A 144,179-nucleotide genomic window follows, 5' to 3' on the forward strand; every position below is an offset into this window, starting at 1 on the left:
CCTTAACAAGTATGAGAGACTGTTTCTGGGAGTAGCACTTGGTGCAGGAAAGAGACTCACGGCAGCCACATGAGGATCGGGGGACAGGGTATCCATTGACAGATGGTCCAATGAAATGGACAGATGCGCCTCCCTGGAGAGGCGAATTTACAATGCAAGGGGTTCCCCCCGTAAGTTCCAGAAAATATGGGGAAAAGGGGAACTATAAATGCTAAGACTAAAACAAGGGACAGCGGCGACGCCCTACGCAGCTGCCGGGTGGGGGGTGCGGATTTATGTCAAGGAATATGTTAAGCTCTGCTATCTATTGTGTTCTCGATGATAGGTCTCCTAATGTCCTTTTGTGCGCTGACTGTGCGTGCTGCCTTTCTTTTTCTTCTTTTGTTCTCTGTTTAACAAATCAATAAAAAAAGATTTATAAAAAAAAAAAAAAAGAACTTACTGTATGATTGGTTCTCCCAGGAACTGCACTCCCTCCAGTGTTCCCTTCCCACAGCTGTCTGTGTGCCATCACCTGACCGGCAAACTGGTACAGAGTCATTTTTCCCAGCTGCCGTACTTGTCGGCTGGTTTGGCTGACCGTCCTGTAATTACATCACCTTCTTCGAGCCATGTAATTTTTTCCCTTAATGAGTAGCTTAAACCCTCCCGAACATCCCTGTCATATGATAAGACATTCATAACATGCCTGTACACAAGTGTTTCTAGGCGCGACAAGACAAGGGAGGGAAGACAGAGGAAGGACAAGATAAACAATCTTACTAGGCCTTGTATCATTCAGATCGTGAGAGTGCGAGAATGAGAAGTGCAAGGGGAAAGTGAGTGCAAGGGAGAGGGGAGTGGAAAACAGGGCAGCAATGCTCTGAGTAAGTGCAGCCAGGGCAGGGCGGCTCTGGGTAGTGTAAGGAGAACAAGGGAATGTAGGGATGCAGTTACAGCCCCTACATGCACGGCAGGCCCGGAGGTAGTGCAAGGGTGACTGATCAAGAAAGAGCCTTGGACCCAGTGAGACTCTGAGGGTAGTCAAGCAACTAATCGGTACAGCAGATAGGTAGGTCAGCAGGGGAGGGAGAGAGAGAGCACAGAGGAGAAGAGGAAAGTTTTGAGCTGCTTCCGGAACTTCAGGAGTTCCGGCTCAAGTTTGAGAGGGCCAGGGAGACCATTCCAGAGAGCGGAACCTGCAGGGGAGAGAGGTCTACGCCCCACTCTCTGCCTGGAGAAGCGTCTAACCCTTAGAGAGTTATAGGTAGCTGAGTAAAGGACTTCAAGAAGGAAGGTATTTTGGAAGAGAGCGTTGGATGTAGTGTGGGCATCGGCCCCAGAAAGCCTTGTGGACAATCCTAAGGGTCTTGAACTTGATCCTTTCAGCCACCGGGAGCCAGTGGAGAGATTTCAGGGCTGGAGAGATATGGTCCCTGGGCTTGAGGCCAAGGATAAGTCTTGCAGTCCTCTTCTGGATTAGGTGCAGAGGGCGTAGAGTAGAGGAAGGCAGATCGTGAAAGAGGCTGATACAATAGTCCAGCCTAGAGAGAACCAGGGCTCTGGAGACAGTGAGCTTCTGGGGGAAAGTGAGAAAGGGAAGAGTTCCTTCGAGAAGATGCAGCTGGTAGTGGGAATTCTTAGTGATGTTCGAGATGTGAGGAGAGAAAGAGAGAGTGGAGTTGAATATAACACCAAGGAGACGGAAGAGGGCCCAAGGCGGGCATCCAGAGTGAGAAGGGGAAAGCAGGGCAGGGGTCCCCATGAGAAGGATCTCCATCTTACTGGCATTAAGGCAGAGATCGTTGGAGGTGCAACAATCCAGAATGGCGGATAGACAGTGAGGAATGAGCAAGAGAGGAGAGGGGGCTGAGGGGAGCCTGAAGGAAAGCTGAGTGCCATCCACATAACACTGAAAGTTAGATGAGAAGGTAGAGATCAGGTGGGCCAAAGGGGCCAAGTAGGGGTTGAAACCCAGGGTGAGAGGATAGAGCCCCAGCAAACCCCACAGGTAGAGGGAGAAGTGGCAGAGAGAAAGGGACCAAGTTGGACCTGGGAGGGGTGGTCCATGGAAGGAGGTCAGCCACTCCAGGGCCTGATCCGTGATGCCCAAGTTCTCACGGAGTCCATTGATCAGCATGGTGTGGTTGACCGTGTCGAAAGCAGGGGAAAGATCAAGGAGGATGAGGATCGAAGGAGTGCTGGAATCAAGGTTAGAAAGCAGATCTTCACGGGTGTTTGGCAACTCTGAAGCCAGACTTATGGCCTTGGAGACAACCAACAGATTCAGTGCAGAGAGGAGAAAGCTGGGAAATGGCTAGCTTTTCCAAGAGTTTGCCCAGGAAAAGGGCGATGGAGATTGGATGATAATTTGCCGGGCAGGTAGGATCAGTAGGCTACTTCTTGAGGAGGAAGTGCACAAGGGAGTGTTTAAGGGGAGAGGGGAAAATTCCAGTGGCGAAAGAGTGATTACAGAAATCAGCCAAGGCTACAGCGAGGTTGACAATATGGTCCCATTTGGATGACATTTTCAGAGATTGGACCTGTCCAGAAACCTTGTCAGGTGCTGTCAAAGAGGAAGAGGAGAAAGGAGGAGAGGGAGCGATGGCCAAAGGGGGGCCAGGAGAGGAAGAAGGAGAGGAAAAGGAGATAGAGGACAGGATGTCCCGAGTTTTATCAGAGAAATGAGATGCCAGAGCCATACAGAGAGCTTGGGAGGGAACTGAAGAGGTAGAGACTGCAACAGGATTGGCCAGATCCTTGCAGATTTTAAAGAGTTTGGCTGAGTTGTTAGAGGCTGTAGAGACGAGTGCTTGAATGTGTGCTCTCTTCTTGGACAGGACAGAGAGTCTGTATTGCCTTTGAGCAAGCGGCAGGCCTGGTTGTCAGAGGATGCACCCAAAGCCCTCAACTTCCTCCCAGCTACACTGCACTTGAGTTGAGTTTCAGGATGGTGAGGTCAGAATCATACCAATAGTTGCACTTGGAGGTAGGCTTCAGGCGGATTCTCATGACAGGGGCAAGGATGTCCAGGGTGTTGGAAATAGAAAGATGCAGATTAGAAAGGGCTGTTTCAGTGTGTGAGTCCACTGCAGGAGTAGGAGAAGCAGGGAAAGTAGAGGCAAAGGCATCCACTGATACACACTTCATGGGCTGAATGACGGAGAAGGCAGGTGGCAGTGCTGGGGTGGGGGCTTTGCTTGAGGGATAGAGAGATTCAGATGAGAGGAGAGTAGAACGTGGTCAGTCCAAGAGAGAGGAGTGGTGAGAGGGTTAGCAAGGGGGATGTCTGAGGTGATGAGAACATTCAAAGTATGTCCGGCAGAGTGTGTCAGGCCGGACGGCAGAATGAAAGGAGAGAGAGTGTCGCAGAGATTGCGGAAAAGCCCAGAGGAGGGATTATCAGCATCCAGGTGAATGTTGAGATCTCAGAGGAGAAGTTGAAAAGTAGAGGCAAGGAGAGAAGAGGAGAGGTCGGCCCATTCAGAGAGAAAGAGGCCTACCTGGCCAGGTGGCCTGCAGATGAGGGCCACAGTTAGAGAGAGGTCAGGGCAGGGGAGATAGAGAGACTGCAGACCAGGCATTCAAAGGAGGAGTAGGCTTGCCTAGGGACAGTTGTAGAATTACAGTGCTCTGTAGGAGTTAGTCTCTACTTTTTTTTTAGGGAGGATCCATTGTTTATCTTAAGAGAAGAAGGCAAAAGGAAAGTGTACTAATAATGTATGGGCTAAAAGATAATTTTGGGAAATAGACCAAATCTGCCCTCAGCACATAATAACATAATGTTACTATATTAAACAATTCCCCAACTTTCCATATGAAGAGCTTACACATTAAAAAGATAAGTCTGGATTGCTTTTCCCTCAAAATGCATAGGCAGATATAGTTCCATGCAGCCAGCATATAACTCACGACTGTACCATGGACATTTTTGACCAGGTCACTCAACACAAAGAGCATCTGAGACATAGCCTCATCCTACTGCTGAATAAACACTAGTAACACAGAGAAAGCAGAACTTAAGTGATAGGTTTAGAGAATCCTAGGAAAAGCCTTTGGACACCACTTCTGAAATGTCTATTTAGTCTAAATGTTTTTTAAAAAATGTATACTGGACACTATCCGTTGACTGGTGACTTTGCATTTGTGTTCTTCGCTTTTACGCCTTAACTAGGGTATGCCACACCCGAAGGGCGACTAATAAATCAATGGCTTACCCTTAAGAAGACAGCGCATAAAAGGAATTACCACATGTCAAAACATGTCTGTTCAAAGTTCATTAAAAAAACCTATTATATATCAAGACTGTGGGAATCACTGGTGTCAAATAGCGCGGAAAAGCAAAAGAACGGCCTCATTTAGATGAATTGACACACAAAGCAATATACTAAAAATGATGACCGTTATTGTGTTTTTACATTCTAAAAACGTTTTATATCATCATTTTTTAACTAATATTTTGGTTTGTAAGTCTAACTTTTAGCACTTCTTTTTCATATGAATGGGTTGTGTTTGTGTGTTTTAAGTAACCAGGCAGGGTGTGTTTGTTCTCCAAAATGTAATATGCACTTTTTGATGTTTGTTGAATAAATAAATCAAAATGGAGTCAACACAAGCAAAGCCTGCTTGCCTGCTTTGTTAAGAACCCCTTCGCAGCACCTGATGATGTGACTGCATAAAAGGGGCTTTCATGTTAAAACACTGAAATGTTATTTACAATCAACAATGGTCATGGTCGCCATTTTGGAATACAGGATAGCCGACAGTTTAACGGGTTTCTCAGTCTTGAGGCAATTTCAAAAGCACATTAGAGCAGCGCGCCTGAGAACTGTCGATGATTGACACTTTAAAATGGGGAGCTGCAGGCCTCAATTTGGATTCTGGCTTCATGACACATCATAATGTACACACATGGGAACCGAGCTTTTGCATTCTATTGTCTTTTAACCTTCTCATTTGGTGCGCAGATTGAGATTTTAGCACAGTGCCACGCTTAAACTCGGAAATCATGTACAACCCATTCAAAGCCTAACACAGTAGGAAACCTGTTTTTCTTTTTCACATAACCTTTCAACCCCGAATGCAACGAAATGCCATCCTGCACCAGTGCTATTTTACAGCTATTACACACCTGCGAACAGACTCGTATTGGCCAATTGATTATTTCTGCTTAATGGGTGTGCAGATTAACATTTTATTACTAACACAATAATCATGTTGTATTCCCCCATGTATGTTAAACTATCCAAATGGCAGCCCACTCCAGTTACATTGCACAGTAGGATTTTTTTGTATTCCCTGGCGTATGCTAAACTATCCAAATGGTAGTCCACACCAGAGTTACATTGCTCAATGGAACTTTTGATTGAATCTCTTCACAGTGGGGCTGACAAACACAAGCGAACCAGCAAAAGATTACCCTTTGGGAGCTGTGGTGTACTGACAAAGAAAAGCGAATCAGAGAGGCGGTACCTATTAGGAGCCCTGTTGCAAATACTTCAAAGACCTGGTGCCGCACTGCTGGCGAAGACAAGTTCACAAGGCTCTTACACTCCAACAAATAAGTACGGCAAAGTCCATCAAATTCAAGAAGAAGTGGACATTTGGAGCTGCAATTCAGACACTAAAACAACTGAAAGGGTACTAGCCCAGAAACCAAAGAATAAAAACAATCCAAGCAACCAAAATAATCACTGCACCTCTTTACAAGGTTTATTACATGCAAAAGTGTCTCAGATGGTCCTGTAGAACCAAGCTGACACAGAGCTCATCTTATCATAAGACGTTACAACCTTTATAGTGGAGAAACCGCAAACGAACAATACTCTGCATAATAATGAATACAGCATAGTCCCACCACCCTCATTGGCTATCACCTATAGAACATGCTACTCCCCCCTACTGTTGCTTGATTGATTGGCCACATCTACACAACCACCGTTCCCCTAGAAATGTGGTCCCCTTCATTGTCGTTGTCAAACCCTAGTACATGATTGGTGGGTTCTTATCAATAGGATCGTAGGTTTTGGAGCATCAAGTGATGTGCATCCTCCTGTTCCAGGCGTGATCAAAGTAACTTGACGAGGCCAACCCCGCTTTTGATGTGACAATAGGCTACCTCATTAACCCAGATGCCATGGTCAACCAGGTACAAAATGTGTTAGCATCACCTCTGCTCCTCCTGCCCCAAATCACAAGACGATCCAGACATGGCCCCCCCTTATCTCCTACCAACCCCAGGTGCCCAGGGATGACGTGACCAGAGCATCGCTCTTGGGTCTGAATTTTGAGGATGTGTTTGCCTAAATTGTGTGTCCAAGTATAATTCATATGGGGTGACTGCTTCGGAGTGAGGGCAGTAGTGTTCTAAATCGTTGCCTAGCTAATTGGCATCACTGATACTCCTGCCCTATTCCCATGAAGTTTTCCTTCAAAGGGCACACCCCTTCCTGCTCTTTTACCAACTAACATTTCTGTTTCTATCACATACGGGCCCGCATCTGGATACAATTAGTGCTTATCTGTGCACCATGGGTGCCTCTGACTTCGGCTTCTCTGCTAGAGAACAGGGAAAGGGATTTGATTCTGGAGCTGAACAATCAGGGCCCCAGCGCCACACCAAGGCCTCTGCTCTCTTCTATTCATTGTGTAATAGGCCTAACACCTACAATGATGTCACTACTGTCAAGTTACTAAATGCTGCAGCTTCTTACTAAATATTCCCCCTCTAGACCTCTGCATTCCTCTGGCACCAACTCTCTGTGTGTAAAGCGTTTTGCTAAATAGTGGTCAGGAGGTTGAACGCTTGCCTGAGCTGGCTCCCTTCTTTGGAACAGCCCCCCCCCCTCTTCATTTTGAGCAGGACTTTCTTAAATTCCGGAAGCTCCTCAATACTTTCCTCTTTACGTCCTCCTTCCCCCCAATCTCCTCTGCTAATCTCACAGTTGCTTGTTTTGTGTTCAGGGCCCTTATGTTATGCATGCTCAGGGCCCTGACCTCCCACACTGAATTGCCCCCCGCCCCCTCCTTCCCGGCTGCTGTCTGTCTTCAGCACTTGCCTTGGCACACACTCTACCCTGGAGGCTCGCACTTAACATACATTGCACTTCACATGATGCTCACCCATGAGCACCCCAGCATCTATCCCATTCCCCCCTCCCTTCTGCACTTGTACATCCTGAACACTCACAAGGCATAGTAGGTTTGTCCGCCCACCCACTGTATTAATGTTTTTTATGTATTTTAATGTTTCTCATACCCTTGTCCCCTCCCTGTTGCCCTGTGGGCTCTTTGAAATAGAATGTACTTGCTGTATAAGCACCTAAAAAGCTAACAATAAATAAATAAATAAAGTTAACACACCAACCTCGCTTTCACCACTCTACTTTGCAGACTCCATCTCTGCTTATATCAATTCTTTCTTCACATCATGCTATCCTACACCACTATAATACATCAACTAAACACTGGGCCTATAATACTGCCCTATTTATGTCCTCTGCAACCACAACAATAATACATGCTTTGCTCTTTCTGTGTTGCTATATGTATGTGATATATGTCAGGCCAAACTAATACAATGGCCCTCATTACGACCCTGGCGGTAAGTGAAAAACGATGGCAGTAAATGATTACCGGCATCGTTTTCTGCTAGGTCCGATCATGACCCGTGACCGTTAACTACGATGCCATTAGCGGCATCGTAGTTAACGCTGCCGCTAACTGCAACAAGTTCGCGCGCACGCGACCCGCCACACCGCAAATACAGGCATGGCGCAAAGCTGCGCGGATCACGACCCAAGCGGACATGCACCTAACGCCATCACTAAGCCCGTTAAGTACCTTACCGCCATGGTGCTAATTACGCAATCGCGGACCAACCGTAAATGGCCATGTGCAGTGAATCCAGCTGCCACAGGTGCACAGAATCAGCACAGGTGGAGGCAATACAGACTCAGGAAGTACAAAAAGAGCACACCCCACCCCTTCCCACACCCAGTCCCACTCCACAATGATACCAATAGGACTAGCAATGATGGGGCTGGAGGACCTGGTAGCAATGCAAGTGCTACAACAACAACAACAACAACAACAACAACAACAACAACAGGCTGCACAGAGGAGACGCAGGAGGAGAAGGAGGGCAAGGCAGGACCAGCAAGCCCCACCAGCACAGCCAGTGGCACCACGCAGGCAGCCCACAATCCCACGCATCAGAGCCAGTCCATTCAACCTCACCGCTGAGCAGATCCACACCCTGTACCATTTGGACTGGGACACCATCACTGCCATCATAGACATGACACACAACGACATTGTCAGCATGATAGAAACACCAACCGCCATCCCACCCCTACTGAAGGTAGTGTCTGTACTCCACTTCCTGGCCACAGGCACCTACCAGCACACAGTGGGGCACTTGCATGGTATTTCACAACCATTATTCTCACGTACACTGATCCAAGTGCGCGATGCCCTCCTCAAGCACACAGACGACCACATCTCATTACCACTGACTGCCCAGGAGATTGCAAACACCAAAGTGGGTTTCCATGCACTAGCCGGCATATCTGGTTGCATTGGTGCCATCGACTGCACCCATGTGGAATTGGTGGTCCCACATGCCATGGAGGCACTGTACCGCAACCGTAAACTATTTCACTCAATCAACGTGCAAATGGTCTGTGACTCCAACAGGATCTTCACATATTGTTGTACCCGATTCCCCGGAGCAACCCATGATTCAAGGGTCCTGAGGAACTCCACAATAGCACGCCACATGGAGCGACATGCAGGCCCAAGATCCGGGCTACTCGGTGAGTCTAATGTCATGACCATGGAATTGCGAAGTGGGTAGACGAACGACGTACCAATGCATACTCCACCTGGCTGTGAGTAGCAAAGACAACGGAGCCAGATCATACCCTAATGCATCACAAACCTCAGCTGACACCAGTAAACCTAAGGCCTGATGTATGCAGCCCTACCATGTGAATGAAGGTGTGTCCCAACCATAACACAACCATCTGCAAGTGCATTGAACCAATTCAGACCACAATGACTTCAACAAAATGCACCTACATGCACGTCACCAAACACCATCAACTGAAAGGCCTGTCCCCCATAACTGCGCACGAAGGAGGCACATGACCCCCCTGCATACATTGGTTGATGGCATGCACAACAGTCCATAAGAGCCATGAGCATATTCATGTCGCATAGTGTGAATCAATTAGTGCATGTCAAAGTGGTCCGAAGTAACAGTTGGATGCAAGCCATGGTGGCACGTCAAGTTTTGAGTTTGACGTCATGACTGACACATACATTCTCGCCCACATACAGGTGATACAGGCTATCCCCTGAAGAGGTGGCTACTTACACCAGTCCGGAACCCACAGAACCAGCACGAGGAGGACTTCAACCGTGCACATACACGTACCCATGTGGTGATTGAGCAGGCATTTGGCCTATTGAAGGCACGGTTTCGCTGCCTCAGCAGGTCTGGTGGGGCACTCCTGTTCCACCATGAGAAGGTGGCAAAGATCGTCATGGCATGTGTCATGCCACACAATATGTGTGTCAGACGAAATGTGGCCCTGCCCCCTGACACTGAACTGCAACCACCTGACGATGAGGATGAGGAGGGTGTGGATGGGGCAGCACCTCATGGAGGCCGCGATGCACAGGAGGGGCGTGAAATGCGTCAAAATATCATTGACCAATGCTTCTAGCACACACGGCTGGTGTGTGTAACATGGAGACGGCACTTGGGGCACTGTGTGTGTCTGGGACATGCACACTGTGGACTGTACACCAATAAAGCACACATACGAAATGAGCAATGTCCACACATTTGATTTGTGCAAAAGGAAAAAGTGTATTATGAATGTGAATAGGTTTGACACACCCAATCCCCCCTCCCCCCTCCCCTCTGAACTCCCCAACACACCCAATCCCCCCTCCCCCCTCCCCCTGAACTCCCCAACACACCCAATCCCCCCTCCCCCCTCCCCCTGAACTCCCCAACACACCCAATCCCCCCTCCCCCCTACCTCCTGAACTCCCCAACACACCCAATCCCCCCTCCGCCTCCCCCCTGAACTCCCTGCAAAGGTGTGATGGTGCCCGTGATGAAGTGGGTAATATTCCATTTGTCCACTGGGCGGCCACTATTGGCAGCCCCCTCTCCTGGCCCCTGGGGCCCCCCTGCCTGTATTCTGCAGGTTCCTGGCTGACCTGCGGACGGGGCTGGTTGCGGCAGAACTTGCAGCGGAGGAGGTACTGGGCTGCTCGGTATGCCACGTGTCCCTTATTGTCTGTACAAGCTCACCGAGCACATTCTGCACCGCGGCTAATTCCGCACATATGTCTTTGCTTGCGGAATGGATGGCTGCCTTGACAGTGTCAGCACATCTTTCCATGTGTGCACTGGCACCTCCACAATCAGCCACATGCTGCGTGAGTAGTGAGGACAGTTGTTGTTGCCTCATCATTATTTGGTCCAGCGACTGTTGGAAATCTGGGGCATTGGATGTTGCAATTGCCGGGGTAATTGGGCTACTCCCCTCCTCCCCTACTCCCACTGGGCTGGGAGTGGCTGGCCATGACTCTTCAGGGGATAGCCCCTGTGTGCCGTCTCCATGCAGGCTACTTAGGGACAGGTGGGGGGAATGAAGGTTGGCAGTGGGGGGACCTTCTGTGTCATCCTCCTCATTCCCCACATCGCTGTCAGAGCAGGCTGCGATGGCAGCAGTCTCCCCAATTGTACTGCTCCCCGCAGACACATTCCCCTCAGTGGGCAGCAGTTGTTGTGTGTCTTCTGTGGGTGGTGCCATGCTGCTTGCCTCGGGGATCATTGCTGCCCTGGGCTGTTTTGCGACAGGCAATTTTGGCTGTTGTGGTTGGTCTTTGGGTCCAGCAGAGGTGGAGGGTTGGTGGGCTCTTGCCTCTGGCCTGGCCTTCTTGGCAGGTGTGGTGCCACTCTTGTCCCTGCCGGTGTCCGATTGGGAGCCTGTGGTGGAGCAGAGGAGGGAAAGTGTTATTGATGTGTCAGCGGACATTGAGCAGGTATTGTGATGACTGCCATGAATTTGAGGGATAGATGGTGCACTTTGTAGGCTGTGACATACGGGTTGTCTCCCTTTTGGGTGGGTTGAACATGCAGGAATGTGGGTGCCTGCTGTGGAGTGTGCATGCTGCATGTGTGCAGGGTGTAGGTCTTCTGCTGATGTGTTGTGTTAACCCTATAGGGCAACATTGTGATGCACATGTAAGTGGAATTCAGGGGGTTTCGCATGGCTAAATTAGAGGCACCTACCTGTGTCTCCTGATGTCGGGGCTCCTCTCTCCATCCGACCGACCCCCTCGATGCTCTCCATGCCGATCGTCGAGGCACATATCTCCTCCCATGGCTGCATCTTAATTGGGGAGTCTGCTCCTCCGACAGTTGCCATGGCTATGTTGCGGTTGGCCGACAGTATGCTCCTTACTCGGAGCCGGAGGTCATCCCACCTTTTGCGGCACTGTTTTGAGGTGCGTGCGGTGGTTCCTAAAGTGCTGACCCGTTGTGCTACGAGTTCCCATATGGCCTTTTTGCGGGCTATGGCTGGTCTTGTCATTTCTGCAGAGAAGACGATGTTCGCCTTTTCCTGTAGCGTTTCAGCCAACATTGTTAGTTCCTCCCTGCTGAAGCGGTCCTGCCGCTGCCGATCGCAGGCTTTTTTAACAACTTTTGGCATTGTGGGGATGCGTGGATGTGGCTGTAGCTTTCTTCAAGGTCTCGGGTCAGATGGGCAGTGGTAGTGGAGGATTACAATGGATTGTGTTTTTAAAGATGGCCGCCGTGCTCTTTCCCGTTCCGCCGCGATGACGCTACTTCCGGTTCCGCTTACTGGCGGTCACCGCTAATTACGGTGACCGCTAATTACGGTGACCACTAATTACGGTCAGTGCTAAGATCGGTGGCCGGGATGGCGGTAGTGCACCTTACGCGGCATGCGATGCCGGTAGGTGCCGTTTTGGGGGCATTTACGCCATGGCGCTGTTAACATTACCGCCAAGACGCAATGCTCGTGCCCGATGGGTCGTAATGTGCCGCTTTTTACGGCTTCGACCCAGCACGGAAACATTAATTACGCCATGGCGGTAATGTACGTTACTTACCGCCAGGGTCGTAATGAGGGCCAATGTGTGTGCTTTCCGCGGCACAACCTTAACTCTGCTTTCACAATGTTGTTTACTAATAGGTTTTCTTCAACCTGAACCTCTTTGCCTGGCTGGGACATTGTACATGCATCCCAATACACCCCAGGGCTGGATTGAAAACCAACTAAAGGAATACATTAGCATAATTGTGGGACCCCTCTACTGAGAACTAACACAGCCAAATAACGTGTTCTCTGGAATGGTTCCCACTCAGCCCACTCAGGAGGATCTTCAACCACCTTTATCTCATTCTACCGTTCACAGCGTATTAATTTCCATTTTTAAATTAGTCTGGTCCTGCCCACACGGCCAGTCCAACAGGGAACTGCTAGACAACGCTCCTCTGAACAAGAATACCAACAGCAACCCCAGACACATGTTTCTGCCATGTTCAGTAGTGCCAGTGAAGTGAAGCTGTGCCTCGCTAGGGTGCAGAGAGAATGGGGTCCACATCTGGTTTACCCTTCTAAATTAGGTTGAAAACGAAAGCATTCCAAATTTGCAAAATTGTAGGTGCCCATCTACTGTGTACAAACATTGCCAAATCACCTGTTCTCTGGGATGTCTCTCAGTTAGCATGGTCTCCAATCACGTTTTACATCATGTCAGGGTGCAGATGTACGAGTCTGATGTCATGCTTGTTGGCAAAGAATTGTATTACAAAAGAAAAAGAAAAGCCTATCTTGTCCTATTTCTATGATGGGTTGCCCTACCTCAACAAAACACTAAGGACTCTGTCAGGATATCAGTAAAGTAAAAATGCCCAATGTCCTGTGTCCAAACCTATTTCCGTCTCTTACACTAAACCAACAAAGGTAAACTGGGCATCTTCTTGATCTAGACGGGGCCTTCTCTTGTTCTGGATGTAGCCCTTTTTAAAGTTCAGTTTCTGGGGAAAACACAATGTGTGATTCTTTAAACACAGTCCCAAAGTAGGGGTGGGGGGGAGTCTCTTCCCCTTCTTCTCGTCTTCAACTCCTGAACATTATGTAAAGTCTGGTTCACTATCCTGCCACACTTAACTGTAGACATTTTTTTTATCACAAAACTCATTTCCCCTTCATCAGGAGGGAAATTCTCTTCCCCTTATTTCTTCCTATAACTCCAACCTGCAGCGCCAAGTCTGGTGCACTATCCTGCCAGACTTTGGCCATAGAATTCAGAATTCCAACAAGTGCCTCTTTCTTTGTAAATGGGTCCTTGAAACCTTGTTTCAGTTCCTTGCACTTCTTTCTCTCTTTCACGTGGGCCCCAGATCCCTCCTGGCTGTCTCAGGATCTCCCTGACTCCTTCTGTAACTATGTTCTTTTCTTTGTGGGTCCCAAACACGTTTATATTCTCTCAGGATCTCCCCGACTTGCTCTGGACCTCAGGCCCTTGATTCTGTGTTTCTTCTCTCTTATTTGGGTCCCCGACCCATGTGCTTTGCTCTGGCGCTTGTGGGCCACGCCCAACTTCATATGGGTCGCAGACCCTGGTTTGTTACTTTTGCAGGTTCATTACCACAGCTTCACTCACTGTCCAAGGGAACAGACCTTGTGTATTCTCCTGACAGGTCCAGTTCCACATAGGACACTTTAAATGTTTGTTCGTTGTGGCTTGTTTGGGACCCAGACCCCTTGGTATTGGCCTTCATCGACACTGTGTTTACTCAATTGCCAAGTTTCTATGTCTGTGTCTTTTTCTTTCTCTGAGGCTCCTTGACCCATTTACTCTCAACTTTACTTCGTGTTGGGACCCTGAGCCTTCTTAGGCTCCCTTCATTTGGTTCCAAGCCCCTCTCACAGACCCAGGCTTCACCTGTACATTTCTTTTTAAAATTCCTGCTGCATGGTGTCCTGCTCAGAATTCTCCGACTCTCTGGGTCTCTGATCCTCCTCTCTCAGCTCCCGCTGTCGTCCGCGTCCCTGCGTTTCCTTCAGCGGGTGGGCTGCGCTGCTTCCCTCCAGGAGGTGTCCCAAGTCTTTCGTCACTTGGTCTCTCTTCCGTTTCTCATGGTCTGACAGTTCTTGGCAGCACCCTTGCAGATGGTGGTTTCCTTTCACTGTCTTCCCGGTCCACAGCTTCTTCCCATGTTTCTCAGTCTGCAGCATTCAAACTTCACTCTCGGTTCCCCGAGGGCCGGTTTGACAAGTGGCTTAGTCCTTCTTTTGATTTGTACTCCATATCACCAAATGGCATTCTCCAGCAATTAGACTTCACATTCTGGTTCCTGTAGGTATTCCTCATTGCTCCACCCTCCATCCTCGTCACAGTATTGAACTGATGATCCTCACCATTTGCATAAAAGTGTGAACAAGAGTACCAATAGCAAACCCACAAGTGTTCTTTTGCCTTGTTGAATGTCATCTGTGAGCTGAAGCTTTGCCTCATTACTGCGCAGAGAGCAAGGGATCCAAGACTGGGTTGCAGTTCCAACTTACGGTGAAACTCCAAGTGTTTAAAATTGACAACATTCTGGGAGCCCTTCTACTGAGAATAAACACACCCATATAACCCATTCTCTAAAATAATGACCGTTGACCTTCATGAGTGGGATTCAACTTATAGAACCGGTTATTTGGCTGTGTTTGCTCTCACTAGAGAGGTTTCCACATTTGTGCAAATTTAAGGAATAAATATGCATTGAGGTACTTGGCTCATACCTCACAAGTTTCAAAGTCAGAGCCACGAGCAGCAGTATGAAAACTCACAGAATTAGATGGACCATGTCAAAGAGCTGATAGAAAGAATGGAAACATTGGATAAGTCTTGTTCCTTAAGGTCAAAGAGACTGAAATATTGGCCACAGAAACCTAGACGAAAGAGGATCATTGACTCAACCCATGACCAAAGACACATGGAGATTCAAGAGAGACTACATTCACGAGACTATGACATAAGACTTATTTCCTCAGACAATATACGTAGAGACGGATCCAGGAACAACACTGAGAGAAAGGTGGTGCTGGAAGTCTTCTAATCCCCAAAATGCCTTATACAAGAATACTAATAAAGTATTTGTATTTTACACAAGCACAATCTATGACCTTACTTGAAGCGTTATAGTACTCAAGGTTCAAATAGCCTATATCCTATAGCCGTATCTGTAGCATCTATATTTTCACGTAGGGGTGTGCAGTTAAATATATCATCACGTCAACAGGGTCGACAGGGTGTCTCTGAAGGGTGAACAGTTTATGAGCCACTTGCTGTTCTCCTCACTGGCAAGGCCGCCTCTGCCTAAGGGTGAAGTGATATGATATGGCATTTATGATATGATATGATGTGATGTGATATGATATGATGATATGATATGATAGTGGCTAAAAGGGCTTAAGCTAACCACATCTCGGAACATTGTATGCAAAGAAGCACTCTCTGTTGAATGGCATTATCTTTGATACCTTTGTCAATCAGCATGATGGCACTGCCGAGCTTTCTTTTGAGTGTGTCCGCTAACGCTGATGTCTTGTGTGAATCACGGCAGTAAGCAACCATGTGATCTTCTATCCCCCAGGATTCGCTCATCATGATGATTAATATAAGTTTGTCCGTCAAGGGGAGAGGAAGCAAAAGAAAAGAGCAGAACAGGAATTTGAAAAGTGGATGAAACCATGACTCAAAGTAGGTATAGACAGAACACAGATAAAAGCAAAGGTGGAGTTATTCTGTGGGCCTATGAAGTCAAAATTACATCAGGATATAGGATGACTCCACATCTAGATTTACATTCACTTTACATCAAATAGTATAAGGAATCAATCCATGCCATTTCATACCCACTTTCTTCCCTAATTCTTTGACTCTTGATTCTGTATGAAGTTCTATACCATCAACTAACAGTTTTCCCAGGAGGCACATGTCTGATCTTGGTGCGTTTACTTGTTAACATACTCTTGCGTTTTTCCTGCCTCCTCTTTCCGTCTCACCAGTCAGGCCCTGTCTCTTTAACTAACAAGGCACCTCCTACAGGAGTTCTCTGCAATTTACTAGTACTCCACACTCCAAGCCCTGCCTTCACCTCTTCTTCCGCTTGAAAATACACCAGGGTGTCCCGGGTAGCATCCCTGCAAAGTTGCCAAACAGTACTTTGACCACATTTTATAATTCGGTCTTTTGATCGGTTTTATGGATCTGTTGTTTTCCGCATCGGATTTCTGCATGTCGGGTAACATACAGATTTTAATTTTTATTTTTTATTGTATCACATGTGTTATAGCAAATTTGCTTTTCACACAATAAATTCATCACCAGTGAAAAACAGTAGTATTTTTTAAATGGATTGCCATATTACAATATCAATGTATTTGATGTCAATGAGTTCGATAAGAAAAAGAAAAAACATATAATAAATGCGATTATTTGAAAAATAAAAAATGAAAAACAGAAATCAAATAAAAGATATCATTATTTCAACCAAGTAAGAATATCTTTCCATAAGTTCATGAATGCGATCATCCATGATTGCGTTCTTCCTGACAAAGCTCACTCCCAAAACCTATCAGGGACTGTCTCAATTCGTGTTTATATTTATTTTGCAATGCACTGCATGATGTAATTAAATGATGAGCATTTTCCAAACAATCTCTATTCATACATAGCCTACATGTCCTTTCCCTCTAGGGGTCTTTCACCTGGCCCCTGACACCATCATAGGGTAATAGGTTTAAAGAAACTTGTGAAAAGAATCTTCGCAGCTCAGGAGATGGACATTGCAAAAGGTATTTCTGGGGCTCATTTAGTGAGAGTATTTGGAATATATGATCATGAGAGGACTTCTCTTTGGAAGCAGAATCAATGTTCATTCGCCAGTGCCATTGTTTGGTAAGCTGTTTTATTTGGTTCACCGTAATAGGGAGCGCCCAGCCTCGTCGCCAGTCTATCTTTGTGAGATAATTCACATTCATTTATAAAATGAGGGATAGATTTGTCTGTGATCAGACTGCGGCCTTGCCTTAAGATATGGAATACATTTCCACAGCTACATTTCCTGATTTTTAAATAAAGTGTGCTTCGTCATAATTTAGTTAAGGAACACAATGATGTGATGCCCAGTTATATTCTAAAGCGATCTATAGGAACACAATTAGGAATGTGATGAATCCAGTTGAGTCATCACTTAATCCCCGGCGATGTCCTCCTCCCATGTGGCCAGGGGACGGCAGCCGCTACGTGACCCTGACCCTGGGGGCAGCTACATGTGGGAGGATCATGTGGGAGGAGACAACTGCTGGGGGGAGGTGGTGACTCCATCGGTTGGGACACAGTATTTCCCCCTTTCCCCTGAGGAAGACCCTATAATACCCTAGTTCTTAATAGCTTGTTGTCACCTAATGGTTACCCTTATAGTAAAACTCATTAAACCTTTCCTCAATATCACTATAGTCAAACCCCCATCTATGACTCAACTATTCACAATTCACAGCTAACATCTTCTTGTTTTGTTGTCTCTTTCAGTGGCGGCCGCTTACTTAGGGCGGGGGGGCGTCGCCCCCCCACCCAGGAGAGAGAACAGTGTTCACTCTCTGCATCATTCGTTTTTTTTTTTCGTGTGCAGAGAACAGTTTTCACTCATCTGCATCATTTGTTTTTGTTATGAGCAGCATGGGGCGCATCATGGCGGCAAATGACTGTAAAAAAAAAAAAAGAATGAATTTGCATTGCTTCTCAGTTCTAACAGAGCGGCGCGTCCCATTTTACGCTGTTTTTTGTAGTGTAAAATGCATGGAGCGCGTAACTCCACGCATTTTACGTAACCCATAGCTATTTAAGCAGCTGGCGGGGCGCTAGAGAGGTGGCCCCGCCAATATATATTTGTGCGCAAACAGCGCAGTGTTAATGGATGGATCTGATTACAGTAAGCATTGCATAGTAACTGAATATCCTGAATGTCATTGGCTGTTTGCCAGCCAATGACATTCATGAGTGTGGGGGTCATGGGCGCATGCGTGTGGTGACGATGTGATCTTCTCACTTCGTGTTGGACAGTGAGTTGAGGTAGTTGCCAGCAGTGTAAAAGAGCGAGAACAGCAGAGGGCCCACATGCACGTACAGGCCCTGCCTTGCCAACTCGGACTCTGGTAAGTGTGTGTGAACTTATCTTCTTCAAATTGTTTTTTACTGTGCGCAGCCCGGCCTTCATTCTCCAGGGCAGCATGGCTGGCCGTCTGGACTTCAGCCTTGTCCTGGGGAATGCAGGGCCGAGTACGAACCCGTTGAATGACAGCTAGGCAAGGGAGGTCCTGCATCCACATTTGCCTCTCCACCTTGCCCACTTGTCTGGGGTAGGGCTCTGTGACTGTCCTGAAGCTCTGCCCTGGGGAATGCTGGGCCTAGTTGTCGACGCTGTTAAGCAGTCGAAAACTAGGCCGTGTATACCTCGCACCCCCCACATCCATCCATCGACGATTGTCTATCCCGAGTCCTACACATTCCATTTGCCCACTGAAATCCTTTCTGTCCAGCTTTCATCTGCGGTAATATACAATTCTATGAAATAGAATTGTATATTACTGCAGATTCTAAATCGATTAATGGCTGCACAGAACATGGCCAGTGTAGAAGTAAGAATGCTTACCATGCCAGGCCTGTCGAGGTGGAAACAACGCAAAGGAAGCTATCAAGCACCCCTGCCGACAATATTATTTACACCCACACTCCCCAATCGCATGGCCACTGTTTTTGAGTGTATTTTTATCATTTTGACCGCTTGATCTTGCGGCCCTTGTGGGGAGGGGGCGTTTGTAGGAACCATAATGACCCCCACTAGTAGCGCAGTGGCAACATACCAGCCAGGTAGAGGTGGCTGGGCATTCGTGAGCTGAGCACTGCTAGTGTGACTGCTACGGCGCTGTCAATTCCAGCGCGGTTCATCATCTGTTTACTCAGTCTAACATGCTGCTCTATCAGAGTGTGCGGTATTGCTGGTTTCCCTGCAGCAGCAGGTGAAAGTAATATTGGCATTTGCAGTTGTGAAATGTCTAGCTTCTGTGCAAGTATTACATTTTAAGGATGTGCCAGCCTACTTTTGGCACGTATGTACAATGTACACCGTTTTAATATTTTTAAATGATTTTTTGAAGTATAGTTTCTCGCTGGCTCAGAATCATTCTGCCAGTTTCAACGTTGCCATGTTCTTCATATATTCAGTAACCATACAGTACTTGTGCGCCTTTCAGCTATTCTGTTTTCATTGCCAACAAATTCATTCATTTCCAATTTTGACTTTTAACTGCACCCTAACGTCACTTGGATGTGATCTACTTCGTTTCACCTTTCCCTTGCACACCATCCCAGATCTTATAAAAGTGGGACACGGTGTCCCTGCGATAGAACTCGTAGGAGGTAATTTACAGAGCAATGAAGATCTGTGTGAAATGGAAAGACTCAAAAGCGTCCTCTTTCGGGTGGGATGTAACGTGAGCCTGTTGTGTTGAGGTTATTAGTGAGAGGGGGCAGCACGCCCATTGCACGTGTACAACCAAAAACATTTTTGTGACTCTGCATTCCCTTGTATTTTCTCCCTTGCTTGTCATTAGACGTTCGGTGCTTTAGTGCATGGCTGCAGCATGGACAGAGGAGCAGGGATCTATTAGAGGCCCTGCGGCCACCGCATTTATGTTACATTATCTTGCATTTGTATAGCACCTACTTCCATATTTTATGGCATCAAAGGGCTTTTGTCTATAGAGAAGAAAAGGAGGTTTATAAAAGAGTCAAGACTTGTCTTTGGGGGCAAGGAGGCAGGTCTGTGTTGTAGCTAGGGGTGGGGCAGGGAAGTGGGAAGGAATGGAGGCACGCACCCTCTATAAAATATGAATTTTACACATGTATTATCCCACTCAGAGCCCTTCTCTTGCACAGTTTACCCTCACAGGTGCGTACAATCAATTCAGAACTTATAAACTTAGCAACACTGAAGTTCCAGGTGATGCAATAAGTTTCACTACTTCAGTACTTCACGTTGCCTACTTAGAACGCATCTCAGTGGTTTCCATTTGCATTAAATTCTCAACCTTAGTTAGGGGATAAACGCATATAAATACCAGTAACAGCATGACCAAATTATATTTTTCCACCATTAATGGATAACTATACAATACATTTCTTTATGCATGCAGCATATTACCAGTTATTCTCAGTACAAGCTGCAGTGAAATAAACCATCACACACTTGCATACGTAAGAATAATGTACTACCATTCCATTCGTACCTAACACTTAATACTTTTTAAGTCATGTTTGTGTAGGTTTGGACAGTAAATTGCACATTTTGAAAGCCATTTTTTCCAAAATTATCATGGGGGAAAACCCCCTTGTACCCTCTTTGATGTCGGTTGGGCTCACTCGTTGCGATTGCTCGCTTCCAAATTCGCCCGGAGAAATGTCCGCCCCACCACCTTTCAAAGTCACCAGCCGCCACTGGTCTCTTTATGTGAGACTTTTGAACCACACCATCTAAGAAATCAAGTAACATCTATAGACTTCAACGACCTTAAACCATCAGGTACTGAGACGAGGGAGAGGAGGAAGGTGTTTGTGCAAACCAAGAAAAGCCCGAAGTCTAACATGCAGGCTAGTTGTTTTGCTTAACCTAAATTGTGCGGACATTTAGAAATGGCATCTGCACTAATGGAACAGGCAGTGTGGGAGAGAGCGTGCAGGAGAAAGCAGTGCAAGAGAAGACGTGCAAATCCAGGCGGCAGCTCACGATCGTGAGACACACATACCAGTGTGGCGAGAAGGAAGGATGAGCACATCAGGTGCACCCAAAGGACCGTGGAAGCACTGGGAGCTGCAGAGGAGCTCCTGGAGGTACAGTCGTGCAGAGAGGCAGCGTTCTCCAGGTCCAGGCCACGCAGGAAAGCCAGCAAGTGATCGCAGAGCTGCAGGAAATGCTGGAAGAACGTCTGCACAGTGTGAAAAGCTGAACCAGTGAGGAAGCTTCATCACAGAGGCATGGCAAGAGTCAGAGACGCTAGGAACAACTGGTGAGTTCGCCAAAAGCCGCTGGGGACCCCGGGGCATACCGACATGCATGCAACCAAATGACTGGTGTCAGATTGCTATTACGGACAATACTCAGAAGTGGTTTGAATGCAGACAAAACCCAATACCAATTCAATACTCAGTAAGAAGAATATTTGAATGCAGACAAGACAACGTGCAGCAACAAACCATAGCAAGTACAGATGCATCAGATTCCAATGTGGGGGAAAGCTGAAGCAAGTGTTACCATAGGCAAATATCCCCAGCATCTCAGGGTATATGCTACTGTGACAAGTATACCTAGCATTGGAAGTTGTATAAAGATGTTGACATTGGGGGAAGATAACTGGCAGGTGAGTATACCAGGGTATCTGAAATACCCATAGAAGGTTTCCTGGCAGGGGAGTATACCAGGCAATCCGCAAAGGTTACAAGAAGAGCGAAACAAAGACTGTTACGGCAAGTATTGTTTGAACAAGAACTTTGTGAGTCACATGAAGATACAAAGGAACTGTTGGATAAAGAGACACTCTTGCCATTCTACCTAAAAATCCAGGGGAAGGGATCCACCCTCTGGGTGCAAGGGCCTTTCCTTGGAGTACACTTTTGTTGAAGTCATCCTTATATTTTTGGTTGTGAACACCTTTTTGCTAAAGAGTCAAAGAAATTTCCTTGCACTCTTTGTTGTTTTGTTTCTAGTGTGAGGATCAGTTTAGGGTGTTTTTGGACACAAGGGCAGCTACTGACTACATGACACAGACTGATCTTTAGTTGTAGTTTTCTAGGTAGGGAAGTTCCTCTTTAAAATAGGGCTAGAGAGTTGTTTTCCTAACCCATTTCTGTTTAATAAAATGTCTGACTTTGAGAATACAACAACTTTGTTTCCGGTTTTCATTTTTGACCCCTCACAGGAAGCCCCAAGACAGAACGCCATATTTTACCTATGATTTACAAACAAAACAACAAGATTCATGTTCTGGTAGGTTTCAAGACCATAAAGTATCGCCGGAGCAATGCTTTGATTGGATACTTTCATAGTCCCTTCTAAAGCAAAGCCACTGTAATCACATGTGTAACCTCTAATTGCGCTGAGTGTTGAAATTGCCCTTTTTTCTTTTTTCTCTTCATTGATGAGTTATAATTTAGTGTTAGGCATTGTGACCCCCAAGTACATGAAATGTGTAATCTGTTCGATGTTATATATGGTCGATCATCCAGTCGGCCTTTGTGATTTTTACTTTATTCCTATTACAAATCATGATTTTAGTTTTAGTGAAGTTTATCTCTATGTTTAGCTTTTGGAGCAGTGTAACAGTGCCGGCATAGATCTCTTAAGGCCAATCATAGTTTGGTCAAGAATAACAATATCGTCGGAATAGCAAAGTCAAGATACAGGCTTTGTACCTATTTTGGGGGGAAATTATGAATGTGCTCCATTGCTCTTGTCATATCAGCCATATATAAATTAGAAAGCATGGGAGCAAGAACGCAGCACTACTTGAATCCTAAACTTGTTTTAATAGGGTTAGTTAATATACCAGATGTGTTCATGCTCTCATAGAAGTGCTGGTGTAAAGTGACTTTATCATGTTTAATAAACCACTGGGAATATTCCAACTGATCAGTTTCTTTCACGGAATATCCCTGTCAACTCTATCAAATGATGATCTATAATCTATGAAAGCAGCATACAAGGAAGGAGCGCAGTGCTTTAGCAGTGCTTTAGCATTTGTAATGTAAGAATGTTATGAATTGCAGAGCAGTCTTTAGGAAACCTGGTTTGGTAAGTTGTAGTAAGTTCCTTTCTAAAGCCCATTCAGTTAGATTATGAAGTAATATGTTGGCAAATAGCTTGCTGGAAGAATCCAGCATTGCAAGAAGCCTATAATTGTCTGATTGAGTGTGTGCTCCTTTCTTATGCACCCAGATAATTAGGGACTGTCTCCATGCATAGAGTATAGAGTTCGTTTTGCATATATTTCTAAAAAAATCATGCATTATTTTGAACAATAAGTCGTTTTTTTTTAATTAAAAAAACAATATTAGCAAGTGCATCAGTGCCAGGGCCTCTTGAAGGTTTTAGTCTTTTCATAATTTCCCCAAAGTCTTCTTCGTCCATCCTGTATTCTAATTTGAATTGCATCATACCTGATGTTCATTTTCTTTCAATATATGTGGGCCAGGTCTGTTCATTTACCAGGTTCAATTTGTGATCTATTTTAGTGTTTCCCTGTGCTCAGTGATATGCCAAAGGACTTTTGTGCCCACACTTTTGATCACATTCAGCATTAATTGCCATTTGGTAATTTGTATTATGAGTTCTCAGCCAATTCTAATAGGTCATTTTGGCTTAATGTAAAATTCATTTGAAAGCTGAACACTCTTTAAAAGGATCTAATCTTTTGCCTTAGCCTATCATCTTAATAGATGTTTTTTTATAGTCTATCACAGCATCATAATAGTTGTGATTATAATTACTGCCTCCTTGACAGTCTTGTGTGTTGTTATGCAGAGGAGAGGGCAGATATAAAGTTGCCTGCTTTCCGTTGTTAATTTGGGGATTGTAGGATTTCTCTTGAGGGCCATGTTAAATGTACCAACATTCCTTTCAGTCCACATTATGTTATTGCCTTTATGATGTATCTCGTATCTTCCCTCACTCATGCGCTGTTTTTGAGTTATCTGCATGTTAACACTTATGGCAGCGTGATCACTAAGAGGGGTATGTACTATTTCCAATTTTCCTTGTCATTTTCTTGCTCTTTCATTTACAAAAATGTAATATATCATATTTCTTTTACAACCACAGTGCCAAGTAAATGCTGCTTCATCTTCCTTGTCTTCTAGGGACTTAAGCATAAATACGGCCTTCAAATACATACATGCTGCCCATCTTAAAACTCCCTTATTGCTATTGATATGGATGTAAGCATTAGCAGTGTTACCTGCGTTAATTGTGAAAAAAAGGAGAAGGTATAATTTCATCCTACATTTTGCAACTGGCATGAATATCCCCTCTAAATATAGATTTTATTCCTGTCCTCATCATAATAATTGTGTCAATTACTCACAGTGAGAATGTTAGCCTTAGCATTAATGCAGCCGGGCTGATCTTAGATGGTCATCACAATAAATGCAATTGCAGTTTCTTGCCTAATAATAATTATGGCTGCCAATATGTGCGTGCCGGCAGTTTCAACAGTGATTTCTTTTATCTCAAAGTAGTTACGACTCCTAATCCCAAGACCAACAAACAGCCTGCCTTTTTCTCCTTTTTTGCATGTCAATTCACCGTAGTATATCCATCTACTTATAAGTTATTACTTAACCATGTTTCCTGGATCAAAAACATATCATGTTTCTTCAATATATCCAACCCCTCTTTTCTTTGAGTTTGTTGTGTTTGACCACAGGGATTCCAGGAATCAAGGCTAATTTGAGTGTTTTGATAGTTAAGAACATTCCTTCCGTCTCTTTAAGAGGTGTACTGGCAGCCACGATCAATTATCACATCCTCTTCTTTTGCCAATGTTTCAAGGGTTTGTCTTGCATGAACCTTATCTCCCTCCCCAGTCATTTACATTTGATTAAAATCTTGTTTAATTCTGCATAACTCTCATGACACATTGAAGAGCTACCCAATGGTTTGATGTAAATTTCATAGCCCTAATGTTAGAAAAGGTTTGAATGGGTTCATATCAATTGTGTGATGTGTGGGGAGTAGCATTTAACGCCAGTTAGTTGTCCATTAACGATGATTTAAAATTGATAAAGTCAATACCTTCAGAGGTAATGTCTCGCAAGCTAGGGAGTAGATATGTAGACCTATTCAATGGAGGGGACATAACTGTCTCGGATATTTCGATCATATAAAATGATTTTGTAACATGTCCTTCCTCCCCTCGCTGAAGCTGGATCTGTGGGAGTCTAGTTTTCCTGTGATTTCACTTCAATCAGTGCAATGTCGCAGTCATTGATTTAGAGCCAGGCATTCACAAAAAGTGTGAGACCAACTGTCCTCTGTGGTGATCTCTACACAAAGCCCCTGGGAATCCTCCTTGCCAGCCAAAACATCCACATCCAATAATAACCAGATCATACACAACTGTACATAAAATTACCATTCTATAGAAGACATTGCTCAGTTCAAGACTTGCCTCATCCAGATCCAGAATGGGATATCCATTACCTAACTCAAACTGAACTCCATCAAACCATATTTCCTACTATTTACCAACAACAGAAAACACCTCACACCCAGACCTGGCTACCTGCCATCTATGAATGTTAAGGGGTTCCCAATAGAGCTCACTCCCTGTACAAATCCTCTGGAGTTCCATTTAGAGGGCCACCTCTCCTTGAAAACATACATAGTGAAAACATCTCAGGCAGCATGCCACTAGCTATCACGGTTACAGAGAAAATCAAGCACTTCCTTCCAGACACCAGCTGCAGACAAACCACATAGGCCTAGGTCCTACCTCACCTGAGACAGGGGAAACCCCATGCTTACCAGCCTACCCAACACAACTCCACCGCTGTCCTCCATGCTGCAGTCTACCTTAAAGCCCTCTGCAAATACAACCACATTATGGTGACAATCATCAACCTTCCCTGGTACGCCAACAAGCACAGATCACCTTCAAAGCCAGCTGTATCCAAAGGAAAGCTGTCACCATGCATGGTCCCTCCTACCTGGCAGACAAAGCCACCAACTATGCTGGTCAGTGCATCACCAGACGTCAGGACCTGGCCAGGCTAGAGCAGAAGTAATGCAAAAAGAATGCAGCAGGAAACAGGCCTTCTCTACCTACACCCCTAGAATGTAGAAACTCAAAACAATCAACATCAGACGCACCCTACCTCTGTTCCATTAATTAATGTGTAAAGTGCTGAAAGCCCATGCACATTATGGTGCTATTGAGACGTTGTATAAACGGTTGTGAAATAAAAAGGCTACCAAAGAATCAGGACTCTGGGAGATAAAATGGGTTTGAAAATGGTTGAGTTTATATTTGCTGCTTAAACATGAATGAGTTTGATTGTAGTTTTAAGGCAAGGTGCAGTCTGTTCCAGATGAAGGCACTTTTAACTGCAAACATTCTGCTTCCTTGTGACTAAGGTTGCGTCTGAGGAGCACCAAAAGGTGAGAACCAGCTGAGCGTAAGTTTCTGTAGAGATAGTACAAAGTAACTAAAGAACTCAAATGCATTGATACCATATTATGCAGGCTTTTATGCATGAGTAAGGCAAGTTTGTAGTTGATTCTAGCGTGAAATGGAAGTCTGGGAAGGTTTTAAAGCATAGGCTTGATGTGAAAGAAAAGAAGGCTATTAGTAACAATACAGGCCACGTGGTTCTGCAATGACTGAAGTCTGGAGATTTGCAGTTTAGAAGGTCCAGATAGGAGAGCATTGCAGTAATTGAGTTTAGATCTATCCAGATAGAAGGTCATTGCAGTAATCAAAGTCGCTCTCAGAACATGGCCTATGTGTTATTCCTGTGAAAACTGCCAAATCCTTTTAAACAGACACCCGTAGTAGGGAAAGAAACACATTATTGACCTAACCTGGGCTGAAATTTCCATTTTGGGATCAAAAGTACTCGTAAGGCTTTAATCTCAGACAGAACAGAAAGGGAAAGATAATCAATAATGAATTGCATATTATGACTATTGTAAGGCAAGTCCCGATCCAAGTATCAGAATGAACCAACAAATTAATGCACGAGATGTGAGAACAAAAAGTATTATAGCTGCCTATGCATGGAAACATCTATAAAAGACATTTGTTCGTATTCTGATAAATGGCTGGATTTATAGTGTCTTATAAAACGGAAAAGACAACAAATGTTACAAACAAATTACATTTTCGAGCCTTCTGATTCGCCATCAATTGCACTATAAGCATTTCTATATATTTTCTAACTCTATTGGTTTGATCTAACCACATGACTAAATTAGATTATTAAAAAGGTTAACTCATTAGCACAAAGCTCATCTTCTTTTGCACGCTTTCTAATTGGATGGTTCTCTTTTAAACATGTACCAGTTAAACACAACTTGCAATTGGTTGCTTCACAAGAAGTACGAGTGGAGTCAATGATTACACACATTTTAACCAATCTCTATGTGAGGTGTGACAGTGTGGCATTGAGATTGTAACTTGAAATCCTTTCCCGTTGACCTAAGCGGTTTGGCACCATCCTACCGTTCTCATTATTGTGAACCATTTATCTCTCGTACCCTATACAACTCGTTGTTGGAAACATTACTGGCCTGGCTTCCGTTTCTCATGATTTAATCTATCCTGTCTTTGACCTTTCACGCAGGACTTAGCTTGCTTGTGAACTTCATTCTCTTGCAATGACAAGGATATGTGTATGTATTTACATGTTTGTATGTGTGTGCATTTATATAATTTGTGACTTCATGAGGAGTCTTTATTTCTATTATGTAAATGCGGTGAGGGTTGTGTGAGCTTCTGGAAATCAGTTCGGTTATTCCTAATCAATCCTACTTCATGTGTAATGGCTTTCTGCATGACTTCTTCCTTAATAAATTGAGCCTTATTGGTGCGCCTTATCCTGCAGAGGGCAGCGTTGTGCCTTCTTCACTCTGTCTTAACAGGCATATCTACCGGCTTATGACCTTCATTGTATTACATTTTGACACACTGCTCAGGAACACGATTTTTTATATAGAGCTTCCCTGTGCAAGCGGCTCAGTACTGGAACGCTCTACCAGTGGAACTAAGAAGGGATCAGCCCTACAACAGCTTCAGACACCACACCCGTACCTGGCTTCAACGCAATGACTTTTGAAACTGATGACACTGTGCATTGTGATCTGATGACATTCGTACCCCTCCACTCTTACATGTAAAATGTACATAATGCATTTACTGTATATAAGATGCTACCTTTCTACCCTTAGATGTAAAGAATGTATATAATCTAATTACTGTATATAAGTTATGTTATCTGTATAGGTGCAACCTGTAACCACGTTCTAAGCATTCTTGTTGTTCTGTGCGCCCAGGTACCCAAGGGTTTTCTGGCGCCCTATAGATAAACAAACAAATATCTTTCGAATGCTTTCCTGGGAACTCAACAAGACCAATATATGATGACCAATCTGTATGCAGTGTTCTGTCCTTTTAGCACTGGGGTCTGCTATCTCTTTGTTACTCTCTCATGACCTCACTACTGAATCTCAAGATTGGGAACTGGTTCACCTCCCTGGTTTTAGCCAATAACTGTGCAGCATTTAACTGTATGCTGTGGAAGGTTACAGTTGAGGTATGTGTATGCTTCCTTGCAAAGGTTTAGTTGATGCTTTCTGCTGTGGGGTGAGGATTTCCATCCTTGTGAGGTGGCTAACTATATTTCAAGGCCTAAATGTCCTGTGGTTAGTGTGAAGTGCTACTGTCATTCATTATTATTGTTAATTTGTTTTGTACTTCCCTAATTGATGTTAAATGCAGCTTTGTTCACTATGGCATGGGGTTATGTTCGGCTGTAGGGTGAATATGCTATGGTTTACTAAAGCATGGCTGCTCGTGCTTTGTTGCTTTTAGTTGCTCGTTCATAAGGGAATCTCTGTTGGGTGTGTGTGCAGCTGCTGGCGCCGATACTATTTGCTCATTTTTACAAGGACTTTTGCAGCTTGAATTTTAGTGCACAATTAGGGCACTGGATGTACTCTCCATTGCTGATGTAGTCCCTCATATTCTCATACTCCCCAACACTATTATATTTGTTTATATGTGTAGAGGTTCCTGAAATTATCATTTCAGTCTTAGCAATGTCTAAGCCTGAGACAGTTCCACTCCAACCATTTTTTACTAGAGTCCAAGATGGCAGAACATATCAAGTTCCACTGCCTTATCTGGAGGCATTTTCAGATACAGCTGCATATCATCTGCAAAGGAGTGAAATGAACATGAGATTGGTTAAAAGGCCATGCATGGACCTAATATAACTGTTAAAAAGAAGAGAGGGCAAATAAAAGCCCAAAGCTACCCCCCACTCAGGCTTTGAGGGTTACAAGTATGTTTAAAGGAAAATAAGTAAGCCTGTTGGTTACAAATGAGGAAAGCCAACACATTACCGACAAGCCCAACATGCCCAAGAGGGTGTTCTCATAACTACTTTGATGGGGGCAGAAGGCACGCTGCCTGTTGACCAGCAAACTAAATGTCTACATGAATTCCTTGGGTTGTAAAATAGCCACCTTCACCATGAGCTTAATCAGAAAAGGAGCATGAGCAATGGGGGGATAGTTAAATGGGACATTAGGGTAAAGAGTACGCTTTTGAGTGATCCATGAGGGTATTAGGGAGTCAGGCACCAGGCCCTTTGTGAGCAAACTATTGATCAAGTTGTAAAAAAGTTGTCTAGGCAATCTTTAATGATAAATGTCAGACAGGGATTATTGGATCTTGATTTTACTTTCATCGACAATATGACAGATCTTAATTCGTCACTCGTCTAAGGCTAAGTGCTTATTACTTTATGTGACTTCACCCTGTTACAAGCTCTGGTCTTTCAGCTGGTTTCTAAATTTGTAGGGGTGAATTTGTGTTCCAACTTTCTTAACATTGTTTTATGAGCTTTTTAACTGAAGTTACTGTGCTGTTATTTGCACATTGGCACCCTCATTATCAGACTGCAGGCAGCATGGTCCTCTGGCGCTTAGGTTCAGTTGTTCTATCGCATCACCGCTTCTTTTCCCAAACACGATATCCCAGCAGCCTTGGCACATGCAATGCACTTCCTAATGTGTCCACAAGCCACAAGCACAAAACACCCATGTCAACCTCATGCAATTCAAAAATGAAATCAGGGCCCTATTCTTTAAGGAGTATTTTCTTCACACTCCATAGAATATAATGCCTCTAATACCCCACATAGCTGAATATCCCTCACAATGAATTCCCTCCACAGTGCCACCCCTCCACCCACTCACTGTCCCTCTGTGAATGTTTACGTGTAACCTAATTGATTTTCCTTTTTAATAAATTGTACTTTGTAAAGACTGTCCTCCTTGCAACTATAGTATGTATGTCTGTGTAACCCTTACTGATGTTCACTGATGTACTCTGTTGGTTACATACGCTAGGCTTGCATTCATTAAATAACACAAAATAATGATAAGGACACAATGATCAATTGTTTAGAATGTTAAATTAATGGGATCACGGGCCTGGGTGAGACAAAGGTGTCTAGCAAAGCAGCTGAAGCTTTGAATATCCAGGTCTTTGCAAGCCAGGAAGGTACCATTTTCAAAGATAACATTATTGATATCAGTCTCAGAAGATTGCCGGATAGTTCCATGGGGCTGAGCTTAGCGATCCTTTATTGTTTAGTATGGAGGAGAGACATGGCATCTAGTGGGTAGAGGCCTAAGTGGAACACATGGTGACGGCCCATATTTGAGGAAACAACAAGTCGTCAGAGGGGGAATAGAATGGTAATAAGTCGCAAACAAATGACGGTTGACTAGTAAAGGTGGCCAAAACCAGGTGGGCATATATGGGTAGAGTCCTAAATTCACTGTTGCTTGAAAGCACATCTGAGTTGAGGAACTGCCTCCTTGTCTTGGTGACTCTGCAAGCCCCTCCGAGTGGCTGACAACGTTCTCTGCAAGGAGGTGGATTGGGGGTAACAACGTCCCTAGAGCATACTGGGAGAAGTAGTTCTTTGTGGGTTGGCCCATCTGAGGTGATGCTGCTGTTTTTTGTCAGGGTGCCGCGGCTGTCATGTCCCAGGAGGATAAAGTCATCTACATGGCAAACAGTGGGCGATTACGAATGGGACAGCTACAGCTAGGCACAGCTACAGCTCTGGTAAGAACTACAGTTCCCAGAGAGCCAAGCCGCTACGGTACAACATCCTTTCATCAACAGACTTTTTTGACAGGTTTTTTGCAAACATTTTTCAACAAAAAAACTCATCGAAAAATATAGGAGGGGTGGAAAAGTGCATACAAGGGGTGGGAGGTGGTCGGGAATAAAGAAAAACAATAGGGGATGGGGAATTTGGGGGGAACCCCCCAAAATAAAAAAGGAGAATAAAATTAGATGAGTTTGTTTGCTGAAAAATATTTGTAAAAGAATCAATCGAAAAGAAATGACCTAAAACCACTGCTATGACACCGGACCACAATAAAACCATTCTGGAACAGGAGCATAGTGAACCTCAACGTTTTGCGGTGGAATTGTTCACGTCGAGCCGGTGACTAATCTCGCTTTTGGATTTCCTTGCCTTTTGGAACCAAGTACTTCCCACTCAGATTTTTGGGGAATTTTGCTTTCTGGCTGTTTTTTAGGGGTGGGAAGATTTTTTGCTGTTCATGTAACACTGGGACTTGGACTATGATTTTTCCCTTTGGATTTTTGCTTCTTTTTTTAGGTCATTTTGTTTTATATGCCATGTCTGGTGGTTTTGAGCTCCTCTACCTTCACCTAGCCCCGACTTACGACCCCTAGTGGATTTCTGCTGGAACCTCTACAATTGAGGTATTGCGTTTCAGGTGTTGGTAGGTGTGGGGGTTTCTGTAACAAACATTTTGCTAATCATTAATCTGGTTTCTTTTGTATCTTCTGGGGAACGGTGCATGGACCATTTGATCCTCCCCACCTTTGGGGGTCTAAACTAGACTGCAGTGTAACTTTATCAGTGCTACAATCTTGTGTGATCTACTGGGGTTTGTAGGGTCTAGCGGCATCCCAAAGCTATAATCAAGACCGATTGAAGAGCCAATTGCTGCACATCAGGCAACAGGCCGAGTTTGCAGGCATCACATAGGCATTGGCGGCCCTGCGTGCAGACATCAATTCCTTGAACACACGCTTGGATGAAATTCAGACTAACCAGAACCTCTTACCCGTTGCCGTCCCTGAATTGGAGGAGGGAGCGGCAGTGGCTTTGGATGATGTATCTGCATTGGTGCTGGGTTCACTAGAGGTAGGACATGTTACTTTCTCCCCATTTCCCCTCGCCTACCCGGAAGAGTTTTTGAGTGATCCAAAATCATTCCGGACATTTCAGGATCTGTTCAATGGGCCCTTTATCTGCCGTCCTGTGGCATTTCCACATTCTGCCTCCAAGGCCGGATTATTGTTGTCTTACTTGGGAGGAGTAGCGGCAGGCTAGACCAACGAATTGCTAGAAGGAAACTATCCAGCCCTGTACGATTTTGACACTCACCAACATTTTGGATAGTTGTGTTTGATACGCGCAATCTACATCATGCTGCCGGCATGGAACTGTTGGAACTTAAACAAAAAGAACTGTACATAGCACAATTCAATCACCTAACAGCAGCTAGTTGCTGGCCCGGAAATAATAAAACCATAGTTTTTTACTGAGGGCTAAAGGAGGAACTGAAAGAAGCCTTGTCTATGGTTCTGCCCATGCCAACAGACTTTCTTCAGCTTCTGGATCTGGTCATCCAAATCGATAAACACATGGCGGATAGGGAATGTCATATTCCTGCTTTTAAACCCCCACTGGTACCATTGTTTCTGGGGGGAGAGTCCAGCGAAACAGGACTAAGAAAAACGCATGCATATTGGAGGAATCCGAGCCCACTTTATTTATTGTTTAACTTGTATTTATTGGCAGCATAACCAGAGTACATTGGATTACCATCAGTCAAATGTCATACAAGATTTCCCAAGCCTGATCATGCTTTTCAGAACATAGTACTAGAAACACCATGTGAACTTAGAAGGGTGTTTACAGTTGCATATCGTATTCAAGAACAGTTACATTGGACATTCGAACATTGGGGTTGAGGTTGGACAGGTAGGTCCTAAATTCGGCCCATTTATCTCTGGGCGCAGAACCGCAGAGGCGCCACCAAGGAATGGCCAAGGGGGGTCACAACCACCCTTATACAAAATGCTGCCCCCTTCCCCCACTGGCGAGTCAATGATATGTGTTTGTTTTGTTGTGCCACCCAAGATTTCCTGTGACCTCAACAGGCCACCCCCATAAAAAATGTCTAGGGGCGCCTCTGCTGGGGCGAGATATGGGGTGCAACAAGGCAGTGTACAGCTCTTCAGTGTTTTGGGCCCAGGTGTTTTTGTGGGGAGTTATCCTTCCATCCCTAGAATATATCTCTTAGCTATCATACAGCTTGTATTTACAAAATACCTGAGTCTGTTGTTTGGTAGGTTCTCCCAGAGGGGAGGATTCCAAAGGAGTGTCTACAATTTCCGACAGAGAGTTCCACACAGAGTCCCAGAGCACCTGCAGCCGGCTGCAGGTCCAAAACATGTGCATGTGGTCTGCTTAGTCACAGCGGCATCTAGGACAATAATGTTCAGTACTTCTGTACATTTTGCTAAGTTTCATGGGGGTATAATACAGTCTGTTCAGTAGTTTATATTGCATACATGTATATCTAAAGTTTAGAGAAACATTTCTGTTTGAACGCTTATTCGCTTCCACTGCACATCGGATAGTTCAATCCCAACATATTCAGACCATCCACTCCTCGCCCCGAAGGTCAGGGCTGGTTGTTTATTCAAAAGCATTTTGTATAGTGTCGAGAGTAGCCGCCGACTACACCTAGAATTGGCAATGTATGTCAGTGCCTCTGTTTCAGGGGGTCAGTCGGGAAATCCGGCCATTGTGCCATCACAGTTGCCTGTATTTTACAATACTGCATAAGTTCCAACTCAGTTCTTGCGTGCCCTTGTTGCCAGGTTAGCAGAGAGATACATTTACCATCCGGGAATATATCTGTCATTGCCTTATACCCCAAACGACCCCAGTGCACCACCATCGCAGCATCCCAGGTCGGTCCAAGCCCAGGAAATCTCCATAGTGGGAGCCATTTATAGTATGCATGTACTATTCCGTGCGCAGCAAAAATAGAGTGCCAAGCTAATACCGTGGAGGCTACCGGGTCAAACGGGCAGTCATATTTGTATTTGCGGTCCATAATCAGCGTCCCAAGATCAGCTTTACCTGCCGCCAAGCGCTCGCGTTTGACATGTGGGGGTTGTAGCTCCTCGCCATACCTGTGGGTGGCAAACTGGACCTGTGCCGCCACCCAGTACAACTCAAGATGCAGGACCCCAAACGCTCCCCTGTCATAGGAGGGGGTCATATCAGTCCACTTTTTCCAGACCGCTCCATAGTGCCATAAAAATTGTGCACAGTTTCCATGGAGAATAGTAAAGAAGGGCTTGCCAGGCCAAACCGGGACATTGGTGAATATATATAAAGGCTTGGGTACTAGAACCATTTTAACTACGGACAACCTGCCAGCCATCATGAGTGGGAGTGTCCTCCATTTGTTCAACCTGCTGGTCACATAACCCTCAGCCACTAGATAATTGTCTCTCAGTAGAGTGGACTTTGCGCCTGAAATCACCACACCCAGGTATTTTATCCCATCTGGGGACCAACAGAGAGGGTATTTTCCATGTGGTTTTTTAGTACCATTGGTGAGTGGGAGCATCTCCGATTTAGTATAATTGATTGTGAATCCAGAGAAACTGCCCAGCTATATTATGTCTCAGAGGATAGGGTCAGGTTTTCCTGAGGGTCCATCATCTGCAAAAAGTGAAACAATCTCAGGCAACCCACAAAGTCAAACCCTGTGCTGTTCGTGGCGGGTCACAGATCATGTCCGACATTAGTTCAATAACTAGAGCAAAAAGGATCGGGGAGAGTGGGACGCCATGGTGGTCCCCCGCCCCAGTACAAAGGGGTCAGAAACACATGCATTGACCAGCATCTGGCCGATGGGCATGTATAAAGTAGCTTGATGTAGCGTAGCATCATGGGGCCTATGCCCACGTTCTCGAGCACCACCCATAAGTATTCCCATGAGACCATATTGAAGGCACAGCCAGAACTTCTGCTGCGGGGTCAATTCTGGCCATCACATCAAATAAGCACCTGATATTGAGCAAGGTGGACCTGCCCGTTACAAAGCCTGCTTGGTCAACGTGGATCATATGGGGCATCAGTGGGAGTAGCCTGTTTGCTAGTATCTTTACGAATATTTTAGTGTCCACGTTCAGAAGTGATAGAGGTCTGGAGGATCTGCACTCATTGCCAGGTTTGCCAGGTTTAAGCAGGATGGTTTTGGTGGCCTCTCGTAGTGATGCAGGCAATAACGATTCACACAGCGCCTCCTTCCATACTTCCAAAAGCTGCATGCCAGTAGGACCTCGTGTTCTAGATAGAATTCCGACATAAGTCCATCGGTCCAAGGGCCTTACCCTTGGGCAGGTTGGTAACTACTGCCAAAATTTCTTCCAAGGAAATGGGGCCTCCAGTATCTCCCTTGTTTGGGAGTTCAGACACGACAGTGGGATCTCCTCGAGGAGGGAATGTATAGCCTGGGGGCTTTGCGGGGGGGTAGGAGCATAGAGATCTGTAGAAGTCCCGGAACACACTGAGTATTTCCCGGTCAGCCCATTGGGGGTTTCCCCTTTCATTCAGGATGCAGTCCACCTGGGTATGTCCAGTTTCTGCTTTAGCCAATCTAGCCAGCGTCCTCCCAGGTCTCTCCCCTTCACCATACTTCCTAGTTGCTTGTGGTCAGGCGAAGTAACAAACCTCCTTGGCGGCATGCTCTCCGAAGCTCTCCAGTTCAGAGCGAATTTGAGCAAGTACCTGTGGGTCTGGGTGGCAGGAGTACTCAGCCTCCAAGGACTTAAGTTTGGATTCTACGTTGTAGGTCACCCCTAATAGCCTTCGGAACCCCGGCCTCCCTGGAGATCGACATGCCCCTGATGTAAACCTTAGATGCCTTCCATCTAAAAGTACCCAAGGTCTCACCAGCTTTACTATATTCAAAGAAGGTCTCAATATCCGACCTAATGTCGGCCTTGAATATTATGTTTTGGACTGCTTCTGATTTGAAATGCCAGGAGCTGCCAGACATCAGGGTCTTCTCTGTCTTCAGCATCAATACCACTGGAGAATGATTGGAGAGTATGCAAGGTATATAACAATACCCTCTACCCTGCCCATCATTCACCCCGAGATCGGACACATGTCAATGCGTGAAGACATGTCATGCACTGAGGAGTGGAATGTATACTCTCGCACTTGCTGGTGTAGAAGGCGCCAGGCGTCTCCTAATTCCAGGTGTTCTATGTGGGAGAGGAGTTGTTGAGCATCCCTAGAATGGGATCTGGGGGTTACACTTGTTCTGTCCATGGTTTGGTCAAGGATCAAGTTCATGTCTCTTCCCCAAAGGATCGGGACCCCTATATAACCAGTAGGAATTGCTTCCACTCCATCATAGAATTCTGGGGAATCGACATTTGGCTAGTACTTCACCAGTAGTAATTCAGTCCCTTCTAAGAAACAATGCAAGATGACATATCGTCCGCCTGGATCTATGGATCTATGTAATTTTTCTTTAAGGTACATTTCACTGATTTGTGGACTAGTGTCATGACCCCCCTAGATTGATTTGAGATTGAAGTGAAGAATCTGTTACCTCCCAGGCTGGAGCGTCCCCACCGCACACCCCATCCCTCACATGTGTCTCCTGCAAGAAAAGAACATTCACTTTATGCCTATTTGCGTAAGCTGTTACCTTTCGTGAATTAGCCCTCTTATATTCCAGATCATCACTTTCAACGCCATTTTAGTTGGTGTCTGACATTCGTATGCCCCTCATGGTCATCCCGGTTCCCATTCCACTTGCGCATCCTTTGACCAATTACATCCATGTACCCTGCTGCCAACTTGTTTTCACGTTATACATCCCTCCACACCCAACATGCGTAACTGGCATGTAAATCTTTGACCAGCCTTTTTGCTGGCATAAATCCCAATCCCCTGTCCCCCACCCTGACTGCCCTCCCCCAACCTGCAGTGTGAACCCATTCTCTCCAGCCCTTTCCCCTACCCCCTCCCTCCCATATAGGTCCAAGGGACCAGCAATGGGTCAACATTAACTAAGCAGCTGCTATGGGGATAACTGTTGCTGCTTCGGTCCACACCACATAATATCATCGGATCACGTAACAATGTAGTTAGGTGGCAGCGGAAATGTACTATATTGGTACAAATTGCTCATCGGACAGAAGGAGGTAACTGATCTGCAGCCAGGTTGGACCACTCAGCCGGCTGTTGCCCAAGCACCTCAGGCCCCTCCTGATCAGGGATCAGTATCTGAGCTTCAATAAACTTAACCGCCTTATTGGGGACCGTGAAAAAATACAGCCTGCCACGGAAATGGAATTTCAGGCTAGATGGGAACAACATTACGTATTGTATGTTACGGTCCTGCAGCGTTTTCTTGAACCCAATAAATTGTCTTCTCTCCTGTTGTACTGAAAGTGAAAAGTCTGGGAAGATCCGGATAGTTTGAGAGCCTAAGCACAGTTCCTTCTTATCTCTGGCGTGGCGGAGTAGATGGTCTCTGTCTCTGTAACTAAGGATCTTTGCAATGATTGGTCGAGGGAAGTCTCCTGGTTTTGGCCTAGGAGATAGGGCTCGGTGTGCTCGCTTGACTGCAAACATGATGGACAACAGAGGGTCACCCAGTAGTTCTTTAAGGAAGTTTTCCACCACCTGTTCCATGCCAACCATGAGTGCATCCTCCGGAACCCATACTATTCGTATGATGTTCCTCCTTGAGCGTGATGCCAGGTCTTCACACTTGTTTTTGACCATCTTCACCTCCTTCGTAAGAGACAGACCCTAACCTGGAGCCCTTGCACCATGTCCTCCGCCGCCCCGATCCTTGTTTCAGCCTCAGCGATGCGCATCCCCTCCGCCAGTTATGACCGCATGGATGCCACATTAGCAGTGATGTCATCCAGCTTTTCATGCACTGCAGCTAAGCCTTTGGCCATGGCTTCCATCATGTGCGTGAGGTCTGTGGTGGGTGCCATCGTGGGTTGAGCCAATTCCAGCTAGGAGCTGGAGGAAGGGCTGGGATTCTCTCGGGGGGTCACCTTGGCGAATGTATCCATGGCACCTGACTTCTTCCCACAGGCGTCGTCCCTGGTTATGATGGGCGAATGTGTCATATTTTTTTATTTTTTTTTATTTGATACAGCTGAATAAACCAACTTTTCAAATAGTCACACAATTTTACATTCCAATTTAAGAACAATAATAACAGCAATAGGAAAGCTAGATTATACAAGATTGTGTCACGAATATGAGAGCATAAACTAAAACATTATAAAATTAACAAATTTGAACATAATGAATTAAAAATTGTACATTTCACTTCATTCTTACATGCACTTCATTTCACTTCATGTGTCATATTTGCACAAGGGTGGGTGCAGGGCTGGTGATATGATATGATATGATAGATTATTTATAATGCGCTTAATACCCAGAGGTTTCTAAGCGTGGACCGGGGCTCGAACTCGCGTTGCTTCGTGTCGTCTTGTTTCCAAGGCGAGCACGCTGCCCCTGAGCTATCCTTCTAAGACAAACGGGCAGCAGATGATACTATCGGATTATGTAACAATGTAGTTAGGTGGCAGTGGACATTTACTATATTGGTACAAATTGCTCATCCGACAGAAGGTGGTAACTGATCTGCAGCCAGGTCTGACCACTGGTCAAGCAACAGAATCCCCCAGTTGGCCGCACTTCAGCAGCCACTCCAGAATGACATCAAGGTCCCAAGTTTGCATACCCCACCTCTTGGGTACAGTAAAGGGCTAGGTGCACTCATGATGTTCTCCAGGTAGGTGGCCCCACACAAGTGTCTCCTCTTCAGATCACGTGTGCGCTCAGCTGCATAATGTAAAGTCCCCAATCAGGCCCCAGCTCACAGTGGGCAGTAATATTCCACAGTACCCCAGATGTGGTGCACTTTCCCTGCAACAGTGTGCCCATGTGTATTGGGAGTATCATCTGCTGCCTGTTATGAATCGGGCATGTGTAGAGGCTGGAGCGCCCCCAGCTTGGGAGCAAAGTGGAGTGGTCACCCCCGGCTCCCCCGTATGGGCCTGATATTCTAAGGCAGTCGTCTTCAAACTTTTTATGCAAAGGCCCCCCTGAGCAAACAATAAACTGTTCTGGACCCCCTGCCTGCCCCTCTGTGTTTTTGTTATTTTTGTTTATAGAGATAGCTGCGAAACGTGTGATGTCCATACACGAGCACACTGGATTGTTTTGTATATGAGACTCTAACGAGCATGCCAATCAAAGAAGTTGCCTCACATTGTAAACCCACTAGGCCAGTGGTCTTCAAAAATATTTGGCCTGGGGCCACCCTGAGCAAAATTTGGGCAGGACGGGCCCCCCAAAAAATGCCAAATGTACAGTATGTATTTACGCACCGTCACTACACCCTACTCCCACTATAGTCCCTGGGCTCCCCCACCTGCTCCCATCACAGTGGCTGGGCTCCCTCATCCCACTCCTACCCAATCCCTGGGCTCTCCCCACACCATCACATACCCTGGGCTCTCCCCACCCTGTTCCCACCACTATCCCATGGTTCCCACCCATTCTGCTCCCACCACAGTCCCTGGGCTCCCCCATCCCGTTCCCAACACAAACCGAGAGCCAGTAGCGGCTCGTACATTTTTTAAGTGGAGGGGCATAACTATTTCCCCCAAAAATGCCATAGCGACCATGCACAGTGAGGGAGTCCGAACAAATCAAGGGGAGTTCAGGAGGTTTCCCCCCATGAATTTTTTTGATAAAATAATGAGTAAAAATGTAGCACTGTAGAGCATTCTTTAAAATAATATGGGTAAATATCAAAACAGTTTGCAATTGCTGCTAGGGGGGCTAAGGGGGTAGGCATGACATGTTTTACTGGACATCTATGATAGATGTCCAGAACAAATATACCATCCCTGTCCCCTGGGCCCCACTAGGCCTAACAAAATCAACATGGTTATGTGTTTATGCAAGGCACTGGGGTGCCAAGGGGGAAAGCATGTTTTTTTTGACTGGACATCTGTGATAGAAATCCAGTAATAAAAAAAGCATCCATGTCCCATGGGCTCCACAGCACCTCAGACGGAGAGATGATTTTTGCAGGTGGGTAGGGGGATTGTGCAACAAAGGCATTTAGGCATTTTTAAAAATGCCTTTGTTGTACAACCCTCCTTCCCCCCCTCTATCCACCAGTTGCCAAAATCAGCTCAACGGACCAAAACAAACTAACACACACACACACACACATTCATACAGCAATCACTCTGTCATTCACACAAGCATCCATCACCATACACTCACACATAACACAAGCATTCACGCATCCATACACAAGTTTCAATAAAAAAAATGAACATAAACATACCTTCTGCATTGGCCTGCATGTGGGTGCTGAAACGCCCTGCTCCAGGATGCTCTGTCCATATGTGTGAGGAGGCGCAGGAGCTCCCCCTCGCACATACAGACATGCAGTGCCCCAGCCAGCATTTCCAATGAGCTATGCAATGCCGACGAAGCAAAACACCCCAGCCTTGTATGGCTCAGTGAGCATGTGTGGCTGGGGAATGAACTGAACTGTCAAAGGGAAATAGGGTTTCCCTTTGACAGTTCAGCCAGCCCAGGAGCACTCCCTCAGCTGGAAAAAGCAGCTGCGGGAGTGCTCATTGTTTCACTGGGCTGGTTCCTTAGCTCCTCCATAATGGGTGAGGGGGCCACTGGGTGGGCGCTCCCTCGTCATTATGGATGAGCCGCCAGGCTCAGACTGGCCTATAGGGCAATGCCTGTACCAAAAATACAAAATGCTAGTGTGGGCCAGTCTAAATGGGCCACCTTTTTGGCCAATGTGGGCCAGTTTGATGAGTTACTTCACTATGCAGTTAGTAATTTTGACCATTGTTGCTGAATAAATATTCTATAAATATCACAATGTACTTACATTTTAACACAAAGCACCCCCTTGGGTACTATTCAAACAGTCTGTTATTTTTCATTGGTACCTGAGACAGTGTCGTGCTTCAACCCAACCATGTCAGCCGTCCCAGCCCATTTTTACAATCTAAAAAAATAAAACATTTTTTTAAAAATGTATTATTATTATTATTATTATTATTTATTTTTTTTACATTTCATGCTGGGCTCTCACGACCCCCCAGGGATGCGGCTGCGGCCCCCCATGGGGCCATGCCCCACAGTTTGAATACTACTGATCTAAGGGGTGTGGATAACCGCAGCGTGGCCCACCCCAACAGGGGAGCGCAAACTGGCTAACTAACCCGTGGGGTCAACCGCACACACCCATCATCACTGGGGGCCGTCTCATTCCGCTCTGCGCCTGTCCGTGTGTGTGGCCACCAGCATAGTCTGGGAGTAATGTTCCAGTCGCTCTCGAGCTGCAGCTGGAAAACCTGGCCACACCACGTTCCTCAGGGTACAGGGCTTTATCAAAGTCTGCCTTCCTCGATGGGGGTAGCGTGGGAACCAGGCACCGCCGGTCGGTTGATGCAGCCCCAGCAGGCACCGCTCACCCTGCTCTCCCGAAATTCAGGATCAAGGCCATCTTAAGCTCTTTTGGGGCCCTGGGCAAGGACATCTTTGGGGCCCCCCTCCACCAAACCAAAGGAATTAAGTGATCAAGAATATCTGCCCCGCCCCCCCTGCCGCAATCACAACCCATAGGTTGATATGCTGCCTCACAGCATTAAAACTAAGGGTGTTTACTTCCTTTAAGTCCCCTTTCCCTCTTCATTCTTGCTCTAATCAGACTGATAAACAAGTACCATTTGAAGGCCAACATTATCAGTCTACGAAGCGGTTGCCTCTGTTCTAGCATTGACATAGGAGATTTACTATCAATAGAAACCAGGAAGGTATGCAGCATGTTGTATTAATGCGGGACTGTATGTACAAGGTACATGTAACCCAGAATAGACAGAGTACTCACCTTTGCTGCCTCACAGAATGCAAACGTGCTCACACATGGATAGAGCAAACCAATTGATAGGAAGGAGAAAGCTACACATACCATAGCATGGATAGTGGATGCAGATTAGAAGCCACCAGGAAGGTGTCAGTATGCAGACAGACAGATTATAAGTGGGAAAGGGTTTTCAAATAGTGTTGCCATTAGAGATCAAAAGAATAAGTGCCTGTGGTGTGCGATATATCAATGCTCACTATTATAGTGGAAGCAACACTATAGCCATGGAAACCATGAGCGAGGCTGTTTTGAAGCTCATACCCTGAGAAGGAAATCTCTCTAAGGGCTGACAATTTTGAAAGGTTTAGGGACTGGCAATTTCGAGAGGCTAGGCAATACGCAATTAAATAACATGCCCAGCATTACACACACTGGTTAAGGGGTGAATCTGGGATTTGTGCCAACTCTGCAATTTCTACATTTAAACACTATCGTTACCAGTTCTTACAATGAACTAAAATAATTTAATTTTATAAAAGTGACTTGGAAAGTACACCAACCACATTATCAAACATGACATGAAAAACAAAATATTATAGAAGGGTGTAACACAGAATGATTCTAGCTTCATTAACTCCATCATCAAGAGACGTATATAAGTACCAGCATACCAATCAGTGTGATTTAACAGATTTAATCTGTGTTGGTCTTTTGTATTTTAAAGCTTTACATACTTCCAAAACACTGGCTTGTCAAATTGTCGTTTATAAACGTGCAGAAAAACTTTGACTTTTACGAAAATGCAAAGTGTTTTTTGTATCAAACGAGCAGAGTTTAAAATATGCTTGCACAAGTCCTTCACCATCTGGCCCCTCACTTCTCTCTACCACCCCTTCCACCCAAATGGCCTACATAAGAAGAAAGATCAAGTAATTTGCTGAACGATGCCACCAGCATGCGGGGATGCAAACTTCACAGAAGACAGTACAATAATGTACGCGATATAAGACGATTGATCAGGATCACTGTACTGTCTGCTGGCAAGCCAGTGTACAAGCATGAATGCTTTGGTTCCAAATTCCGATACTTATTCATCTCATGGAATAACAGTTTATGCTCATCGTTGGAGGTGATTGCCTCGGTATTACAACACCCCATCAGGACAAACCAATTTCTAGAACGTCACCATAAGGATGGCATGTTTGTTTTTATAGCAACCCCTATCTGGTGCAGGTATATAGCTGATTATAGCACCTGTTGTGCTGCAAGACCAAGTACATATGCAGGCAGGTTTATAAACTTCAGACATAGGAAAGGCTCAGCCAGCCTTAGAGGAATGTGCTATTCTAATCTTGCATAGGAACACATATCACTGCAATGCGTGCTTAACACACTGAGATAACTTCTGAACCATTGTGGCACTCAATTTACCAGTATGCATTTCAAATTTGGCTATTGCACATGATCAACGTAAGTCCCACAGGAAGGAAAGAATGCTACAGGAGTTGTGCCACAAGGAACACACATACTATATATACCACAGTGAAGACAGAAAGCATTACATGATGAATTGATTGAGGCGGACAGTACTTGCCAAAACAGACAGGCAATAGGTTTAGAGCCTCAGCACCATGCAATACAATATCCTGATGTGTGCTATTTAAGTCTGGTGAACAACGGAATCTAACTTCTTTAGATCAGGCAGCCTTGTTGGGCCCCCTCCACGTTGGGGGCGCTGGGCAAGTGCCCCTTTTGCCCTCCCATAAAACGTCTCTGTTCAGGATGGGACAGTAGAGGCATGGTTCCAGCCCCGATGTCCAGACTTGCAACAATCGTTCCCAACCTCTCAGGGGAGAGGTTTGCTGAGATACAGCTTTCTATGTCAAGTAGAACTATGAATGAAAGATAAAGAACAAAGCAAGATGCTTGGACAGGGCAATAAATGTGGATAAGCTCTCAGAAAAAACAAGGTATAAAGAATACTCACTACAGAGTTTCACATGGTATAAAACAATGTGACTATTTGACTAAACTATGCACTATGGAATTAAAATGCTTTGTACTACACTTGTGTCTAAACATACTACCCAGCATGGACTATATTGGTGCTTGCCAAAACTTACCAGCCGAAGCATGGCTCTGTACACTGTGCCATAAGGAGATTGAGACGAGCCTCCATATCCTGACAAACTGTGTGCTAATGAAGTAATGCTATAGAAAGGCCTATGCAAATCTTGTTCAAAGAATTGAGGTTATTGCCAGGGATCATTTTTGGTCCACCGTGTTTGTGGCAAATTCAATAGTAATAGCTGCAGCCGTATATTACACATGGTAGGAAGCAGAGAAGGAATTTGCTAAACATACAGAAATGTAGATTGATTTTTAATTCCTAGTTATTCATTTTTTTTAATTAGGTACTCATGTATAGTTGTTACTATTTAAGAAACAAATTGTGAGATTGAAATGTATTTTAAAGTTTTTTAAATGTTCTTTTTTACATAAATGTACTTAAAGTTTCTTTTTGTAATTAATCTAAATGCACAAATAAAATAAAAACATAAAAATGGAGACGCCTCATATTTTGCTATCACGGAAGTGTTATCACAAAGGTGCAAGGCCAAGAATAAGCTGCACCCAATTGCACACTTCTCCAGGAAATACTTTTCCGTAGAACAAAACTACACCATCACAGAGAGGGAACTCCTGGCGAGACATTGGTTCTCCAGACATCACACTAGATATTGATTTACATGGACCACAACAATCTGCATGCCCCAAATGGGGTTCATTGTACCAATGCTCGGCTTGCTAGATGGCATTTGTTCCTTACGAAAGATTAGGTTTTGACTTACCGTTCAGGACCTAGCCGTGGGGGGACAGACATCTTTTCTCTGATGTTCTGGTTGCCTCTGATGCCATCAGTCTTAAAAAGTTTAAAGTAACTGTCCTACTCCCTAACCGAGTTGTCTGCTTTTACAGTATTTCGGAACAAGAAATCCTTGAGTTACGAAAGTGGACCAGGGTCTATCTTCAGTTCAAACGGGGCCTTTCGTATTTTCAAGGGTATCTTGTACTTCCATCCCAGCCGTTTGCAAGAAAGCCTAGCCGTTTGCAAGAAAGCCTTGTACATATGCCATGACCATAAAACTGCTCTCTCCGAATCACCGGCTTCGCAGTGCTTACTGCGCTCTGAGCTTTTGGGACTTTTGCTTTCTGGATGTTTAGACTTGGAAGATTGTCTGCTGTGTTTGGAACATTGGGACTTGGACTGTGGTTTTTGCCTTTGGAATTCTGTTTCTTCTTTTGGTAATTTTGTGTTATACACCATCAGGAGGTCCGGTAGTTTTGAGTTTCTCTACCATCCCCTAGTCCTGACTTGCGACCTCTAGTGGATTTCTGCTGGAACCTCTGGAATTCAAGTATTGTGTTCTGGTTGTTGCTAGGTGTGGGGGTGTCTGTGACAAATATTTTGATAATCATTATTCTTTTTGTTTGTTGCTTCTGGGGAACCGTGCGTGGGCCTTTTGATCCTCCCCATCTTTGGGGGTCTATGCTAAACTGTAGTGTGACTATCAGTGCTACAAACTTGTGTGACCTACTGGGGTTTGTGGGGGCTAGTGGTGGCCCAAAGCTATGATCACGCCACATTTGCCATCTGGAGCTGGCCAGCTGTGGGTCCATTGATGACCTGGTCTTTGAGATGCTGCTTTTGCATTACAACAAGGGTAACCACATATTGATATTCAAAGACAATAATGCCAGGGAGGATCCCTGGGGATGGCTGATTGATGCCCTTTCCATGAAGGATTGGCTGGCTGTTGTTCTGAAGATATGCTTGGATCCACTTCAGGTGAAGGACCTGAAATTCTCCTTCACTTTTCCAACTGTTTAAGCAGTTCTATGGTGCCATAAGTCACTGTGTTGTAATTTTGTATCCAAATTCACAATTTTTCATCTGCTCATTTGTTAAATAGTATTCAAATTAATTTGACTTGTTCACTTGTTGAGAAATACATTTTTATTTTGAATAACTACCTCACAATTAAGGTAAACAAAAAACCTTTAGTACAATGCCCCTTATTAGCGGTCAACAATATGAACAGTATTTGTTAAATGCTGTCACGATGCTCTCTTACCTTATGTTTGGAGGTAGAGTTGCATATATATGGGTGACCCATCCCTGAAGCCACACTGTGGATGGTTCAGGGCTGTTTGCTGTTGTATTGCAGATTTGAATTATTTTTGGCATCAACACATCAGAAAACATTTTTCAGTGTTGAGTCATGCACTGAGATTATTCCGGGGGCTCTCCGTTAGTCAGGTTACAGAGGAAGCTGACTATTCCTGTGAGCTGTTTGGTTATATCATTCATAGGTTTGCGGTAGTATATGCTCTTTGCTCTCTTGACTGCTTTCATTTTCATGCTAATGTATGAAGTATCATTGAAGATGAACCTTCGAGTTGCCATTTTAGATTCCTGATTACCCTTTGCAGGATACCTAGTTGTAGGTTGTACCATTTTGAGGGAAAGCGGTGCAAGCTACTGTGGTGGGGTTCAACGCTGCTTTATTTCTTTTCTAGTAATGCTTTTAGGGTTCATTATCCACACACTGCGAAGTCATGAAAAGTTACAAAGCTTTCATGCTGTGCCACATCATCACAGCGGTCACAAACTACAACTTGCCAGCCAACCAGGACAATATGGCACTCCCTTTTGCAGATAATATTGTGTGTGTTGCAGATTTGCTTGGGAGCTGGATATGTGTCTAATACGCTGGCGGAGGCGTTGCTAGGGGGGGCGGGGCTGAGGGCACTATATCCCCGGGTCTTTTGGTTGTAGCCTCACTAGCTTGCCCCGAGTCCCGACTGACCCGACATTAGTTTAGCCCCAGATCTTTTCCAGACCTAGGAACACCCATGCAAGCCGGCATCTGGCTTTAGCAATTTGTGTATCTTTATTCGCCTGGTGAGGTCAGAAGCAGTCTTCTTCTTGACCAAATACGTTTCTGATCTTTTAATCCTCTACCCTATTTACGCCTTGCCTCCCCGCCCTACTCCCCCCACAGCACCAGACCCTTACTTGGCGTCCAGACTTCCCACAACAAACCCAACAACGTAGATCCCTACCGCGCCACTCGCACGACCCCACCTGGCATACTGCCACCCCACCCAGCACACGCCCCCTGACTGACATGTGGCAGCTCCATCTGCAATTTGGCGGGAAAAGTATGAGAGCACGAAGCTGCCATCTGCCACACAGAACACTGTATTTTACTTTTTCGATTTCTAGAACGAGTGGGCCCGCCTGCGCAGGATATAGAAAACTGCTTTTTTATATTCATAAACTGATTAAGCCCGCCCAGGCTGGAAATATAAAACAGCTGGCCTAGTGTCAGCACGAACCGGCTCACTCGAACTATAATTAGGAACACATGCATTTCTACTTTTAGCCTAAGTGGGCCCAGCCACGTTTGAAAACCAGAAAAATGCTTTCCAGCACTAGCATTGGGTTTGCAATAATAAGCGAAATAAATACCTTTTCTATTTCTAACACACAACAGATACGCATTTTTTCTATTTCGAGAGTGGGCATACCGACTATGAATGAAAAATTATAGTACAGCCAGTGCTGTAAATGAGATACAAAAACGAGGGGGTGACGAGTCCTCTGGAAACGGGGCATGGCCAAATTGTGCTGGGTGTAGCCTAGCAAGGACCGCCTACCCCAAGAAAGCAATACACCATGAGGCTGTGCAACGTACTTTGAGTAGGTCAGCATGTTTTCAGGTGGTCCTGTCTGCACATTGTAAATAAATCTCCCTCTGGTTCAGTTTCTACATAAACTGCTACTGCTGTCTGTAAATCTGTTTCTCCCTGGGGATACAGGCAATTCTATCAGTGCGTAAAATCACCTTCATTCTGTAGAGATGGCCCAGGCACAGTGTGACTAACAGAGTCCTAAAAAAAGTGAGGGAACTCTGACACACGCACACGGTAGTGACGTCACAGTAACTGAACCTGACCCAAAGCGAAATATGCACATTTCTTCAAATTGCCTTTCACAACTGAGGAAGTGCACCGACCAAATAAGCACTTGCAAAGAGAGCAGATTTATTACATTGCTGGCTAATTATAAAAGGTGAACATCTTTTAGAATGTAGAATCTTTAACAAAATACATCCTTTGTTGGAAAGATGTCAATACACAAAATTTGAGGAGTGGGCCCTTTGCTATTTGTGTGGTCTTGTGGCTAAGTGTCTCGTTTCCCCATTATGTGACCGGCACACTTCAAATATTTCAATATTTTTTCTTTTTTGCAATTCTTTACACACGGGGACGCTGTCTGCCCTTTGACCCTAGCTTCACCTTCGACTTGATCACTGGAAGTGATCATTTAGTCTTTTAGCTCTAGTGGAAGCTGCCTGTCCCATGATAATCTGTGCCTATTAACCTCTTTCTCGATGCTGCAGTAGAAAGCCACAGCCTGTGAGCTATAGCCTACAGCCTACACCACCTCGACTACTCCACCCACGCCACTCTGAAGTTAACACCTCAATGAAGTTTAGGCCATAATGGTTTGCACAGTTTCTGTGAGTTTTCAATTGCTTCCTTGCAGGCTCCAAGGACCATCAATGCTCGGCAGATCACTACTCCTTCTTCCCATCCGTTTGAAGAAAGCACTGTTCCTCAAATCTGCATTTGGCCTCTGTTTTTCCAAATTTGAGCCTCTTCTGGAGTTTTTCTTTGGACGTTCAGTCTCGGGTTTACTTCCCATCTTATTCCTGTTCCTTTACCTCCAGGCTTCTCTACCTAATCACATGATTCCTAGTATGGGCTCTATTTCTCATCTTAATCTCCTGAACATAATCATCTTCATTGGGATAAGCTGTTTCAGTTGCCCATATCAATGAGGCATCACTTCCCATGAACTGGCCTCTGGAATTGCACATTGCTATGTGTGAGAGACAGTGTGCTGTTGGGACATCAATTTCTACAGCCACAAAGATCTTGGACTTCCCCATGCTGTACAGTAGAAGTGCACAAACAAAGCATTCTCCTTCTGACTTTCGTCTTCCAACTTCTTTCATGTGCTGGTACCAAATGTTGTTTCCCAGATGTGCTCTGCTGTCCAGGTGGTCGTTTAGTTCATTGTCACCTTCATGCATGCTTCTCATGATTCTTAGTGTTTTCCTGTAATTTGTTATAACTACATCTCTGAATGCATCTGTATGGCTCTTTCTTGCTGGAGGATCTTCAGGTATCCTGGCCCATGGTGCAGGCTTCTTCATATGCGCCATTTGAGTGGACAGGAGTCTGGCAGCTCTTTCTTGGTCCTCATGCATCTTTTCTCTGCTGCGTGCAAATGCCCATGCCAACCAGCCTGACACTGGTCCGGTATATGGCTGTATTGTGGAACTGATACTTGTCCCTCGTGTTGGAACATATATGCTGGGTAGTGCAGTCTATGTCGTTTTATTTTTCAGTTCCTCATGCAGTTTCCTCGCTATGGCTATGTGCGGGAATAGTAAATCTACTAACATTTGTGTCCTTGCGAAGAGTTTTTCTGAGGCCACTTCCGTTTTCCTAAGGGTTTCTGATATGACTGCTTCTGTTGGTCTTTCTTTCAACTCTTCTCATTTTCTCATAACAGCTTCCGTGACATTTCTTGTGGCAGGCAGTCTTTTCCTTTCTGCTGCTTTGGTTTGTGGTTCTGCGGTCATTGACACTAGGCCTGTTTTGTGTGCATTCAGTGTGTGTGTGCGTGTAGTTGTCAGTGTTTATTCTTCATTCATTTCATGCCGACCCTGTCTCCAGCTTTCCTGCTCATTCGTTACTATAAGTGTGTGTATATCGCTATTATGTTCATTTCAAGTTCATTGATTCTACCATCAGATTTTCTAGGAACTGGAATAATTATATAGGGTCTCGGTGCTCTTCTGGGTTTCATGCGTGTATCATCAGGTGGGTGCACTGAAATTGGAACGCTGTGTGCACCAATAAAGAATGCAGTTCTGATCGTTAATGACAGAAAAATAATGATAAATACAATGCATAAGTACATTATGGTTCAATATGTAAGGCAACAGCATTTTCTTCCAGAGAAGCGAGGGTGCCTCTCTGCTTGTGGGAGGACCAGGTTGCTGCTTTGGACCCCCATCTCGATCATTTACCAAATGTCAACGTCATATCGTTCTTCGAGTTCTGTATCAAAAGTGTCAGGTGCTTCACAAGTGTCCCCCCTCTTGCGGGCGATGGATTGTCTTTATTTCAGGATACAGTTCCTCTGTTAGACTATGGGAAAAACAGATTATATAACACTTCAGTGAGCCCTTTTACTGTGCATGTTCAAAGTATGTGAGCTCCCAATCCACTCCTTGAATCTGCTTCAGTCCGGAGGACATATTGGACACTGATCAATATGAAAGATAGGGAAAAACAACAACAAATATAGCAAATGAAGTTCTTGACTCTGCTTCCTCGATCTGTCCCTCGGCGGAAAGTTTCACGATCTTCTCCTAAGGATTCGATGGAGATTGGAAATTTTGATTTGAGCTATAATAGCATGCAAGAGCATGTTTAGCTGAGTACACTTTACCGGATCTCTGAGAATTGTAAGTACATCGACATTAGTTGGTCTTCCCACTAGCTCTGGAAAGTTCTCAATATAATATGTATTTTCCTCGATGTAAACAATGTCTGCACTGTCCGGTCGCATGGAGTGCGACCAAAATGATGATCCTATTTCAAAGATGGCTTAAATGTTCCGTGTTTGCTGGGTCTCGAAGAAATGTGAGTGTATATGTCGTTCTTCCGACAATGGTTGGACAGTTTTCGATTATGCGAAAGAACAGTGTGTTAATGAGCTCATCTATTTCGCCTGTGTTGGAAGCATTTGATTCATTCTCACTGTACTCAGGAAGTATAATAAACTGTTCGGCAATGACAGTAAGCAGTTGTCTTATTATTTTTTCATTTTCAGGATCTTGGAGAAAGTCTGTGACACTGTTGAGCCTCCCTACCAGTGACGGGTACAATCTTAGCACTAGGTTGACATAGGTGACCATGTCCTTTGTGATGTCTCTACTGTGGGACACCATGTGTGCTTCCAAACAAAATCTTGGTTTTGAATGAATTGGGATACTGTATCTGTTTCCAATGTAAATACCCTCGGTCAAAATTTGTCATAGTCCTTTTTTTTCATCAGGGCTTAAGTGTGCCTCAGTTCAAAGTTCAAATCAACAAAATATGTTGTGGCTTATACGCGCAATGTTCTTCTTCACCCTGAAAATAGGATTTACAGTGTCCGTTTTTTATGTCCTTATCCCCTTTCTTGCTTAGAGGAGGTGTCCAAGTTAAGCCACAACTTGCAAAAAAAGTTCTTTGTTTTACTTTGCTGGTCATGCGTCCTTCTTCCTCGTCATGGCTCTCGTCTGCATGTGCTGTGGTTCTTCCCCGTTGTGTGCAGTCTCTTTGCGGTGGGGTGCAGGCAGGGGGGTTTGATTGATTGATATTTTATTTCTATCGCGCTCGTACACAAGTGTTTCAGAGCGCGACAATGCAAGGGAGGGGAACAGGGGAGAACAAAACAGCAATCTTACTAGGCCCAGTGACATTGAGAACGCGCAAGTGCATGGGGGAGGGGAAAAGTGCATGGAAGGGGGGAGAGGTGGAAAGTGCGAAGCAGAGGAGAAACAGATAAATAACAATAAATAAATAATTAAGGCAACAAACAGTGGTAATGCAGCCAGCAATTTGCAAGTGCTAGGTTTAAGGCAGCAGACAGGGTAGGTCCAATAAGTGCAGGAAGAAAAAGGGGGGGCTGTATGGGTACAGATACAGACCCCAGTGCAAGGGATGGCCTGGAGGCAGTGCGGGAGGGTGGCAGGATGAGCAGGTACCTGGGCCCAAAAGACAGAGGGTGGCCAGGTGCACGGTGCCAAGAGAGAACAGATCAGCAGGGGAGAGTGGGAGCGAAGGCAGAAGAAAAGAGGAAGGTCTTTGCTTCCGGAACAGGAGATGATTCTCCTTGAGGTTTAGAGTGGCAGGGAGGCTGTTCCAGAGGGAGGCCCCAGCCGAAGACAGAGATCTACCCCCAGCTCGTTTCTTAGAAAAACGACTGACCCTGAGTGAGTTGGAGGTAGAGGAGCAAAGAGCTCGAGAGGGGAGGTATTTGCGGAGGGAGAGCTGAAGGTATTTTGGACCCAGGCCCCAGAAAGCCTTGTGGACAATGCAGAGGGTTTTGAATTTAATCCTTGCATCCACTGGGAGCCAGTGGAGAGATTTCAGAGCTGGAGAGATACAATCCCAGGGCTTGAGGCCACGGACAAGTCTCGCAGTCCTGTTCTGGATTAGTTGCAGAGGGCGGAGAGTAGAGGCAGGTAGATTTAGAAAGAGGCTGTTACAATAGTCGAAGCTAGAGAGAACCCAGAGCTTGAGATACCATGAGCTTCTGGGGGAAGGAGAGGAAAGGCAGAGTACCTCTGAGGAGGTGCAGTCGTAAATTTGACTTTTTAGAGACCTCAGAGATGTGGGCGGAGAAGGAAAGGGTGGAGTCAAAGATGACCCCGAGGTTCTTAGCCTCGCAGGTGGGGGTAGGAGGAGGGCAAGGGAGGTCGGCCAGAGAGTGAGGGGAAAGGATGGTGAAGGTGTGCCGATGAGGTGGATCTCCGCCTTGCTGGCATTCAGACAAAGATCATTGGAGGCACACCAATCTTGAATGGCAGTTAGGCAATCAGAGATGAGAGAGGGAGAGGAGGTGGCAGAGGGCAGCCTGAAAATGAGTTGAGTGTCGTCAGTGTAGCACTGAAAATTTGAGCAGAAAATGGCAATGCAGTGGGCGAGAGTTGCCAGGTATTGTTTGAAAAGCCAGGGCGAGAGGTTAGACCCCTGGGGAACACCACAGGTAGAGAGGAAGATAGATGAAATGAAGGACCCAAGTTGGACCTGGGAGGGTCGATCAGAGAGGAAAGAGGTCAGCCAGGCCAGAGCCTGATCAGTGATACCCAGGTTTTCACGGAGACGGTTGAGCAGGATGGTATGGTTGACCGTATCGAAGGCAGAAGAGAGATCGAGGAGGATGAGGAAAGAGGGAATGTTAGAGTCAAGGTTGGTGAGCAGATCTTCACGGATGTTTAGGAGAGCAGTTTCCGTGCTTCTGGCAGCTCTGAAACCAGGCTGGTGGTCATGGAGACAGCCAACAGAATTGGAATGAAGGTTAAGCTGAGAGATGACCAACTTTTCCAGGAGTTTGCCAAGAAAGGGAGTCATGGAAATTGGGCGATAGTTAGCTGGACAAGAAGGATCAGCTGTGGGTTTCTTGAGAAGAGGATGCACAAAGGAGTGCTTCAGAGGGGAGGGGAAGGATCCAGAGGCAAAGGAGTGGTTGCAAAAATCAGCAAGGGCCGGAGCGAGGGTGTCAATGTGGTCCTTGATGGTTTTAGAGGAACAGGGATGAACCTGTTTTGAAGAGGCTTTCATAGATCAGACTTGTCTAGCAACCTCGTCAGGGGTGAAAAGAGGAAAGGACCAGAAGGATGGTGGCAGGGTGGCTAAAGGAGGGTCAGCAAGCACAGATGGAGAGGGAAGAGGAGGAGTGTGGAGGGAGAGGGTGGACAGGATGTCCTGGGTTTTTGAAATGAAGTGAGAGGCAAGGGCATTGCAAAGAGCCTGGGAGGCAACATGAGGGGTAGAGACTGCAGCAGGGTTGGCCAGCTCCTTGCAGATTTTAAAGCGTTCAGCTGAGTTGTTAGATGCCGCAGAGACACAAGCTTGAATGTGGACTCTCTTCTTGGTGAGGACAGAGAGTCGGTATTGCCTTTGTAGCAGACGACAGGCCAGTTTGTCAGAGGATGAACAGGAAGTCCTCCATTTCCTCTCAGCTGCCCTACTCTTACGTTTAAGTGTAGCTAGGTCAGAGTCAGACACGCAATTGCACTTGGCTTTGGACTTCAAACGGATCCTCATGACAGGGGCAAGAACATCAAGCATATCAGAAATTGAAGAGTAGAGCAGAGACGGGGCTGTATCAAGATGAGAGACAGCCAAAGGTGGAGGGGGGGAGAGAAAGTGGCGGCAAAAGCCTTAACTGACACAAGCTTCATGGGCCGGATCTCCGAGAAGGTAGGTGGCAGTGTTGGGGTAGGCTTGGCTTGGGGGAAGAGAGGGAGAGATGAGATGAGAGATGGGAGTGATCGCTCCAGGACAGAGGAGTGGTCAGAGGGATGGAGAGGGGGAGGTCAGAGGAGATCAAGACATTGAGTGTGTGCCCTGCAGAGTGAGTGGGGCCAGAGGGGAGGATGGACAGGGAGAGGGAGTCGCAGAGGTCACAGAAGAGTACAGAGGAGGAGCAAGGAGAGTCTAAATGTATATTTAGGTCACCGAGGAGGAGGAGTTGAGTGGTAGAGGCCAGGAGGGAGGAGAAGAGGTCTGCCCACTCAGAGAGAAATGAGGTGATTTGACCAGGAGCCCGGTAGATGGTAACCACAGTAAGAGAATGGGTAGTCGAGAGAGAAAGCCTACAGACAAGGCATTCAAAAGATAAGTAGATCTGAGTGGGAATGATAGAGGCAGGAATCCACTCAGGAAAGATCAGGGCTACCCCCCCACCGGACCGGGAGGATCTGGGTGCTGAGAGGAGCCATCAGGGAGGAGAGTGTCAAAGCTCGTAACAGAGCTGGCCGTGAACCATGTCTCAGTAAGACCAAGGACATCAAGGTCTAGTTCTTCAAGGAGGTGGCAGATGTCAGAGGAGTGTTTGACGGCAGAGCGAGAGTTGAGGGTGCCAATATGAAGAAGGTTGCCAGCCTTAAAGACCTTCCGGGGAGGGGTACAGATCAGAGGTACGCCCTGTGGAGGAGAAAGAGCCCTAGGAGGGGCAGAGGAGAGAGAGAGGGCAAGGTAACCAAGGGGGGAGAGAAGGGGACAGCAGGAGATGAGAGGAAATTGATGAGGTGAGGGAAGCGCCTATCAAAGAGGAGGAGATTGGCCTGAGGGCCTTGGACCATGACAGTGCCATTTAGGTAGACATTAATGATGACTTTAGAAGAGTCGAAGGAAGCCATGAGAACTTCCCAGCGAGTGCCACCATTAATGGGAGAGGAGAAGATAGGGCAGAGCACAGAGACCATATGAGGAGTCCATAGATCTGGCGAAGGAACGACAAAGAGGATGTCGGTAAGGGTCTGTCTGGCGGAAGCATTGGAGTAGGTGTCGGCGATAGGAAGACCAGGATTAGAGGCCAAGATATCCAATGTATGGCTTGATATCACCCAGGAAGATCCAAGCTCTTCTTCCTTGTAGCTTGACAGCAGAAGGAGTAACGTCTTCAACTGTGAACGGTCTGTTGAACCTTGGCTCGTCCCACTTTTTCCTTGTGTGATTTCTCACAAAGACGGCGACTCCAGAGAAGTTGAGTGGAACACGTACACCTTGAACTGGGTCTGATGTAGTGTCTCCTTCTGTGTTCGGTGCTGCGCTGCACCCTTTTCTTCATCGCTGCAGCTGGTCTGAAATTACAGTAAGGCAAGATGTCATGCAGTTCAGATAGTTTTGCATTTCAGACTCTAAAACCTCTCCTGTTGACTGGGCATCACATCTAGCTCTATCTCGGGGTGTTAGTGGAGTTCTCATTGTTCTTCCTGTGGCTATCTCGTGTGGCGTAAGATGATGGTCGGAGCCTTGTTGGTTCCGAAGAGCATACAGTGCCAGTGGAAGGCAGTGCAACCATCCCCTCTTTAGAGTAAGCTTCAATTTGGCTATTTTCTCTTTCTACAAGCCGTTGAGCTTCTCACAGATTCCATTACCTTGCGGATGATACGCCGACGAGAACTTATGCTTTATACCAAGCAGCAAGCTAATCTGCTCAAAGACTGCATTAACAAAGTGGGCTCCATTATCTGATCTCACGACCTCACATACCCCCCACCTTGGGAACACTTCCCTCACTAAACATTTGGCCGCACAGGTAGAGTCTGGGTATGTACATGGACCTGCTTCTATCCATCTAGAGAATGGACACACCACAACAATTAAGTATCTGTACCCGTTACATACTTCAATCATGTCGATGTAATCGACATGCAAGTGCTGAAAAGGCCCATTGGCCTGGGGATGACTCCCCTCATAACTTTTAATGTGTGCCCAGCAGTGAATTGCTGGCAGAATATGCAGTTCACCATAAAGAATGCAACAAGCTCAGCTAAATTCGGTATGAACCAGTCTTCCGCGAGCGTTGCTGCTAGATTCTCCTTTGTCATATGCGCCGGATAATGTAACTGCTCCAGTGCTATTTTTAATAGGGCTACAGGCATTACTGGTTTACCAGTGCTATCCTGTTGCCACAAGCTGTCAGAGGGGTTTAAAGAACACCCTCGACATTTCCACAAGTTTTTCTCTTCCTGTGGTGCCTCCCCTTGGAGCTCCATTAGTTGCGTTTGCCCAAGATCATTATAGGCTTCAGATGTTGTTCATGCAACCATCATTCTTTCATGGGTGCACACAACTTCCAGTTTCATAATCATCTCAATTTTGGATGCCATACGCTTGGCGTCCGTGTCTGCTGCGTGATTTCCACGTGAGACAAAATCTGTGTTACGCTCCCCTGGTATCCACGGGGACGCCCCTCTGCCCTGGTTGCTAGATTCGCCCTGTAACCTTCCCAATACCGGATGGCGCCTTCGATGGAAGTCGGGCCTGAAAGCACAGGAGGACTGGATTTAGGAACAGATTGAGTCTCTTCCCACCTACCCCTGGATTCGACCTGATGGCCCACTCCTCACTTGTAATGATGGCTGGCATGCTCTCCATCTTGCCTTCTGTGCAGGGGTGCATAGTTTTCTGCAGGCTTGAGCGACCGAGTTAACTTCACTGGTGCTAGCCCATTCGAGTGTCTTTATGGAAGGTAAGTCTGATTACAGCAGTCTTTATATGTCCTTGCCTCCTTTCTTGTGATTAATGTCTTTTCTTTATTTCCCACCTTAGGTGCACAGAGGTTCGATGAATGCGCAGCTTGGATCGTACAACGAATTGGTAGGTAATGTGCAAAGTGCGGCGCTGTTATGTCTTTTACTTGCAAACCTATATTCTTTATTCCTTTTCAGGTTGCGATGGTCTTTCCGGGTGTGTGAAGAGTTCCGGAACGATGCCGGCCAAGAAATGCACAGCCAGGTGAGGTTCTCGTGATGACTGCAGCAAGTGCAGTGAGTAACTTGTTTTAACGTTGTCTTTCTCTCTCTCTCCCTCCAGGTGCTTCATTCTGGTGCATTCGTGGTGTCCCAATGATGCTTCCGACTGGATGGATGACCGCGAGAAGCAGGAGGATGGACAATCGACGGGCAGAGGCGCGATGGAATTTGCAGGTAAGTAGAGACTGCTAATGATGTTCTTTGTCTCCTCTGCAGGTCCGCTGTTCAAGGATCGCCGGTATCTGGTCACTGGACACGATGAGCGTCATGCTGCTGGCTGCAGAATAACGCGAAGCACGTTCTGTAACTTGGGTGTGGTTTATATAGCCCTCTAGTAAAGTAGTCCAGGTAAAGTAGTCCGGGCTACCACACCCTAAAAAACTGCACCCACAGTCTGGTTCTAGGAACTAGACTGTGTGGGTGCCTCCATGGTGGCTGCAGGCCTCCAAAGAAAAAGTAGTCCCTTCAAGAAGGTTTCCCATCATGAACATGAGCCTGGCGCCAAAGGTGCCAGGACTGACTCCAGGAGAGTCCATGAAGATAGTGCAACAGAACCTCGAGTCTTAACCCTACCTGGCATGTGAGCATGCTAGTGGGGTTTTGGGTCACGCGTCGTGACAGCCTGTCACCTTGGTGTGGGCGGCGCATTTCATGACCGCTATGCCCACTGGGAGCTGTAGTGCCTTGATCAGCCTGTCCAATAAGGCTGCGTGCTGTACTAGCGTGCCGTCTGCTCGGAGGTGTCCCTCCTTTCCCAGCGCGCTAAGCTTGCATGCACTGTTGACGTCACATAGGCGGAGTCACTGTACACCGTTACTTCCTCGTCTGCATGATTCTCAATGGCGAGTATCAACGCCAATAATTCTGAATAATGAGATAGTATTCAAGCACTAAGAAGCACTCAAAACTCTCTATTCGCTGCGTGCTTCATCACAGCAACGCCTGTGTATCTTTGCCCATCACTTTGACCGATTCTCGAAGACCCGTCAATAAAGACGATCTCGCCTCCTGCCAAGGCATTTTCTTTCATCCTGGGAATTTCATCATAGAATTCTTCATAATTCACACAGTCATGTATCGGCTCTCCCTCAGTGACTGGCTCTGCTATGAACATAGCTGGGTTCACTATCTTACATCAGACTATTTTAATGGATGGGTTTGATATGATCACTTCATAAGCAGAAGCTCTCTGGGATGTCAATGTGCCCTTTGGTTTCCCTAGAATGGCAAATAATGAGTGCTCGACATACAATGTCCTGGAGCATCCCATCACAATGGTTGTCGCCTTCTCTATGGCAAACGCTGCGGCAGCTAAACTTTGTTCACATGGGAAGTGGCCTCTCATTACTGGGTCCAGATTCGCACTGTAATATGCCAGGGGCTTGTACCCCAACGAGGTTCTTTGAGTGAGCACTGCCGTCATGACGCTGCCATCTGTGTGTGAAAACAGGTAAAATTCCTCTGCATAATTGGGAATTCCGAGAACTGGAGCTGAGCAAATATCTCTTTTGAGTTCGGCAAACCCTTTCTCCATGGCTTCAGACCATTCAATCTTTTCTTTTGTTACTTGGGCCTTCTTTAGGGCCTGAAGTAAAGGTTTAGTGTACGAGCTATAGTCGAAGACCCATGCCCTGACATAGTTACATAGGCCCAAAAAGCTCTGCATCTGCTTTATCGTGTGTGGCTTAGCCGTGTTCAATATGGCATCAGCCCTTTCTGGGGTCACTTTCTTTCCTTCATGTGAGATCAGCTGGCCTATGTATAGCACTTCTTGTTGACAATATTGTCATTTTTCCTTGTCAACCTTATATCCTTTCTCAGCCAGTATAGTCAATAGTTGAATAGAATCGTGCCTGCATTGCTCTTCTGTGGTGCTACACATTAAGATGTCATCTACATACTGCAAGATGTCACTTTTTAATGCAATATTGCTCAAATCCATCTGCAGGACTCTGTCGAAAATAGATGGAGACTCACAGTATCCCTGTGGCAGCCTTGTGCTTTTCAGATGCATTTGTCTGAACGTGAATGATGTCAGATCTTGTGAGTCACGGTGCAACAGGATTGAGAAAAATGCATTTTTCAAGTCAATCACCGTGAAATAATTTGCCTCAACGGGTATATTGCATAATATTGTAGCCCGGTTCGGGACTAAAAGGAACTCGGCCTCAACAATATCGTTTATCGGCCTTAGATCTTGAATTAGCCTCCAAGACCCCCCTTTGATTTTTTGACAGGATACACTGACATATTACATGGTGACGCTGACGTCACTAAGATGCCCTGGTCCATCATGGCAGAAATTGTCTTAGAAATCCCTTCATCTGCCTCTCTGGACATGGGATATTGTCGGGCTCTTGGTAGAATTGCTCCTGGTATCAGTTTAATCCTTAGTTCTTCAACCCCCTTCAAGAGACCCACGTCATAGGGTCTGGTAGTCCACACTGAGACAGGCACTTTAGCTATATCGTCATCAAAATATTCAGGACGTTTTAGCGCCAACATCATTCTCAGAGGTACTTCTCTTTTAACCATCTTTACCCAAAAGGTGAGACTTACTTCCACCATTGTCTCTCCCGTTTCTGCTTGTTCTTCAAATAGATCATCATTGGTGACGTCAGTCACTCGATATCCTTCTTCGATGGCGATTATTGCGCACCATTGTCTGCCTTCATTATAGTAACCGTCAACCAAAACCACTTTCCCTTGCACTGCAGCTGTGTGTATCATCAAGGGAAATACTTGTCCCTCCTCCTCATGCATTGGCATTCTTGGTCTGAATAGGAACTCAGCAGGGGTTCCCATGGTTTTGTCTGCAAGGCCTGGCAATCCGCCATAAGCACACGCATGCGATATGCAAACATTTCTGGCTCTAATTGTATGGCTCTAATGGTATGGCTCTGTGTCCTAAATATGCTCTAATCATTTCACATACATTAGAGTAGTGCATTCCTGGAGTGGAGCATACTATGCCCCCCTCCGTGAACAAAATTGTCATGTTCAACTTTGTCATTAGGTCTCAACCCAAAATGTTTACTGGAGTCTGACGTGAATACAATAAAGGTACATTCATTTCGCACTCTCCTATGGAGACTGGGAGTGCGTTTGTAAAGGGAACGCGACTGTGAGCTCCTTTAAAACTCTGAGTATCTATGGCCTCGCCGGACAAGGAAAACTTGCCTTCAAGTATGCACGAGCGTGTTGCACCCATGTCCACTAGGAAGGAATATTCTTTACCCCCTATAACGACATCCACCCTAGGTCCCTATGAGGGTCTGGTGTCACTGATAGGATAGGGCACATCAGGGTTCCCAGTGAGCTGTCCTAATTCATATACAAGTTTGGCCGACTATGCACTTGTGGATTTTCCCCATTCTCATTGTTAGTTCCCCTTCCAGGGTTCATGGTCTGTGATAGTTGCAGCGGTGCCTGTTGGGATTGTCCTTGTGGAAAATTCCCCATGCTTTGTGGTTGCGCCCCTTGTTGCACTCCTTGTGCTTGTTGTTGCACCGTGTGATTTTGCACACCACTTTGTTGTAAAACTGCAGGTGGATTCGCCATGCCTGCTCCTGTTCCTTGGCTGTTCTGCATCATGCCTTGACTTCTGCATGTGCACGCCAAATGCCCCGTCATTCCACACAGCCAACATACTGGCAGTGGTCGGATCATTTGCCCATTTGACATGTCTTGGTTACCATTTTGCATATTTTGAAAGCCTCCTTGATTATTTTGTAAACCTCCCTGATTGCTCTGCCATCCTCTTCCCCTAAATCCTCTTCCCTGTGGGTAAAACCCTACATTACTCTGACTATTCTGCTGTGGACTAGCACCTGCTGCATGCCTGATTCAGCTGTGCTAGTTATCATGGCTCCCTCAAGAGCATACTTTGACCATTTCTTTTGCACCAACTTCGCTTCCTCGCCCTTACGAGTCACTTCTTTTTTGCGATTCTTTTCTTGCAACAGTCTACAATAAGGTGCAATGGTCAACTGTATTCCTGCCCAAGGTTTAGCCTCAACTCCTACCAATTTCTTGAGTTGTTTCTGCACTGGTTCTGGCAACCCTTGGCATAGTATATGGTAGAACACAGGTATAGATTTCGTCCAAGATTCATGCGTTTCGAGCATTCACGCGTCTTGGAAATTCTGTATATAAATCAACGGATCCTCAGAATCCTTCATTTTTCGAGTCATTATGGCTCCCATGTCGGAAGTATCTGGATACAGCACTCGTAGCGCTTTCCATACTGCGGCTCTACAACTGTTAAATGGCGCTCCGTTGTGTGCAGTATTAATTGTGGTCACACCAGGGTAGCCTGCTCGTGCCCACACATCGTCTGCTCTCTCACCAAGTATGGTGATTAGGAGACCCTTAATGTCCCCTATAGCTAACCTGTTTCCTCCTGTCATTTTTTCTAACTCATGTATCTACTTTCCGGCTCCCAATGTCAGCATTGGAAGCTTGTTTTTCAAGTTTTCTCGATCCATGTGTGGCCATGGAATATATTGTGGTCTTACTCCCCCCTTCTCTAGTAGCGGAAATTGGAATGCGTAGCCCTCTTTCTCTTCTCTCATTGTTCTCCTGTCTATCACAGGGGTAATATTCCCACATCGCCGTCTACCTGGCATGTCCTTAGTCTGTCTACATAGGGCGGTGAAGACACCCCCCTATGAACGTGAGATACTTCTTCATAACGGTCAGGCTGCGTGGCGGACTCTGATGCTTTTGGTGCAGACTCACCAGCGTCTGACCATCTTATTTCCTTTTCCCTTGGGAGTCGCCTTTCACTACGCCTCCCTTCCTCGTTTTATTCGCGCTCTTCCCTTTCAGAGTCGGACATTGTCTGTCCCCAATTCATGCAAATTCTCGTATCCTCCTTGTTCCTGCTTATTTCTAATCTATTCAGGGTTAGCTCTCTATTCCCGCTGCTTCGAGTGAGCTCCTCAGTGTCATACAGCTGAGTGCTTTCCAGGGGCTTGTCTTGTCTTCCCCCTCCCCTTGGTGTATTTGTTCTAGCCCCATTTTTTAACCTCTCTCCCCAGATATTCAAGATTGCGTGCTGTCTTCGCTTACGTTCTACATCATCATCAAATTCTTTGCGCTTCCTTGCCTCTTCTCTGACCCTATCTTCTTCCTTTCTCTTTTCATATCTACGTTCATCTGCCCTTCGCATTTCCTCATCTCTTCGTCTCCTTATCCTTTTCTCACGTACCCTTTGCTCTTCTTCTAACCTTTGCTGTTTCTGTCTGTCTTGATCACAGGCCACTCTTGGGTAGCGATCAAGCTGTTTATCTTGGTCCTCACGATATAGCTGTTCTCGCCTTTGTCTGTCTTTCCTTCTTTCCCTTTCGTCTCTTAACTCCTTTTCTTTCCCTTTTCTCTGTGTCTCAACTAACCTCTCCCTTTGTCTTGCGTCATCAATGCTTTTACCATCGAATTTCAATAAAATGTGTCCTCCCATCCATTCGTCTTTTGCGAATGCTATCTCATCAGTTCTGTCTTCGCTCCCTTTCCATCTCTTCCCTTCTCTCTCTTTGTCGAGAGATGCACTTGTCTGTGCCTGATCTTTCCTTTCGTCATCGTGTCTCCCCTTGTCCCTTGGGACTGCGGAGGTAATATCCTTGTCCTTTTCTCTCCCTTGATTCTCGACACTACTGTGTGTAGGTGAATCGTATGCGGGGTTGCTGTACCCCGTGGCTGCTTTAAGTTCCCTCAACGGGTATAATCCCTCGTCTTTACTTCCTTCAATTTTCGTTTTGGGCGGGGCAGGTGGCGCGGTAGGCGTCTCACCCCCCTCTGTGCATACATTAAGTATCCAATCTGTTGGCGGCTCTTCCTCCATTACCTGTTCGTACATTTACCACAACTCGAGAACAGCAAGGCGTTTTTCTAACTTCTTGCCTGTATATGTGGCATGCAAATATGTCGTCATATGTTGCAAGACGGCTTTAGATAAAGACCCGTTTTGTGGCCAAGGCATAAACATCTTGTGGGCAGTACCTTTAACCCACTCGGTACTGTATTTATTTAGCTTGGGTGCGTGCTTTGGCAATTGCTTGCATAAGTGTGCTAATGGAGTTATGTCTTCCATGCTTAAATCTGTTCCCTTTCATCTTATATAACACTTGTCAATGCTTTCATGCAACTTCAACACTTCCAATAATATGAGCGAGCACCAAACACCACAAGCTCCAATCCAATTTGTTCAAAAAACATCAATTCATGTGCGATTCTGTCTCAGCCATCAAATCGCAAAATTTTAACACAGTTTTCTCAAGACAAATTCAATACATATGACGTCACAACAAGGAAACATATAGGACAGACGCTTAACAGACTAGACAGACACCAGCCGGACACAAATATCTCTGCCTCTAATCATTACACCTTAATGGAGTGTAAACGTACCCCTTTCACAGCGTCTTTAAACGTTGTGGTAGCCTATTCATTCCCCATTATGTGGGACTTTGAGTACACGTTTCTTCTGGCTGCAATATTAAAGCGCAGGAATAATCGATAGTCGATAAACATCCCGGGAGGATAGCTCAGCGGCAGCGTGCGCGTCTTGGAAGCAAGACGACACGAAGCAACAACAGGTTCGATTCCCGGGTCCGCGCTTAGAAACCTCTGGGTGTTTAAGCGTGTTATAAATAGTAACGAAGACAAAAAAACAAAAAAAAACCACAATTACGCAACTAGAAAAACAAACAATTCCTGTAACAGCGCCTCGATGCCTGCGGGCTGTGTGAGCGCTTTATAAATGTAAAATAAATAAATAAAAAAAATAAACCATCAAATCTATGCTACCAAGTGTACTGGAGAGACCCCCGGCTGGCCCATAGAGTCAAGATTTGCTCTGCAGTACTTTAAGACAAGATAGCTGCACCTTGAGATGGATGAGGGTGCAGGTTTTCTTACTCCAACACCAATCAATAAGGACAACTCAACGGTTTGGCAAAGGGGAGTCCGTTTAATGACAAGTACAAAAAACGGGGAAACATGGAAATCAACAGTGATGCGATAGCCCATCTCGCTTCGACTCCCAAGAACTTCATACAAACAGTAACATTTATACCCAAAACTCGTCATCATTGACGTGTAACACTCAAAAGTTAACATGCAATTCTATTGGTTGGGAAAAGGTAACTTTACTATAGGTACTATATATGTATATGGTAACGGAGTGAGGGGATTGGATAAACACTATCAGGTGGCCGTCTAAGCCCTTCCTTCTAACATTACTCTTGCAGACATCACTAAGAGTACAACATCTCATTGGTTCTATTATCTATAGGACCCTAGATTATTTGGTCCATTGTGATTGGGTTGGCTTCAACCCCATGCATAAATCTCCACTTTACTTAGCAGCATGCAGAATGGTCAGCCAAACGCAGGATGCACCAAGATTCACCCGGCCTCCCTTCCATCAATCATTACTTTAGTGGCTATGTGTCAATTAGTTGGCTATGGTCGGCCTCAAAACTGTATCTTCTTGTCAGAAAAAATTATGGTATCTCTGTCTGGCCGACAGCCAGGTGTAGGTGTAAACCAGTGCCTCTTTCTGCTCGGATGGCCATGTGCTGCTCACACCGTGAATCTGCCTAGTTTTCCTTCTATTTGCACATTTAATTCTTGTTCAGCTTGCCACCTGCCTGGGCCTCTTTATCTCGGCCTTCCTGTGATAGACTGTTCTGTTCTTAGGTTTCGATTCCGCAAAGCTACTGTTCGCTCCTTCTCTTGGTCTGACCTTGGCTCCCCAGGCACGGGTTGCTGTTGCTGAGTTTCGATTCAGCCATCTCTTCTCGTTTTAGCTGGAAGACGAATCATGTCCTATTTGACCTCTAGTAACCAGAGTTAATTCTGCTTTTGTGTAAAGTGGACTCGCACTTCTATAGTGTACTTCATTGAGGTAGATATGTATAGATGGCGCTTGCTGTGCTACTAAGCATAGCAAGCTGCACTGTTTTCTTTGCTTCTTGTGGTTTCAAGCATATGTACAGGCGTTAGCTGGTTGAATATCTTCATCCTGTTTAGTGCTTAAGTTTCTTTATTTTTCAACATCGTCTCTCCTTCTAAGTTCACAATATCCTTGTTCATGGCGTTTCGTCTCTGTGTGTCATCTTTGGGTCATCTTATCTTCTATCTGCATGTCTGTCCGGTCCTTCGTGACGTCACCATTCGTCTTCAATTAAGGCCTTTTGAGTTTCTTCCGGGACAGTGTTTAAGCAACCTTCATTTAGTTTCATTTGCTGGTAGGGTTTTCTCAATGGGTACCTTACTGTCCATGGTTGTCTGGTTATTGGTCCCTCAATAGGTATTGTTCTTCTGATAGGCACTGGGCAGAGCCCTACTGCGACTCTCTGCTGGTTTATTTGCTCATCATACGTCATATATCTCGGTGTGAACGTTCCTGGTACTGCGAAATGGGCGGCTGGAGTGCAGGCTTTATTTGGGACCTCCTCTACAAGGGGGTGCCACATTGACGCCCCAAGAGAGCATCAAGAGCACTAAGAAGAGATGGGGCAGAAAAGGGAAACGGGGTGACAGCTTGTTTTGCTTTTCGAACACGTGTAATGACCTCAGAACTACTCACCCTATTACACGGGCCAAAAGTTCTTGGACTCAGGAAGGCAATAATACACACCTAGACCAATGATTGGAATATAATTTGCTCTTTACAGGCCCTTTATTTACATAAATTGTAATCACACAAATAACTTTGGAATAAATGCAATTGATTATACATAGACACACAAACAAGGACAGTTACAAAGGGTCTACATCATCGTTAGTGCAGTTGTAGGAGAAAATGTAATCTCGGCCAGAATAACACTACCCAGTCCCAAGGAAGGCAGGCAGAGAGATCACACGTACTAACGGGGTCTGGAGTGGAGCGTCCTCTCTCTCAGCAAGACTTCAACCCCCAGGGGTTCCAATTCCCTCTCTACCATCAGGATACTTCTCTTCTTTTGGGGGACAAATCCCTGCCCCTCCTAGGTTGCAAACTGTCCCCGGCCGAAGGACAGATGGCAAATATGGGAGGCAAAGAGCAGAAAAATCCAGACAGTAGTGGAAAAACCAAGCTTGTCTCCTGCTCGCTCGTTCCCAGCACCCCTTACCAATGCACCTGCACATCTCTGACTCCCTTCTTGGCACCTCCTTGAGCGAACAATACAACAACTGTCCTTCATAGTGAGCTCCTCTGTTTGATCATATAATATTGCAATCATTGCAGAATTCATGTATGCCTTCTGAGCTCATAGAAAGTAGACTTCCATTGCGGTTTGCAAGATAATGTCCAAAATGGCTGCACACTGGCACCATGTTTTACCTCATTTTCGCACACGCGTTGCACAGCTCCAGCACTAGCTCATCTGACATGGATGAGAACGCAGGGGAGGCCTCCACGGATAGCAAGAGTTTTTGGGTCAAGAACAAGGCAAGGATAAAGGGCAAAAGGTGCAGGTTAATGGTGAAAAAGAGCAGAAGGAACAGGGTAGTCTTTAAGACAAAGAATGGTAGAAACACTGCAGGGAAAGATATGCATAGGAAAGATCAATAAGACCATAGCTTGGTAAATCAAGAGAAAGGTCAAGAGAAAGATATGGCGCAAAGAATTCATAGAAATGTACTTGCTGCATGAGTACCAAAGATGGAGCTTTGATATTAATAAGGAGAATAAGAAAGAAGATGAAAAAGGTACTCTTAAGAAAGCACCAGTGGAGCAAAATTTCCAAAATTGGTTGCCAGCTTTCCATATTTTGGCCACCATAATATTAATTGAAAAATACCCAAAGGAAGGCACAGACTTATAAGGATATGAGAAGAGCGTACTAAAGGTGTATAAAACATTTGGAGAGGAGGCATGGCTGAGTATGATAGGGTATTTCGTATGCAGATGGATAGCTTTCTGGATCTGGGGTGGGAAGAGGAAGACACTGATTTAAACATGTTCCATGTATTAGAAAACAAGCCATCGCAGTAGCCATCATACAATATAAGCAGCCAGGTAGAGAAACCCTATTGTCTGGTGGCCACAAAGTAGCTGAGGGAAGTTACAAACAGTTCAGTGGATCAATGCAAGGAAGCCCTACAATTTGACGGGAATTCAACAAGGGGTTTTGCATTTGGGGAAAAGATTGCAGATTTCAGCAACAATGCAGCAGGTGCGGGGCAGAGCATAGTAGCACCAAGTGTACAAGGGCCACGCCAACAGCTGCACCAACAAATGTTGAGACCAAAAACCCATGAGGCATTATTCATACTGGGGAGATCACCAATAAGGGTAGAAACAATAGAAAATGGTTGCAAGTCTTCCCAGACAAAGAATGGGGAAATGTTATTAGAGATGGTTTTGTGCATGGTTTTATCATCCCTTTCAAGAGTCATAGCTCACAGGACTTCCCCCCCTAACCTTAAATCAGACAGGGACAACACAGTACTGGTCAGGAAGAAGATTCAGAAAGAAATGGAACTAAGAAGGGCCAGGGTCCCATTTTCCAGAATCCCCTTTCAGGAATAAATCTGTACCCCAATGGGGTTAGTTCCAAAAAAGAAAGAAGGGCAATTCAGACTTATACACCAGCCATCCTACCCTCCGGGCAAATCTGTCAACAATGGCATTTCAAGCATTGAAGCAGCAGTGGCATACATAGATTTTCAGGAGGCAGTGGAACTGGTTAGGAAGGCAGGCAAGTGGGCGTGGCTGGCTAAGGCAGATATTCAGTCAGCCTTTAGATTACCTCCGGTGCATGACACATCACACCGTTGGTTATGTTTCCAGTCAAGAGACATTTTATTTTGATAAATGTCTACCAATGGGGGGCGGAATTTCATGTGCATGTTTTGAGAAGTGAAGCTCCCTCCTGCAATGGGCACTAGAAAGGATTATGCCAGAGGCTTAAGTGGTACATTAGTTGGATGAGTTTCTATCTGTAGGTCCACATGGGTCCAACATCTGCAGAAGATCTTTAAAAAGCTTTGAGGCACGGACTGAAGAGTGGGGCATCCCCCTGGCACAGGGCAAGACCGTGGGACCCAGACAGGTAATACAGTTCGTGGGGATAGATATAGGTTCATTAAAAGGGATCTGCCACATCCCAACGACAAAGTGGAGGACTTAACAAGAGCAATCAAGTCCCTAAAACGAAAAGGAAAAGGCAATGACTGGGGAACTACAAACGCTGGCTGGAAAGCTCAGTTTTGTGGGGAGAATAATACTGGAGGGATGGGTCTTTCAAAGGAGTATAGAATTCAAAACTAGAGGAACCTTAATAAAACACCATGAAGTAAGGCTGGGCAGGGATATCAAGAGAGACCTAAAAATATGAGAAGATTTCTTGTACAACTTCAATGGTACGATTATCTGGCGCATGCCTATCAACCAAGAAAACAAGAGGGTGTCATTTACTGACACAGCAGTGGTTTGGTTCCATCCTGGGCAGGAAATGGTGAACAGGGAGGTGATCCGCACATTGGCAGTGGCATGGTTGGACCAGGAAAATTATGCTGCTCCAGATTTTCCCCAATATGGATTGCCATTGTATATGGCATAAAGTCCTGCATAACAAAGAAATGCCAATATGGTCAGATAACATGGCGGTGGTCCAGGCAATATACTGAAGGTCTACGCCTTGCGCTCTGGTATTAGAAATATTGAGGATCATAACAGAAACTGCATTGAAAAGTAATATGGTATTGAGAGTGAAGGCATATCCTTCAGCGCGGTGGTCGCTGCCTCCTTCCTGCTCCCCCCACCTTCCCAGCAGAGCCACAACCAACCGAGGAATCGCAGGGCACAATTGGCATCAGGTAAGCCCATTGGGCATGAGGAACATCAGCCTGTGTTTATCTTCACTTCTTTGTGATTGCTGCAATGGAGGTCCGCCAAAACAGTGTGTCGCTGATTTCAATGTGGAATCTTCATTTTCACCCGACATCACATGTGGGCTTCACTCACCTTGGCCCATACTGTAGCATTCTGAAATGGCCACCCTCTTCCTCGCCAGTGGAGTGCCTCCGAGGGTTGCCATAAAGCCTGGTGCACATGGCTCCTGATTGGCCTGATGCATGCTCAAGTGCCCAATAGGAAGTCGGAAGTTGAGTAAACTGCCCCCCCAGCATGAAGGCTCACAACAAAGGCCCCTGGCTGTGCCTGTCCAGGCCTTGAGGGCCCCCCGTCTCCTCCCCCGCAGCATCTCACGCTCCACCACCTCTCACCCATGCAACAGTCCCCAGCATGCAGCCAGCTACCCAAAGAACTTGTGACCCTCCTGGAGCCTTGTCCTCCCATTGCAGAGCACCTGTGAGTTATGTTCTGTCTATCAGATGTTTATTCACTAACTCACCAATTGTCAGACTTCAGCTCCACCTCCCCCTTCTCCTCACCTGAATCTTCTGATACTGAGTCCTTTACAGTAGTCCGGATTCGGGGACGTTCCTTCTTCTTGGTAGAGATAAAATCCTTAGGTGTTCTAACCTTCTTATCGTGCAAGTAAGGTCTGGCCCCTCCGGAGGCCACCTTGGAAGTAGTGGAAACCTGCCGTGGGGGGCCTCCAGTGGGCCAGCCTCGGTGCCCAAGGGAAAAAGCCGGAACGGCAGAAAAAACCCTTGAATGAAGATCTGCAGGCAAGGTGAGGAGTGGTTCCTAAGGCAAGGTATAAGGCAGGTTCTCCCAGGCTGAAAGATGAAGATTCAGGAATGATGGATTGAAAAGCGAGGGCTTTCTCCAAAGTCAGGACACTGTAGAATGTCTGGAGTGCCAGATGCGTCGGACACAGAAGCTGATAGGAGCCGCAAGCGGTATAAAGTACAGGAAGGTAACAACGAGGAGCAGAATGAGAAGGGTTTCACAAGCGGAGAAAAAGTAAACAGGAAGGTAAGCAAGAAGCTGAACGCGATAGGGATCGCGGGCGGAGAAAAAGGAATCAGGAAGGCAGAGCGAGGAGCAGAGTGCGAAGGGTTTCGCAAGCGGAGAAGAAGTAAACAGGAAGGTAAGCAAGAAGCTGAACGCGATAGGGATCGCGGCCGGAGAAAAAGGAATCAGGAAGGCAGAGCGAGGAGCAGAGTGCGAAGGGTTTCGCAAGCGGAGAAAAAGTAAACAGGAAGTTAAGCAAGAAGCTGAACGCGATAGGGATCGCAGGCGGAGAAAAAGGAATCAGGAAGGCAGAGCGAGGAGCAGAGTGCGAAGGGTTTCGCAAGCGGAGAAAAAGTAAACAGGAAGGTAAGCAAGAAGCGGAGTGCGAAAGGGGTCGCGAGCGAGAAAAGCTGAACACAGATAGTCGGTTAAGAAAACCACGTAGAACAAAAAACACAAGGCGGACAGAAAGGGGAGAGGGACTCAGGAGAAAAAACACAAGCTCACGCCAAAAACGAGAGCGAGAAGGTAAACTCGGAAAGAAAGTTACGAGCAACTCTGAGCGCTAGTAGAAGTGTAGGCAACACACAGATACAACGCGCCGAGCTGGAGGCGGGCCTAGATTTATATGGGAGGCAGCCATGATGGGTGAGGACTAGAGCGTCCATCGATCCCACAGTTTCCACCCTCGATTCCTGACAGTATACCCCCTCTTCCTTGGGGGTCCCCCCGGCTTGCCTGGCTGAAAACGATGGAACCTTTTCACAAGATGAGGAGCATGTATGTGGTAGTCAGGCTCCCAGGTTCTCTCCTCCTTAGGATAGCCCCTCCAATGTACCAGGTACTGTAACCTGCCCTTACGATACCGGGAATCGATCAAACGAGCCACCTCGTACTCGTCCGGGGCAGGATCAACCTTAGGGCGTCCCTTATGAACAGGCCTCTGAAATGGGTCTTCCTTGTACGCCTTGAGAAGAGAAGTGTGAAAGACAGGGTGAATCCTCTTGAGGGAATCCGGGAGTTTAAGTTTGAAAGCCACCGGATTGATCTGTTGAACTATGGGAAAGGGTCCTAGAAATCTAGAAGAAAACTTCCCCTTGTGAATCCATCTGGGAAGAAATCTGGTTGACAGCCATACCAATTGTCCCACCTTCCAGTCGGGGTTAGAGCGCCTGCTCCTGTCTGCCCACTTCTTCTGGGCATCCTGGCTGGCTAGATGAGCTTTCTTGGCTGTTTCCTGTACCTCGTGCAGATCTCTGAGAGCCTCATCTAAGGCCGGAACCTTGGTCGATCGTGTATTAACCCGGGGTAGATGGTGTGGGTTGAAACCGTATGTAGAAAAGAACGGACTCATCTGTATGGTGGTGTGAATTTCATTGTTACATGCAAACTCGGCCTGGGAGAGAAATTCAAACCACCTTTCTTGCTGTGGACTACAGAAGCACCTAAGGTACTGTTCCAAGCTGGCATTGAGTCTTTCCGTTTGGCCGTTGCTCTGGGGGTGATAGCCCGAGGAGAGAGCCCTATGGATTCCCAGAACCCGACAGAGAGTGGCCCAGAATCTTGAGGTGAATTGGGAACCACGATCAGAGACTATAGTCCTAGGCAAACCATGCAGGCGGACTACGTCACGGAGGAAGACGGCAGCTGTCTCTGAAGCCGAAGGCAGTTGCTGAAAGGCTGAAAAGTGTGCCAACTTGCTGTAGGAGTCACAAGTGACCATAATTACAGTCATACCAGAAGACACCGGAAGATCCACAATGTAATCCATGGAAATATGTTCCCAGGGGCGGTTAGCTAGAGGAGGCTGTTGCAACAAACCTATTGGCCTACCCATCTGATACTTGTTAGCAGCACAAACAGAGCAAGTAGAGACGTATTGACTCACGTCCTTTCTTAGCGTTGGCCACCAGAAACCCCTACTTAATAAGTCATATGTCTTTCTGATGCCAGGATGACCTGTCAAGGGTAAGTCATGGCACCAGGAAAGAACCATTCTTTGAAGCTTCTTGGTGGGAACATAAAGCGCCTCCTCATGGTAATACAATCCATCCTTCCCTTTGGTGATAGTAGGCGCAAGCTCTGGGCAACTCTGATACAAGGGTATAAGCTCCTTGAGAAAAGTGGTCGTAGAGGCCAAAATCCTGAGCTTGGGGAGAACAAAGTCATGCCCTTAATATAATCCTGACACTTCCCCCTTACTTCTGGATAAGGCATCAGCCTTCTTGTTCTCCGTCCCAGGAATGTAAGTTATCACAAAGTCATACTGTAGAAAGAAATAGGCCCATCGGGCATGACGGGCATTGGTGCATTCCATCTGCTGGAGTACCCTGAGATTTCTGTGATCGGTGCGAATCAAGAAGCTATGAGCAGCTCCCTGTAGGAGATGACGCCATTCCTGACAAGCTAGCTTGATGGCTAGTAGCTCTCTTTCCAAAACGGAATAGTTCCGTTCGCTACATGTTAAGGTCTTGGAAAAATAAGCTACAGGATGCTCAAGATCGTCCTCAGATTCTTGGAGGAGTATGGCTCCCACTGCTCCAATGGAGGCGTCAGTTTCCATGATGAACCGTCTTGTCTGGTCAGGTTGGATCAGGATGGGAGCCGTGGAGAATCTTTCTTTAAGGAGTTGGAAAGCCTTCTGAGGTTCTCCTTCAAAAGAAAACCGTACTCCCTTCTTAAGTAGAGAGGTAAGGGGGAGCACAGTTTGTGAGAAGTTGGGGATGAAACGCCGATAAAAATTGGCTAAACCCAGAAAACTCTGTAGCTCCTTTATGTTTCCGGGTTCCTTCCAATCGTGAATGGCCTTAACCTTTCTTGGGTCCATTTCGATCCCTTCATGAGAAAGGATGAACCCAAGGTAGGACACAGAAGTGGCTTCAAACTGACATTTTTCGGGCTTGACCAACAACCGATGGATAAGGAGTCTTCTCAACACCTTCTTGACCTGTGCTCTGTGTTCATCAAGGGATTTGGAGTAGACGAGGATGTCGTCTAGGTAGACCACCACGGATAGGTATAACATGTCAGCAAACACCTTGTCCATATACCTCTGGAAAACTGCCGGAGCATTGACAAGACCGAATGGCATGACTCTATACTCGTACAAGCCGAACGGAGTGCGAAAGGCGGTCTTCCATTCGTCCCCCTCCTTGATCCTAAGGAGGTGATAGGCCCCTCTTAGATCTAACTTGGTGAAATACCTAGCCCCTTGAACCGCCTCCAGGATGTCTCGTATCAGGGGCATGGGGTGCCTATCCCTTATAGTGATCTTATTTAGTCCTCTGAAGTCTATGCATGGGCGCAATTCATCCGAGTCCTTCTTGGGGATAAAAAACAATGATGCACCGCAGGATGACCCTGGATTCCTGAATCAGCCCGTTCTTTAAATTAGCGTCCAGATATTCTCTGAGGGCCCTTCGTTCCGGAATGGACAGGGGATACATCCTTCCGAAAGGCACGATAGAATCAGGCATCAGGTCGATAGAGCAGTCCTCTGCCCGGTGTGGGGGTAGCTGCTTGGGGAGAGTATCCAGAAAGACTTTGGTGTATTCATGGTATTGGGGCGGAACTGTTGCTACGATTAAGGAGCCGGGAGCTTCGGAACCTTCTCCAGTCACCACCATAGCCGCAGTAGTTATCAGACAGTTTGATTTGCAGAATTGGGAGTCGAAGCACACCTTGTTGGCAGACCAATCGATAAGAGGATTATGTCTCCTCAACCAAGGTATTCCCAGAACTAAAGGAAAATGTGCTGCACGTATCTGGTCGAATACCAGGAGTTCTTGGTGATTGCCCACTCTAATCTGCAATGGAATCGACTCCCTCAGGATAGGACCCGAAGAAAGAGATACACCATCAACACCCTCAACAGGTATGGGTCTGGACTTGGGTCTGGTAGAGACTAGGTTCTCCTTAGCCCAGTTAAGGTCCATGAAGTTACCCGCGGCACCACAATCCAACATTGCCAGTACCTCTACTGATGTCGCTTCCGATAACTTCACGTGGACCTTGAAAACCATTAAACTATTGTCTTCGCCCTCTTCTAGGGTTCTTGAGTGGTTGCAAGGGTAACTGGCAGGTCCCCCGAGACTTCCCTTGCAGCAGCCCGGGGGTGGAAGTTTTCCTTCTTCCTAGGAGGAACTTCTCGACAGTTTCTCAACAGGTGTTTGGAGGTTCCACAATACATGCATAATCCCGCCTCTCGGCGCCGTCTCCTTTCTTCAGGAGTCAGAGGTCCACGAGCTGCTCCGATCTGCATTGACTCTTCGGTGGACGATATCGGTCTCTGGACTGGAGTCTGGGAGGGTAGGCCTATCGTCTGTGAGGTTCCCCGTGGGCGTCTCCTTTCTTGTCTGCGTTCATGCAGCCTGAACTCGATCTGGAGGGACAAGGTCATCAAGTCACGAAATGACTGTGGTCTGGCTATCCTCGCAAGCTCAGCCTTGATCTCGTCCTGAAGTCCTCTTCTGAAGATCGTCTGTTGAGCCGAGTCCGGCCAGTCCGCCTTTGCAGCCAGCCTGAGGAAGCGTGAGATATATGTTTGCACGTCTATTTCCTTGACGGACATCAAGAATGGCTTCTAATGAGGAGTATAAAACCTCAGGTCTATCAAACCTATCCTTAAAGGCTGTTACAAATTGATCGTAGACATTCAGGGATGGATCATCATTGGAGACCAGTGGAGTTGCCCATGATAAGGCATTCCCAGAGAGATTGGCAATTATGAATCCGACCTTGGAACGGCTCGTCTCATATGCATGAGGCCTGAATGTGAAGTATACTTTACAGGCGTCCAGGAAATCCTTGAGACCTCCTGGATGACCATCGTACTTGCCGAATGAGAGAGGCATCGTGGGTAGGTCTCCGTGGTCATCTCGACGCAATACTACTCGTTGGCAAAGGACTATGTTTTCAGCCCTTAGGGATTGTACTTCAGCTGTCAGGTTCTGTATAGCCGCTACGAGTTCCTGGTATTGTTCCAAGGATGCCATGTTTGTAGTTGGCCGTTGTATGCTGTCAGACTTCAGCTCCACCTCCCCCTTCTCCTCACCTGAATCTTCTGATACTGAGTCCTTTACAGTAGTCCGGATTCGGGGACTTTCCTTCTTCTTGGTAGAGATAAGATCCTTAGGTGTTCTAACCTTCTTATCATGCAAGTAAGGTCTGGCCCCTCCGGAGGCCACCTTGGCAGTAGTGGAAACCTGCCGTGGGGGGCCTCCAGTGGGCCAGCCTCGGTGCCCAAGGGAAAAAGCCGGAACGGCAGAAAAAACCCTTGAATGAAGATCTGCAGGCAAGGTGAGGAGTGGTTCCTAAGGCAAGGTATAAGGCAGGTTCTCCCAGGCTGAAAGATGAAGATTCAGGAATGATGGATTGAAAAGCGAGGGCTTTCTCCAAAGTCAGGACACTTTAGAATGTCTGGAGTGCCAGATGCCTCGGACACAGAAGCTGATAGGAGCCGCAAGCGGTATAAAGTACAGGAAGGTAACAACGAGGAGCAGAATGAGAAGGGTTTCGTAAGCGGAGAAAAAGTAAACAGGAAGGTAAGCAAGAAGCTGAACGCGATAGGGATCGCGGGCGGAGAAAAAGGAATCAGGAAGGCAGAGCGAGGAGCAGAGTGCGAAGGGTTTCGCAAGCGGAGAAAAAGTAAACAGGAAGGTAAGCAAGAAGCTGAACGCGATAGGGATCGCGGCCGGAGAAAAAGGAATCAGGAAGGCAGAGCGAGGAGCAGAGTGCGAAGGGTTTCGCAAGCGGAGAAAAAGTAAACAGGAAGTTAAGCAAGAAGCTGAACGCGATAGGGATCGCAGGCTGAGAAAAAGGAATCAGGAAGGCAGAGCGAGGAGCAGAGTGCGAAGGGTTTCGCAAGCGGAGAAAAAGTAAACAGGAAGGTAAGCAAGAAGCGGAGCGCGAAAGGGGTCGCGAGCGAGAAAAGCTGAACACAGATAGTCGGTTAAGAAAACCACGTAGAACAAAAAACACAAGGCGGACAGAAAGGGGAGAGGGACTCAGGAGAAAAAACACAAGCTCACGCCGAAAACGAGAGCGAGAAGGTAAACTCGGAAAGAAAGTTACGAGCAACTCTGAGCGCTAGTAGAAGTGTAGGCAATACACAGATACAACGCGCCGAGCTGGAGGCGGGGCCTAGATTTATAGTGGAGGCAGCCATGATGGGTGAGGACTAGAGCGTCCATCGATCCCACAGTTTCCACCCTCGATTCCTGACACCAATGTTGAATTGAGCTGTGCCAAAGCCATTTTTCTCATGTTTCACCTATGCCTTCTATACCTCCTTTATTTTATTGCATTTGTGTGCTGTTTGGGCAATTTCAAAACTAAGTGTGCTTAACAACTGCACCCCCAACCCCTGCCATTGTGCATTGCATTTGTGTGCTGTTTGGCCAATTTTGAATCTAGGTGTGTTTAACAACTGTACAACCATTGTTGTACCCAAGTGTTTTACTGCATCTGTTTGCTCTGACCTCCAACCCTGGCCTACCCATCTTAATCTGCCTGCCTCTACTCTCCGCCCTTTGCAACTCATCCAGAACAGGACTGCAAGACTTGTCCTTGGCCTCAAGCCCAGGGACCGTATCTCTCCAGGACTGAAATCACTACACTGGCTCCCAGTGACTGCGAGGATCAAGTTCAAAACCCTCTGCATTGTCCACAAGGCCGTCTGGGGCCTTGGGCCAAAATACCTTCAACTCTCTCTTCCTAAATATCTTCCTTCTCGAGCTCTTCGCTCATCCGCCTCCAACTCCCTCAGGGTCAGCCGCTTCTCCAAACAACGAGTTGGGGGCAGATCTCTTTCCACTGCAGGGGTCTCCCTCTGGAACAGCTTTCCTACCTCCCTGAAACTTGAGGAGAAACACCTCCGGTTCCGGAAGCACCTCAAAACCTTCCTCTTTGCCTCCGCTTTCTCTCCCCCTCTCCCCCTCTCCCCTGCTAATATTACTGAAACTGCACTGAATCTGCAAATGGGCCATTCACCGTTCTCGGCCCAGCCACTCTCTCCTGCACTGCCTCCACGGCAACCCCTGCACTACGGGACTGTGTCTGTATCCATACAGCCCCCCTTCCCAGCACTTGTCTGCACTTACCTCGCACTTGCCACCAGCTGGCCCTTGTTATTTATCCTGTATGCTGTATGCTAATAACCCTGTACTGCACTTTCCCCTCTCCCTTTCCCCCATGCACTTTTCCCTTCCCCTCTACCCTTGCACTTGCGCGATCTGAATGACACCTGGCCTAGTAAGATCGTTGTCTGTCTCCCCTTGTTCCCCCCCCTGCCTCGTCGCGCCTTGAAACATTTGTGTATAGGCGCGTTACAAATGCCTTATCATATCATACCCATTGCAACTTCCAGACAGATTTTCACTGATATCCTATTTTTTGTCTCCCTCTCCAGATCTCTGGAACCCTGATCATATCTCTACTCTCTCTATCCTATCCTCACCCATTAATGGTGGCACTAGATAGGAGGTACTCTTGGCGAGCGTCTCATCATCCATGTGTATCATTAATGTCTATCGCAATGGCACCATCATGGCTCAGGGGCCTCAACCCCATCCTCCTCCTCTTTGACCAGCATCGTCCGTCCCATGTGAACTTCCTTCCTGTGAGATATTTTGACCCATTTCAATGTGCCCCACTGCATCACTTCACACGTGGTGAAAGAAACAGCCTAAAATGAATGCACTGACTCCTGTGTGTGCCAAAATCTTCAAAAACTGTGTTGGGTCACAACCAGAAAAAAAGCTGCCACACACAGTCAAGGGGGGGGTGAAAACAGAATTATCACTGCAGGAGCATTCCAGTGGGCTCTGTTACATTCAACATGGAACAAAGCAGCAGAATTGTGCTGAAAACTGAAAACGTCCTTTAAAAAGCTAGCTTTGCAACCTTCAAAAGTGCTGTTTTTGGCGCTAGATCCATTTATTTACATTGAATCATTGAAATTAAAAGGGTACTGAAATGCCAGGATCACCCAGTGTGGCTCAGAGGAACCAGGCCTCATTGACTGACAGCATTTATGAAATGTATCTAAGGAAAAGGCAGCCCAGGAATGTTTGTTTTCAGTTCCACAGGAAAAACACAGCTAAAATTGCAACATGTAACCAAATCAGCTGGGCAGACAGAAACTTTACAAACAAAGGCAGGATACATGTATCCAGACTGCAAAGAATCCCAGCACTCAAGGGAAGACCTAATGCTGAATCAAAAGAGTATGTGCTGCACAGGAAAATCAGATTTAAAAGAACTCAGTTTAATGTGTTTTTCCATGAAGAAAGTGCTAAATCGCCTGTTTCGAAAGCATGTTTTTATTGAAAGGTTTAATTCTTTAAGAAATGTCAAAGGATTGCTAATGTAAAGATCCACCTACAAACTGTGTTCACTTTATATGTTTTAATGAAAGATATAGGTAAAACTTAAAGTAACCCAGCTTGGAGTTAATTAACTATAAAAAAAACAATTCTGCTTGACAGTCCTCAGCCTGTGAAAGGTTGACACTTCAGGTTGACACTTCACTGCTGGCAGGAAGGCCTAATTGCAGCTGGGAGGCCTTGCATACTCATGACAATGCGCTTCATTAGACATTCGTCTTTGCCTCAGGCAAAGACAATAGAAGGCTGGGACACTCATCCTTCCAGAGGAGGGGCAGGATGCTGGGATAGGCTTCTCATTGAACTTCAAAGGACTGGCCATTTGCTCACACTTGGGAAGTAAGAAAAAAAAACTGACCTGTGATTTTGGGGTTAAATTGCTTATTTTGCCACAGAACTTCATGACATTTAACTTGGCAGCAAAAATAAGTAAAGGAATGAAAAGTACATACATTGAAATCTGAATTTATGATAGACATATGAAGACTTGGTAGGATTTCTTACTGCGTAAGGAACAAATGTTATGCAAAAAGACTAATTGCGCAGAAACTATTAATGCTGCACATCTAATATTATGTACCTGTGTTCTAGTGGTGATTGCACATATATGTACCAAATTAGAAATTGTTAGGCCAAACCTTTATGATTAGAATTGACAAATGTCCACAGAAAGACAAAGCCAGGTCCCACCGACTGGGGAGTTGGATGTAAATGTAACCTTCAAAATATGTAATGTATGTGTCTGATTTTATTAGAGGGCATGATTATATAAATATGTATTTGTGGGAAAGTTACATTTTGGTCCTAATAACTATGGGAGGTTCCCAAGTCATATCATAAAATATGACAACCATTTCTGTCATCCAACCATCAAAAAGCAAGGCGGTAACTGTGCCTTTGACCAATCATAGCCTTGTGTGTGTGGATTGTAAGACTGCCCCTACCATAAACTTAGTGATGTCATTTGGCAGGATAAGTAAGGGAACCTCATAACACACAGACACACACCGATTCCTGACTCCATCCTGATTTCCGTGTGACGCCCCGTTCCTGAATTATTCATCCTGTTCCTGAAGTCTCCATCTTGTTCCTGATTCCAGATTTCTTTACCAAGCCAAGGCCTCAGCATTACTGAACTCTTCTTCAGCTAGGCCCAAATCCTGAAACCATCCCAAAACGTAAGGGAAATAATTCTGATCCAGTCTGGCTTGCTACCATTCATGCTTGCCTGCTGAAACTCACCATCCCACTGATCTACAGTGTCCAGCAACCAGAAGGGCCAATTCAATCCAGTCCAGTCTGAGGTGCCAGTCCAATTAACCAGAACTGCCCAGCTGCTCTATCCCGCCAGCGGTGCCCTGCTGTCTGTAGACCCAATTCGTGATGACCAGAGCCCTTGACGGTCCAATCTTAAATTAAAGTGGACTGTAAGTATCAATAGGAATCATAGTGAACCATAACATATATTGCCTTGTCCTATCCCAATCTATAACCTATCCCATCTTTAACTTAAGAACCACAATCTTGTCAGAACCATTCTTGCAATTCTGTCTGTAATTCTTAGTGTTAGCACCAACCTTATCTCATTTTTGTTTTTCTTGAACATAAGTCATTAGTAATTTGGAGTAACTAAAGTAATACCCATAAAGGAAAACGGGGTATCCATCACGTGAAGGGTTACAGTGGCCAAGTATCTGTGAAGATTCACGGGTGGCATTCTTCTTTTTCTTAGCCATTAAATCTAGTTTAAATAAAATCAACCTGTCATTTTAAAGCTGATTTTCTGAATTTCCGAAATGTTTTTGTCTCTTGTTTGGGGAGGGAAGATTGTATTCAAACCCTATACACTGTTCTATATTCCTGAATACCTGCTGCTTACTTACATTTGTGTAGAATTTCTTCTTTGTAAGTTGAGAAATTTGCAGGTGGGAAATCTTAACTTAAGCGCTATCTTTTCAAACAAATCAAAACTGTTCTTTTCTCTGTGTTTTATATTCTGTGTGCTAAAAAGTGATTTCAACTGACTTACCTACTATCTTATTTGTATTGTCACCACATTGGCGATTGCTGCCTCATATATTAAAACATTTATTTGATTTGAATTTTAAATGAATAAATAAATATTACCTTTACCAACCAGCCTGATTCCTGGTCTATTGTGACCTGGGGGTGTGATATGCGTGGTAGATCACTCAGAATATTGAACCTGTAGAAACAATAAGCAAGTATTTCATTTGTGCATTCCATGCTAGGCTGAGACCCGGGTGTATTGCCTGATTGAAATCCTTAACATTCCTGCGGCTGCTACTCCTTCACTCTCTGTCCATGTCCCTCTTCCCTCTCCTCCGACTGGTGTACCATGCCCCTGTAACCCTCAAAGGAAAACCAGAGACCTGATTCATCTAGCCATGCTTAATGCTAGCTCTTGCTGTTAAACACTCTGCTGACATCTGCCTCCTCCTTGAAGACATTGACCTTGATATGCTCGCTCTTACTGAGATATGGTTCAATGCCAGCTCAATCATTGCTTTTATCTCCCTTCTCCCCGATGGCTACAAGATCATCTCTAAGCCCTGCCCTAAGCATTTTGGAGGAGGGGTTGCCCTGATCTTCCCTGAGTGGGTCCCTTCTTCCCTCATACCCACTCAGCCTTACTCCTCCTTGGAGAGTCTGGTCTGCAAGCTGGTCCTCTTTCCTGTCAGCTGACTCTATCACCCTGTTCCTCTCTGAATGGGCCGATTTATCCTCCTCTCTCCTGACATCTTCCTCTAAACTCCTTCTACTGGGTGACTTCAACATTCACCTTGACTCAAGCACAGGGCCACTCTCTTCTAGGACCTCTGCACCTCACTCTCCCTCTCCCTCTCCATTCTCCCCTCGTTTCCTACCTTCTCGGCTGGACAAACTCTTGATGTCTTTATCCACACAGGTTTGCCGCTCTCTGCCCCACTCGCCACCCTGCTCTCCGGTCAGACCACTCTCTCCTCTCCTGCCACCTGGCCCTCTCAACCCTTTTACAACACCTCCCTCAACACTGCCAACCTCGTTCATGGACATTCGCCCGATGAAACAAATTTCAGTTGCTGCCTTTGCATCCACCTTCATCCCACCCTCTCCTCTCACTGCAGACTTCACCTTTGAATATGCTCTCAACACCCTCCATCTTGCCATCTCAAACACTCTTGAAATTCTTGCGCCAGTCAGGAGGATCCTTTTGAAACATATCACAAAGTGTAACACTTGGTATCACTCCAATCTAGCAGAACAGAAGCGCAAATGCAGAGCTGCAGAATGGAAGTGGCAGACCACAGGTTCATCCTCTGACAAACTGGCCTGCCTCCTTCTCCAAAGGCAATATCGTCTCACCATTTTTGCTAAGAAAAGGGACCACATCCAGACCTGCATCTCTGAAGTATCCAACAACACGGCTGAACTCTTTAAAATCTGCAAGGAACTAGCCAATGCTTCTGCAGTCTCCACCTTGCCTCTTCCCTCTCAGGCCCTCTGCACTGCACTGGCTAACCACTTTGCTGAAAAAATTCAAGACATCCTGAGCACTCTTTCTTTACTCCCCTTCTCCTCCCTCTTCCCATCACCCCACCACCTCTGCCTCCCAACCTCCCTCAGCCTTTCTCTCCTCCTTCTCTCCTATCACATCGGATGAGGTCACTAGGGTTGTCCGCTCTAAGAAGGTCTCTTCCAAACAGGTCACTCTTTGTTGTTCCAGAACTATTAAGGATAACATTGGCTCCCTTGCCCCTGCACTTGCTGATTTCTGCAATCACTCTCTTGCTACTGGATCTTACCCCTCTTCCCCCAAGCACTATCTTGTGTGCCCCCTCCTGAAAAAGCCTTCCACTGACCCCTTATCTCTATCACTCCATTCCTTGGTAAAACTCATGGAGAAGCTGGTCTTCCGCGAACTTGCCCAGAATACTGAGCTCGTTGGTTGCCTACACGACCATCAATCTGGATTCCGAGCATCCGGAGGCACGGAAACTGCTCTTCTGAACACCCGTGAAGAACTGCTTGCATCTCTTTATACTAACTCTCCCGCTGTTCTCATTCTCCTTTATCTTTCCTCTGCATTTGAAACGGTCAACCACTCCATCCTCATAAAATGGCTCCATGATACCCTTGGTATCTCACAGCGGGCACTGGATTGGCTGACCTCCTTCCTCACTGACCATGCCTCACAGGTCATCTTGGGCTCTTTCTCCATTCCTACCTCTATCTCCACCTGTGGAGTTCCCCAGGGCTCTAACCTCTCTCCTTGGCTCTTTAATGTCTATCTTGCACTGCCTGCTTACCTTATCTCCAATGTCTCCACTCACTTCCAGTGTTATGCAGATGATACCCAACTCTTCTTCAAACGTCCCTCTGATGCTCTCCTTACTTCCTCTACCATTCTCGACTGCCTATCTGCTATTCAGTCCTGTGTGCCTCCAATGATCTCTGCCTCAATGCCAGCCAGACTGAGATCCTTCCTAATGGGGCTCAGACTCCCTCCTTCCTCCCTTCACTCTGGCCACACTCTATGGGCTCTCTCCCTTTCTACTGTATCTGAAGCCAGAAACCTTGGAGTCATCTTTGACTCCTCTCTCCTCGCTCACATCTTGGACCTTTCTAAGAAGGCCCACTTTCAACTCTGTCTCTTCAGAGATATTCTTCCTTTCCTCACTTTTCCCCAGAAGCTGAATGTCTCTAGAGCTCTGGTACTCTCTGGGCTGGACTGCTGCAACAGTCTCTTCCTTAATCTACCCTCTTCCTCTCTCTGTCCTTTCCAACTTGTCCATAATAGGTCTGCAAGACGTATCCTTGGCCTCAAGCCCAGGGATCATATCTCTCCTGCCCTAAAATCCCTCCATTGGCTCCTGGTTGCTGCAAGGATCAAATTCACATCCCTCTGCTTCATTCATAAGGCTGTCTGGGGCCGTGGACCAATCTTTCTACAACTTGCTCTCACCAAATACTTTCCTTCCAGATCTTTACGCTCCTCTGGCTCCAGCACTCTGCATATCAGGCGCTTTTCTAAGCAACGAGCTGGTGGTATATCTCTCTCCTCGGCTGGCTCCCTCCTCTGGAACAGCCTCCCTTTACCACTCCGTCTTGAGCCGGATCGCCTCAAATTCCAGAAGCTCCTCAAGACTTTCCTCTTCATCTCCTCCTTCCCCCTCTTACTCCCGTGCTAATACCCCACAGTCACTGAGATTGGTGGCCTGGGACCTTATGTGTCCTTCTGGGTCCCGGCCTTCCGCCCAATCACCCTCAGCCTCCCGCCCCATCTCAGCACTTGCCTTCAGGCACCTACTGGCTTCTCACAGGCATTCACTTATTATTGGCAGGATATCACTTTGTACCTAGCGATCTCTGCCAGGCACTTACTGTTGCACACAACAGACTCCTTGGCACTTCCCTCTGTGGAACTCCTAGCTCTTACCCCTTTCCCTGTCCCTCCCTCTCTCCCTGCACTTGCACATTCTGAATGCTCCCCAGGCCTCGTAGTACAGTCCCTTTCCTGTTCATCTGTTTATTCTATGGGCCTTTTTTCCCATGTTCCCTCCCCTTTGCCCCGTGGGCGCTTTGAAACACAATTTCTTGTTGTATAAGCGCCTTACAAATGCACTTCGCTGGCGAAGTGAATGATGTCACTGAGGCAGTGCCACATACCGGCAGTGCCATATACCGAACCAACACATAGCCCACTGTTGAGATATGCACTGAAAGGGTGGGCCAAGTTGGAGAGGAACAGGCCAGATGCAAGGAGAACCCTGAATTTTAGTAAATTACAACAGTTGCTAGATGGGCTGGCCGACATGTGCTCAAGCAGATACAAAGCAGAATTGCTTATAGAAGAATTTGCCCTGACTTATTTTGGGGCATTTAGGATAGAGAACACAGCTGCGTTTGACTGCCTGGCATTAGAGGATATTAGCAGTGGCTAAGGTTACATGTCAAAATTATTGAGGCAATCCAAAACAGACCAGCAAGGAAAAGGAAGGATAATAAAGCTTTATTGTGGGGAAGAATCAAAACACTGCACCATTTGCATCAAGGAAGTATTCCTGCAAATGTGACCACTGCTAAGTGCCCAACTACTGATCCATAAGGACGGCAGAGCCCGCAGAGGGTTCCAGTTTCAGGCGTTTTTTAAGCGAGCGCTTAGAGAGGAAGGCTGGAACCCAGTAGAATTTGGGACCCACTCATTCTGCATAGGGGTATTGGCGGCAACGTTCCGCACGGCGCGGGGGCCTGCGTCCCTAGGGAATGAAGAAGTTAGGGGGTTGGAGATCAGACAGTTCTAAAAAATACATTTGGAAAGACAGCATGCTCTCTCTCACAGGTGATGGGCCTTTCAGACCAGCATGGATCATGGGTCACTTGTCTGTGACCCGGATAAGCAGATGGCTGGAAGACATGCACCAGGGTTTGTTTTTTCAAAGAACAATCACTGCCTGGTTGGGAAGCCGGGAATGTCATGGGATAGCATCCATGATAGGTTCTCTGACCTCCTGGGCTTCAGGGACCCTCTGGAATACCTGGACATCCACTTAGGGGAGAACAACCTGCGCAAACTTGGGAGAAGGCAACTGCAAAATGACATGGGTGAGTCACTAGGCAGCATAACCCATTCTTGGAAGGACACCGGCACTGTAAATCAGTGCCCAAGCGACATAGTTTGTCTTTAAGCAACTCAGATTTATTCCACCAAGATGGCGTACAGTTGTCAACCAACCCAGGGCATTGAGCTCTTCATGAATAACATATTCAAGGCCCTGTCAGAAAGGGGCTGCATATGAGAGTACTTTTGGGGGCAACCTGAGCGGCAAAGGACCCACTGAGGTGTGGCGGCAGGGGTCAAGGAGGATGCCCACTGGGAGCGCCAGCCACATGCAGCAAATGTCCCACTTACACACGCTAAATGGGACCTGGCACCAGAGCTAATGGATAGTAGAAGAACGTTGTTGGGTCTAACAAGGAGCTCTGGAAAAAGAAAGCGGCTGGCGGAAAGGGGCATTGCTCCTCCTGACCGTGAGAAGCCCAAAAGCACGTTTTCATTGAATGTCTTGTAAACAAAAGCCTACGGCCGAAATGTTTATTCCACACAAATCTTCATGGTAGCATGATCCTCTAGCGCAGCAGTGTTTGTTGCATGTAAATGCATTATATCCCTACATTACAAGGGTCAGTGCATGCCTCCCTCGGCCCCTGTCTGGGACCGCAGGCGATGGTACTATTATAACCCGGGTCAACGATCCCTTGATGACTGCCCAGAGCAGAAACCAGCAATCCACATGCCCCTCACCCCCATGTCGCCCAGCATGGAGATGGTTGCGTGTTTTAAAATACCACACAATTTAGGCTGTGTAATGCGCCCTAGGTAATGGGCGTAATGATGGGACAATGGTCATTACAGAGGGGGCACTTTTCATCTCTTTTCACTGTCAAGGCATGAGACATTGCTGGACCCTCCTCTGCTGAACTGCCTGTGCTCCAACCTTGGGGCACCCCCCTCCATCCCTCTTCCTCGTCCACCATCCAGTAAACAGAGACAGCCTCTATTATTTCCAGCACTGGTTGGGCATCAGGGAGCCCCGGGCGGACACCACTTTTTGGAGACTCTAGGGCACTTTTAGGTTAGCCCCAGCCCACTTAAAGCCCCGAGTACAGCCTATCATACAGATTGTGCCAGCACCACCCCACAACAGCAAAGAATTGAGCAGAGGGACTATCGCTGTATTTTGAAAGGGGGCGACCAGCAGATATTCAGAGGTCACTTGGGGCTGTGGTTCCAGCACCCCTTCTATTGACAAGGGGTCCATGATTTTCCCCTTGCCTTTACATTTATTTATTATGAGAGTGGGGAAGGAGATAACAATGTCTTCATGTTGCAGACTATTTTCTAGATTTAATTTTATGACCTTTATGAAGACATTAGTTAGTCTGTTAGTTGGTACATTATAGCTTCTTCGGACTGTCTGGTGTTGTATAAGAAACAAAACGAGTTCTACTGCCCGATTACTCTTTTGCTTGGGTGATGAAATGGGATAGCCATTGCACATTTCGTTTCAGAATCAGTTCTCATACAAGTGGTACTGCCTTTTCTGCTCCAGCATATTTGAATTATCCAGCACAATATTAGCTGACTAATGGGCACGAAGGTGTGGCATGTAAGCTGGACCATGAGAACGGCCCAAGCAGTGCTGTCCTGTTCAAGAGACGGTTACCCCTTACTGATCGTTCTCCCAGGCAGGCCTTCAGGTGTGGAACCTGTGAGAAATCTGAGGGTATCCTCACTCCTACTCCCCTTGGGCCCTCTTCTCTCTCAGGTGGCCAGAGAAAGGCCATCACTCTTGGATCGCGGCCATGGGGGTGGAGCAGCGAGGGAGGATCACCTGGGTGGAGGGTCCTTGGGTATAGGGAGCAGGCTACCCACAGGTGAAACAAGGTATCCCCCTTTCCCTATTGAAAACCAACCTAACACTCAGCCTTTATGAGCTATTGTAAGACCTCTCCCCTCTTTTTCCCACAGTTTACCAATGACAGTACTGGGACACGGAAGAGGCAACTAGGAGTAATAAACATTAGTAACTCCATTTACCAGTCTAGTACTGGGACAAGAAAGATGCCTGCAGGTGTATAAGAAGAGAGGCAGAGAGTAACAGGGGATGACCAACAGGGAGGCCTGTGTGGGAAAGACTAGCAGGGGAACATGCGCGTGAGGAGGCAGCCGGGGTGGGACCTGAGAGGAAGCCAGGATGCCGGCAGAAGTCCCAGAGAACCTGTGGAGTCCAGGGTGAGTTGGGCCGTTAGGCTTCGACAGGTGTGAGAGCCTCTGTGGTCGGGAGAGAACAGCTCTAGCTGTGGAGAAGGAAGAAAGAAGGAAGGGCGCCATCTGTGTCTGTGAAAGTAGAGTGAAGCTGCTGGAAGTTTCCGAGGTGCGAGCAGGGCTTGCAGTCACCAGCCACCAGTCGGCGAAGCAGAAAGGAAGCAGCAAGGCCGACAGAGAAGAACGCTGAGGACTGGTGAGTGCAGGGAGGTGTCACTCAAAACTGAGGCACTCCCAGGGGCTATGCATAAGTCATATTGAATACCGAACTGAATGAAAACTTGAAGCAAAGCTAAATTACGCATATTGAATACCGAACTGAATGAAAACTTGAAATCACGCATATTGAATATTTAATTTCATGAAAACTTTACGGGCAAAGCTATTAGCTGATGAAAGTGAAAAGTGAGAATGCCCTTTTGAAAATAATCTACAAAATAAGAATGCATGTATGAAAGAGCATGACAGAAAGGTGGGAAATAAAAGAAACCACCACATAGTGAACATTATGAATGGCTACAGTGCGGCAAGGCCAAGACTGGCACGAGATGTGTGACATGCGATGGCAAAGCCAAGAGGCTAATCAAGGGAAGCCATGCGAGTGTAAACCTGCACAGAAAGCTAACAGGCCAGCGAGGAGAAGCTAAGTGAATGTGGTTCTGTACACAGGAGCATTAACAGAAGGGCTGATGAGCCTAGGGTTCCTGGTTGCGCGATCTGTGATGGGTGGACCATGTGGTCTGACAACTGTGCCTAGACCATGAAGCCCTAAAATTGTGAAAAGCCAGAGACATTGTGAAAGAAACCAAGTAGGAGCACTATGAGTGAACTGTTGATACAATCCAGAAGGAGGGTCAAGTTGACCCAGAGTTGTGCTGAACATTGAGAGATTGAAACAAGTACAGGTTGCTGCGTTGAAGTCTTGTGGAAGGGAACCCTGAGACTTGATGAACTACAAATGTTGTCTTGAGGATGGAGCCTCAAGACCTTTTTCTGGTGAACTGTATTGCTTGGAACTTGGGGAAGGGAACCCCTGAGGCTTGTGTGGAGTTTATTGCCTTGAACTTTATAAAGGGAACCTCAAGGATTTGTGTAACTGTTTTGAACTTGGGAAAGGTAATCTCAAGCCCTTTGTGGAACTTTCTTGAACTTGGGGAAAGGGAGCTGAAAAGGAAGCTATAAGCTGGAAGAAGCTCATATCTTTTTGTTTATCACCATTTCTTTCTTTATTGACATCCCTACACATTGTTTAGCTTTAGTTGTGAAAAAAAGGATAGGGTTTGGACACAGACAGACTTTTAAGTTGAACCCTTTGACTTAGACTTTCCTTAGTTTTGTTCACGCAGGGAAATCCCACCTTAGCATAGGGCAAGTTAGGCCTTCAACCAACCTGACATTTGATTTACTAAACCGTTTGAGTTTAAACTTTGAATCTATTGTCTCTGCCTTGCTTCATGATGCCTTCACAAAACACCTAGAAATATTTTAATAGATTGTGATTTCGTGGGCGATAGTATTATGCCAATAGTAGTATCATGAATGGCACCAAATTAATGAAAAGGGTTGGTGAATGGTGCAGTCAGAGCCCCCGCACCTTTTGAGATGTCAAAATCTGAGGCAGAAACAAAATAGTTCAATCGATGATCTAATGGTTTCATGGATGAAAGGCTGTGGGCCTTGATATCAGTTTGGCGATACTATCTGTGTGTGCATTTTTTTTTTCTTTTTTGCATTTTTTTAAAGCACTCACACAGCCCGCTGGCATGGATGCACTGTTACAGGAATATTTTGTTTTTTAGTTTCATAACAGTTTTTTTTCTTAGTTGCGTATTTATAACACACTTAAATACCCAGAGGTTTCTAAGCGTGGACCCGGGAATCGAACCTGGGACCTGGGTTGCTTTTTGCTTCCAAGGTGAGCACGTTGCAGCTGAGCTATCCTCCTGGGACAGCAATCCTTTGAAACTTGCTTATCGCCACCGCTGTTGTGTTTGGTGTTTCTGACTGTTCAGTCCGTCTGGGCTCCACCATACCTGCCTAACCTCCGAAATTTTTCCGGAGACTCCGGAATTTTAAGCATTTCTCCGGGTCTCCGGAAAAATCCCTTGAATCTCAGGAATTTTGAGATTCTTTCCGGGTCCCGTCATATTCTCCACCTGATTGGCTGCCGCCGGTAGCCAATCAGGTGGAGAATATGACGGGAGCCGGAAACGGCGCGAAATGTTCGTGCCCACTGCCTGCAACCCTATAATAATAGTGCTTCCAATCTATGTCATTGGATTGTAAGCAGTATTATTACGGTGGCGGTGCCACGTTCATTTTACTTACCATAGCACTGAAAATCATTCATTCAGTGCTATATTCAGCAAAATGAAGGCGGCGCCGCAGCCGAAATAATGCTGCTTTCAATCCATGTCATTCGATAGAAAGCAGCATTATTTCTGCTGCGGCGCCGCATTCATTTTGCTTACTATAGCATTGAATGAATGAATGATTTTCAGTGCTGTGGTAAGCAAAATGAACGTGGCAACGCCACCGTAATAATAGTGCTTTCCATCCAATGACATGGATTGAAAGCACTATTATTGTAGCCTTCATGTTGCTTACTATAGCATTGAAAATAATTCATTCAATGCTATAGTAAGCAAACTGAAGGCGCCGCTGCCGCAATAATAGCGCTTTCAATCCAATGACATGGATTGAAAGCACCATTATTTCGGCGGCTTTGCTTACTATAACATTGAATGAATTATTTTCAATGCTATAGTAAGCAAAATGAAGGCTACAACAATCGGGTTTACCTTTTTGAAAGGTGGGCGGGGCGTGTGGGCGGAGTCTTGTGTGGATGTGGGCGGGGCTTAAATCTCAGGAATTTTGATTTTCAAATGTAGGCAGGTATGGGCTCCACCACGGATCTGAGGAATTACCACCAACATGATTTTGGCTGGCGGTAATTCCTCAATTTTTCTGGGGCAATACATCCAACAAATTGATGGAGGTATTCCTGCATTTTCCCCCCGAAGCTATAATTCGGCTGAGTGGTAAAAAAAGCAAATAATTCTGTAACTGCCATTTTGTTACTACTACTGCCTTATTAGAGGTGACGCGGGCTGACGTTTTAATAATTGGCTCATCAATACAATTTAAAAGGTTGTCTTCTGCAAGTTAGAGTTTCCGTTTCTCTGATTAAGGTTTTTTGCTCATTCAGAAACTGAAGGAGATTAGTTTTCTATTTTTAACTAGGTCCAGAAATTGTTCGAACGCAAGAAATAACACTTTGCCTATTTTTGCAAGGGTAACTGCTTTTCTAACGAGTGTTTGCCTTAAAGCAATATTACGTCATCTCTGATATGTAAATGAGCCTATCGGAGCGGGCATCTCCTGCTGCTCTGCCAGCACCAGGGGATTGCCCCGTGCACAGCCAGCTCTCTGCCTGGGAGGAAAAGATGAAAGGGAAATCAAGTGTCGAGAGACTTCCGCATTCCAAGACAACTACTAAGCAGCATGCTACCACCCACGCCCCACTTAAAATATGTAAATCCCCTTCCCAAATCATAAGAAATGCAGGACACCGCCCCCCATGGAGTGTGCCCCTCTCACTGAACATCAAAATGCAGCGTGGTGGAGGGGCAGATACATGTCTCTCACATGGCAGGATGACTGATGTCAGGCTGCAGGCAACTTTACTTTGGCTGGGGTGGGTGGAGGGGCAGGGCATTGTAGTTGGTTGTGTGAAGTGACCCAGTTCTGGTGAAAGAGACATGCGCTGGATTGCACAAGTAAGTTGCAAGGTGTCTTTATTCCACCTCATTTGTACACTTGTAAGTCAAAAGGGTAGTTCACGCAACCACTGGCCCACCCACACACCAGCCAGCTCCCACCCAACTGGCACTCGCAGAACACTCACTCAGTTACCAAACAGCATTCCAACCAAACATTCCATGCACACGTTCTAATGCCCTAATGTCCTGGTAAGAACATTAGTACATCTCTCCCATCTACCACAAAAAAATGTACGACTACCATCTCCCCCTCCGTTCATACACATCAACCAAACCCAAACGCTAGGAACATGAACATGGAATCGACTCAAACCCACAATGAACTGGAAAGAAGTGCACCAAACACCCTGGAGTGTGGCCATGAACCGGCCGCATGAACCGCAATACAACTGCTACAGCACACCAGAACATCACGTGTAGAACCTATATATCCAATGAACACAAAATAGCCACCCTACCATGACCAGACAAAACCTTCCCACAGAAGCTTAATGTCTGCATCGTCCACAAGGCTTTCTGAGTACTGGGACCCCGCTACATTCAACTCCCTCTCCCTAAATACCTTCCTGCTAGAGCCCTTCGGTCTTCTAGCTCCAACTCTGCAGATCAGACGCTTTTCCAAGCACAGAATGGGGGTGGAAGGGTAGATCTCTCTCTTCCGCAGGTGCCTCACTTTGGAATGGCCACCCTGCCCCTCTCAGATTTGAGCCGGACCTCCTTAAATTCGGTAAGCTTCTCAAGACCCTCCTTTTCTCTTCCTCCTTCCCTCTCCGCCTCCCCTACTAATGTCCCCCTCTGCCTCTTTTTGTCCGGCTGCCTGGTTCCTTCAGATTCATACAGGGAACCAGGCCCTTCACAACCAGTATACCCCTGCACTTGGTCTCCCCTGACTTCCCCATTTACCTGCACTTGCCCTACTGGACTCCCTCCCTCTTCACTAGCCTGGCTGGGCCTGCACCCCTTGAGCCCATCCAGCCCGCTCCTTGCACTTAGGTTGTGGACCTTCTTTTCCCCTGCACTCTCTGAGGCCCAGTGCCACTTGTCCACCTGGCCTCCCCCTAGCACTCGCCTAACCCAGGGGCCCTTCCCTTTTTGTTTTCTTCACCCCTGTGCCCCGCACCTCCCTTTGTCTTGTTGCGCCGTGAAACACCATTTCCTGTATAGGCGCATTATAAATACCCAATAAATAAAAAATTAAAAATAAACACTACCTGTAGTTAGTAGAAGTCAAGATACCACCAATATACAATGTTACCACCACATTAATAATAAAATACAAATGTTATCACAATGGAGGAAATCCATGTACAAGACAGCAACCGTATCATGCTGCTAAACACCAAAACACCACATCCAACGGCCGCTAACACAAAACTGTAACCAACAGAGCCAATACCAGGTCCCTCTACGTGGCCCTGCACCTCACCAAACTGTAACCAATAGTTGAACCACTACCACAAACTGTAACCAACAGTTAGAATTTACACCATGTCCCTCCACAGCTGGCCCGTGCTGTAGCAGCCACAATGCACAATGTGCCCACTGGGACTCCACCGCCCCCTGCTTTTCACTGGGCCAGCCTGCATATCTGCAGATCCCGGGGTGGGGTACCATTGATGAGGACAGGATCGCACCAAAGCACCAAGACGTTACTACGGTGATGTATGCTCCTCACCCCTCCATGGTGGTAGTGTGCCTTGTGACGAAGGACCGCACACTCTCCTACCTGGTCCCTGCACTTCCTGCTGGCACTCACTTAGTGTGTGGATGGTTGGTCCTTGGGGGCAGTGGCTGTGTCCATGGACTGCAGCTTCCTTAGTCTTGTGAATAACTTGTCGCCAATGTAGTGACCCGGTTCTGGTGAAAGAGACACACGCTGGACTCCACAGGTAAGTTGCACAGGTGTCTTTATTCCAGCTTCGTTGTACATTTGTAAATCAAAAGTATAGCTCAGACAACCACTAGCCCATCCCCAAACCAGCCAGCTCCCATCCAACTGACAATCACAGAACACTCACTCAATCACCAACCCTCAGTCCAACCAAACATTCCATGCACCCGCTCTAATGCCCTAATGTCCTGGCAAGCACATTAGTACATTGTGCTTAGGGGACTGGAAGGAAAGCCATTTTGGGAGTTCCAGTGCCACCATGTGCTGCATTGGAATGTTGATCTGTAGGTGCCTTCTCTTTGTGGCAGAAGGGTACTCCTAGGGCGGTAGTGGTTTTGGGGGTGTTGGCTCTGCACACTTGCCCTTTTATGTTATTTTTTGTGGGTGGATTGAATTAAGCCATTATCTGCCCTGGATATCGAGTACTGACTGGTCACTGTCCGTAGACCAAGCTAGGAGGGCTGCAGACCTTTGCTACCTGGTGCGACTCGCCCCCAACCTTCAATATTGTCATTAGCATACCAGATAACGCCCAGGGAGCTTTGCAACCTGCTGGGGTCCATAGCAGGCCATGAACAGATTGTGTTAGAAAAATTAAATCATAGGATATAGCCTTGTGGGTATCATAAGGATCTATATGCAAAGAAATTGGTGGCAGGTATGCTGTAGGCACTAGGGGTGTCTTATACCAGTCTAGATTAGTGGGCGAATGGATTCGAGGGTTTTGTTTGGTGCAAAATTCTAGGATTGTCAAATGCAGTCCCTATGGAAGCTGGGTCTTGCATCCCTGACAGTCGTTGTTAAGATCAGTAGGGCTTATCTCTAAATTAAAATTATGACTGCAGAAGATAATTCCTTACTAGCCATACTCAAAAAAGCCCTGGTGGCCGACTCGTGCTGTGCTTTGAGGGTCTTTAAGGCGCCTAAGGGACGATGCTTTGAATTAATTGCTTGGACCCACGAGTGGAAGAATGGTAAGGGGTTTCTGATCAGTTCTTTCAAAATGTGGACTGGGCTGCTAACCACGACCACGTCAGAAAGCTTAAAACTCTAAGCACATTTGCAAGAATGTTCTTCCCTTTAAGACGCCTCAACGCTACATCTACCAGTTCCCTCAGCCTAAGCTTAGAAGGACGTATATGTTAATCAGATTCAATAAATTGAATGTGCTGGCAATTAGAGGCGCTTGGCTAGGCCTGCAAAAGGAGAAAAGTACATGTGCCACCAAATTGGAAACGGCTAGGCACGTTTGCACTTCATGCCCTGTATTATTGAGTACTTATGCTCTATATTATAGGTATCATGTTGGAGATTTGGAGGCTATCCAGGGGGAGTCTTCCTGGCTGAGACATATTTCAGGACACAGCCTTGCCATGGTTTTGTCTATTACCAGTGTATGGTCTGTGGTGGAAGCAAAGTTGGCCTCGCTCCCACTGGTGAGTTTTATGTGGATTATGAGACACACTCTCAGCTGTTCCCTTGGCGAGGATTAGTTTAACTACTAGGAGCCTTGTATGACTGTTTACGTTTATGTGGAAAGCAATTGGGTCTGATATCCTACAGATAAGATGTTGTTAATATCATTACAGGGGGGGGTCTGGGAAACTCTCTACCAGCACAAACACAGCCCATTGACTTGTTCTTGGGTGGATGGCCCCTGGGAGAGTCTCAACCAAGTCTGTAGCTCACTGTTCTTTTCACAGAGAAGAAATTTCCCGGCATATCAGTCTTTGTCCTGCCCGGGGGCAGTCCAGTACCGAAATGCTAGTCAATTCTCCTCTGAACAAGAGTACCACAGCAACCCCACATACGTGTTTCAGCCAAGTTGGGAATCATCAGTGAGGTGAAGCTGTGCCTCTCTAAGAGCAGTGAGCAAGGGGTCCACGTCTGGATTCCCCAGGTAATTTAGGGTGAGACCCAAAGTTAATTAGTATGCAAAACAGAGGGGTCTGGGAAACTCTCTACCAGCACGAACACAGCCCATTGACTTGGTCTTGGGTGGATGGCCCCTGGGAGAGTCTCAACCAAGTCTGTAGCTCACTGTTCTTTTCACAGAGAAGAAATGTCCATGCATATCAGTCTTTGTCCTGCCCAGGGGCAGTCCAGTACCGAAATGCTAGTCAATTCTCCTCTGAACAAGAGTACCACAGCAACCCCACATACGTGTTTCAGCCAAGTTGGGCATCATCAGTGAGGTGAAGCTGTGCCTCTCTAAGAGCAGTGAGCAAGGGGTCCACGTCTGGATTCCCCTGGTAACTTAGGGTGAGACCCAAAGTTACTTGGTATGCAAAACAGAGGGGTCTGGGAAACTCTCTACCAGCACAAACACAGCTCATTGACTTGTTTTGGGTCGATGACCCCTGGGAGAGTCTCAACCAAGTCTTTAGCTCACTGTTCTTTTCACTGATGATGCCCAACTAGACTGAAACACGTGTATGGGGTTGCTGTGGCATTCTTGTTCAGAGGAGAATTGCCTAGCATTTCGGTGCTGGACTGCCCCTGGGCAGGACACAGACTGATATGCGGGGATATGTCTTCTCTGTGAAAAGAACAGTGAGCTAAAGACTTGGTTGAGACTCTCCCAGGGGCCATCCACCCAAGAACAAGTCAATGGGCTGTGTTTGTGCTGGTAGAGAGATTCCCAGACCCCCCTCTGTTTTATTAATATCATTGTATGAACGTTAGCACTGTGAGCACTTTATTGGTATTTTAGTGTTCAGGGTTAGGATGATTGTAATATTGTTAATATTAACTATTGCTGATATGATTGTATAATGTTTTTGTCATTGCATGAATTATTGTTTTATATTGTTATAAAAGGTGTCTAAAGTTTTAAAAACTGTATCAAAAAATAAAAAAATAAAATAAATGTAGGTGTTGTAGGATGGGGTGAAGTGCCAGAACTTGTGAGGATATGGTGAAATGGCATTACTTGTGAGTTGTAGTGACTAGTCTGGTATTCATCTGCAAGACATTCTTGAGTTGATCTGGAAAGATGCTTTAACAGTGGTACCCAGGTTGTCTAACCATGGCAGGGCCACTTATGTTTTAAGGAAATACTATATGCAAGTCATATTGGTGCAAGATAACAATGGAAGGGTGGATCCTCCATCTCTTGTCAATTCCCCTGTCTTGGAAAACTGATTGGATGTATCTCTTTTTTTGGCCTTTAGGAAGTCGGAGTGGAAGAGAGGGGGATCCTTGCACCCAAGGCATTAATAAAGATATGGTAAGCCTTGATGTGAATCTGAAGGTATGTGGACAAGTTCTTGCAACCTTTTGTTATTTAAAAGTTCACATTCGTACTCGACTTTACACACATGATTTAATTTATTTATTTATTTTTACATTTATAAAGCGCACTAAACCCGTGGGAATAAAGGTGCTTTTACAACCTGTTACACATATAGGGGAGAAAAAAGGAAATCAATTGTTGGAGGGTCTTGATTTTGATCCTAATAATTGTACTTGTCACGTTGGATGTTGGTCGTTTATACACAAACATACCTCAAAAAGATGCTATTGCAGTGATCTGTCAGACTTTAGGATCTTGGCACATTCCAAACTCTGTCCCTATTGACGTCCTTGTTTCTCTCACATTCAGTGTGCTAAAAAACAAGTATTTCCTGTTCAAAACACAGTTGTAAGTGCAGATCAAAGGCACAAATATGGGCTTGACATCTACCCCAAGAATTGCCAATTTGTATAGATATGCATTCGAGAAAAACATAACTTACAATGACAAGAACCTTTTTTTACCCCATGCACAAGAATGGAAATGATACATTGATGATATTTTAATTTTATAGCCAGAAACTATAGACAAAGCCAAACCTTTAAGACAGAGGCTTCAATCACAAAATAGCAATCTCAAGTGCAGTATTAATTACAGTAACAATGAAATATAATTTCCTGACATTTTGATTAGACAGACATAAAGTAGATCACTACCTTACACTCTAAATCAATAGGCAAAATATCCTAATTCATTATGGCTTTTACCATCCCCTGATCTTGGAAAATTGTTTTTATCAATGGCAAATTCCTATGTATCCAGAGAAGCTGCAGCAATTTACAAGACTTGAACAGTTGTCAATAATTTGAAATTCAATTTAAAATCTAGACACTACCCTGTAAGATTCATTAAGCAAGCATGCGGGGAAGTAACTGTTCTGTGTTATTCAAGAGACTGGGTCAATTGGTCACTGAAACAAATTACATGACTCATGTTCCCACTTATAACCTAGCTAGCCAATCAATCACTCAATTGATATGATGGAAATGGCAGCTCACCAAATATCTACTTCCTAATAAAGAAATACCAAGATTCACATAAAAAAGAAGACTGCAATATTTCTCAACAACTCATATAGGCAAATCTAGAATATAAAGAGACAACAGTAAGGGAATACTTTGGTTCCATTGCAGATTAAAGCCACTTCCTTTTGGAACATTCAATTATTGTGAATGTTCTGAAACCTCAAGGGGAAGATGCTTTTTTCGAACTATTAATCCACTAATATTATATATTGCTTGCATTGTCCATGCAAACTTTACCATGTGGGCCAAACAACAAGGGCTGCTAATACCAGAATCGGTTAACACTGTTCTAGGATCTGGATGGGTTCTTTGCCTAACAAACGTGTGCAACTTTTTCTCTTCCAGAATCATAATAATGCCAAAATCAAACAGACTATGAATGAAAAATAACACTTTCACGATAAAAGGGCAACCCAATGCATATACTACAAAGAAAAGAATCACAGCAGTGAACAGAATAAGAGAAGGCCTCAGTGAACTGGAAGACTTGGATAAGTCATTTACCCAGATGATATTGAGAAATAATTGGCTTGACTGGTTTAGTCCTAATGTTCACACCAATTGCTGTTATATTTTATTAGATCCATGGAAACTAATTCTCCATTTTCTATTTGGCACATATATGAGAATATATTCTATACTTTTCAAAGTGCACATTGACACGAGATAATCATTTACCACATTCTCTATTAATGCTGTGCCTGATACATATTTTATCACAAGTCCCATTTCTTAGACCATTTGAGGTGAGAGCAGATCCTCTTGGTGAGTGCTTTCTCCTGTTGCGCTTTTCTGTTTATTCTTTTCCTTTCTTTTATCTGAGGGTATTGTTGTGTCCACCTGACCCTTTTGTCTTCTCTATCCCTCCTCGCACCAAGCCCCGACCCAATACCGTCTCCACCACCCCATCTCCCCAACCACAGATTGGTCAGTGTGTGTTGGCCCACAAGATCGGACTCTCCGCCTGGTGTATTTTCCTTAGCGAAGGAAACCTCAGACCATTTCTTGGAGCATCTGAGATGAGAGCAGACCTTCTTGGTGACCACTTTCTCCTGCTGTGCTTTTCTCTTTATTTTTTGATTTCTTTTACCAGAGCATGTTGCTCGTGTCAGCATGACCCTTTTTCCTTCTCTCTCCCTCTTCTCACCAAGCCTGAACCAATCCTGCCTCCAGCACCCCTCCTCCCACCCCACTGAACACGGATTGGTCCATGAGTGTTGTCCCACGTGACTGAAGGGTCCTTTTAAGAAATCTTCCCAGGGCAGCCTTACCCGGGCAGCCGGCCAAGGGCCAGAGGCAAAGGGCAGCACCCTAGGACAGCTCACGTCCCCTGTTTGCCCTGTTCACCCATTGGAGCCCATGCCAGGACTTACTACCTACCTGCAACTACCAGATAAGTATCACTCATCCACCCTTAGAACTACTGTTAAGTTTATAGCTTCTGTATACTTCCATGTTTCGGTACGTAAAAGAGGTGAATTGGAGTATAACCTTGTTTTGCATCCAGCTGTAATTCTGAGTATAGCCTGTTTTTGCATCTAGTTGTAAACTCTGAAAATAGCCTTGTTGTGCATATAGCTGCAATTTTGAGTATAGCCTGGTTTTGCATCTAGTTTTACATTCTAAGCATAGCCTTGTTTTGCATCCAGCTGTAAATCTGAGTGTAGTTTGTACTGTTGCTAACTGAACACTTGCATATACCATGCCAACAAACCTACAGACCAGAGTGTCATTCTGGGGCACCAAAGGACCGGCCAATTCCCCCACCCCGCAACCCCATCTTATCGTCCCCACAGATCCAGCCCTCCAGATTAACACAACTCTCCACTCCACTCCCTCCCATCTGTCCTCCCAACGCTATCATGCCAACTAACTCACAGACCAGAGGGGCGCTGTGGCGAACCAAAGAACTGGTGAACATCCCCCTGAAACCACCCAACTAGCCACCACCTGAGATCCTGACACCTAGAAAAACACAATCTACCTCCTCTCTCTCACCCTACCACAAACTACTCTCAATACGCCTGCACTACTCTCTGGGGAATCAATCCCCACCACACCTATCATCCCCAACCACCCGTTCCCTCTGCATCCCCCATTCTACCTTCCCTCTTTTCTCTGCCCTCCAGATCCCCGTCCACTGCAGCCTTCCCATCTGTAAGTGTCGCCCGATTAGTCCTCGCCAACACCACAGCTGGGCATAACTGACCCACCAAGCCTCTCGCACACAAAACAGGCACTTAAGCATACCTCCAAACATAGAACCTGCATCACTTGTACCACACCATCCCTGCATGTCTCTGCCTACCTACACCCTACGACCGCACTTGCACCGTTTACACATACAATCCCTTCACCCTCCCCCTTCCCCAAGCCAGTAAAGTCCCTATTTGGCAGATTCTGAAATACTTACACCACTGAGCAACCCCAACATACCCTGGGACTAGAGATGACCAAGGCCTCCACAAATCTCACTCCACCTCCTCGTTACAACCCTTGTGAGAAACCTGAAGGTGTCTCATCCACTAGTCCCCAAAGATCTTTCATCCAGGTTGCCAGGACACGGCCATCGCTATTGGATCCAGTTCCTGGGGGTGGACCAGCGGGGGAGGATCACCTGAATGAGGGGTCTTCAGGGAGTGGAGGCGGGATACTGAAGGTTGAGACATGGTACCCCTTGCTTGTAACACCTTTTCCCTATCCTACCCTGCAGGATATTTAGAAGCTCTACCCCCTTTTTCACCTGACACAAATACTTTTTTACACCGTGACAGACAGTGGACTAAAACCAGAGCGTTTATCTGACATGCCCCAACACAAGAGTCAGGCAGAGTCAGGCAATTGACAATAACCACACACACCTGATGGCCGTTTACCTTCCCCACAGGGACAAAAGGCAGAGCACAAGAGCACACTACAAGCAAGGCTGAACAAATGAGGAAGCAGCTATTCCTGACCAGCAATTCAAGCGGAGGAGAAAGGTGGCGAGACCTGAAAGGACGGAATTTCCCTTGCCCTTTTCAATTCAGACCACAAAGCCTCCGAAAAGGGACTCACATGACTGGGAAGTACAGCTGGCTTGTGGTGTGACAGGTGTCAATGGTGAACGGGGGCCTCCCATGTTGATAACACAGGCGGGGAGGCACGCTGGCTACCGTGGTACTGTCCTTGACTCCAAAAGCAAGACAAGCCAACGGATTCAGCACAGCCAGTCATTCGGAGTGTGCTGATATCAAACCAAACTGTGTTGAGCCCAAGGTTGCAATCAGCAACATTAAATGAATGCAAGGAACTTGTGAACAAAGAACTTGTGTGTGTTTGAATTTTTGGGAAAGCCCTGCGAAGGGCCAGCTGCAGAGAGGTCAGGCACCGCAGGAGTGCTCATTTGAAGGACTCTGGCTGGCCCCCTTTTGTGTGTTGAAACTATAAGTACCAGAAGGCCCTAGGAAAGGGCGGCATGAGGTGTCGGAGTAGTCTTACAAGGGGCATGTCAAATCCTTCGCACAATCGAAAGTCTCTGACCCATTGCCAAGCGAAAGCTAGGGGAAGGGCAACCACGCTTTCTGATGAGATGAAACAAATCATGTGAACCCGACGGAGGGATGCCAAGGGAAAAGCTAAGAGAAGTAAATCATGCATCGTGATAAAGCAAAGTGTACTGTGAAATTGGCAAATGTGAACCCGGTTGAGGGATGCCTGCGAATCGGGGTGAAGCATGGTACCCCCGAGAACATTGTGTTGATATTAAGAGTGAAATGCCGTAATGAACCCGATGGAGGGAGTCCCACATTTCAAGAAGGATCAGAGCCCGGTGTAGGGAGATCCAGGGGGCAAAGAGCAATCGCCCAATGTGCAAGATCACCAAAGGAACTTTTGTTTGTTTCTTGTTTTTGGTCCAGCAGGCCTTCTAAGGCAAGAGACTTTGCAGAAAAGGGACTTGGCCCGTGAAGGCCCTGGTATCGTTGAATGGAACTGTGAAACTCGTGATGGAAAGGCCCAGGAGTGTGATGTGCTCTGTAGTCCCACCTTGTCCCATGCTTAAAACATGGGGAAGGGAGACCCCAGCCATACCATCCTGCTTATCATTTTGTGAACACTTCTTTCTTTTCGGGTGAACATTACCCCACACTATTTTGTAACTTAGCGCTAAGGATTGGATATAGTCTTTTAGTATAAGCCCTTATTATTTGACAAGATGCCACTTGGACTGGTTTATTATTATTTGATGGTAGTAGCTTGCTCCCATCTTAGATTTAGGTTTAGATTAGGCATTATTCTCACCCATTTATAAAGTTTAATAAATACCCTTGAACTCTGATCACTTGTGTCTGTCTTTACTGTTGCCACCATGAGTTTACATATGGTATCAGGTTGGGATGTGACTCAATTGAAACAAATTGGGGAACCCTACAATTTCAAAAGCTTAGTAATCAAACTTCTAACCCTTCTGTTGCCACAAAAGAATCAATAGGTTTCGATATTTGTAGCAGTAGGGAAGCCGTCATTCCCCCTCGGAAAAGAGGATTGATTCCTACCGATTTGATTTTGATACTAACCTCTGGGGTGTTACTTCAGGTTAGCCCCAAAATCTGGTCTAGCATGGAAGTTCGGGATAGACGTTTTAGCAGGTTTCATCGACCCCGACTTCCAAGGGGACATAAAGGTTCTCTTACAGAATCATGGCAAAATAACATTTGAAGTACATTGTGGGGATCTAATTACTCAAGAAATATTGGAAAGGGCACTATAACCTCAGTTTAAAGAAAGTGAACCAGACAAAAAAGAAAGAGGTGCGTTAGGCTTTGGGGAAGCTGATCAACCTTCTAACATCGAATATAAGAAGGGAGAAGAGCCCACCATCTATCCTGATCTAGCCTTCGCCCAGCGAAACCATCCTGCTCTCGCTGAAGCCTTTCTTGAGGCTATTCCAGAAGGAGAAGGTATAGAAAAAGGGAGCCTCTATTTCTTCTTAAAGCAGGGATTGTTGTATAGGAGGGAGACAGCGACCGAAGGATTAATAAAAACACAGTTGGTGATCCCCAAGACCCATCGAAAGGTTGTACTGGAGATTGCGCATTCCCATCTTACCGGGTGCCACTTAGGACAATCCAAAACTCAAGAAAACATCAGTGGGATGTTTTACTAGCTAGGTATCCACACCAATATAAAGACCTTTATCCAGACATGTGAAATATGTAAAACAAAACAGCACACACATCCAATTGACTGCCCCTTTCAATCCTTTACCAATCAAGAATCGAGATGGGCATTATTGGACCTCTAGAAACATCCAGTCTAGGCAACAAATATGCCCTTGTGATTGTTCATTATGCCCCTATACACCTCGAAGCATTCCCAATGCGAAATAATAACACACAGCAAATCCTTAAACACCTCCACTGTATTTTTCCAGGGGTTGCTTTCCCAAGGAAATATTGACGGATCAGGGTTAAAATTATATGAGCAAGTTTATGGCAGAGGTCTAAGAGCTACTCCACATTACCACCTTACGCACTTCTGTGTACCATCCCCAAGCCGATGACTTGGTAGAAAGATTCAACAAGACCCTAAAATTAATCCTGCACAAATTGGTAGACAAAGACGGGAAAGACTGGGACCGAATGACCCTGTGGGCACTATTTGCAGTGAGGAAAACCTCACAGGCCTCTACAGGATTCTTCCCTTTTGAACTACTTTATGGCAGAGAACCTGCAGATGTCCTAGACATGCTCCAGGAAACCTGGGAAGAATGTGAAGAGGCAACCATTCCCATCTCACAAACCGCTACCCGAATGCAGGAACATATTATATTTGTTCGACATGTAGTCTGCACTCATATGGAAAAAGCCCAGAGCCAATAAAAATCTAATTATGGCAAGAAAGTAAGCTTGAGATCATTTTCTATAGGACAAAATGTATTGGTCCTATTACCCACCTGAGATAACAAGCTTGTTTCAAAGTGGCATGGGCCCTATGAAATATTAGAACAAATGGTAACCTACACTTATAAAGTAGCCCAACCAGACAGAAACAGAAGGTCAATTTATATCATGTAAATCTCTTAAAGGAGTGGAAAGAGAACCTGTCAGCCACCCATGCCAAAGTACTATCTTGTTTGGTTACAGAATATATAGACAACTTTGAACTAATTCCTCCCGTGTTATCTATTCAACAACAAGAAGATCTAAAAGATGTAGATACATCATTCCCCGAAAAGGGAATCACAAGACCGGGAAGTACAGCTGGCGTGTGGTGTGACAGGTGTCAACGGTGCACAGGGGCCTCCCACATTGATAACACAGGCAGAGAGCACGCTGGCTACCATGGTAACGTTCTTGACTCCAGAAGCAAGACAAGCCAATAATTTCAGCACAGCTGGTGAGTCGGAGAAAGCTGATAGCAAACAGAACTGTGTTGAGCCCAAGGTTGCAATCGGCAACATTATATGAATACAAGGAAATTGTGAACAAAGAACTTGTGTGTGTTTGAACTTTTGGGAAAGCCCAGTAAAGCGCCAGCTGCATAGTGGTTAGACGGCGCATGAGTGCTCATTCGAAGGACTCTGGCTGGCCCTCTTTTTTTTGTGTTGAAACTACAAGCACCAGAAGGCGCTAGGAGAGGGAGGCATGAGGTGTAAAGAGTGGTCCTACAAGGGTCATGTCAAATCCCTTGTACAATCGAAAGTCTCAGACCCATTGCAAAGAGAAAGCTAGGGTGAGGGAAACCATGCTTTCTGATGAGATAAAGCAAATCATGAACTGTGTTAGAAACTGACGAACTGTGTTAAAGGTAGCTACGTGAACCTGACGAAGAGATGCCAAGGGAAAAGCTAACAGAAGTAAATCCTGAGATGTGATAAAGCAAAGTGAACTATGAAATTGGCAAATGTGAACTCGGTTGAGGAATGCCCGCGAATCGGGGTGAAGCATGATACACCTGAGAACAAGGTGTTGATATTTAGAGTGAAAGGCCGCAGTGAACCCGATGGAGGGAGGCCCATGTTGCAAGAAGGATCAGAGCCCGGCGGAGGGAGATCCAAGGAGAGAACAGCAATCTCCCAATGTGCAAGATCACCGGAATAACTTTTTTTTGTTTGTTGTTTTTGGTCCAGCTGGCCTTCTAAGGCAAGAGACATTGCAGAAAAGGGTCCTGCCTTGTCCCGTGCTTAAAACGTGGGGGTGGGAGACCCCAGCATTAACATTCTGACTTATCATTTTGTGAACACTTCTTTCTTTTCTGGTGAACATTACCCCACACTATTTTGTAACTTAGCAGTAAGGACTGGTAATAGTTTTGTTTATTATAGGCACTTTTTATTTGACAAAATGCCACTAGGACCACCTTATTATTGTTTGTTGGTCGTAGCTTGCTCCCATCTTAGACTTAGTTTTATATTAGGCGTTTTTCTCACCCATTTATACAGTTTAATAAACACCCTTGAACTGTGATCACTTGTGTCTGTCTTTACTGATGCCACCATGAGTTCCTTACACCCCACTCTCTAACCACCTCTATCAATGACACTCCTCTTTGCATTGCACATCCCCCAGGACATTCACTGATCTTTGGGATCATATCTGAAACCCCCTCACACACTCTTCAAATCCCTCCAACCACCGCCCGACTCCCACCCAAAACCCTGCACATCATGAACTCTCTTTCTACAACCACCCATTCCACCAGTTTAGTTCACACAACCCCATAAGAACTCTACCTGGGGATTCCGTCCACTACTGCTTAACTGTGCTCCTCTAACCCCCTCACACCAGCATCCAAAAGAACTAACTTCCCCCAATATTTCTGCAACTTACCTGTATTCTCATCAACGCCAGATCTGTAGCCAAAAACCGACACCGCATAGTTGACTTCATCACGTCTGAAAACCCAGACCTGTTCATCACAGAAACGTGGTTCTCTGATGACTTCTGACCCATGGCATATGAAGCTTTCCCACCTGAATACACATTCATCACTGACAACAGAGTGAGCAGAGCAGGCAGAATTGCCATTCTATACAAACCCCACTGAGCTATCTTGCACTCCAAGACACAGGCATGCAACACAGATTGTGAATCACTCTTAGTTAAATTCACCATCTACCCCTCACTCACTCCCAGCTTCCTTCTCATCTACAGGTGCCCTGGCTACGACAGGCATTGCGCTAATGCCCTAAGTGACTCTGTAGCAGCCATACTGGTGTCCTACCCCTCCCTCACCCTTCTAGGAGACCCCAACACATGGTTCGATGTCCCTGACAGCCCCATGACACAACCCCTCTTAAATAATTTGGAAGCCCTCAACATGACCCAGCAGGTAACGGGGTCACCCACACTGCAGGACATACTCTTGATGCTATCTTCAGTTCCATAGACGACATCGCCGCACACACCCCTCGACCGCTCATATGATCTGACCATGCAGCCATCCTCTTCTCCCTCCTGTCACCAACCCCTCCTCCCAGAAGGACTAACACCGGACCACCAACCCACGTTCTTCTTTGGAATAAGGTCATAATAACCTCAGTCCTGGCTGATGCCCTGTTATCCTCCCTGCAATCCCTCCCAGCTGAAGGAGGACCAACATCCATCGACCAATTCAACTCATGGATCTCCGATGCTCTCACCTATCCATCTATAAATAATGTATATAGCGCACACTCAACCAAGGGATACAGAGTGCTCACAAAAACAAAACAACAAACAACAAAAAATGCACCCCCTCAATATCTAACCCATCAAGGCAAGGTTCCCCTGCCCAGGTGGTTCATCCTCCGACACAAATATCTCACGGAACCACTCCCTGGAACTTAAATGGCGGACCAACCCTAGCCCCAACATAAAGCAACATATGCCAATTAACTTTTACAAGAGCAGAATCTCCACCGCTTGTAACAGTAGCAAGAAGCTTCACAAGATCATCAATGAATTCATGGCCCCCCTTCTCTTCTCCCCCCACTCATGTCTCCCAATCTCTCTGTGACGCCCTCTCCAACCACTTATACAACACAGCACTAGTAAGAAAACACACCATCAACACTAAACTGCCAGCACTCCCACCCTTTCTACTCACTTCCCCCAATGAACCCACTAACCATCCCACCCCAGCCCCTGTCTTCTCCTCTTTCACCCCATCTCTAGACCTGAATTCCTTAAACTACTGACATCGGATACCCTCACTCAACTAATAAATTACAAAATCCAGTCAGTACAGCTTTCCACTCTTAGCACACTAAACACACGATTTAATTTTTAAAACAACAAATATATCCATTCCAAGGCTCTTTCTTCCAGTCCTTAAGGGCCTCGACTATGCCATGTTCACCAACACTGAATTAACCTTAGGGAACCTTGGGATGAGGCCTATTCCACATTAATGTTTTGGAATGACTCTGATGGTAAATATTATGACTACCCCTTCCATCCTCAGGACCTGCCCTAAGGTCTTCCTTTCGCTTTATGAATAGAGGTATTTCTGTTGCTGTTGCAAATGTGGCAATGTTTTAATACACTTCTATAGGAACTGTTTTTCGCGACATTATTTTGAAGCTTCCTTTGTGTTTTTATTTCTATTTTCCAGAACATGTTGTCTTTAACAAAATACAATGTGGATGGAAATATTAGGTAATTGCTGCCCTGAAGAAGATGGGGCTCTACTGCTGAACAGGAACCCTGTTGAAACACGTGTTGGCGTTCTAACAAGAACATTAATGGACGTCACAGAAATGGTGTTCTGACCTCATTTGACATTCTAACAAGACCATCAATGAACACTACAGCAACCGAATTATGTTCATATAATTGAATGCTGTTCTAACTGATATTATTAAGAAGTTGGTTTATTTTGAAGCATCTATTATTCTTTCAGGCCTGTCAATCATATCATTATAAACAGTCTTGATAGTTACATACTGTATGATGTGATAACCGCACATGTAATACCGCGACCCTCTTACATTACCCATGTCTTAACGTGTTCCCTTCTCATTACTACACTTTCAGCTTTGCTCACCACTGAGCATGAGCACTGTTGTCACCCCGAGGCAACAAGAGGATCAGGAAAAGCATGAGCATCTGCAAGCCCCGCAGTCGTTATGGCATGAATCCAGGTGAGCGCAGGCGTGAGATTGTCGTGCATGGAAATCACTGTGCAATGGGACCGGGATATGCTCCACGCCGCTCATCCTACTCTGTATGCTGTGCGTGGTATTGAAGAAACCTGGGGGAGGGGCCAGCAGTGCCCCCCTGCAAATGTCTTGATAGAGATCATTAACCACTTTCTCTGTCTCCCACAAAACCTCATCAGACACTCACTCTTGTCCCCCTTTCATTCCCTGCACCCTCTTTTCATGGAAAAATCCTCGACCTTGCTTCCCAAATATTGTTTCCCTTTTACAATTATGATGCTATGTTCATAGTTTGTTTAGACGGTGTCAGTCACCAACATAGTGCTTCAGCTGCACCAGGCATCACCCTGCCCTCCCTTTTGAGCTAACTACTTAACCCCAGGAGGATCTCGGCAGGAACAAATCCCCCTCACAATCACCAAAGAACAGTAAGAATTTCCTTGCATTGCATTTGGCTGAATTATGAAGATGTCCAATGTATTACATCGAGAGGAAGTTGAAAGCATCCGATGTATGGCATCTGGGTGAATGTTAATGGGAAGTCAAGAGATGGCACACAGATGAGTTTGAGGGAGGGCAATGGGTGGCATTAAGACAATTCTATAGGGTTGTCAAAGTAATGGAAACTAGTTGAATCGCTGTGGATAAGCAGCACTGCATTAAACTAAAAGGATTCTATATAGCCAATGACCAGAATGTTGTCAAGCTCAGATTTCACCACCTCCTTAAATCAAGCTTCATCTACGCAACCAATGAACCAGCCAGGACCCATGGGTACGTATCACATTCCCTGCTCAGGGATGCAAGCCAAAGGCACAGCTAGCCACTGATGCCATGCACTGCTCCAAGACAATGCACAATACCTCTGCCTTTAGAATGCATCTATCCCCCACGATGAAAATTTGGTCTAGCTGCACACATAATTTTTCCTCCTGCTCCTGCACACTCTCCAGAACACAACCGAGCATTCATCCACTACATACACTATCAAGACACATTGCACAACGTAGCTATCCCCATGACAAAATTCGGCCTAGCAGCTCACATTATGTATTCGCCTGTTCATATATACTCTGCAGACCATATCTCAGCCCCCATCCACTACATGCTCAACACCTGTGCCATCAGAATGCAGCTATGGCCCACAATAAAAATTCAGTCTAGCTGCACACATAATATCTCTCCTGCTTACTCTCCAGACCACAGCTCAGCACCCTCCCGGTACATGCACTACTCTAATACACACTGCACAATCCTCTGTCATTAGAATGCAGCTATCCCTCATGATAAAAAGTCAGTCTAGTTGCCACACCTAACGTCTTCTTGCTTACCCTCCAGACTACCTCTCTTCACCCGTCCACATGCCTGCTCCACATGGATGACTAGCAGGGACGTGTTCACCCCTACCTACCTTTTTTGGACTAGCTAAAATGCACACACACACATTCTATAAATCTCTGATGAATTTCCCACACCTGGACTTCTGTCCCTCAAGTGTGTTCAACCTACAGCACGTTGAGACCATTCCAATGGTGAAAGGTGCTATACAAATGACACTTACATTACAAGTTCGGCATTATCACCTCCAAATATGACATTCTTATCCTTCCCCCATTTCATATCCAGCCCTATTCTAAAATGGCGGCCTTTGTAAAGCATGTTTTTGGTCTCTCATTGCCTGCATGATGCCATCATGAAACAATGATTTCACATGATCAGTGGTAGCAGGCACAATAAAGATTACCCTAGCTTTCTGTGCAGGGAGTATTAATTCTATTAAAGACTAAGAGGCGAGCATTATGCATTATGTTTCAACTTCATTTATTACTACTCCTCAGCAGTTTCAACAACTAACAACAACAAATACTGTAAAAATGTCCCAAAATGACTTTCTTTTCTGAACTACAATCCCCATAGTCTCTGTAGTCCATCTTCCTCCTTGCTCAGCTATGACCACATCCTGCCCCCTTAGCTCCTCCTCTCTTTTACATGCTCTCAACTGTCTTTAACTCCACACTATGTCCTGCCAACAGAGCGAAGACTTTAACCACTGCAAACTGGAACGTCGAACTTCCTCGACTTCAACTCACTACCGCTGCTAGTCTGTCCTTTCAATTGTTCTTTGGCTCTTCCCCTAGGAAACAATACAAAGCAAAATAATCAGGGTGGCGTCCATGTATTGCCCTTAACCTGTGAAAACGTCATCGTTAGTTAATACCAACAGTCTACTACACACATAATTAATACATGAATGGGAGGGAATTTAATGCTCGCCTCCTAGCCTTTAATAGAATTAACACTCCCTGCGCAGAAAGCAGGGGTAATCTTTATTCTATGGCAAGACTGGAGGCAAGCATTATGCTTGTTCAAAACTCCCCACTACAGCGGCTGCTAAGTTCTCTGTTGGCTTAAAGTAGAATTCCTTAACCGTGCGGTCAGTAGCCCAGTCTGCCGCCAGCATAATGTCTCTCAAGAACACCCCTACCTTGAATACTTTGAATGCCATAGCTCCTCGCACTGAATGAGCTCCATACTTTCTCAAGTCTATGTTAGTTGCTTGCATGATTTCCTTCACCCATCTAATGATGGTTGCCGTAGCTCCCCCCGAAAAGGCTTCCTACAATTCCTATAAGCAATTGCGTGACACTTTCTGCTCTATGCTCTGCTGTTCTGCTTTCGTATTCTTTGATACAGTTCACTACGCATAGCTTAGACCTATTCGGAAAAATATGGATAATGGACCAAGGAGGTCCCTGTCTTAGTTCTCTTTGCCACAAAGAAGGTAACTCCCTCCGGCCCGAAGGACTTTCTATTTATCTACAGCGCTCGTACATCTGATACTCGTTTAGAAGAGACTAGACATTAGGGCATTGCTAGCTTTCCTGACAGCTGCTTAAGGGACAGGTGTCTGTTTTCTGGCCAACTCTCTAGCAGCTGAAGGAATGCTGATACGTCCCACATCGTATGATAACGAGGTTCTGGGGGAGTCTTAAATTTCGCTCCTCGTATCAATCTCACTACTGCTGGGTGTTCTTCTGCCAGCACACCTTCGATTGGCAGGTGTCCTGCTGATATTGCTGATCTGTATACACCTATTGTGCGGAAAGCTTTTCCGTCTTGCAGTAGCTTTGCTAGGAAGTTCAGGATCGTCACTACAGGTGCTGAAACGGGATGAACATCTCCCCTTCTACACCAGCTAACCCATTTGGCCCAAGCCGTGTGGTAGCTCCTCCTGGTGGATGGAGCCCAGGATTCAGCGATAAGCTCTGCAGCTTGCGCCGAAATTCCTGCTAACGCCCAATGTTTCCTGATATCCTGCACGCAATGAGCACGAGTGTCCCTCTCACTCTCAGAGGATGATACGACGCAACTGGGTCCGTGAGCAGTTGCTCTCCTTCCAATAGCACTCTCGGCGGGTCTTCTGCTAATTCCATTAGCGTAGGAAACCATACTTGTAATTTCCACAGTGGTGCCACTAACAGCAGTTCTGCTCTCTCCCTCCGACATTTCGCTAGAACTCTGTTCAGCATCATGAATGGTGGAAAAGCGTAGTGTGGGCCTCCGCTCCATTCTTGTAGAAATGCACTCGTTTCCCGAGCATCCGGATCCAGCCTCCAGCTGAAGTAATCGGCTGTCTGCGCGTTCAGCCGGGACGCAAAGAGGTCTATGTGCAGAGGACCCCACCTCTGATTCATCCTCTGAAAAACTGTCAGATCCAACTTCCAGTCGCTGGAGTCCGTGAGTTACCATGAATTCCAGTCTGCTACGACGTTCAGCTCTCCAGGCAGGTATTCTGCCGTCACTGATGTCTCTGATTGAAGGCAAAAGTGCCAGAAATCTTTCGCTAGCTCTGCTAACATCCTGTACCTGGTACCGCCCAGGTGGTCTATGTAGAGAACTGCTGAAATATTGTCCATCTTTAGCAGTACACAGGATTTCATCTTCCCCTTCGTGAAGGCCTTGATCAAGAACGACCCTGGTAACAGCTCCAGGCAATTTATGTGGAGACGGAGCTCTTCTTCCCTCCATTTCCCTCCTGTCTGTAGCTTCCCGCATCGGGCACCCCAGCCCAGTCGGCTTGCGTCGGATTCTATGATCAGATCTGGTCGGTCTCCAAAGACGGCACGCCCATTCCAGGCGTCCATATTCTTCAGCCACCATTCCAGCTCTGTTGCTGACTCTTGATCCAAAGGTACCAATTGATGATACCTCAAGCCCTTCTGCAGGTGTCTTATCTTTAGCCTCTGCAGTGCTCGATAGTGTAAGGGATCGGGATATATGGCTTGAATGGATGCTGCTAGTATTCGAACAATCGTTGCTAGCGTCCTCAGCGACACCACTTGTTTCTGGAGACATCCCCTTAATTTCCTTTTGATGTCTCGCATCTTCTGGGCTGGGAGTTCTAACATGGCTCTCTTGGTGTCTAGTATAAATCCCAGGAAGTCTAGCCTCTGTGCTGGTGAGGTGTCCGATTTCTCTACATTGACTTAAATCCTAAGGATAGTAGCAGGCTTTGTACCCATTTCGTCTGGTATACTAGCGCCTCTTGGTCTTCGGCAAGTAGGAGAAGGTCATCTAGATATATGATCAATCTGATGCCCTTTTCTCGTGTCGCTGCGGCCACTGGCTTCATCAGCTTGGTAAAAGCCCATGGAGCTGATGCAAGCCCGAAGGACATGGTCTTGAATTGCCAGAACTATCCTCTACAGCGAAAAGCTAGGAAGGTCCTGAATTCTTCTAACACATGGACCGTCAGATAAGTGTCCTGTCCTGTCCTGTCACAAGTGTCAGCCAATCCCCTTCTCTGAGGGTGTCTCGGAGCTGATGGATGCCCTCCATTTTGAAATGCCGGTAAACTATCCAGCCATTCAGTTCCTTCAGGTTTATTACTGGCCTCACTTTCTCTTTTCTGTGCACTAGGAACATGTTGCTCACGAAAATGCGCGCCTTTGGACATCTCTCTGTGGCGTTTTTCTGGGCAAGCTGCAGCAGCTCATGATCTAGAAGGCTCTGCTCTGAGCGCGCTAATTGCTGGTGGTGTGGCTTGCGCTCCTGAATGGGCGGCTGGTAAACTCTAGATGCAGACCCAATACGGTTTGCAATATCCAAGCATCGCTGGAAAGCGCGCGCCAGTTTTCCCAGTAAATAGCTGTTCTCCCCACTACTGAGGGTACAGTGTTGCTCTCACCTTGTGTAAATCCTTGTCCTCAGCTGGTTCCTCTTCCTCTGCAACCTCTCGGGAAGCGTCCTCTAGCCGGGAAGAAGGAATCCTGCTGCCTTTTCTCCCAGTATTGGGCTCTGAGGTTCGGGGGTCGTCTTCCACCTTGGTTACGACCAGCCACGCGACCCCTGTAGCAGCCGGTCCCAGCAAAAACCCGGTTAGGATTTTTTTTTCGAATCGAAGCCTGAGCCTTCTCTAGTGAGGTGTATGTGCCGAAGAAGCGGCCCATCTCTTTCCCAAATGTTTCTCTGAAGAGGAGTCCTTGAGCTGCTTCCCCAGCTTTGTAGGACGCAAGGTCACTGAGCTTGGGGTCGATCTTTAGCAATAAGCCTCTCCTCCGTTCTGAGGCTATAGCGCAGTTGGCATTGCCTAGAAGGAATACGGCTCTCTGCGCCCACCCTGCTAGGGCGTCGGGTCTACCTCTTCTCCTGTGTCACTGGCGGTCTCGGCCAGGTCCATGATCTTTGCTAGTGGACCTGCTAGGTCTAGTACTTTTTCTTGGCAACTCTTCCAAGACCTGTTGATGCCCTTGCGAGGATCTTTGCTGGTCTTTGATACAAAGGTAAGCATCTTGGGGTCCAGCTCTGGCATTCGGCTACTTTGCCTGTGAGGTCTGGTCTTGGACACTCCACTCGCAGGCGTTGTCGCACCTCTTTGTCCAGAGCTTTCCTTAACCTTATGGTCATGTACTGCGCAACTCTTGGTGATGGTTGCCAGTCGGATGACCTCGGGTTTCGGATACTGTCCGGATCGAACATATCCTCTTCCACCTCCTCGAGGTGTTTCTCTTTGCGGGCTCTCTTGCCTCCGCTGGGCTTGACCTCCTCTTCTTCGACAAACTCCTCCTCGTCCTGGGAGGGTAGGTCACCTTCTGCTGGCTCTTCTTCCGAGCCTGGGTCATCCTCCCTATCAACTTCTTCCCCGGGAGTAGGGGTCGTGAGGTCTGGCACTGTCTGTCACCGCAAATATGCTTCTCTGAGATTTGCGAAGGCGTCGACTACCTCCGGGGCCTTTGGTTTTGCCCCATCCGAAGGTCCCTGGGGGTCACAAGAGGCTTTCCTCTTACGGGCCTGAGTACTCCCTGTAGTCCCTGCTGTAGAGGGCTATGTGGGCGTGCAATCTGCTATGCTGGTGTTCTCTTTTGGCTGGTGCAGTATTGCTTCCAGGGTCTCCAGCCTTTCCTGCAGGGTTTTCACCCCTTGAGCCACGGCCTCCACTAGTGAGTTACCCAGCACCTCCTTGAAGCTAGCAGCTAAGTCCAAAGACTGCTCTTCTTCAATCCATTTATGTTCTGACATCTTCAGAGGATGCTGTGTGCCTGCAGTACCTGAAACAGGTGTCTTAGCACGCCCACTTTACTAGCTGGCCTTTGTTTATCTCTCTCTCTCTCTATATATATATATATATATATATATATTTAAAAAAAATATATGGGATACATTACTCACCGTAATCGTATTTCTGATGCTTGTAAAAATATATGGGATACATTACTCACCGTAATCGTCTTTCTGATGCTTGTATCTGCTTAGATTCACATGCTGTGCACAGGCCGACATCTAGTGGAAGCTGCAGAGTATTACAGTTTGTTTTTCGAAACTCAACAATGGGCGTCGACACAGGGCATGCCAGTAATACTATCCCTAGTGTGACGTCCACTGTACCCATGATCCCTCATGCGTCTAGGACCCTCAGATTGTATTTTTTCTGACATGAGGTAGCATGAGGAGTAGCGTGAGTACAGATAATCCAAGCAGATAGATAGATAGATAAGTCTACAAGCATCCATGCGCCTTCTCTCAGAGGGGAGGAAGGGTGGGTCGCATGTGAATCTAAGCAGATACAAGCATCAGAAATAAGATTACGGTGAGTAACGTATCCCTTCTGAGGCTTGTGGAATCTGCTTAGATCACATGCTGTGCATAGATTAGCGAGCAGTGTTAGAAGAAGGAGGTGGGATGTGAGAAGGGTCATGAGCAAATACATGTCTTAGAACCGCTTGTCCCACTTGAGTATTTGTCTTTGAATGGGTGTCAATGCAGTAGTGCTGAGTAAAAGTGTGACTAGAGTTCCAAGTAGCTGCTTTGCAAATTGTGTCAAGGGGTACATTTGCAATGAAAGCCAGAGTGGCCCCAATGCCTCTAGAAGAGTGGGCTCTTGGCGTGAAAGGCAGAGTTTTTTCAGAAAGGGAGTAGCACAGCTGGATACAGTTAACAATTCACTTAGAGATGGCACCTTTAGAGACGTGATCTCCCTCTTTGCCTGTAGCTACGGAGACAAACAGTTGGTCTGTTTTCCTTAGCGGTCTGGTTTTGTTTACATAGTAAAGGACAGCCCTATGCACATCTAGGGTGTGTAGTTTCACCTCAACCGAGCTTTGTGGGTCTTGGAAGAAAGCCGGAAGCTCGATGGACTGGTTCACGTGGAATTTAGAAATAAACTCAGGTGAGAACCTAGGGTGTGTACGTAAAACCAGTTTATCTTTATGAACTGTAAAGAAAGAATCCTGCACTGACAGAGCCTGAATTTCACTGACCATTCTTATAGATGTAATAGCTACTAAGAAGGCCGTTTTATAAGTCAGGTGTTTGAGAATGCTTTTATGCATGGGCTCGAATGTGGGGCCCACGAGTTTAGATAGCACCACATTAAGGTCCCATCCTGGTGGTGGGTTTGAAATTGGAGGGTGAAGTCTCTTTACTCCTTGCATGAAGGCTTTAACTGCTGGCACTTTCCACCATGACACCTTGCCATGGGAGGTGGTGTATGCTGACAGAGCTGCCAGGTGTACCTTCAGTGAATTAAAAACCAACCCTGCGTCCAGCAGGTGGAGCATGTATGTGACAATTGTGGAAGGAGTGCAAACAACTGGGTTGATTTGCTTATTCTGGCACCAGATAACAAATCTTTTCCATTTGTCAAAGTAGCAGTGCCTCGTGTTTGGCTTCCTAGATTCTCTTAGGATGTCCATACATCTCTGCGGTAAATTGAGATGTCCAAACTCTATGACCTCAGGAGCCATGCTGCCAGGTTCATTGAGTTGGGTTGAGGATGCACTCTCTGACCTTGGTGCTGGGACAGTAGGTTGTACCAGCCCGGGAGTTTGATAGGTTTGCACACCGCTAGTCTGCGTAAGTGTGGGAACCACGGTTGTCTCGCCCACATGGGAGCAACTAGGACGAGCGTCATCGATTCTCTGTTCATCTTGTTGACCACCTTCCTGATGAGAGGTGTTGGTGGAAAAGCGTACGCAAACATCCCTGACCAGTTCATCCACAGGGCATTCCCCTGGGAGTCTGGTTGGGGGAACCTGGATGCGAATCCGGGGCACTGTCTGCTTTCGCTTTTGCGAATAGGTCTATAGTGGGGAAACCCCACTCAGAGAAGAGATCTTCTACGATTTCTCTGTGTAGACACCATTCGTGTTACTCTGGGAGGGGATCTCTTCTCAAAGCGTCAGCAAGAGAACTGAGATCCCGTGGAATATGTTGAGATGACAGGAAGATGTTCCGTCTGAGTGCCCATATCCAAATTTTCTGGGCAAGCTTGGACAGATTTGGCGAACAAGTCCCTCCTTGCTTGTTCAGGTAAAACATGGCTGTAGTGCTGTCCGTCAGGATCTGTACGGACAGGTTCAACAGGTAGGGCTCGAACGCCTGAAGCACTCTGAATACTACCAGAAGCTCTAGCAGATTGATATGATTCTTGGCCACTGAGTGAGACCAGAGACCCTGAGCTGTGTGGTGGAGATGGTGAACTCCCCACCCTGTCAGGCATGCGTCTGTTGTGACTACCGCTTGTATCTCTGGATCGTAAAAGGGTTTCCCCTTGGACAGATTTTCTCTTGTCCACCAGTGAAGGCTTTGTACAAGTGCTGGCTAAACGACCACTAGATCGTCCGACTGACCACTTGCCTGAGACCATTGTTTCGCCAACCATTCTTGCATGGGACGCATGCACAGGCGCGCGTGGGGGACCAGGTAAATACATGACGCCATCATGCCCAGCAAACGCATAGCTTTGCGTACCGTTATCTGGCGACCGGCCTGATATTGCGGAATTTGCAGCAGTATATTCTGAATTCTTTCCTCTGATGGAAAGGCCAACCCCTCTTGTGTGGTTAGGACAGCTCCTAGGAACTGTTTTGAGTTGCTTGGCACCAGACTTGACTTTTTCTCTTTTATGGAAAACCTAATTCGAGGAGGAGGTCGATCGTTCTTTGAATCTGCAAATTACTGGGGTCTCCCCCGTGATGAGCCAGTCGTCCAGGTAAGGGTACACTGGGATTGCCTCCCTGCGTAGGTGTGCCGCCGCCACCGCCAGTACCTTGGTGAATACCTTTGGAGCCGAGGCTATCCCGAAAGGCAGTACCTTGATCTGGTAGTGCTGCCGTCCACCTTGAAGCGCAAGTATCTTCTGTGCGCTGGGAACATGGAAGTATGGAAATAGGCATCTTTCATGTCCAATGTTGCCATGTAATCCCCCTTTTTTAGAAGGGGGATTACCTCTTGGAGAGTAGTCATGCAACATTTTTGGGGCTTGACATACTTGTTTGCAGGCCGTAAGTCCAATACTGGGCGCATTGTCAAATCTTTTTTTGGCACAAGGAAGTAAGTCTTTGATTCGGGGGTTTGTTGGTTAATTGGCCTAGGGATTTGAGAGTCTCGTACTCATCATTGGCATTTTTTAGCGCGTCCTCTACCGCTTTGCCAAACAGTAGATCAGGCTCCATCGGTTTGTCTATTAACGATGCTTGGGTCTCGGGTTTGAACCCTGATTGCCGTAACCAAGCATGTCTTTTGATAACAGTGTTTTCTGCTATCAGGCTGCCGGCGTTATCCGCGGTATCAAAGGTTGCTTTAAGGATGCAACCGGACACGGCTCTTCCCTCCGACGCAACCTGTGCCAACTGGCCTTTTAAAGGTTCCGGGGTGGAGTCGATGAGTGCCGCGACCTCTTCCCACTGGTGGCCATTGTAACTCGCCTGTAGGGTGGTGGAGTTGGCAATCCTTGCCTGGTAGGCGGAAGTGGAGGCTACTTTCCTACCCAAACCATAGATCTTTTTGCTCTCCTTGTCGGGAGGAGCTTCAGACGATGATAGGGGCGTTCCCGCCCTCTTTCGGGGGTTTGTCACTACCAGGGAGTCCGGTCTCTGTTGCCCCCTTATGTACAGCGGTTCTGACTGGGCTGCCCTGAATAGTTTTTCGATCCTGGGGTTTACTGCCCTGGTGAGGTTGGGATTTAGAAGGGAAGGGTCTATTCTCCTTTGTATAGATTTGAGAATAGGGATGGCCTGGGCAACAGGTCTCCTTTCTCCCACTAGTTCCTCGGAAAAATCCCTCTCTTCCTGTGCTCCCTGGGTATCAATGCGGAAGTGTTCTGCCGCTCTGGACAAAACCTCATTCAAGAGAGGTTGGTTGTCGACAGGGGAGTCGGTAACCGGAGGTTCTTTGCCTACTGGGTAGTCTACTCTGTAGGTTTCTGGGTCATCCTCGTCTTCCTCTTGGTCCTCGTCATCCCCATAGTAGTCCATCCCAGTTTGGTCTCCCAACGTGCCCAAATCTGGATCCTCATTCAAAGGTGGATCTTCATTATATTGAAAGTAAGGATTATATAGAAGGGGTCCGAAGACCGACTTTGTGTTGGTGCTTCAACCTGGGATTTCTTACCTGGGGGTTGCAGGTCTCTAGACCCTGAGGGTGTAGCCCCGTGAGGGGTATAGGAGAGGAAGTGCTCAGGATTCTCAGCATAGAAGTCTGCCAGGGATGACATCCTAGACAGAACTCTGTCTATATCTTCACTAGACCATTCCTTAGAGCTGGGGATTACCCTTTCTTGGGAGGGTTTCCCTGTTCTATCCTGACTGGACCTATGTCCTTGTGCAGGGGTCTTGGGTAAATTGACAGAAGACTGAGACTTGTCTGTCTGTTTCTGTGGAGTAGCAGACTGTGACTTGTCTGTCTGTTTAAGTGGTGTAGAAGAAGGTTGAGAATGCTTCTTTGGTTGTTTAGCCCCCTCTCTGTGCGTGGAAGAGTGTTTCCCCGGTGTTTTCACTACTTCGGAGCTCTTCGACATCTGGCGTCGAGATTCGGGGGTAGTGTCCCTATCTCTAGAGTGTGGAGGTTGGGACTCGGGAGCAGCCGTCACACGGTCTGCTGACCCCGACTCCTGGAGTGCGGCCTGGGGATAGAGGTCAGCTTCGTCTTCCGACAATCGAACCTCCATTACTTTAGTGAGCGAGGCACTTTTGGCAACAGTGGATGGTTGCCTGATGTCATGCGGTGATCTTGATCGAGAACGCCCAGAGGACACCGATTCGGTGGACCGTTCTCTGTGTGCCTTTTTCTGAGAACTCGACACACACGTCAAGTCTCGGTTGGATGTCGCGTGTTTAGTGGAAGTGCTGTGGGTAGCACTCGTGTTGCTGGGGGTTTTCCCCATAGCTGCCCTGCCGGACAACCTTCCGAGGTCGGGGACTTGCGCTTGGCTGTCTCTCGACGCCATGTTGCCCTCGCCGTCCGAAAGCACGGCGTCGCTGCCATCGAGAAGGCGCCCTCCGCTGCCATGGCCTCTTGTTGCCTGGCGTGGTGGGCCCAATGTTTGGTCGAACGGTACTTTAGGGTCTTCGGTTTAAACCGACTACACGCTCTGCAATTGGCCTCGGGGTGGTCCCTTGGCAGGCAGAGGTTACACGTGGCGTGTCTGTCAACCCAAGGGTACTTAAGGTTGCACTTGGGGAAAAATTGGAAAGGGGTGCTCTCCATACGCACCCTGTGGCAGCGGGCTAGTGAGTGTAGGAATATATAAGAAGATGTACCTATATATTTATAGAGTGTAGAGTATGTACCACCCCCCACTCTCCCTACTTGCAGGGCCGAGGCCAGAGGCCTTCCAAGGCCTGGGCCGAGGCCAGAGGCCTTCCGAGGCCCAAGTCCGTTGTGCAGCTCTCGACGGTTGTTTTTTTCTCCGGGCCGGCATCGAGGTTCGAAGTTCGGTGACTCGACGTTGGGATGGAGAAAATGGGGAAATATTAAGATATTTAGCAAAATTATGGCTAAGGCCAGGGAACTCCACGGGATGCTTCCGACCAGTATGGCGTAAAAAAACAATCTGAGTTCCTAGACGCATGAGGGATCATGGGTACAGTGGACGTCACACTAGGGATAGTATTACTGGCACGCCCTACGTCGACGCCCATTTTCGAGTTTCGAAAAACAAACTGTAATACTCTGCAGCTTCCACTAGATGTCGGCCTATGCACAGCATGTGATCTAAGAAGATTCCACAAGCCTCAGAAATATATATATATTTTTATGGCTGCACCGGCTGAGTTATGCTTTGGATGCCAGGAGTGACCCTTTTATGACAACTGGGCCTTTGGGAGATTCTCTGAATTTCTGAGTCACTTTATGCTAATCTGGACTTTGGGACCCAGATTCCACAAGTTTTCGTGCTCGAGTGTTTGTCTGTAGGTTCTCTGTTGAGATTTTGTGTCGAGCGTGTGCCCTGCTCGTGACACGTCTTTGCGGGCGTTGGGGCGCGCAATATTTAATAATCAATCCGACAGAGGTTGGAACTTATTGGGGGCTTACTATGTAATTATTACGCCGACAGGCGTCGGAACTCCTTGCGTTCCTATTCACTGCCGTGCCCGGGTTCGATGTGTCTCTGTTCCGTGTCGCACAGATAGTGCGAGCGGCGTTCCTGAGCTCCGGCTCCATCTCACCAAAGGAGGGGGCCAGAGCGATACAGCGGACTTCTGCTCCTCGAGCCCCGCCGACGCGCGGGCTCACCCCTGATGTGCTGATGGTGCAGCACGTGTCAAGAGCGTTGCGGGGCCCTTTCCTAACGCCCGATAGAAATAATGCAAATAATGCTCGATATGCGTCGGATCGCGCAGACTAAAAACTTGCGTGCTGTCACTACTTTCAAGGTATTCCTCAATATATTGATGCGCGCTTCGTGTATATCGATCTATCTTTGTTATAATTGTACATATGCTAATTATAATCCCTATATCTACTATCATTACACCTGCTTAAAAGGAGATGAGTAGAAAGGTACTTATCTACATGAGGAGCAGTAAAAGAAGAGGAGGAGCTCAGGGACAGGATGTGGTCATAGCTGAGCAAGGAGGAAGATGGACTACAGAGACTATGGGGATTGTAGTTCAGAAAAGAAAAAGTTATTTTGGGACATTTTTACAGTATTTGTTGTTGTGAGTTGTTGAAACTGCTGAGAAGTAGCAATAAATTAAGTTCAAGCATAATGCATAATGCTCGCCTCCAGTCTTGCCATAAAAGATGCATTACAGATGTCAATCCAAATTGTCTCACCAAACTGTTTTTGCTGGATCATCTCCTTGCTCATAAATATTGAACGCAGGAACTCTGGTGAGATGATCTGCTTTTTTGTTTTTCAACATGTATTTTTTATTGAAAACTCGATGGACACAATACGGGCATAACACATTATGAAAGTCAAAAGCAGGGTGACATCGAAATTTCGATTTTGTGCAATTAACCAATTGTTAAGCTTAAAACAGTTATGCAATAGTGAAGCGAGGGGAGAAAAAACACAATTCACACGACATGTTGCATTAACATAGTTGCACTGCAGTGATCTACAGGTGTGCACCACATTCATTCCTAACATTGGGATGTGTCTCAAGAGTAAAGGCTGAAAAAACATCTGCTCTTTATCAGCCACATGTTCCAAAAGGGCCCCCATATACGTGCGATTTCTGACATTCGTCCCGCCGCTAATTAAGTCAGTTTCACCATCCACATCAACTCCCACACTTTCACCCACCAGTAAGCGATGTATGGGCCCTCTACTACTTTCCAAAAGTGTGCTCGGGTGATTCGGGCTGCCATCAGCAACTGGGAGATCAAGTCTGCCTTTGGGCCCGTCATAGGAAAGGTGTCATCTTCAGGGACATCCCCCAACAATAGGGCAAGTGGTTCCATAGGGAGTTGGGTGCCCATGATCTCTTTAATTTTAGACCATATTTCCAGCCAATATGATTGTATAACGGAGCAATGCAACCACATATGAGCTAGGTCCGCCAATTGCCCACATCCATGCCAACATTTATCGTAGAATGGATTGCATACATGCACTGCGTGGACAAGTTCCAACGAAAGCACAGTTTTTGTTGGTGTTTTTTTAATTGATTTAGCTGAATACAATCACCTTTTCAATATATTAATCCAACAGGTAAAAGATAAAAACCATAAAAGAGCTATAAAAGAAAAAACAGAATACATTTCAGTCATACTACAATCATATTTGGGTTAATGAAAAGTAAAGGAAAACCGAAAACAAATATTAAATTAAAATTAGTAAACTTTGACCATTTTTACCAATGTACTGTTTTTGATAACTATAATACCTAACGGTCATCTAAATGAATCCCTGGATTTAGATGCAGTGTTTATCATCATCATCAAATCATTTTGAGAGTTTTTGAAAAGGTAACATTCAAGGATTAATGATTTTATGTACAGATACTAATGCATGAATCACTATAACAAAATAAGTCCTAAGGGAAACAATTCTGAAAACAAATCTGGCCTTATACTTCTGATCTACTTTTAGATACAGATCCCAATCATTTTCAGAGTTTTTGAAAAGGTTAAATTCAAAATGAATGCTTTTGTGTATAGATACTAATGTATGCATCCCTTTAACAAACTTAGTCCTTAGGTAAACAGTTGGCAAAAGAAAGCAGGCATCATAATTCCGATCTGCACAACATGTTTAGATCTGAATCCAAACTAAGTGCAGTTTCCCGTTTCTACTTTAGATATAAAGCTTGCAGAAAACCAATTGCAGCGATTCTTACTGAGGTGTAACGGATGCAAAAGATAAATTGCCAAAGTATGTCTCAAAAGTCAATTTTAAAATGCTTAAAATGCTTTCTCAAATAAAAGAGGTATTTCTGTTTTAACATAGGACACTCCAAGAGTAAGTGTCATAGAGTCTCTACTTGGTCTGGATATTTACAAAATTGATAAATGTTATCCCTTTTGTTGAAAATGTTCCGTCTCGCTAGGACATCGTAAGTAGGCCACAAATTAAGCCGTATGCGCATGAAAGCAGATCTATGTGAAGGTGATTAGCATTTATTAGGTATGATTCCATTGTGCGTTATTTTTTATCCTTAAAGGGATTATTCCTGAAATCTCTATAGGCTTGACATTGATCACGTGTTTTGAGCCAGGCAAACTGGAATAGTTTCAGTTGGCATGGGTTGGATTATCCAAGAAGAGTTCTAACCGTATATGTGCACACACCAGTGTATTTAGAATGGTGATTTTCCATTTAATAATAAATGTGTGCTGTGAAGAAAACACATACATTGAAATATACTAAGTAGTGGTGCCAGATATATGCTATGGAAGGAAGTTAGGCCCAGTTCGTATCTGATCCTGGCTGCTGGTAGGAGATTGGGGAAGGTTTACAATACGCTTCCAGAATTTCCCTTCAATTTTCCACCAAAAGATTTCAGGATATATCCCCTTTGTCTCTGCTCCATACAGGATTGTGGGTGTCACTGTCTGGTTATAATAAGTTAACGTGTGGACTAAGGAGAATTTGCCATATTTGGCGAGGATGCTTCTGGTTTGGGAAATTGCTGTGGAGAAATTGCTTTCTAAGCTATGTAAGTATGGCTTATCATGGGTTTGATCATTTATGTTTATGCCGAGATAAGAATAATGGTGCACCACTTCAAGTTCAGTGTCTTGTTAGGTCCACTTAAGCAATTACTCCACCCCTCGAGAACATCTGTAGTACATAAATTTGGTTTTATCTAGATTAATGGAGAGTTGATTTTTCTCCACATAAGGGTTTACCAGCAGCCACGAAACCTCAGACCACATCCGCCATACTTCTCAACACGCTGACTCGCTGTGACCGAAGATGTCCGTCTGAGACCAGCGCATTGTTCACTGACTGAGAGGCTCCAACACAGGCAGACTGAGCGTGTGTGCTGATGAGAGACATCTGAAAAATCTGGTGAGACTGTTTCTCGTTATTGATTAATTGGTTGAAAATGCATTTATTATTATAAAACCATGGGAAAAGTACTGCTTTTAAGTATTTCCTAAAGGGTTATAATCTTGTAATCACAAGGTAACACAAAGCTAGACAGGCCGAGACAGGTAATTGAGAGTAATTATATGAAGTGCATGTACCAAGGTGAACTGTTGTGATTTGAGATGTTGTTTGATAAAGCGTTTAAGTACTTTAGACCAGCATGTGTCTACACCTCCAGAAGGAACCCTAGGTTGGGAATTAATGATTAAGAAGGGACTGGGTGTAGTCCTGATTTTGCGTGAATGGCATAAGTATACCTCCAGAGCCAGTGACCCTACCCTTTGATTTCCTATTCATGGTACTTTTGATTTGGACAAAATAGCGTATCTTAGAGAAACATTGTCAGCTAAAGGAGATAAAGAGGTAAGACCACTACATTGGGGGACTTATAAAAATATGGGAGGATTATGCTAAACAGAAATCAATGAGGGAAACACGGCTAAAGAATAAAATGCTGCAGTCAGAAAAAGATAAAGCTAGAGCCTATGAGCTCCAGAAACTGAAAGGAGGGTGGGAACAGGATAATAGAGAGTGTGTGATACAAACAGTAGGAGCATATGTATCTAAGCCATGTACTGAGGCTACAGCACCCATGCCACACACTGATGAAGAAACTGATCCCTTATTAGAATGCCTTCTCTCCAATAAGAGAACTCTCCTGCCTCCTTACCATCACCCAGAAGTGTGTGATGTGTCAAAGGAGCCCCCTCTTCCACCAGGTACTCCTACGTACCAGACTAGGAGCATAACTGCATCCCAAAAGGATGAAGCTAGGCGCTACACAAATGCTTGGATAGCTAAAGGGAGGAAGGGATTAAAATAGCTAGGAATAGTGCACCTCAAGTAGAACAGTCTGTGGCAAATGAAATTGTAAAACACTTATGTAGCCATGTGTGGTTAAACAAGAAGGGGGAAGGGAAGGATTTGATCTTCCAGACCACTACAAGGAAATGGATAAGAATAGCCAAGAAGGGACTATTTCTACAGATGACTGCTCAGATATCATAGTAACACTACTAAGGTGGCTTGATAAAATTCCCTTACCTAGTCCAGCATCACACCAGAACCCTATGAGAGAAGTGCCAGGCTTTGATAGTAACAACCCCATACATCATGTGCATGTACCTTGGCATTGTATGGAACTATTATCCTTTACCAAGGACTTTCCAGATATTAGGCAGAATCCAGATCAATGGTATAGCCAAACCAACGGTTTGCTAAAGACTGGACCTCTAACACTGAGTGATATTGAGCAGCTATTTTTTTCGTGTATATTACCTCCAGACATTGGGAGACAGTGTAGGAAACATGATAGTGAAAAACCATCCATTCTTAGAAGACGAGACAATGACCAAATTCAGAAATTAGCAGGGTTGTTTAGACAAAACTATTCTTGCCTTGCCCGAGCACATAATGAGAAGAATAGAACAGATAGTACCCAGAAAGCAGATGAACTGGGATAAGCTTACTACCTGTAAGCAGGATGAAGCGGAATCAGTTGAGAAATATTTAGCAAGGAAAGAGCAGGCTTTTAGCTATTTTAGAGGAATGGTCCTAAGTACTACAGAAGGGCAAAAGGTTTTTTGTTCACATTTTGTAGAAGGATTGATTCCTTATCTTAAACATGACATTCAAACATATGAGTCCGCATGGCCAACCCAAAATGCTGCTCAGATATTAATTATGGCCAGGTATTATGCAGATAGACACAGTAAGGAAAAGACTGAGAAGGAAAAAGCTGAATAGTTTAAAAACTAGGGCTATGATGCAACAAGCATTTCCAGAGAGAGGATGAGGAACAAGTATGCAGAGGGGAAGAGGTATGTACAGAGGAAGGGGACGAGGAGTAAGTGCACCACCGTTCAATGGAAGGAGTGGTTCAGATGAAGGTTGCCATTATTGCAAAAGTCAGGACCATTGGATCCGTGACTGTGCAGTGAGGCCTAGAGGAAGAGGAAGGGCAGTAGGGCGGGTTTTTGCCAGATGACAGATGAAACAAAGTAATGTGAAGAAGTTAAAACTATCAAAAGAAGCAGAATTATTTTGATCCCAGACAAGGCCAACAATATTCAGCAAGAGATTACTATGAGGACGATACATATTCAGATAATTCTGTAGAATAGGGATGCCCAAGAGAGGTTAAAGGAAGAGTGCAGATTCCATTAGACCCGAAGGACCATATGTTGAGTTATCACTTAAAGATGCAAAACCAGGAAAAAGGGAAGTTCTTGCTTGATACCGGGGCTACCCATACATCTGTCATAAATTGGTACCTACTGTGCCCCTCTCTGGGAAGCTAAACACATCAGTATGTTTTTCTAATAGACCTGTTCATAGCCCTATTTCAGCGCCTATCCAATTCTCTATAGGACCTATTTCATGTCTTGCTCCTGTTGTGCTCACTGACAAATGTGCTTTGAATCTATTGGGAATGGATCTGCTTAAGAAATTGCATTCCACTATTTATTGTACACCTGATGGTGTCTACCTCACTTGCATATTTGATTACTTACAAAAAGGCTTTGCATACGCTGCTACTACCACAGGTGTTCTTCCTAATGAATTACTATCTGTTGATGAAAGAGTGTGGGCAAAGGTAAAAATTATATAGGATGTCTACAGGTACAACCTGTTTGTATTACATTCAGAGATAGTGCTATGTATCCAAGAATATCACAGTATAAAATGACACAACAAGCACTAGAAGGAATCCGCCCAGTGATACAGGATTTCTTAATTAAGGATAAACAGATAGCAGGCAGCCCCTGTAACAGTCCTAATCTTCCTATCCGGAAGAAGGTTAGTGAGAATGCACCACCTGAATGGAGACTAATAATGGATTTGTGCGCTATTAACAAGACAGTGCTGCCCCAATTTCCAGTTGTGCCAGATATGGTTTCTCTTTTTACCATGCTCCCATCTACTGCCCAGTATTTTACTCTGATTGACCTTAAGAATGCTTTCTATAGTGTTCCAATCCATGAGGAAAGTCGGAATTTGTTTGCTTTCAATATTGAAGGAAGGTCTTATACATTTTGTACACAGCCCAAGTATTTACAGTCAAGCTTTAAAAGCACAGCTAGATTTCTTTTTGCTTCCTAGTGGTACGGCCCTTTTACAATATGTAGATTTACTAAGAGCTGCTGACACCAAAGAGTATTGCATAAACTGTACAATCCAACTATTGAATTTTTAGCAGCCTTGGGTCACAAGGCTTCTCAGAGTAAGCTACAGTTTTGCCAACAGCAAGTTACCTATTTAGGCCATCTCCTGTAAAAGGGAGAAAGAAAATTACATCCACAGAGAATACAAGCTGTACTTAGTACAGTAGCTCCAACCACACAGCAAGAAGTGAGAGTTTTTTTGGGTTTGGTGTCTTTTTGCCGCCAATGGATCCCCAATGTTTCTCTCTTAGCAAAACCCTTACTCAATCCCACTACAAAAGAGACACCAACCCCAATGCCATGGTTACCAGAACACCATGCAAGCTTTGATATGCTGAAACAAGCTTTCTGTAATTCACATGCTTTAGGGACCCCCAATGATGCTAAGTGTTTTTCCTTGTTTGTGCATGAAAAATCAGGATGTGCTCTATCTGTATTAACACAACTCCAAGGAGATAAAAACAGGCCTTGTGCCTATCTTTCCTCACCTTAGATACAGTGGCTAAAGGGTTACCAAGATGTCTAAGGGCAATTGCAGCAGCTGCCCTTCCTGTCAAACAATCTGAAAGTATAGTTCAAGGACATTCACTGTTTGTGATGGTACTTCAATCTATTGATATTTTGATGAATAAGACCCAAACCTGCAGCATTGTAATATTGTTTACAATTCCTGCAGACATCAAGGAATGCTATTACTCTATCAGCGGATTCAATCCTGACCAACTGTAAAAATTGGCTTGGTGCAGTCCATGGCTGAATTGTTAGGCTCAAATTAATCTTGACTGCTACCATGAGGCCTGAAGTTGGTCTGCCTTTGTGAGGTGTCTTGGCAGGTTGCAAGATGATATAAGGATCATCCCATGAAGGGATTTCCGAAAGCCATGTTTCCTGGAATGCTTTAATGTCAAAGGTGTTTACTAGATTGGAAGAGCCATACATGAGATGTACAAAGCCACGTGTTTTCCAGCTCGCCAGACACACATTTTGTTCATAATTTTGATTGTATTGTTATATTTGCACTATAGTGCAATTCTGTGAGGAATGTGAATTCTCATGACTAAATGCTGTATGTTGCTTTATATGGCGTTGCATGTCTGAGCATGTAATTTAGAGAGGAAGCATTGTCTCTAACTCCGGGGCTTGTTCTTTTTCTTTGGATGATTGAGACTGGTTGGATCCTGGGCGATTACAAATCCCAAGGCAAAGAGTCCCATCTTCGCTTTCCATATGGCATTCAATACCACTCCTGATGGTATCCACAATCTCACGATGGATAAGTCTGACTCGTTCAAAAATTCAACTTGGTCAACGCCAGAAGAAGCTATACCCTCAAGGTTTGGGATGTCACCAAAGATACTGAGGATGCTTGTTCTGCTGAGATCATTGTTTATATATGGGGGAGGGCGACATTTCATAATGAAACAATGATACTGCTGTTGTGACATTTTAGGCTTGTTGTCAGCTCCCACCCTGTTATATGATTGGCACTTGTTGTTGATTTAATTTTTCTCTGCATAGAGAGGGCGGGTGCTTTTGGTGTATCCTTGCTTCAGGTTCAAATCTATGTTGTTGTCTTCATCCATGCATGTTCGTTTCTGTATATTCAGGTCTTTGAACGTAAATGGGGGTTGTTTATATTGCGAGGCCAAGTATTGATCCACTGATTTCTGAATTTCTATTCATCTATGTTCAAGTGTTGGATGGTCTTGGCTTGGCGGCGAAGGCCTCGCTACATCTGGTGTGCCGGACGTTGAGGTCAGCGCTATCTGTTTGGGAGCTTTGGATATGTTATCCATATTTCGTTGTGTGGTCATGGCCATAACTAGATCCTCTATATGTTGCTATATAAATGCTAAATAATAATCTCGCAATATAATCGTTGCTATATAAATGCTAAATAATGATCTTGCAAACGCGGTCCTTTTTAATCCATGATATAGTCATAAATTTCTTAAACACCGTTGAGCTAGCATTAGTGATTTGTTTTTTGGGGATGGAAATGGCCAGGATAAACTGTTTCGAGCTGGAGTTGGGCAGAAGTTGGGATGATTTTATATATTTTTTTGTGGGGGGGGGGGTTGTTTAGCAGATGAGTTGTGCCTATTTTCTCCTTATCCATTTTTTGATAAAGAATGTTGTATGATTGTTGGGAAGTCTTCATCTGCCCTTTTGGAGGTTTAGGAAAATGTATGGGTTATGATGCGTCAAGATTGAGTATGGGCATTTCCACAGCGTTGTGTTCACGGGGGCGAATTATTTGTGCACAATCTGGCAGGGGGGTTCTCTTTGAAAAGAGAGCGAGGGGGACCGGACTATGTGATACATTTGCCTGCTTGCACAGAGAAGTTTCCTTCTTGGATGCCAAGTCATGCGCGTTTGGCAATATCATATTTGCCTCATCCGCAGTGTCTCTTTTTGCAGTAGTTATCCAATCTAGAATGCGATTTATAAGAATCGTCTGGTCAGCAATGTGGGCATCTAGAGTTTCAAACAATTTTACCAAGGAAGTAATTGCCATGTTCATGCTGTCAATGTGATTTCAAGTAATGGAGGATGATTTACAACGACCTGCAAAATGGACTGTGATTGTGGAATTGGACCTACCTTACAAGGTGTTGGATGTGTGAATGATATTGAGAGACCAGATGACTCATACAATGAGTGCTCAAACATAATGGCCGATTGAGAGAGACTATGAGTCTCCGTGGGAGTAGGTGGGTCCATGGAAGTAAGGCCTGCAGGTATTGACCTGCCTGTTTGTATTGCGACAATGACTATAATTGCAGCAGTAGTAACATGGGGGGGCAGCGTCAGCTCGTTAGACTCGATTGTTACGTCATAGGCAGGGAGATCTTTACCAAGTGTATGCTCTTTCTCGCTTCCAACTATGCCTGCATTGTCAACTTGATCACTAGTCACTTTTAGGATTTCACAAGAGGACGCTAGCACGGGCCGTGCGGGACACAGTGATATGGAGGGTGTGTTGGTAAACACTGCGGCCACTAGCGAGTCAGGAATGTTAATGCAATCAGTTTGACTACGGTTAAGCTCTAGAAGCCGCTGAGCTTGTGGGGTAGCAGTTGGAGTCATCACGATGCAATCCCCCGCGGGAAGTGATGTTTCTTTCTCCTCACACGGGTGACAGAACTCTCGGATATCTCCTGCAAAGTTTTTCTTTTTCTGAATAAATAAATCGGCAATCGCCGCTTTCCTGGCCGCCGCAGCCTCCGGAGACTGCCTAGGCGGTGTTCACTTAAGTTGTAGCGATACCCTAAAGGTTTCAAACCGGGATGGCAATCCAGACTTTAAAGTGTACAGGCCCTTAGACATGTGTGACAATACTAAACGCTGATGAAAGCGTGTGACCAATAGCCGCTAAAGATTGCTATGATTGCAAGATGAAATAAAGTGAAGCGGACCTCAGCTGGTCACCATGAAGGCCTGGGAGAGCTGCTCGCCGCACAGCCAAGCAGCTAAGCAGCACTTCCAGGAACTTATCAGTTGCGGGTGTGCTACAGTAGGAGTCCGATTGAACGGGGTGGAGCTTAGCGCTATACAATGTAAAACCTGCAGAATCTGCAGTAATATCTAAAAATAATAAACAGAAATATGCTGTTAGTGTTATGGAGTGGACTAGCTATCAGCAAAGGTGTATAAAGTTGTTTTACAGGGATACAAGCATATCAACAGCAAAATACTCCAATGGTGTCCAGAAGTGGCAGGGGTCCACGCAGCTAAGCAGCACTTCTGGGTACTTCTCGGTTGCGCGTGTACGGTTGTGCGTACTTGCAACTAAAGTGGGAGTCCAGGTGAAAGGAGCGGAGCTTAGCACTCCACAATGTAAAACTTGCAGAATTTGCAGTAATATCAACAACAAAATAGTCCAATGGTGTCCGGAGGAGGCAGGGGTCCACACAGCTAAGCAGCACTTCTGGGCACTTCTCGGTTGCATGCCTGCAGTTGCGCCCTTGTCACTAAAGTAGGAGTCTGGTTGAAAGTGGTAGAGCATAGCGCTCTACAATGTAAAACTTGCAGAGTCTGCAGTAATATCAACAGCAAAATAGTCCAATGGTGTCCGGAGGAGGCAGGGGTCCACACAGCTAAGTAGCACTTCTGGGCACTTCTCGGTTGCATGCCTGCAGTTGCGCCCTTGTCACTAAAGTAGGAGTCTGGTTGAAAGTGGTAGAGCATAGCGCTCTACAATGTAAAACTTGCAGAGTCTGCAGTAATATCAACAGCAAAATAGTCCAATGGTGTCCAGAGGAGACAGGGGTCCACGCAGCTAAGTAGCACTTCTGGGCACTTCTCGGTTGCATGCCTGCAGTTGCGCCCTTGTCACTAAAGTAGGAGTCTGGTTGAAAGTGGTAGAGCATAGCGCTCTACAATGTAAAACTTGCAGAGTCTGCAGTAATATCAACAGCAAAATAGTCCAATGGTGTCCAGAGGAGACAGGGGTCCACGCAGCTAAGCAGCACTTCTGGGCACTTCTTGGTTGTGAAAAGCACAGTTTGAGTGCCCCTTCTTTAACAAGAGTGCAGCCCGAACCGTTATGCGCTCTAGCCCAGATCCTTGATCAGGACTCTTCTGTGATTTCCAGGCCCCATTCTTTTTCCCATGCCCATGACAACATATATGCAAACTTATATGGAAACTTCTCCTCAATCCTAGCGTTTTCTTGGAGAGTATAACATGCAGCCAGACGCAAGTAGGTGGCAGTTAGATGTATCCCCAGATAAGTGAATTATCTTTCTGTCCATCGTAAGGGGAATGTTTCACGTAGTGTTGCCAGGGCCTCTGGCGTGTCCGTCAGGCCCATACCAATAGATTTTCCATAGTTTATCTCAAACCCTGAGACTTTCGCACATTGTGCTAAGAGGTGCATAAGAACTGGCAGAGAGGTAAGCGAGTCTCTCGGAAAGCATAACACATCATCTGCGTATAACACTAGTTTGTGACATTCGCCTGCATATAAAAAAACATGGATGTCAGGATGTAGGCGCACACTCTGGGCTAGAGGTTCCATAGCTAAGGAAAAAGCTAAGAGGGATAAAGGGCATCCTTGCCTAGTCCCCTCACCCAGGGATACCAGGGGGGACCAGCGAGAGTTAACTCTAATGCGGGTGGCTGGGAACTGGAAGTTTGCCAGGACCAACGTAGTAAAGCATGAGCCAAAGCCAAAGGTGGCAGCAGCAATTTTCAGATAATCCCACGCCATGCTATTGAACGCTCAGTGAGTGTCGAGGGATACTAGAGACAGTTTCCCCAGGATTTAGGGGACCAGTGCTATGAGGTCCACTACTCGACAGATATTATGATGGGATGATTGGTTTTATGTAAAGCCTGTCTGGTTGTTATTAATTAGCAGTGGGATGACTTCTCTGAATGGAAGGACCAGGATTTTCCTATATAGTTTCACATCAGTGTTGAGCAAGGCAATTGGGCGGTAGGATGAGTATTGCGTTGGGACCTTCCCCAGAATCATGGTTAATGTGGGGCCGATCCTGCCATAGTATCTGTTACTGACCCCGAGGAGAGGAAAAAGTTCAACAATTTTCGTCAAACAAGGGATAAACTCTGCGCTGAATGTTTTGTATAATTTGTAAGGGAAGCCATCAGGGCCTGGAGCCTTTCCCGAGAGGAGTGAGCGAATTGCCAATAAAACCTCTTGGTCAAGAGATTCTGCTGGTCCTGGGAGGGTTGCGGATGTTGGGAGTTAAGAATAAAGTCATGCATCATCTGATGGTCGTCCTGGTGCACAGCTGAGTGTACCTGGTAGACTTCCTCCTTTATATGGAGGTTCGTGGTGACCACTAGCATCCCGAAATATTTCTATATAGTTGCACCTGTCCCAATCTTTCAGTTTCACAGCCTTATTCCACCTTGTGTAAAAATATTGTCTTGTAAGCAGTACAGAACACGTGGCACGCCACATATAATGTGTTTTCAGTGACTTCTGCGCTACACACAAGTCCCATTTTGTGCTCCCTCTCCATTTCCAGGACCCCTTCCTCCAGATAAGTTTGGCGCAGCCTTCTAGCTTTCCCCTGTGTCGCTGATTGCTCTATTGTACATCCCCGAATGACCGCCGTCCCAGAACACCAGACAGTTTCAAACACTGTGTCCCCAGTGTCATTTTCCCAGAAATACTGCTTTATCGCCTCAGATACATGGGAGCGGACTAAAGGGACTTCCAGCAGGAAATCATTCAGGTGCCACAGTGGTTTATGTGGGGGATATAGGGAGCGTATGGCCACCGTGAGTGTAAAGGGAGCATGGTCTGATAGGGCTTTCGGGAGAATCTCGGTGCCAATTACCTGCAGAATTAAGGTGTTAGTGAGGAGGAACATATCCTACCTAGAGAACCCCTTGTGGACTGCTGAAAAGAAGGTGTATTCTCGCTTTTCCTGGTGGAAGAAGGGCCAGCCCTTAACAAGCGAGCGCTCACGTAGCAGTGTGGTGAGAGCCAAAAGTTCTTCTTATCGTGAGCCATAGGAGGAAGAAATTTGTCTACCAAAGGATTAATCAGAGCACTGAAATCTCCACCCAGGATGATCTCCCCATCAGCAAAATCCATAAGTGTCTTGAAAAGAGAGACAAGAAATATGTCTTGCTGATCACCCTGCACCCATATAGTTCTGCCAACACCATGACATACCTCCCTTCCCTGTCCCGTAAAACCTTTAGCGTCTTCACGGGGGTACCCTTGCGGATCAGGATGGCGATTCCACGCCTCTTCAAGCCACTGGAAGTGCAGTAGGCAGTGGGATATCATTTATTGTTGAGGCAAAATTCATCCGAGGGTAAGAGGTGAGTCTTGTGAAGAAACAGGAGCAAAGAGTTAAGGGAGGACATTCTGTGAAAGAGTGCCTTGCGTTTTAATGGGGCATTTAGACCCATTACATTCAGGGTGACACAGATTGCGTCAGGAGTCGCCATCATGAGCATGCTCAGGTAAGCCTAGAATGCACTCAGTAATTGAGCCGCCCAGAAGAACAGGCAGAAGAGTCTACCACTTCCGCAAGAGTGTCATCTCAAGCCGTGTGTTGTCAAACAAATAAAAACTCTCCAACATTATCCCCAAATAAAAACAAAAACAGGCATTGAAAAATGTTCCTAATAACTTCCAACAATGACATAAAATCAACAGTAATGAGCGTTTTCCAAATAGGGTGCCTGATATTTCTTCGAGTCCCACCTCATCATCTTACAACAGTGAAAGCGCGTTGTAGGTTGGTGTCCTTTGAAGGACTGTGGGACCCATTGATTGGCCAGTTCCCCAGCGGATCAATCCAGGACACCCTCATATCTTGCCTCAGGACCTATCTCCGTTGACGAAAGATTCTTGATGCTTCGGCTCAATCTGGAGGCATTGAGCCCAATTCGGCTCCAGGCACTGATGATGGAGTCGCTGGTGCACGTCACCCCTTGGGTTTCCTCCTCTTGTCTCTAGGGGTGGGCACAAAATGGGTTTCATCTGACTCTCCAACTTCTGAAGGATGGGCCTCGCCCGGTTCTTCCATCAATTCCTTTGTCTTGTCTTCTGAGCCAATTATATAGTGGCGATTGTGATAGTAAAAAATCAGTTTACAGGGGGACCCCCAATGGTAGCAGACCTTTTGTGACTGTAACCGCTAGGTAACTCCTTGCAAGCATCAGCAATTAGCCAGGGTATAAGGCGAGAGGTCTTGTAACAGAGTGAGGGAGGCTCCTTGAAAGGCTACCGGCTCAGATCTCCGGGCTGCTGCCATAATCGCCTCCTTGTGATGAAAGAAGTGTACCCAGGAAAGAACAACTGGTAGCAATTGCGTCTCTGTTGTGCTGAAGAAAAGATCCAGTGGGTCCTATCCAGAACTAGCTCTTTAGAGGCCAGGAGCTCAAGCAGGGATTTAAAGAGATCTCTCACGTAATCAGCCAGCTCATGGTCCTGAACATGATGTGGGACTCCCCGAAGGCGGATGTTGTTTCTTCTCAACCTGTTTTCTAGGTCAGCTTCTTTCTCCCAGATATCCTCAAGGTGCTCTTCAATCCCTCCCACCCGCTTCTCCAATTCCGCATGATTGTGTGCCGGTTCACATACCATGTTTTCAAGGTCGTTTATACAGGATTCAAGGCCCAGTAGATGAGAATTTAGGTCTGCAATAGACTTGGCCAGGGAATCTTTGGAGGATTTTATTTCCTGGTTTATCTTCTGTGTGATATCCTTCTTGAACACAAGCAACGTAGCTTCAATAGCTTGTTTGGACAGTTCGAGGTCAGCATGGGTTGATGTTGGTGGCAGCGAGTGAATCTCCTCCATCACAGGTTGCATCGCTGATTTCTTGGCATCCTGGAATGGTTAAGAACATGGTGATGTCCGATGATTTTGCTTTTGCCCCATGTGTGGGCATTGCCAGCATCACCAAATACGTCCCATTGTGCAGGCTGAAAGAGGCCGAGGCCACACAGTTCCAGTTGCTGCCCGGGGTAAGAAGCCAGGAAGAGGAAGCACCAGGGGAAAGGACGTACAGCTTCAGCCAGACACAACAGTTGGCTCCAACCCAGCCTAGGAGACCTTGGGTAGCGACAACACTGCACATTGGTGCTGGCAGGATATGCCTATGTCGCTGGAATTATTCAGGAAGCTGTTGTAGGGCTCACTGGTGATGACTTGGAATGGTTTCAGGGAGCAGGGTTGCCAAAGAAATGGAGGATCAGCACGTGACGTGAGATGCCAGCCACAGAGCAGCCAGTTAGGCGGTCACACACCAGTTGGTTCCAGGCAGGCTGCCCAGGCCGGTATTCCAGAGGTTAGGAATACAAGCAAGGTGCCATATGGGCTTCTGTCCCAAGGAATTGAAGGTGTCAGCCGCAGTCAGGCACCTCGGTGAGGCTGGAAAATGTTATAGCGTTGAAGTATGTGCCGTCGGTATAGGCAGGGAGAGCCCTTCCCACAACAGTTCTATCCCCTTTATAAGCCACAGGCACGTCCGTCACAGGCTTCTCACAGGTGCAGGGGATGCGGCAGTGGTACCGGGTGGGGAGGCGGGGATTCGGGTCAAAAAACAGTGCCGAGTCTAGATGTACGCCGAGGCCCAGAGCGGGCGCAGGGACACACTGGCCCGTTCCTCACGTTCAGCGGCAGCCGGTGAGCACAGCCGTGCTCTTCCCCGAACGCGATTTCACTGGCGGTGGTTTTTTAGCGGGCGAAGGCAGAATGGCTCTCACTGTCCTCTCTTTGAACTCCACTGGTTCTTATGCTCAAGGGCTGGGGCTCTCCTTCACCCGCCAAGAGGGGGTCATCGGCGCAGAGGTTCAGCGCCCACGAATCAGGAGCACGGGCCGACATCTTCTCTCCTTCACGCCGTCCGAGTGCTGGGGTTGAACTCGTTTTCTTTCATGAGTTAGTGGCTACGATTTTGTCCCCAATCTAAGCACCAAGGTCAGGGACACCAGCTGCATAGATGAGGTGAAATGAAGTCTAAATCCTTCAGCATCAGTAAATCAAGTGCCCCTTCTCGGAGCTCAAAGCAGGCACGACTGCATGGCGTGTTGCCTAGCCACACCCCGAGTCTATATGCTTTTTAATTGTTTAGCCCATACAATGTTTTCTTACAGGGCCATCTGTTGCACCTCACATAGGTTTTTATGTCTACTTTTAGACCCACAACATTTTTGTCCACCACAGAGCATGAATAATATTGATGCAATCATTGCATGCTGTGTCAAGGACTAAGAACATGTTTTTAAACTCACTCAGCTAGCAAATTACAAAATTCAGCAAGTACAGCTTTGCATTCTTAGCGCACTAAACAAACTATTTAATTTTTACAACAAAAAATACATCCATTCCAGGAATCTTTCTTTCTGCCCTTTAGGGCCTCGACTATGCCATGTTCACCAACACTGAATTAACCTTAGGGAACCTTGGTATGAGGCCTATTCCACATTAATGTTTTGGAATGACTCTGATGGTAAATATTATGACTACCCCTTCCATCCTCAGGACCTGCCCTAAGGTCTTCCTTTCACTTTATGAATAGAGGTATTTCTGTTGTTGCAAACGTGGCAATGTTTTTTTTTAAATTGTTTTTATCATACTTTCCCCCCCACAAACCCCTGTCCAAGCCCCAGCATCTCCCCCCTTTTACCGCAGTGCACGAATTTGCCACAATGTGAACTTTCTACACCTTCAAGCAATTCCCAATATGCTAAGTTTTTGAGAACAATATGCAGCATTGTGGTCTTCATGCAGAATGTCTAACACCATATTTCAGTCTATGATGAAGTTAGAATGTTGCCCCTGAATAGAGTATGTTATGCATTCTAAAGCCACGAAGTTCCAAACCTTAGAAAACCAGTCACTAGTAGGGGGTGGTTCTTCGACTTCCAACTGTAACATAACAAACGCTTTTGAGAATTCTTTAGGGCTTTGCCAAAAGTGCTCTTCCAACACCATCAAAAGGCACCCTACATTTATTAACTCCCAACCCCCCCCCCCACTCCTTCCAACATTCAGCCGAAATGGAGGGCTTCATTGTCCTTAAGCGAGGAGGCATATACTGCCATTGATATGATATGATATGATATGATATGATATGATAGGCTATTTATGACACGCTTAATACCCAGCGGTTTCTAAGCGCAGACCGGGGATCGAACCTTTGGTGCTCTGTGCCGTCTTGCTTCCAAGGCGATCACGTTGCCCCTGAGATATGCTCCCGAGACTCCATTGCACCAATAATGTGTACCAAAATTATATAATTTGGATCAACCTAATAAATCTGAGCATTGATTTACATAGTGCAGCCCAGTCATCTCCTGGCACTTCCTCCCCCAGTGTGCAACGCCAGTATTTTCTATAGCTTATTGAAACATTTGGAGTGGTAGTGGCGATGTTTAAATACACTTCTATAGGGACTGTTTTTTCGCAACATTATTTTGAAGTTTCTCTTGTGTTTTTATTTCTGTTTTCCAGAACATGTTGTCTTTAACAAAATACAATGTGGATGGAAATATTAGGTAATTGCTGCCCTGAAGAAGATGGGGCTCTACTGCTGACCAGGAACCCTGTTGAAACACGTGTTGGCGTTCTAACAAGAACATTAATGGACGTCACAGAAATGGTGTTCTGACCTCATTTGAAATTCTAACAAGACCATCAATGGCCACTACAGCAACCTAATAATTGACTGCTTTTCTAACTGCTATTATTAAGAAGTTGGTTTATTTTGAAGCATCTATTATTCTTTCAGGCCTGTCAATCATATCATTATAAACAGTCTTGATAGTTACATACTGTATGATGTGATAACCGCACATGTAATACCGCGACCCTCTTACATTACCCATGTCTTAACGTGTTCCCTTCTCATTACTACACTTTCAGCTTTGCTCACCTCTGAGCATGAGCACTGTTGTCACCCCGAGGCAACAAGATGATCAGGAAAAGCTTGAGCATCTGCAAGCCCCGCAGTCGTTATGGCATGAATCCAGGTGAGCGCAGGCGTGAGATTGTCGTGCATGGCAATCACTGTGCAATGGTACCGGGATATGCTCCACGCTGCTCATCCTACTCTGTATGCTGTGCGTGGTATTGAAGAAACCTGGGGGAGGGGCCAGCAGTGCCCCCCTGCAAATGTCTTGATAGAGATCATTAACCACTTTCTCTGTCTCCCACAAAACTCCATCACACACTCACTCTTGTCCCCCTTTCATTTCCTGCACCCACATTTCATGGCAAAATCCCCCACCTTGCTTCCCCATTGTTGTTTCCCTTTACAACCCCTCCACTTAGACACCAAAAGGGGGGCTGATGATGATGCTGTGTTCATATTTTTTTATATGGTGACAGTCACCAACATAGTGGTCCAACTGAGCCACGGCTTTTTGGAAAGTGGCATACTGGTCCCCTGCCAGCGGTTTCAAGACCTTAGTCTGCAGATGAACGGAAGAAGGCATCAGCGGAGGGGAAGGATAATAGGGAAGAGAGGGTGTGGAAGGTAGGGGTGGAGATGATGTTAGTTTGCATGCCGGTGACATCTGTGACGATGGATCAGAGCATACCGCTGACCAGGACAAGGATTAACACATAAAGCTCCCAATAACAAACATATAACCTTTGATGGAAGGTTCTAGTACTTTAAATGATTACTGAAGTTCGTCAGGAAGTGTTTGCGTGATGGGTTTCAGTTATGCTGCATCATACTCTTAAGAAATGAGGATTGTTGGTCTGTTGGGTGTTACCATCATCTGTCTGACCCGAAATGGAAAAATCTGGAATTGCCCAGTCAGCTGTCAGAAGTGACAGAGCCCAGAAAGGACTACCTGAAGGTGAATGTAGTGAATAGAAAAAGGGGGAGTGTGGACCGTCCCTCAGAGTGTGCTTCCTGCATGCACACAGATGGTGGGGTCCTGATGTGATTGAAATGAAATGGTGAAATATACTGTCAAATAAAGGTTTACATTGTAGATGACATATATACAAATTGTAATAATTGCGTTTGAGTAGTTTTGAAGCTTGTTCCAAAAGCTATGAAATTACATATCTTGGCAAGTGGACTCCTTTTTTAGTAATGACCATTTTAAAATAATCCCAACGTAAGTAGTCAAAGAGCAGCCAACACTGGAAAAATAAAAATAAAAAACCTCATTTGCATGCCTTTCATGAACAACTGCTAGCTAAGAAAAAGCCCATGAGGAAGTCTATTAAAGAAACTAAAAACTCGACTCTCCCTGAAGAAACAAAAGGGAGGAAGTGCAAGGAAATAAAACAGAATTATAACAACTTCTGCCGCCCCTGCCAACGTGCAAAGTTGCTCCAGAGGGATGCAGAAATGGTGCTTGGGTTAAGTACTTTGAGGAGCTTTACTCATTGGGCGTGGGCAGTATAGGTATCAGCACGGCTGCCTCAGGAGACCAATCAGGGAAGGAGTGGACCCTTCCGATTGTAGCTGATAACATCCTGGACGCAATAAAATCAAGCAAACGCTCCAAGGACCCCGGAACAAAGGGCTTAAACAAAAATACTTTGAAGGGGGACCTCTCTACCTGGGCTACAGCTTTGACAGTAATGTTTAGGAGTATTGTGGACAAAGGCCGCTTCCAAGAGTCGTGGCAGACTTCTTTTGTGGTCCCAATCTACAAGAGAGGCGCAAGGAGTGATGCAAAGAATTGTCGACCGATCACTTTGCTCGACTTTGACAGCAAGGTCTTTGCATCCCCCTTGTTGCAGAATCTGTAGGACTGGGCGTGCTCTATTGAGAGGCTGAACAGACTCCAGACAGGATACTGAAGGGGACATTTCACTAATATAAACAGCCAAGTTTTAAGAGCCATTCAGGAGAGATCATGAAACTCTCTGCAGTATTCTACACAGTTGATCGTGCTAGACTCTGGTCTGAACTAGACAACTAGGGACTCCTGGGAGGCCTGTTGAGCTATTTGGTCTACATGAGGGGTCTGGAATCAGGGTGAGAGTGAACAAAGAAGGGGGCCTATCCAGAAGGATTATGACAAAATCTGGTTTGAGGCAGGGGTGCGTCTATATGTATCATACATTGGAGAACACTTAACCCCTCCATGTTTATTTCCCCCAAAGCTGGTTCTTTAAAGATACCCTGAATCGCCTACGCCGATTACTACTTGTTCTTCAACAAAATGAGAATGGAGTTGCAGAGCCTCGTTAGCCTTTTCAAAATAGGTTAAAGATAATGGGCTCATGATAAACCTGAGCAAGACAAGAATCCTTGTGCTGCTGAGGGGCAAGAAATGCGGTTCTCACAATTGGTTATTTGAAAAAACCAGGGTAACATGTACCACAAGTCTTGTATATCTGGCTTTCCACATCTCGGCAAAGCCTTTGCTACTGAACATTTGCCTTATCATCAATAAGAAGGCTGCACCTCTGTCCAACCAACTGTTGAAAGTCTATAGAAAGTTTGGTCGCTTTTCAATAAAACCTGCAATCGACTTTTATGGAGGGAAAGTCATGCCGAAGCTGCTATGTGGGGACGAGTTTTGAATGTACCCAATGGCACCCCACAGGAAGCAATTCGTTTTTAATTAGGGTTATTATCGCTTAGGGTGGCGATTATGGTCCATGTTTCACAAATAAGTTGCCCGATGGTTGAGTCCGTGTATGCTGAAATTCAGGGGCGTTGCTAGGTCTGGAAAGATCTGGGGCTACGCTAATGTCGGGACTGTCTGGGCTAAGGGCTATGCTAGCCTTTTGATTGTAGCCCCTGAGCTTCTATCCGGGGCTACACCCAAAAGACCCGGGGATATAGCCCCCTTAGCCACCCCCTAGCAAATCCTCTGCTGAAATTAAAATCTGCATGGAATTGAAGCATGCTTTGGATGGCTCATCAGAGAATTTTGGTAACTTAGAGTAAAATTCGGAAAGTATGCTGAGTGACCTCAATCTTGATATGAGTACTTGATCGTCAACATTGAGAAAGTAAAACATTCTCTTTATAATGGGGACTGGATCAACACAATAGACTCCACGAATATCGGTCCTTGAAGCACCTCACTCACAAGCACAAGAAGAGGTACTGTTGCTCCATATTTGCACTTGTTCCCTAATCATTTTTATGGAGACATTTTAGTGTGACTCTGATGGAACTTGTTGCTAACGAAAGAGGTGTTGCTAAGGAGGTGAAAGATTTTCATTGTGGATTCTCTGTGTAGATTCTGTGAGGACAAAGAAGGTATCGCAAGTGCAAGGCACCTACTATTAGAATGCCCAGCACTGGCGATGAAAAGATTGGCATATTTTTAGAAACTGTTTCTCTTGACTAAAAGGGCTGATAATGAAAACCTGAGGAAAAGGTGTCTATGCAGTAATATAGCTTAGAATGGGTTAGCCACTGCTGTTTTCTTTTTTATTCTTTGCTCTTGAGCACTATGTAACCTTTTCCAGAAGAATGCATCTTAGATGGTTTTATTTTGTGGCACTCTTTGATATTTTAGATATTGAAAAACTGCGAAAAAGATTTCGAAAATAGTAAAACAGTACTGGCAGAATTAGCACTGCCCGCTTCCTAAAACTGCCTGTTCTAAAGTGCCCTGTATTCCTGCACGAAGAATGCGCTTTATAAGGTATTGTCAATTTGAAATAGGATAAGTTTGTGTATATGGAAACGTTTTTATAATAACATGTAGTGACGAGAATGATGTTTTATCCTATAATTCGTTCTTATGCATTTATACTTCTGTATTGTTGAATTGTAAAGGTTTTATTAAAACCATATACAAATAATTAAATATAAAAAATCCTAAAGTTGATGGAAACCTATTTTTTGAAAGATCATAGAAACATGAACCATGTTGCACTCTGCTCAGGTTGATTTGGCCCAGGCAGAAATGTACCACTTATTGAGACTTGGATTTTCGGATGACATTTTGGGCACCCCTGCTTTATGTCAGACAAACCAAATTTATGCCGTTTACCTCTACCTCTGGAGTGGCGATTTTGTTTAAACAGTCTATCAAATTTATGAAAGTAGGAGAGTTACGAGATAATGAAGGGAAGTTTATCATTTACCTCTGCCCCAGACATATGAGGGAATAGGATTTGTGTATTGGGACTCAGTGTCACATTTCCTATAAGAATAGCTTGTATGATCTGTTGGAAGCAGTTGATTTTTTATATAACTCCTCCTCCTCGTTTATTATGTGGGTTTCAAACTTGACAGAATCACACAGTTAAGATCTCATTCCTCATTATAATACTTCACCAATAATCAGTGACTAGTTATCAGACCAATAATATCATCTTAAAGAGTTTTATGCCCTATGTATATGTTCTGTTACTCAACTTTTATGCACATTTAGATGTTTGTCATCACACTTTATCATACTTTAAAAAAAAAATATTTGTGTGTGTTCAAAAAGAACTTTACAAAAGAAGAAAAAGCTGAAAAAGCTGAATTCCGAAGTAGCTAACCAGGGTGGGACCCTGAATCTGTTATCATTTTCATTGTGTGTTCTGTTATAATGTAGAATACTAATCTGAATATGTTCTATATTCTATTAAGAGTGTTCATCTTGTGTGGTTCCAGAACCTAGATTGAGAACCACACAAGAAGAAGATGCAGTAAGATACAGATATGCTGTGAGGGACTTCCTTACAATAAACTTATGAAACTATCAGTGGTATCACATCGTCATTGATGAGACTACATAGCAATTGTCGATGAGGAGCTGTCAGTGGAGGAAGTCCCTGGATGTGTGTTGGGGTGCGTTATCATAGTTAAAACGTGTACCCTAGAAGAAGACAGTGTGGCACGTGGGGTCGCAGCGCCGGTAAAGACAGCTGAATCCATGCGAACGGCGATCGACACAGATCAAGGTCAGGCTTTAATGCTAATGCGGCCAAAGTGTATCGCTCACCAGGGGAAACATTGAGGGAAATCTGCATCGTTTGAAGTGTGCGCAAGCGTCATACTGAAGAGCTCAATGGAACGCGCAGTGAGTGAACACGTCATCATCAGTGGGGAACGCTTTGAGGGAGACCAGCATTGTTTGAATGGTGCGCGAGCTGGCATACGGAGGAGCTCCACAGTACGTGCTGTGAGTCTGCGCGTCATTGCCCACACAGACTACTTCCTGCAGAGGAAAGGACCTAGGTGCGTGCTCTGCGTGCCTCCATTTTGTGGGGATTGTGATTTGGATGCCATAGCAATGGCATTTACTACGAACAATACGTTGTGAATCGGCGCCTGTATTACGGCGTACTGACATTTAAGAAGTAACGTTAGCGACGACGTTTGGTACGCTGCACGGCAGACATGTGTAGATCGTGATCAAGCATAATAAACAGTTGTATAACAAAGCACGTGCACAGACTGAGAAACTGGCAATATGCATTGGTTGGAGTGAAAGGGACAGAATAGTATTAATTAAAGACAAATTGCCAATTTGATATACACACATCCCGTCACAGCAATAGAACAGCTATAGTAGCCATGCAGAACATTGTGGCCCCTGTAAAATTCCTTGCTCAACCGGGGAGTCCAGTATGCAAATGGGAGCAGTGGCTGGATAATTTTCAGGTCTACTTAAGGGCAATCGGAGGGGCTAAGTTTAACGATGATTTGAATGAAGCTACTTTGCTCAATTGTGTGGGGGCAGAGGCTTTGAGGATATTCAGAACTTTGTCAGATCCTGGTGATGCAGAGGAAGGGACAAGTGATTCTGCTAGCAGTGCTAGGAAATATGAGACTGCATTGTCCAAACTAAGCATGCATTTTGGGAACAAAACGAACATTGTGCTCGAGAGATACAGATTCTTTTCTAGGAGGCAAAGTAAGAATGAATCTGTTGATACATATGTTACAGCATTGAGAGGTCTGATATCTACCTGTGAAT

The sequence above is a fragment of the Ambystoma mexicanum genome, chromosome 3q, assembly GCF_040938575.1.
Source record: "Ambystoma mexicanum isolate Mex_15411 chromosome 3q, UKY_AmexF1_1, whole genome shotgun sequence".
Classification (NCBI taxonomy): Eukaryota; Metazoa; Chordata; class Amphibia; order Caudata; family Ambystomatidae; genus Ambystoma; species Ambystoma mexicanum.